Source organism: Gavia stellata, unplaced genomic scaffold, assembly GCF_030936135.1.
Source record: "Gavia stellata isolate bGavSte3 unplaced genomic scaffold, bGavSte3.hap2 HAP2_SCAFFOLD_205, whole genome shotgun sequence".
Lineage (NCBI taxonomy): Eukaryota > Metazoa > Chordata > Aves > Gaviiformes > Gaviidae > Gavia > Gavia stellata.
In genome coordinates, this window is record NW_026777274.1 from 1 (window position 1) to 108,665 (window position 108,665).

Consider the following 108,665-nt stretch of genomic DNA (forward strand, 5'->3'; position numbering starts at 1 on the left):
TGGGGTGAGCAGTTGGGAAATCCTCTGCCGGCGGTTGGGGACTGTCAGCCGGAGCGGAGCGACTGCACCGAGCAGTTGATGGCTTTTAGGGTCACAGAGGGAGGAATCTGCCAGTGCCGGTGGTTGGTCACCGTCATGGTGACACCGGTGTCCCCCAGGCCACAGGGTTGGGGAATCCTTTACCGGTGGTTGGTCACCGTCACGGTGACATTGGCGTCCCCCCAGGAGAGCGGTTGGGAAATCGTCTGCCAGCGGTTGGTCGCTGTCACGGTGACACCGGTGTCCCCCGGGGTGAGCAGTTGGGAAATCCTCTACCGGTGGTTGGTCGCTGTCACAGTGACACCGGTGTCCCCTGGGGTGAGCAGTTGGGAAATCCTCTGCCGCGGTTGGGGTCTGTCAGCCGGAGCGGAGCGACTGCACCGAGCAGTTGATGGCTTTTAGGGTCACAGAGGGAGGAATCCGCCAGTGCCGGTGGTTGGTCACCGTCACGGTGACACCAGTGTCCCCCGGGCCAAGGGGTTGGGGAATCCTTTACCGTTGGTTGGTCACCATCACGGTGACATTGGCGTCCCCCCAGGAGAGTGGTTGGGAAATCCTCTGCCGGTGGTTGGTCACCGTCATGGTGACACCGGTGTCCCCCAGGCCACAGGGTTGGGGAATCCTTTACCAGCGGTTGGTCACCGTCACGGGGACACCGGCGTCCCCCCAGGAGAGCGGTTGGGAAATCCTCTGCTGGCGGTTGGTCGCTGTCACGGTGACACCAGTTTCCCCAGGGCTGTGGGGTTGGGAAATCCTCTGCCGGCGGTTGGTCGCTGTCACGGTGACACCGGTGTCCCCTGGGGTGAGCAGTTGGGAAATCCTCTACCGGTGGTTGGTCGCTGTCACGGTGACACCGGTGTCCCCTGGGGTGAGCAGTTGGGAAATCCTCTGCCGGTGGTTGGGGACTGTCAGCCGGAGCGGAGTGACTGTGCCGAGCGGTTGATGGCTTTTAGGGTCACAGAGGGAGGAATCCGCCAGTGCCGGTGGTTGGTCACCATCACGGTGACCCCGGTGTCCCTCCACCAGCAGTTGGGAGCCTCGTTTTTGGGGTACCCCCCACCACCCCCTGGGGCATTTCCGGGAGGGTTTTGGGGTGAAACCCCCGGGTTTTGGCAGTTTTTGGCAGCATGAAAGCCAAAATTCTCCTTCCAGGCCTCCCGTGACTGGGGGGAAAATGCCCCAAATTCCCATTTCTGGTGGTTTTTTACCCTTTTTTCATGGCGTGAGCGGGTGTTACCGGTACCGTCAGTGGAGGGGCCTCAGGTTGTGGCTGCTGGTTTTCTTATCCTTAAGTTTTGCCCCAAACGTTGTTTTTTTTCCCCCAAATGTTTTTACTCCAAAGACCCAACCAAAGGTCGGTTGGTTTTGGGTCAAAAAACGGGGTAAAAAGGTAATTGCGGTGCCGAGTGGTGCCGGGAGTCCCAGCCCCTTCTTCTGCCCCGATTTTGGCCTCGTTTCTGCCGGGGGAAGGCGGGTGCTGGCGTGTCCCTGTCACCCGCTGGCCACGGAGGGGACCTGTCCCCGTCACCTGCCTCCGCGGGTGTCAGTGGTCTGGTGGCCTCAGAGGGGACCTCAGCCTGGCGGCCTGTCCCTGTCACCCGCCTCCACGGGTGACACCGTGCTGGTGGCCGTGGAAGGGACTTCATTGTGGCCACCTGTCCCTGTCACCCGCCTCACTGCATGACAGCGAGCTGGTGGCCGTGGAGGGGACCTCGGCACAGCTGACTGTCCCCGTCACCTGCTTCCCTGTGTGTCACCGTCCCAGGGACCTCAATGTGGCCACCTGTGGCTGTCACCCCACTCTGTGTATGTCACCGGGCTGGTGGCCACAGAGGGGACCTCAGCATGGCTGTCACCTGTCTTGCTGCGTGTCACCATCCTGGTGGCTGTGGAGGGGACCTTGTGGCTGCCTGTCCCTGTCCCCGTCTTGCTGCATGTCACCATCCTGGTGGTTGTGGAGGGGACCTTATTTTGGCTGTCTGTCCCTGTCCCCCGTCTTGCTGCGTGTCACCATCCTGCTGGTTGTGGAGGGGACCTTATTTTGGCTGCCTGTCCCTGTCCCCTGTCTTGCTGCATGTCACCATCCTGGTGGTTGTGGAGGGGACCTTATTTTGGCTGCCTGTCCCTGTCCCCTGTCTTGCTGCGTGTCCCCATCCTGGTGGCTGTGGAGGGGACCTTGTCGTGGCTGCCTGTCCCTGTCACCCGTCTTGCTGTGTCTCGCTGTGCCAGTGGCCATGGAGGGGACCTCAGCGTGGCTGCCTGTCCCCGTCACCCACCTCACCATATGTCAGTGAGCCAGTGGCCATGGAGGGGACCTCGGCGCGGTTGCCTGTCCCTGTCACCCGCCTCCCTGTGTGTCACCGTCCCAGGGACCTCGGTGTGGCCACCTGTGGCCGTCACCCACCTCTGTGCGTGTCATTGGGCTGGTGGCCACATGTCCCCGTCTTCCTGTGTGTCACCATCCCAGTGGCTGCGGTGGGGACCTCAGTGTGGCTGCCTGTGGTTGTCACTCGTCTTCCTGTGCGTCAGCGTGTTGGCGGTCGTGGAGGGGACCTCAGCGTGGCTGCCTGTCCCTGTCACCTGCCTCCGTGTGTGCCACCATCCCAGTGGCCACAGAGGGGACCTCTGTGTGGTCACCTGTCCCTTGTCACCCGCCTCACTGTGTGTCACCGTCCCAGTGGCTGTGGGGGGGGACCTCAGTGTGGCCGCCTGTCCCTGTCATCCATCTTGCTGTGTGTCACTGTCCCAGTGGCCGCAGAGGGGACCTTGGCTGCCTGTCACCGGTCACCCGCCTCTGTGTGTGTCAGTGGGTTGGTGGCCGCAGAGGGGACCTTAGTGTGGCTGCCTGTGGCTGTTACTTGTCTTTCTGTGTGTCACCATGCTGGTGGCCACAGAGGGGACCTCGCTGCGGCCACTTGTCCCCATCATCCACCTCTGTGTGTGTCACCGTGCTGGTAGCCACAGAGGGGACCTCGGTGTGGCCGCCTGTCCCTGTCACCCGCCTCACTGCCTGTCAGCAAGCCAGCGGCCATGGAGGGGACCTCAGTGCAGCTGACTGTCCCCGTCACCTGCTTCCCTGTGTGTCCCCATCCTGGGGACCTCAGCGTGGCCACCTGTGGCTGTCACCCGTCTTCATGTGTGTCACCGTGTCAGTGGTTTCGAAGGGGACCTCAGTGTGGCTGCTTGTCCCTGTCACCTGTCTTGCTGTGTGTCACCATCCTGGTGGCCTCAGAGGGGACCTCAACGTGTCCGCCTGTCCCCATCACCCGCCTCTGCGTGTGTCAGTGGGTTGGTGGCCACGGAAGGGACCTCTGTGGCCATCACCTGTCTTCCTCTGTGTGTCACCGTCTTGGTGGCTGTGGAGGGGACCTCAGTGTGGCTGCTTGTCCCTGTCACCTGCCTCTGCGTGTGTCAGTGGTTTGGTGGCCACGGAGGGGTCCTCATTGTGGCCACACGTCCCTGTCCCCATCTTCCTCCATTTCACCGTCTGGGTGGCCGCAGAGGGGACCTTGGTGCTGCTGACTGTCCCCATCACCCACCTTCATGCATGTCACCGTCCCAGTGGCTGCAGAGGGGACCTCGCACAGCCACCCGTCCCTGTCAGCCGCCAGCACGTGTCCCTGTCCCCGTGGCTCAGGCTGCTGTGTCCCCGCAGATGGTGACGACGAGCTGCTGCGGGGCCTTGAGGGGGCCCTGGGGGTGAAGAAGAAGAAACGGGGCCCCCGGAAGCAGAAGGAAAATAAACCCGGAAAACCACGGAAACGGAAAAAACTGGTGAGTTCCCCCGGGATGTCCTGCCCGAACGCCTGGGTCCTCCCGGCTGGGGTGGGGGGCTGCGCCAGGCCCGGACACCTGGGTCCTCCTGCTGCGGCTGATGGGGTCTGGGGGACGGGTGACAAGGTCTGGGGTCAATGGATGGGGTCTGGGGATGGGTGACAGACTCTCAGGGTGGCTGACGGGGTCTGGGGACGATGGATGGGGTCTGGGGACGGGTGACAGACTCTCAGGGTGGCTGACGGTGTCTGGGGACGATGGATGGGGTCTGGGGATGGGTGACAGACTCTCAGGGCGGGTGACGGTGTCTGGGGACGATGGATGGGGTCTGGGGATGGGTGACAGACTCTCAGAGCAGCTGATAGGGTCTGGGGACGATGGATGGGGTCTGGGGATGGGTGACAGACTCTCAGGGTGGCTGACGGGGTCTGGGGACGATGGATGGGGTCTGGGGACGGGTGACAGACTCTCAGGGTGGCTGACGGTGTCTGGGGACGATGGATGGGGTCTGGGGATGGGTGACAGACTCTCAGGGTGGCTGATGGGGTCTGGGGACGATGGATGGGGTCTGGGGACGGGTGACAGACTCTCAGGGGCGGGTGACGGTGTCTGGGGACGATGGATGGGGTCTGGGGACGGTGATAGACTCTTAGGGCGGGTGACGGTGTCTGGGGACGATGGATGGGGTCTGGGGACGGGTGACAGACTCTCAGGGCGGGTGACGGTGTCTGGGGACGATGGATGGGGTCTGGGGATGGGTGACAGACTCTCAGAGCAGCTGACGGTGTCTGGGGACGATGGATGGGGTCTGGGGATGGGTGACAGACTCTCAGGATGGCTGACGGTGTCTGGGGACGATGGATGGGGTCTGGGGATGGGTGACAGACTCTCAGAGCAGCTGATGGGGTCTGGGGACGATGGATGGGGTCTGGGGATGGGTGACAGACTCTCAGGATGGCTGACGGTGTCTGGGGTCAATGGATGGGGTCTGGGGATGGGTGACAGACTCTCAGGGTGGCTGACGGTGTCTGGGGTCAATGGATGGGGTCTGGGGATGGGTGACAGACTCTCAGAGCAGCTGACGGTGTCTGGGGACGATGGATGGGGTCTGGGGATGGGTGACAGACTCTCAGGGCGGGTGACGGTGTCTGGGGACGATGGATGGGGTCTGGGGACGGGTGACAGACTCTCAGGGTGGCTGACGGTGTCTGGGGACGATGGATGGGGTCTGGGGATGGGTGACAGACTCTCAGAGCAGCTGATGGGGTCTGGGGACGATGGATGGGGTCTGGGGATGGGTGACAGACTCTCAGGATGGCTGACGGTGTCTGGGGACGATGGATGGGGTCTGGGGACGGGTGACAGACTCTCAGAGCAGCTGACGGTGTCTGGGGACGATGGATGGGGTCTGGGGACGGTGATAGACTCTTAGGGCGGGTGACGGTGTCTGGGGACGATGGATGGGGTCTGGGGATGGGTGACAGACTCTCAGGGCGGGTGACGGTGTCTGGGGACGATGGATGGGGTCTGGGGACGGGTGACAGACTCTCAGGGCGGGTGACGGTGTCTGGGGACGATGGATGGGGTCTGGGGACGGTGACAGACTCTCAGAGCAGCTGACGGTGTCTGGGGACAATGGATGGGGTCTGGGGATGGGTGACAGACTCTCAGAGCAGCTGATGGGGTCTGGGGACGATGGATGGGGTCTGGGGACGGGTGACAGACTCTCAGGGTGGCTGACGGTGTCTGGGGACGATGGATGGGGTCTGGGGACGGGTGACAGACTCTCAGGGTGGCTGACGGTGTCTGGGGACGATGGATGGGGTCTGGGGACGGGTGACAGACTCTCAGGGTGGCTGACGGTGTCTGGGGACGATGGATGGGGTCTGGGGATGGGTGACAGACTCTCAGAGCAGCTGACGGTGTCTGGGGACGATGGATGGGGTCTGGGGACGGTGATAGACTCTCAGGGCAGGTGACGGTGTCTGGGGACGATGGATGGGGTCTGGGGATGGGTGACAGACTCTCAGAGCAGCTGACGGTGTCTGGGGACGATGGATGGGGTCTGGGGACGGTGATAGACTCTCAGGGCAGGTGACGGTGTCTGGGGACGATGGATGGGGTCTGGGGACGGGTGACAGACTCTCAGGGTGGCTGATGGGGTCTGGGGACGATGGATGGGGTGTTGGGGTGGCTGATGGGGTCTGGGGATGACTGATGGAGGTCTCGGGGTGGATGACAGGCCCTGGGGATGGCTAATGGGGTCTGGGGATGGGTGACAGACTCTTGGGGGGCATCTGATGGGGTCTTGCAGCGGCTGATGGAGATCTCAGGGTGGCTGACAGGGTCTCAGGTCGATGGACAAGGTCTGGGGATGGGTGACGGGGTCTGGGGATGGGTGACAGACTCTCAGCGCGGCCAACAGGGCTGGGGGCGACTGACAGGGTCTCAGGGTGGCTGATGGGGCCTGGGTGTGTCTGACAGGGTATGGGGACAACAACAGGGTCCTGGGGCAGCTGATGGGGGTCTCGGGGTGGCTATTGGGGTCCTGGGGTGACTGACGGGGTTCTGGGGCAGCTGACGGGGTTCTGGGGCAGCTGACGGGGTTGGGGGGCGGCTGACGGGGGTCCTGGGGCGGCTGACGGGGTCCTGGGGCGGCTGACGGGGTTCTGGGGCAGCTGATGGGGGTTCTGGGGGGGCTGACGGGGTTGGGGGTGACTGACGTTGTCCTGGGGCGGCTGATGGAGGTCTCAGGGCGGCTTGACGGGGTCCTGGGGCAGCTGATGGGGGTCTCAGGGTGGCTATTGGGGTCCCGGGGTGACTGACGGGGTCCTGGAGCAACTGACGGGGTTCTGGGGCAGCTGATGGGGGTCTTGGAGCGGCTGACGGGGTTGGGGGCGGCTGACGGGGGTCCTGGGGGGCTGACGGGGGTCCTGGGGGGCTGACGGGGGTTCTGGGGGGGCTGACGGGGTTGGGGGTGACTGATGTTGTCCTGGGGCGGCTGATGGAGGTCTCGGGGCGGCTGATGGGGGTCTCGGGGCGGCTGACGGGCCCCGAGGACAAGCGGTGGGCGGTGGTCTCAGGTGAGCGAGGATGAGCTGGAGTCGGAACGGGAGGAATACCAGCGGGAAGAGTACCGGGAGAAGTCGGAGAGCGGCGGCAGTGACTCCGGGGGGGCGGCCAGGAAGCGGCGGCGGAAGCACCGCGAGAAGAAGGAGAAGAAGACGAAGAGACGGAAAAAGGCCGATGAGGAGGGGGGGCAGAAGGTGAAGGTACGGCTGGGGGGCACCCGTGGGTGGGGGGCACTTGGTGGGTTGGGTGGGCACCTGGGGGCCCCCAGTGCTGCCCTGTGTGGGGACCCATGGGGGGGGTCCCATCACTGTGGGGGTCCTGACACCCGTGGGGGTCTCGTTGACCATGTCGGGGTCCTTGTGGGGGTCCTGTCACCCATGTGGGTCCTTGTGGGGGTCCTGTCACCCATGTGGGTGCCTGGGGGTCCCCTCTCCGTGTCAGGGCCCATGGGGATCCTGTCATCCATGTGGGTACCCCCATCACCCATGGGGGTGCTATTGCCATGTGGGTCGCCATGGGGGTCCCATCCCCCTGTCAGGGTCCATGGGGGTCATGTCATCTGTGGGGGGGACCCGTGGGGGGGTCCCGTCACCTGTGTGGGCACCCATGGGGGGTCCCAACACCGGTGGGGGTCCTCGTGGGGGTCCCGTGGAGGTCCCATTGCCATGTGGGTGCCCGTGGGGGTCCTGTCGCCCATGTGGGTGCCCCTGAGGGTCCCTGTGTGGGTGCCTGTGGGGGGTCCTATCGCTCGTGTGGGCCATTGTGGGGGTCCATCACTCACATGGGTGCCCATGGGGGTCCTGTCGCCCATGGGGGTCCTTGTGGGGGTCCCGTCACCTGTCTTGGGGCCTGTGGGTGTCCCAGCAGGTGACACGTCTCCTCGTCCTCTCTGTCCTTATTCCTGTCTGCTTCTGTGTCGGTCCCTACCGTGTCCCCGCCATGGCCTGCCCGTGTCCCCCCCCTCTGTCCCCCCGTGTCCCCCCTCTCCCCGGCGCAGGCGGTGGAGCAGAAGTCCTCGGCGCAGCTGCTGGGGGCCTGGGGGCTGGAGGACGTGGACCATGTCTTCACCGAGGAGGACTATCACACCCTCACCAACTACAAGGCCTTCAGCCAGTTCATGAGGTGGGGCTGGGGGAGCACCCTGGGGGGCACCTCAGGGCCCTGGAGGGTCGTGCTGGGGGACGCTTCAGGGTGCTGGTGGGGGTCCTTTTAGGGCATCTCAGGGTGCTGGAGGGCCCCTTGAGGAGCTGGGGGGGCACCTCAGGGTCCTGGAGAGTCCCTCTGGGTGCTGGGGGACATTTCATGCTGTTGGTGGGGGTCCTTTTAGGGCATCTCAGGGTACTGGGGGGCACCTCAGGGTCCTGGAGGGTCCCTCTGTGTGCTGGGGGACGCTTCAGGGTGCTGGTGGGGGTCCTTTTAGGGCATCTCAGGGTGCTGGAGGGCCCCTTGAGGAGCTGGGGGAGCACCTCAGGGTCCTGGAGAGTCCCTCTGTGTGCTGGGGGGACGCTTCAGGGTGCTGGTGGGGGTCCTTTTAAGGCATGTCAGGGTGCTGGAGGGCACCTTGGGGAGTTGGAGGGGCACCTCAGGGTCCTGGAGGGTCCTTCTGGGTGCTGGGGAATGTTTCAGGGTACTGGTGGGGGTCCTTTTAGGGCATGTCAGGGTGCTGAAGGGCACCTTGGAGTCCTGGGGGGCACCTCAGAGTCCTGAAGGGTCACTTTGGGTGCTGGGGGACATTTCATGCTGTTGGTGGGGGTCCTTTTAGGGCATCTCAGGGTACTGGGGGGGCACCTCAGGGTCCTGGAGGGTCCCTCTGGGCGCTGGGGAACGCTTCAGGGTGTTGCTGGGGGTCCTTTTAGGGCATCTCAGGATGCTGGAGGGCCCCTTGAGGAGCTGGGGGAGCACCTCAGGGTCCTGAAGGGTCCTTCTGGGTGCTGGGGAATGTTTCAGGGTACTGGTGGGGGTCCTTTTAGGGCATGTCAGGGTGCTGAAGGGCACCTTGGAGTCCTGGGGGGCACCTCAGGGTCCTGGAGGGTCCCTCTGGGTGCTGGGGAACACTTCAGGGTGTTGCTGAGGGTCCTTTTAGGGCGTCTCAGGGTGCTGGAGGGCCCCTTGGGGAGCTGGGGGAGCACCTCAGAGTCCTGAAGGGTCCTTCTGGGTGCTGGGGAATGTTTCAGGGTGCTGGTGGGGGTCCTTTTAGGGCATCTCAGGGTGCTGGAGTGCCCCTTGAGGAGCTGGGGGGGCACCTCAGGGTCCTGGAGGGTCCCGCCCACCTCCCTCCTTCCCTCCCTCCCTCCCCATCAGGCCCCTGATCGCCAAGAAGAACCCCAAAATCCCCATGTCGAAGATGATGACCATCCTGGGGGCCAAGTGGCGGGAGTTCAGCGCCAACAACCCCTTCAAGGGCTCCGCCGCCGCCGTGGCCGCCGCCGCCGCCGCCGCTGCCGCCGCCGTGGCCGAGCAGGTGTCTGCCGCCGTGGCCGCCGTGGCCCCCGAAGCGCCCCCCCCTCCCTTGCGCAAGGCCAAGACCAAGGAGGGCAAAGGTGGGTGCCCCCCAGGTCCTCGCCGGGTTTGGGGAGGGGGTCCCCAAACATCTGGGTCCTCATGTAGCTAGGGTGGGGGTGCCCGCACACCTGGGTCCCCCCTCCGGGTGCCTGGGTCCTCGCCAGGTTTGGGGAGGGGGTGCCCTGATGCTTGTGTCCTCGTGGGTTGGGGGTCCCTGGGGGAGTTTGGGGGGGTCCCTAGAGGGATCCTGGGGGGATTTGGGGAGGGGGGTGTCCCTAGATTCCTCACGGGGCTGGGGAAAGGGGCGCCTGGATGCTTGGGTCCCCCCGTCCCCGAACGCCTGCGTCCCCCCGCCAGGTCCCGGCCACAAGAAGCGCAGCAAGAGCCCGCGGGTGCCGGAGCTGAAGAGGAAGATGAAGGGGAGGAAGATGGCGCCGCTGAAGATCAAACTGGGCGTCCTGGGTGGCAAACGCAAGAAGAGCAGCTCGGTAGGGCCCGGATGCCTGGGTCCCCTCCTGTCCCCAAAGTGTCCCCAAGCGGTGGCACCCCACCCCACGGCCCCATCCCACCACCGCTCCCCGTGTCTCCCTGTCCCCCCCACCGCCTGGTCCCCTGCGTCTCCTTGTCTCCCGATGCCACCCACTGTCCCCTATGCCGCCCGGTGTCACCCGCTCTCCCCGATGTCACCCGCTGTCCCCGGGCAGAGCGAGGACGCGGGGGAGGCGGAGGAGGAGTCGGACGCCGAGAGCCCAGGGGTGCTGGGTGCCACCGCCCGCCCCGACCCCGCCACCCGCCTGAAGAAGCTCAAGCGGGGACGTCCCGGCCGCAAGAAGAAGAAGGGTGAGTGTCCCCAAGTGTCACCGGCCCCCGGGTGCCACCACCACCCCCCTTCCCCAGACCCCACGCCGGCGGGGACGCCGGGTGACGCCCCCGTCCCCTCCCCTCTCTCCTTGCAGCCCCCTGCGCCGGCCTCAGCCGGGAGCGCGGCCCCGTGGGGACGGGCGTGGCGCCCCGCGCACGGTGAGACACCCCACACCCCACCCGGTGTCCCCAAGTTGTCACCCGGGGTCCCCGAGTCCGTGGTGTCCCCCTGAGCGGGGTCCTCGGTCCCCTCCCCGTGTCGGTGGTGGCGTCCGGGGGGTCCCCAGCCCCCGGCTGCTTCTGAGGGGTGTAGCCGTGTCCCCGTCCCTGTCCCCACCATCTCTCCTGGGCATTTAGTGTCCCCGTGTCCCCATTTCCCTGTCCCCTGATGTGCTGATGCCCCCATCCCCTGGTGTCCCCATCCCTGGTGTCCTTGTGTCCCCTGCTGTCCCCATCCCCAGTACCCCTGTCCCCCACTGTCCCCATACCCAGTGCCCCCAGTGCCCCTGTCCCCCGCTGTCCCCATACCCAGTGCCCTCAGTGCCCCTGTCCCCCACTGTCCCCATCAGCCTCAGTGCCCCTGTTCCCCACTGTCCCCTGCTGTCCCCATCCCCAGTGCCCCTGTCCCTGGGTGTCCCCATTCCCAGTACTCCTAGTGCCCCTGTCCCCTGCTGTCCCCATCCCCAGCACCTGTGTCCCCCACTGTCCCCATCCCCATCACCCTCAGTGCCCCTGTCCCCTGCTGTCCCCTGCTGTCCCCATCCCCAGTGCCCCTGTCCCTGGGTGTCCCCATTCCCAGTACTCCTAGTGCCCCTGTCCCCTGCTGTCCCCATCCCCAGCACCTGTGTCCCCCGCTGTCCCCATCCCCAGTGCCCTCAGTGCCCCTGTCCCCCACTGTCCCCATCACCCTCAGTGCCCATGTCCCCCACTGTCCCCTGCTGCCCCCATCCTCAGTGCCCTTGTCCCCCAATGTCCCCAGCGCCCCCGTCCTTGGGTGTCCCCATCCCCCGTGCCCTCAGTGCCCCTGTCCCCCACTGTCCCCTGCTGTCCCCATCCCCAGCACCCCCGTCCCTGGGTGTCCCCATCCCCAGTGCTCCCAGTGCCCCTGTCCCCTGCTGTCCCCATCCCCAGCACCTGTGTCCCCCACTGTCCCCATCCCCAGTGCCCTCAGTGCATCTGTCCCCCGCTGTCCCCATCACCCTCGGTACCCCTGTCCCCCACTGTCCCCCGCTGTCCCCTGCTATCCCCAGCACCCCCATCCCTGGGTGTCCCCATCCCCAGTGCTCCCAGTGCCCCTGTCCCCTGCTGTCCCCATCCCCAGTGCCCTCAGTGCCCCTGTCCCCCGCTGTCCCCATCACCCTCAGCACCCCTGTCCCCCACTGTCCCCATACCCAGTGCCCTCAGTGCCCCTGTCCCCCGCTGTCCCCATCACCCTCAGTGCCCCTGTCCCCTGCTGTCCCCATCCCCAGCGCCCCTGTCCCTGGGTGTCCCCATTCCCAGTACTCCCAGTGCCCCTGTCCCCTGCTGTCCCCATCCCCAGCACCTGTGTCCCCCACTGACCCCATCCCCATCACCCTCAGTGCCCCTGTCCCCCACTGTCCCCTGCTGTCCCCATCCCCAGTGCCCCTGTCCCTGGGTGTCCCCATTCCCAGTGTTCCCAGTGCCCCTGTCCCCTGCTGTCCCCATCCCCAGCACCTGTGTCCCCCACTGACCCCATCCCCAGTGCCCTCAGTGCATCTGTCCCCCGCTGTCCCCATCACCCTCTGTACCCCTGTCCCCCACTGTCCCCCACTGTCCCCTGCTATCCCCAGCACCCCCATCCCTGGGTGTCCCCATCCCCAGTGCTCCCAGTGCCCCTGTCCCCTGCTGTCCCCATCCCCAGGGTCCCCAGCGCTCCCATGTCCCCATCCCCCTGTCCCTGGCGCTCCCTCCCCCAGCGCCCCCCCCCCACCCCGTGTCAATCCGGGTGGTGCGTGGCGTCCCCGCAGGGCCGGGGCCGGAGGAGGAGGGGGACGGCTACGAGACGGACCACCAGGACTACTGCGAGGTGTGCCAGCAGGGCGGGGAGATCATCCTCTGCGACACTTGTCCCCGCGCCTACCACCTCGTCTGCCTCGACCCCGAGCTCGACCGCGCGCCCGAGGGACGCTGGAGCTGCCCCCACTGCGTGAGCTGTGGGATGGGGGGGCTCTGGGGGGGAGTACTGGGGGGTTTGGGGGTCTCTAGGGGGTCCCTGGGGGGGTTTGGGGATCTCTAGGGGGTCCCTGGGGGTTTTGGGGGTCACTAGGGGGTCCCTGGGGGGGGGTTGGGGGTCACTAGGGGGTCCCTGGGGGGGGGTTTGGGGGTCCCTAGGGGGATCCTGGGGGGATTTGGGGGTCCCTAGGGGGAGTTTGGGGATCTCTGGGGGGTCCCTGGGGGTTTTGGGGGTTACTAAGCGGTCCCTGGGGGGGTTTGGGGGTCCCTAGGGGGATCCTGGGGGCAGTTTGGGGGTCCCTGGGGGGGGTTGGGGGTTACTAGGGGGATCCTGGGGGGATTTGGGGGTCCCTAGGGGGTCCCTGGGTGGGGGTTGGGGGTCCCTAGGGGGATCCTGGGGGCAGTTTGGGGGTCCCTGGGGGGGTTTGGGGATCTCTAGGGGGTCCCTGGGGGTTTTGGGGGTTACTAAGTGGTCCCTGGGGGGGTTTGGGGGTCCCTAGGGGGATCCTGGGGTCACTAGGGGGTCCCTGGGGGGGGGTTGGGGGTCACTAGGGGGTCCCTGGGGGGGGTTTGGGGGTCCCTAGGGGGATCCTGGGGGGATTTGGGGGTCCCTAGGGGGTCCCTGGGGGGGTTTGGGGATCTCTAGGGGGTCCCTGGGGGTTTTAGGGGTTACTAAGTGGTCCCTGGGGGGCTTTGGGGATCTCTAGGGGGTCCCTGGGGGTTTTAGGGGTTACTAAGTGGTCTCTGGGGGGGTTTGGGGGTCCCTAGGGGGATCCTGGGGTCCCTAGGGGGTCCCTGGGGGGGGTTGGGGGTCACTAGGGGGTCCCTGGGGGGGGTTGGGAGTCCCTGGGGGGGGTTTGGGGGTCCCTAGGGGGATCCTGGGGGGATTTGGGGGTCCCTAGGGGGAGTTTGGGGATCTCTAGGGGGTCCCTGGGGGTTTTGGGGGTTACTAAGTGGTCCCTGGGGGGGTTTGGGGGTCCCTAGGGGGATCCTGGGGTCACTAGGGGGTCCTGGGGGGGGTTGGGGGTCACTAGGGGGTCCCTGGGGGGGTTTGGGGGTCCCTAGGGGGTCCCTGGGGGGGTTTGGGGGTCACTAGGGGGATCCTGGGGGCAGTTTGGGGGTCCCTGGGGGGGGTTGGGGGTCACTAGGGGGATCCTGGGGGGTTGAGGGTCCCTAGGGGGATCCTGGGGGCAGTTTGGGGGTCCCTGGTGGGGTTTGGGGGTTCCTAGGGGAATCCTGGGGGGATTTGGGGGTCACTAGGGGGATCCTGGGGGCAATTTGGGGGTCCCTGGGGGGGTTTGGGGGTCCCTAGGGGGATCCTGGGGGGATTTGGGGTCCTTAAGGGGATCCTGGGTGTCCCTCAGGGTGTCCCCAGGAGCTTTGGGTGTCCCTGGGTGCTGTTTTGGGGCTCTCCCCAGGAGTTTGGGTGTCCCTTGGTGTCCCCAGGAGGTTTGGGTGTCCCTCAGGGCGTCCCCAGGAGGTTGGGTGTCCCTCAGGGTGTCCCCAGGAGGTTGGGTGTCCCCAGGAGGTTTGGGTGTCCCTGGGTGCTGTTCTGGGGCTGTCCCCAGGAGGTTTGGGTGTCCCTCAGGGCGTCCCCAGGAGGTTGGGTGTCCCTCAGGGCGTCCCCAGGAGCTTTGGGTGCCCCTCAGGGCATCCCCAGGAGCTTTGGGTGCCCCTCAGGGCATCCCCAGGAGGTTGGGTGTCCCTCAGGGCATCCCCAGGAGGTTGGGTGTCCCTCAGGGCGTCCCCAGGAGCTTTGGGTGTCCTCAAGGTGTCCCCAGAAGGTTGGGTGTCCCTCAGGGTGTCCCTAGGAGCTTTGGGTGTCCCTCAGGGCGTCCCCAGGAGCTTTGGGTGTCCCTCAAGGTGTCCCCAGAAGGTTGGGTGTCCCTCAGGGCGTCCCCAGGAGCTTTGGGTGTCCCTCAAGGTGTCCCCAGAAGGTTGGGTGTCCCTCAGGGTGTCCCCAGGAGCTTTGGGTGTCCCTCAGGGCATCCCCAGGAGCTTTGGGTGTCCCCAGGAGGTTCGGGTGTCCCTGGGTGCTGTTCCGGGGCTGTCCCCAGGAGGTTTGGGTGTCCCTCAAGGTGTCCCCAGGAGGTTGGGTGTCCCCAGGAGGTTCGGGGTGTCCCTGGGTGCTGTTCCGGGGCCGTCCCCAGGAGGTTCGGGTGTCCCTGGGTGCTGTTCCAGGGCCGTCCCCAGGAGGTTTGGGTGTCCCTCAGGGTGTTCCCCAGGAGGTTTGGGTGTCCCTCAAGGTGTCCCCAGGAGGTTTGGGTGTCCCTCAGGGTGTTCCCAGGAGGTTGGGTGTCCCCAGGAGGTTTGGGTGTCCCTGGGTGCTGTTCCGGGGCCGTCCCCAGGAGGTTCGGGCCGCCTGACGCCGTGTGTTTCTCAGGAGAAGGAGGGGGTGCAGTGGGAAGCGAAGGAGGAGGAGGAGGAGGAGGAAGAGGAGGAGGAGGAAGGGGAGAAGGAGGAGGAGGACGACCACATGGAGTACTGCCGGGTGTGCAAGGACGGGGGGGAGCTGCTCTGCTGCGACGCCTGCGTCTCCTCCTACCACATCCACTGCCTCAACCCCCCCCTGCCCGAGGTCCCCAACGGCGAGTGGCTCTGTCCCCGCTGCACGGTACGGGGACACCGGGCCGCGGGGGGGGGACAGGAGACGGGGCCGGGAGAGGGGTGGGATGGGGACCTGGTGGGGACGGGGACAGGGATGGGACGGGGACCTGGTGAGGATGGGGACAGGGACGGGGCCGGGAGAGGGGTGGGATGGGGACCTGGTGGGGACGGGGACAGGGATGGGGACAGTGGCAGGGATGGGACAGGGACCTGGTGGGGATGGGGACAGGGATGGGGACAGTGGCAGGGGTGGGACAGGGACCTGGTGGGGATGGGGACAGGGATGGGGACAGTGGCAGGGATGGGATAGGGACCTGGTGGGGACAGGAGAGGGATGGGACGGGGACCTGGTGCGGATGGGGACAGGGATGGGGACAGTGGCAGGGGTGGGACAGGGACCTGGTGGGGATGGGGACAGGGATGGGGACAGTGGCAGGGGTGGGACAGGGACCTGGTGGGGATGGGGACAGGATGGGGACAGTGGCAGGGATGGGACAGGGACCTGGTGGGGACAGGAGAGGGATGGGACGGGGACCTGGTGCGGATGGGGACAGGGATGGGGACAGTGGCAGGGGTGGGACAGGGACCTGGTGAGGACAGGAGAGGGGTGGGATGGGGACCTGGTGGGGACAGGGACAGGGATGGGGACAGTGGCAGGGGTGGGACAGGGACCTGGGGGGACAGGGGTGGGACAGGGACCTGGTGGGGACGGGGACAGGGATGGGGATGGGACAGGGACCTGGGGGGGACGGGGACAGGGATGGGGATGGGACAGGGACCTGGGGGGGACAGGAGAGGGGTGGGACGGGGACCTGGTGGGGCTGGGGACAGGGATGGGGACAGTGGCAGGGGTGGGACAGGGACCTGGTGGGGACAGGGACAGGGATGGGGACAGTGGCAGGGGTGGGACAGGGACCTGGAGGGGACAGGGGTGGGACAGGGACCTGGTGAGGATGGGGACAGTGGCAGGGGTGGGACAGGGACCTGGAGGGGACAGGGGTGGGACAGGGACCTGGTGGGGATGGGGACAGGGATGGGGATGGGACAGGGACCTGGGGGGGACAGGGGGGGGACAGGGACCTGGTGGGGCTGGGGACAGGGATGGGGACAGTGGCAGGGATGGGACAGGGACCTGGTGGGGATGGGACAGGGATGAGGATGGGACAGGGACCTGGGGGGGACAGGGGTGGGGCTGGGGACAGGGATGGGGATGGGACAGGGACCTGGGGGGGACAGGGGGGGGACAGGGACCTGGTGGGGCTGGGGACAGGGATGGGGACAGTGGCAGGGATGGGACAGGGACCTGGTGGGGACGGGGACAGGGATGAGGATGGGACAGGGACCTGGGGGGGACAGGGGTGGGGCTGGGGACAGGGATGGGGACAGGGATGGGGATGGGACAGGGACCTGGTGGGGACGGGGACAGGGATGGGGATGGGACAGGGACCTGGTGGGGACAGGGATGGGACACAGACCTGGTGGGGACAGGAGAGGGATGGGGACCTGGTGGGGACGGGGACAGGGATGGGGACAGTGGCAGGGATGGGACAGGGACCTGGTGGGGACAGGGACAGGGATGGGGACGGTGGCAGGGATGGGACAGGGACCTGGGGGGACAGGGGTGGGACAGGGACCTGGGTGGGGATGGGGACAGTGGCAGGGATGGGACAGGGACCTGGGGGGACAGGGGTGGGACAGGGACCTGGTGGGGATGGGGACAGTGGCAGGGATGGGACAGGGACCTGGGGGGGCAGGGGTGGGACAGGGACTGGTGGGGATGGGGACAGTGGCAGGGATGGGACAGGGACCTGGGGGGCAGGGGTGGGACAGGGACCTGGTGGGGACAGGGATGGGGATGGGGATGGGACAGGGACCTGGGGGGGCAGGGGTGGGACAGGGACCTGGTGGGGATGGGGACAGGGATGGGGACAGGGATGGGGATGGGACAGGGACCTGGTGGGGACAGGAGAGGGGTGGGACGGGGACCTGGTGGGGCCGGGGACAGGGATGGGATGGGACAAAGAGAAGATGGTGAATGCGAGGGGGACAGCGAGGGGGACAGGACAGGGACCTGCTGGGATGAGGGACAGGACAGGGATGGGGACAGGGACAGGACAGGGGATGGGGACAGGGGTGGCTCAAGGTTGGGGACAGGGGCAGGACCTGGTGGGGACAGGGACCGGCTGGGGACAGGGGTGAGGATAGGGGTGGCTCGAGGTTGGGGACAGCAGTGGGACCTGATGGGGACAGGGACAGGACAAGGATGGGGACAGGGGTGGCTCAAGGCTGGGGACAGGGGCAGGACCTGGTGGGGACAGGGACTGGCTGGGACAGGGACAGGGGCGACCTTGGGGACAGGGCGGGGGACAGCCACCCCTTGGGGTGAGGACCTGCCCCCCCCCCCGGGTGCTCTGGGTGTGTGGGGGTGTGTGTGTGACACACACATGACTGTGTGGCTGTCCCCGTGTCCCCCCTGACACCCCCCGTCCCCAACCCCGCCGTCCCCATGTCCCCCTCCTCGTCCCCAACCCCCTGTCCCTGTGTCCCCCTGACCCCCCCGTCCCCACATCCCCGCCTCGTCCCCCACCCTGCTGTCCCCATGTCCCCCCCCCTCGTCCCCAACCCTGCTGTCCCCATGTCCCCCCCCTCGTCCCCAACCCCTCATCCCCCTGTCCCCCCCCCATCCCCAACCCTGCTGTCCCCATGTCCCCCCCCTCGTCCCCAACCCCTCATCCCCATCCCCCCCCCTCGTCCCCAACCCCTCATCTCCCTGTCCCCCCCCGTCCCCAACCCTACTGTCCCCATGTCCCCCCCCTCGTCCCCAACCCCTCATCCCCCTGTCCCCCCCATCCCCAACCCTGCTGTCCCCATGTCCCCCCCCTCGTCCCCAACCCCTCATCCCCATGTCCCCCCCCTCGTCCCCAACCCTGCTGTCCGAATGTCCCCCCCCCTCGTCCCCAACCCCTCATCCCCGTCCCCCCGCTCGTCCCCAACCCCTCATCTCCCTGTCCCCCCCCCGTCCCCAACCCTACTGTCCCCATGTCCCCCCCCCTCGTCCCCAACCCCTCATCCCCATGTCCCCCTCCTCGTCCCCAACCCTGCTGTCCCCATGTCCCCCCCCTCGTCCCAACCCCTCATCCCCATGTCCCCCCCTTGTCCCCAACCCTGCTGTCCCCATGTCCCCCTCCTCGTCCCCAACCCTGCTGTCCCCATGTCCCCCCCCTCGTCCCCAACCCCTCATCCCCATGTCCCCCCCTTGTCCCCAACCCTGCTGTCCCCATGTCCCCCTCGTCCCCAACCCTGCTGTCCCCATGTCCCCCCCCCCTCGTCCCCAACCCCTCATCTCCCTGTCCCCCCCCCTCGTCCCCAACCCTGCTGTCCCCCCCCCATCCCCAACCCTGCTGTCCCCATGTCCCCCCCCCTCGTCCCCAACCCTGCTGTCCCCATGTCCCCCCCCTCATCCCCAACCCCTCATCCCCGTCCCCCCCCCTCGTCCCCAACCCCTCATCCCCCTGTCCCCCCCCGTCCCCAACCCTGCTGTCCCATGTCCCCCCCCTCGTCCCCAACCCCTCATCCCCCTGTCCCCCCCCCCCCGTCCCCAACCCTGCTGTCCCCATGTCCCCCCCCTCGTCCCCAACCCTGCTGTCCCCATGTCCCCCCCCCCGCAGTGCCCAGTGCTGAAGGGGCGGGTGCAGAAGATCCTGTACTGGCGGTGGGGGGAGCCGCCCCCCCCCGTGGCCCCCCCGGGGCCCCCCCCCGAGGGGCCCCCCCCGGCGCTGCAGGGCCGCTCCGAGCGGGAGTTCTTCGTCAAGTGGGTGGGGCTCTCCTACTGGCACTGCTCCTGGATCAAGGAGCTGCAGGTATGGGGGGGCCCCTGCGTACCCCGATACTGGGGGGGGGCCCATCCACACCCCCCGGGGGGGGGGGGCCCAATACTGGGGGGGGACCCATCTACTCCCCTGGGGGGGGGGCAGTATTGGGAGGGTCCCCATCTCCCCCCCGGGGGGGCCCCAATACTGGGGGGGACCCATCTACTCCTCTGGGGGGGGCCATTATTGGGGGGGGTCCCCATCTACCCCCGGGGGGGCCCCGATATCGGGGTGTCTTGATAGAACCCAGTGTGGGGGGCTCCTAATACTGGGGGGGGACCCCATCTCCCCCCCTGGGGGGGCCCTGATACTGGGGGGGACCCATCTACTCCTCGGGGGGGGGGCCATTATTGGGGGGGTCCCCCATCTACCCCCTGGGGGGGCCCCGATATCGGGGTGTCTTGATAGAACCCAGTGTGGGGGGCTCCTAATACTGGGGGGGACCCATCCACCCCACTGGGGGGGCCCTGATACTGGGGGGGGACCCCATCTACCCCCCTGGGGGGGGCCGATATCGGGGTGCCTTGATATAACCAATTTGGGGGGACCTGATACTGGGGGGGGGGGCATCTACTCCCTTGGGGGGGGGCCCCCGATATCGGGGTGTCTTGGTAGACCCAGCTTAGGGGGACCTGATGCTGGGGGGGCCCCCATCCACCCCCCCGGGGGGGGCCCCGATATCGGGGTGTCTTGATATAACCAACTTGGGGGGACCTGATACTGGGGGAGCCCCACATCTACCCTGCTGGGGGGGGGCAGATATTGGGGGGACCCCCATCTACCCCCCTGGGGGGGCCCCGATATTAGGGTGCATTGATAGACCTATCCCCCAGGGCTGGGGACACCCCGTTTTTTCCCAGCTGGGGGGTCCCCAGGTTTGGGGACACCCCAATATACCCACCTGGGGGGGGCCTGGGGCTGGTGACACCCCAATATACTCAGGTGGGGGGACCAGGGGGGTTCCCCAGGACTGGGGACACCCCGATTTTCCAGCTGGGGGGTCCCCAGGCTTGGGGACACCCCAATATACCAAACCGGGGGGGGCCTGGGGCTGGTGACACCCCAATATACTCAGGTGGGGGGCACCAGGGGGTTCCCCAGGACTGGGGACACCCCAATTTTCCCAGCTGGGGGACCTGGGGGGTTCCCAGGGCTGGGGACACCCCGTTTTTCCCAGCTGGGAGGGGGGTCCCCAGTTTTGGGGACCCCCCCACCATCCCCACTTTGGGGATGCCGTGATGTGCAGCGCTTCCCCCCCCCCCCCCCAAGACACCCCCATCCCCAGGGCGGGGGAGAGGGGCCGCACCCCCATTCCTCACCCCCCTCTTCCAGGAGCCCTTTTGGGGGGTGTGGGGTGGGGTGCTTGCCCCCCAATCTAATTTGGGGGTGCCCCCCCCCGTGTCCCCCCCCCAGCTGGAGATCTTCCACTTGGTGATGTACCGCAACTACCAGCGGAAGAATGACATGGACGAGCCCCCCCCCCTCGACTACGGCTCGGGGGACGACGACCCCAAGAGTGAAAAACGGGGGCAGGGGGGGACCCCCTTTTTGGGGGGATGGAGGAGCGATTCTACCGCTACGGCATCAAACCCGAGTGGATGACGGTGCACCGCATCATCAACCACAGGTGGGGCAGCACCCATGGGTGCTACGTGGAGCTGGGAGGGGGGGACTCCCCACAGCGCCCAACCCCCAAATTGGGAGGGGATGGGTGGCATTGGTACGGGGGCTGCGGGAGCGCCTGGGTGGGGTTTGGGGACACCGCTGGCACCCGTGGGGACACTCTGGGCACCCTTGGGCCCTCTAAGGGCACCCCCAGCACCCATAGGTGCCCCCCGGCGCTGGGGAACTCCCACAGCACCCCCAAATGGGAGGAGCCTGGGTGCCACGGGTGTAGGGGTTTGGGGAGTGCCTGGGTGGGGTTTGGGGACACCGCTGGCACCCGTGGGGACAATCGGGGCACCCTTGGGTCCTCTAAGGGCACCCCCAGCACCCATGGGTGCCCTTCCGTACCCAGGAGGACTCCCAGCACCCATGGGTGCCCCCCAGCACTGGGGAACCCCACAGCCCACCCCCCAAATTGGGAGGGGATGGGTGGCATTGGTACGGGGGCTGCAGGAGCGCCTGGGTGGGGTTTGGGGACACCGCTGGCACCCGTGGGGACACTCTGGGCACCCTCGGGTCCTCTAAGGACACCCCCAGCACCCATGGGTGCCCCCCGTACCCCATTGGGAGCAGTCAGGCACTGTCCCCAGGTGACCCCGTGGCCCTTCAGGGTGTCCCTGTCCCCAGGTGACCCTTTGTCCCCAGGTGACCCTGTGTCCTGTCTGTCTGTCCCTGTCCCCGGGTGACCCCGTGTCCCCACGTGACCCCATGTCCTGTCTGTGTGTCCCTGTCCCCAGGTGACCCCATGCCCCCAGGTGACCCTGTGTCCTGTCTGCCCGTGTCCCCGGGTGACCCCGTGTCCTGTTTATGTGTCCCTGTCCCCAGTAACCCCGTGTCCCCAGGTGACCCCATGTCCAGTCCGTGTGTCCCTGTCCCCAGGTCACCCTGTGTCCCCAGGTGACCCCGTGTTCTATGTGTCCCTGTCCCCAGTAACCCCGTGTCCCCAGGTGACCCCATGTCCTGGCTGTGTCCCTGTCCCAGATGACCCTGTGTTGTGTCCCCAGGTGACCCCATGTCCGGTCCGTGTGTCCCTGTCCCCAGGTCACCCTGTGTCCCCAGGTGACCCCGTGTTCTATGTGTCCCTGTCCCCAGGTGACCCTGTGTCCCCAGGTGACCCCATGTCCTGGCTGTGTCCCTGTCCCCAGGTGACCCTATGTCCCCACATGACCCCGTGTCCTGTGTGTCTCGTGTGTCCCTGTCCCCAGGTGACCCTATGTCCCCACATGACCCCGTGTCCTGTTTGTGTGTCCCTGTCCCTAGGTGACCCTGTGTCCCCAATTGACCCTGTGTCCTGTCCGTGTGTCCCTGTCCCCAGTAACCCTGTGTCCCCAGGTGACCCCATGTCCTGTCTATGTCCCTGTCCCCAGACGATCCTATGTCCCCAGGTGACCCCGTGTCCTATCTGTGTGTCCCTGTCCCCAGGTGACCCTGTGTCCCCAGGTTACCCGTGTCCTGTCCGTGTGTCCCTGTCCCCAGTAACCCTGTGTCCCCAGGTGACCCCGTGTCCTGTCCGTGTGTCCCTGTCCCCGGGTGATCCCGTCTCCCCAGGTGACCCCGTGCCCTGTCCATGTGTCCCTGTCCCCAGTGACCCCGTGTCCCCAGGTGACCCCTGCGCTGGGGTGTCCCCAGTGCCTCCCTGATGGCAGCAGGTGATGCCGGTGACAGCAGGTGACCCCTGGTGGCACTTGGGTGCCTGCCCCGCTGTCACCCACGCCCTGGTGGCACATGGCAACCCCTGCCTGGCCCCATGTTGTCCCTGGCTGTCCCCGTGTCCCTTGGGGTTCCCGATGTCCCCATGGATGCCTGCTGCTGTCACCTGTGGGTGCCTGGCATCCCCGTGGGTGCCCGTGGTCCCCATAGGTGCCTGCTGTCACCCAGGAGGCTCAGTGTCCCCGAGCGTGCCTGGTGTCCCCATGGCTGCCTGCTGTCACCTGTGGTGCCCTGTGTCCCTGGGTGCCCGGTGTCCCCATGGGTGCCAGCTGTCACCCGTGGTGTCCCGTGGGTGCCTGGTGTCCCATATTACTCATGTCCCCCTGGGTGCTCAGTGTCCCCACGATGCCCGTTGTCCCTGTGGTGGCCGTTGTCCCCTGGGTGCCTGTTGTCCCCACAGTGCTCATTGTCCCCATGGGTGCCCGGTGTCCCCATGGTGCCTGGTGTCCCTTGGGTGCCTGTTGCTTCCCGGGTGCCCGGTGTCCCCACAATGCCTGGTGTCCCTTGGGTGCCTGTTGCTTCCCGGGTGCCCGGTGTCCCCACAATGCCTGGTGTCCCTTGGGTGCCTGTTGCTTCCCAGGTGCCCGGTGTCCCCACAATGCCTGGTGTCCCCACAGTGGCCATTGTCCCCTGGGTGCCCGGTGTCCCCACAGTGGCCATTGTTCCTTGGGTGCCCAACCACTCCTGGGGTGCCCACTGCCCCCCTGGGTGCTGGTTGCCCCCCCATGCCTGGTGTCCTCCAGGTGCCCGTTGCCACCCTTGTGCCCGGTGTCCCCTGGGTGCCTGTTGCCCCCCTGGGTGCCGGTTGACCCCCCCGTGCCCGTTGTCCCCCCTGGGTGCCCGTTGTCCCCCTGGGTGCCCGTTGCCCTCCCCATGCCCGGTGTCCCTTGGGTGCCGGTTGTCCCCCCTGTGCCCAATGTCCCCCGGCTGCCCGCTGCCCGCCTGGGTGCCCATTGCCCTCCCCATGCCCGGTGTCCCTTGGGTGCCCGTTGCCCCCCTGGGTGCTGGTTTTCCCCCCCACCGCCATGCCCGGTGTCCCCCGGGTGCCCGGTGCGGTGCGTGACGGCGTGCCACGCAGCGTGGACCGGAAGGGGCAGTACCACTACCTGGTGAAGTGGCGGGACCTGCCCTAACGACCAGGCCACCTGGGAGGAGACGAGATGCCCATCCCTGACTACGACCTCCACAAGTTGGCCTACTGGAAGCACCGGTGAGGGATGTGGGGACACGGGGGGGACACGGGGACAGAGGTGGGGACACAGGGACATGCCTACTGGAAGCACTGGTGAGGGATGTGGGGACATGGGGACATGGGGGGACATGGGGACATGCCTACTGGAAGCACCGGTGAGGGACGTGGGGACACGGGGACATGCCTACTGGAAGCACTGGTGAGGGACATGGGGACACGGGGGGGACACGGGGACACAGGGGGAGACACGGGGACATGCCTTCTGGAAGCACCGGTGAAGGACACGGGGACATGGGAGGGACATGGGGGGGACACGGGGACATGGGGGGACATGGGGACATGCCTACTGGAAGCACCGGTGAGGGATGTGGGGACACAGGGGGGACATGGGGACACAGGGGGGGACACGGGGACATGCCTACTGGAAGCACCGGTGAGGGATGTGGGGACACGGGGGGGACATGGGGGGACACGGGGACATGGGGGGACACGGGGACATGCCTACTGGAAGCACTGGTGAGGGACGTGGGGACATGGGGGGGACACGGGGGGGACATGGGGACACAGGTGGGGACACAGGGACATGCCTACTGGAAGCACTGGTGAGGGATGTGGGGACATGGGGGGACATGGGGACATGCCTACTGGAAGCACCGGTGAGGGACACGGGGACACGGGGGGGACACGGGGACACAGGTGGGGACACGGGGACATGCCTACTGGAAGCACCGGTGAGGGATGTGGGGACACGGGGACATGGGGGGACATGGGGACATGCCTACTGGAAGCACCGGTGAAGGACACGGGGACATGGGAGGGACATGGGGGGGACACGGGGACATGGGGGGACACGGGGACATGCCTACTGGAAGCACCGGTGAGGGACGTGGGGACACGGGGACATGGGGACATGCCTACTGGAAGCACCGGTGAAGGACATGGGGACATGGGGGGGACACGGGGACACAGGTGGGGACACAGGGACATGCCTCCTGGAAGCACCGGTGAGGGACGTGGGGACGCGGGGGGGACATGGGGACACAGGGGGGGACACAGGGACATGCCTACTGGAAGCACTGGTGAGGGACGCGGGGACATGGGGAGGACGCGGGGACATGCCTACTGGAAGCACTGGTGAGGGATGTGGGGGGACATGGGGACATAGGGGGGATGTGAGGGGACATGGGGACGTGGGGGGACATGGGGACGTGGGGGGACACGGGGACATGCCTACTGGAAGCACCAGTGAGGGATGTGGGGGGACATGGGGACATAGGGGGGACGTGAGGGGACATGGGGACGTGAGGGGACATGGGGACGTGGGGGGACATGGGGACACGCCTACTGGAAGCACTGGTGAGGTTGGGGACATGGGGACACAGGGTCACAGGGACACAGGACACAGGACATGCCTACCGGCCATGTACCCCCATGTCCCCATGAGTCCCCCAATGTCCTCATGCTGCTGTGTGTCCCTGTGTTGTCCCCATGTCCTCATGTCTGTGTCTGTCCCCTCCGTGTCCCTGTGTCCCCCCTGATGTCTCTGTGTCCCCTGCCATGTCCCCATCCCTCCTGGTGTCCCTGTGTCCCTTGTCTCCCACTGTGTCACCTCATGTCTGTGTCCCTCCCCGTCTCCTTGTCCCCCCCGGTGTCCCCCCCTCCATGTCCTTCCGTGTCCCCCACTGTCCCTCCGTGTCCCTGTGTCCCCCCCCCATGTCCCCATCCCTCCTGGTGTCCCTGTGCCCCCCGTCTCCCACTGTGTCCCCTCATGTCTGTGTCCCTCCCCGTCTCCTTGTCCCCCCCGGTGTCCCCCCCCCATGTCCTTCTGTGTCCCCCACTGTCCCTCCGTGTCCCTTTGTCCCCCCCCCCATGTCCCCATCCCCCCCGGCGTCCCTGTGCCCCCCGTCTCCCACTGTGTCCCCTCATGACCTCATGTCTGTGTCCCTCCCCGTCTCCTTGTCCCCCCCCCATGTCCTTCCGTGTCCCCCGCTGTCCCTCCGTGTCCCTGTGTCCCCCCCCATGTCCCCATCCCTCCTGGTGTCCCTGTGCCCCCCGTCTCCCACTGTGTCACCTCATGTCTGTGTCCCTCCCCGTCTCCTTGTCCCCCCCGGTGTCCCCCCCCCATGTCCTTCCGTGTCCCCCGCTGTCCCTCCGTGTCCCTGTGTCCCCCCCCATGTCCCCATCCCTCCCGGCATCCCTGTGCCCCCCATCTCCCACTGTGTCCCCCCATGTCCTCATGTCTTTCTGTGTCCCCGTCCCCCCCGGTGTCCCCATGCCCCCTGTCTCCTGCTGTGTCCCCCCGTCCCCCCATATCCCTGTGTCCCCCCGGTGTCCTGTCCCCTCTTGGTGTCCCCATGTCCCCCCCGTGTCCCCAGGGAGGTGTTCATGGGGGAGGACCCGGCCCAGCCCCGGCGCTACAAGAAGAAGAAGAAGGAGACGCCGGGGGAGGGACCCCCCGACTCCCCCACCAACGACGTGAGTGCCCCGACCCCTGGGTGTCCCCCCCACCCCTGGGTCCCCCCCCATGCACCCCTGGGTCCCCCCTGCACCCCTGGGTCCCCCCTATGGACCCTTGGGTCCCCTGGACGCCTGGGTCCCCTCCCCGGACACCTGGGTCCCCCCAGATGCCTGTGTCCCCCCCCACCCTTGGGTCCCCCCCACCCTTGGGTCCCCCCCCATGGACCCGTGGGTCCTCCAGATGTCTGGGTCCCCCCAAAAATCTGGGTCCCCCCCCTACCCCTGGGTGTCCCCCATGGACCCTTGTGTCCCCCAGATGCCTGGATCCCCCTAGAAGCCTGGGTGCCCCCCAAAACTGGGTCCCCATGGACCCCTGGGTGTCCCCCCCCCAGATGTCTGGGTCCCCCCAGAAACGTGGGTCCCCCACTACTCCTGGGTGTCCCCTATGGACCCTTCTCTCCCCCAAATACCTGGGTGCCCCCCCAAAACTGTGCCCCCCCCCAACTCCTGGGTGCCCCCCCATGGACCCTTGTGTCCCCCGGCTGCCTGGGTCCCCCTAGAAGCTGGGGTGCCCCCCAAAACTGGGTCATCCCCCCCACCCCTAGGTGCCCCCCATGGACCCTTGGGTGTCCCCCCCCCACCCCTGCGTCCCCCCACCCCTGGATGCCTGGGTCCCCTCCGGACACCCGGGTCGCCCGGCACCTCAGTGGCATCAGTGACCCCCTGGGGTGCACGGGGGGGGTCCAGACACCCCGACACCCACTTCTCATGGCATCAGTGACCCCCTGGGGTGCACGGGGGGGTCCAGACACCCCGACACCCACTTCTCATGACATCAGTGACCATGACCCCCTGGGGTGCACGGGGGGGTCCATCCACCCCGACACCCACTTCTCATGGCGTCAGTGACCCCCTGGGGTGCACGGGGGGGTGCAGCCACCCCGACACCCACTTCTCATGGCGTCAGTGACCCCCTGGGGTGCACGGGGGGGGGTGCAGCCACCCCGACACCCACTTCTCATGGCGTCAGTGACCCCCCTGGGGTGCACGGGGGGGTCCAGACACCCCGACAACCCACTTCTCATGGCGTCAGTGACCCCCTGGGGTGCACGGGGGGGTCCATCCACCCCGACACCCACTTCTCATGGCATCAGTGACCCCCTGGGGTGCACGGGGGGGTGCAGCCACCCCGACACCCACTTCTCATGGCGTCAGTGACCCCCTGGGGTGCACGGGGGGGTCCATCCACCCCGACACCCACTTCTCATGGCATCAGTGACCCCCTGGGGTGCACGGGGGGGTGCAGCCACCCCGACACCCACTTCTCATGGCGTCAGTGACCCCCTGGGGTGCACTGGGGGGGTCCAGACACCCACTTCTCATGGCGTCAGTGACCCCCTGGGGTGCACGGGGGGGTCCAGACACCCCGACACCCACTTCTCATGGCGTCAGTGACCCCCTGGGGTGCATGGGGGGGGGTCCATCCACCCCGACACCCACTTCTCATGCCGTCAGTGACCCCCTGGGGTGCACGGGGGGGGTCCAGACACCCCGACACCCACTTCTCATGGCGTCAGTGACCCCCTGGGGTGCACGGGGGGGTCCAGACACCCACTTCTCATGGCGTCAGTGACCCCCTGGGGTGCACGGGGGGGTCCAGACACCCACTTCTCATGGCGTCAGTGACCCCCTGGGGTGCACGGGGGGGGGTCCAGACACCCTGACACCCACTTCTCATGGCATCAGTGACCCCCTGGGTGCACTGGGGGGGTCCAGACACCCACTTCTCATGGCGTCAGTGACCCCCTGGGGTGCACGGGGGGGTCCAGTACACCCACTTCTCATGGCGTCAGTGACCCCCTGGGGTGCACGGGGGGGTGGGTTTGACCACCCAGATGCCTGGGTCCCCCCCACCCACTGACACCCTCTTCCCCCTCCCCTGCCCCGGCTTCTCCCGGCAGCCGACGGTGAAGTACGAGACGCAGCCGCGGTTCATCACGGCGACGGGCGGCACCCTGCACCTCTACCAGCTGGAGGGGCTGAACTGGCTGCGCTTCTCCTGGGCGCAGAGCACCGACACCATCCTGGCCGACGAGATGGGGCTGGGCAAGACCATCCTGACCATCGTCTTCCTCTACTCCCTCTACAAGGAGGTAAGGTCGCTCTCTCGCCTGGCCCCTGGCGTCACCCACATGGCCCCTGGCGTCACCCACCTGGCGCTGGTGTCACCCACCTGGCGCTGGTGCCGCTCGCTTGGCCCCTGGTGTCACCCTCCTGGCCCTGGTGCCTTCACCTTGACCCCTGTGTCACCCACATGGCCCCTGGTGTCACCCACATGGCACTGGTGCCGCTCGCTTGGCCCCTGGTGTCACCCTTCTGGCCCTGGTGTCACCTACCTGGCCCTGGTGTCACCCACATGGCCCCTGGTGTCACCTGCCTGGCCCCTGGTGTCACCCTCCTGGCCCTGGTGCCTCCACCTTGACCCCCATGTCACCTGCCTGGCCCCTGGTGTCACCTGCCTGGCCCCTGGTGTCACCCTCCTGGCCCTGGTGTTACCTACCTGGCCCCTGGTGTCACCCCTCCTGGCCCTGGTGCCTCCACCTTGACCCCTGTGTCACCCACCTGGTCCCTGGTGTCACCCACCTGGCGCTGGTGCCGCTCGCTTGGCCCCTGGTGTCACCTGCCTGGCCCTGGTGTCACCCTCCTGGCCTCTGGTGCCTCCACTTTGACCCCCATGTCACCTGCCTGGCCCCTGGTGTCACCTGCCTGGCCCTGGTGTCACTCTCCTGGCCTCTGGTGCCTCCACCTTGACCCCCATGTCACCCTGCCTGGCCCCTGGTGTCACCTGCCTGGCCCCTGGTGTCACCCTCCTGGCCCTGGTGCCTCCACCTGGACCCCCATGTCACCTGCCTGGCCCCTGGTGTCACCTACCTGGCCCTGGTGTCACCCACATGGCCCCTGGTGTCACCTACCTGGCCCTGGTGCCTTCACCTTGACCCCTGTGTCACCCACATGGCCCCTGGCGTCACCCACATGGCGCTGGTGTCACCCACCTGGCACTGGTGCCGCTCGCTTGGCCCCTGGTGTCACCCTCCTGGCCCTGGTGTCACCCTCCTGGCCCTGGTGCCTCCAACTTGACCCCCATGTCACCCGCCTGGCCCCTGGTGTCACCCGCCTGGCCCTGGTGTCACCTACCTGGCCTTGGTGCCTCCACATTGATCCCTGGTGCCAACCACCTGGTCCTGGTGTCACCTACCTGGCCCTGGTGTCACCCGCCTGGCCCCCGTGTTGCCCATCTGGCCCCTGGTGTCACCTGCCTGGGTCCTGGAGTCTCCTCCCCGTGTCACTGACCTGGCCCCTGGTGTCACCTTCCTGATCCTGGTGTCACCTGCTTGGCCCCTGGTGTCACCCACCTGGCCCCAGTGTCACCCACCTGGTCCTGGTATCTTCCACCTGGTCCTGGTGTCACGCGCCATGGCCCACACTGTCCCCATGTACCCCACTGTCCCCAAGGCCCCCTCCCACTCTGTGTGGCCCACTGTCCCCAAGGCCTCGTCCCACGACTGTCCCCATGTGCCCCACTGTCCCCAAGGCCCCCTCCCACTCTGTGTGGCCCACTGTCCCAAGGCCCCATCCCACTCTGTCCCCGTGTGCCCCACTGTCCCCAAGGCCCCCTCCCACTCTGTGTGACCCACTGTCCCCAAGGCCTCGTCCCACGCTGTCCCCGTGTGCCCCACTGTCCCCAAGGCCCCCTCCCACGCTGTCCCCATGTGCCCCACTGTCCCCAAGGCCCCCTCCCACTCTGTGTGGCCCACTGTCCCCAAGGCCTCGTCCCACGCTGTCCCCATGTGCCCCACTGTCCCCACTGTCCCCAAGGCCCCCTCCCACTCTGTCCCCATGTGCCCCACTGTCCCAAGGCCCCATCCCACACCGTCCCCATGTGCCCCACTGTCCCCACTGTCCCCAAGGCCCCATCCCACACCATCCCCATGTGCCCCACTGTCCCCACTGTCCCCAAGGCCCCATCCCACACCATCCCCATGTGCCCCACTGTCCCCACTGTCCCCAAGGCCCCATCCCACACCATCCCCGTGTGCCCCACTGTCCCCACTGTCCCCAAGGCCCCCATCCCACACCATCCCCGTGTGCCCCACTGTCCCCAAGGCCCCCTCCCACTCTGTCCCTGTGTGCCCCACTGTCCCCAAGGCCCCCTCCCACACTGTCCCCATGTGCCCCACTGTCCCCAAGGCCCCCCTCTCACCTCTGTGTGCCCCACTGTCCCCAAGGCCCCCTCCCACACCATCCCCATGTGCCCCACTGTCCCCACTGTCCCCAAGGCCCCATCCCACGCTGTCCCCATGTGCCCCACTGTCCCCAAGGCCCCCTCCCACGCTGTCCCCATGTGCCCCACTGTCCCCAAGGCCCCCTCCCACTCTGTGTGCCCCACTGTCCCCAAGGCCCCCTCCCACTCTGTCCCCGTGTGCCCCACATCCCCCAAGGCCCCAGTCCCACGCCACCCCCCCCATCCCCCTGTGTCACACTGTCCCCACGTCCCCCAAGGGCCCCGTCCCCGTGTCCCCGTGTGACGCGCTGTCCCCCAGGGCCACACCAAGGGCCCGTTCCTCGTCAGCGCCCCGCTCTCCACCATCATCAACTGGGAGCGGGAGTTCCAGATGTGGGCCCCCGCCTTCTATGTCGTCACCTACACCGGGGACAAGGACAGCCGGGCCATCATCCGCGAGAACGAGTTCTCCTTCGACGACAACGCCATGAAGGGGGGCAAGAAGGCCTTCAAGATGAAGGTGAGCCGGACACCGGGGTCCCTTTTTTTTGGGGGGGGGGGGCTGCACCCAGACGCTAGTGTCCTCTTTTGGGTGTCAGGGGGCTGCACCCCGACACCTGGGTCTCTTTTAGGGTGTGGGGGGGCTGCACCCCGACACCTGGGTCCTTTTTAGGGTGGCGGGGGGGCTGCACCCATACACCTGGGTCCCTTTTAGGGTGTGGGGGGCTGCGCCTAGCTGCCTGGGTCCCTTTGGGGGTGTGTGTGTGGGGCTGCACCCCCAACACCTGGGTCCCTTTTAGGGTGTGGGGGGGCTGCACCCGTACACCTGGGTCCTTTTTAGGGTGTGGGGGGGCTGCACCCGTACACCTGGGTCTTTTTTAGGGTGTGGGGGGCTGCACCCCAACACCTGGGTCCTTTTTAGGGTGTGGGGGGGCTGCACCCGTACACCTGGGTCCTTTTTAGGGTGTGGGGGGGCTGCACCCGTACACCTGGGTCCTTTTTAGGGTGTGGGGGGGGCTGCACCCCAACACCTGGGTCCTTTTTAGGGTGTCAGGGGGCTGCACCCGTACGCCTGGGTCCTTTTTAGGGTGTGGGGGGGGCTGCACCCCGACACCTGGGTCCCTTTTAGGGTGTCAGGGGGCTGCGCCCAGCTGCCTGGGTCCCTTTTAGGGGTGTGGGGGGGCTGCACCCTGACACCTGGGTCTCTTTTAGGGTGTGGGGGGGCTGCACCCAGACGCTAGTGTCCTTTTTTGGGTGTGGGGGGGGCTGCACCCATACACCTGGGTCCCCTTTAGGGTGTCAGGGGGCTGCGCCCAGCTGCCTGGGTCCCTTTTAGGGTGTGGGGGGGGCTGCACCCTGACACCTGGGTCTCTTTTAGGGTGTGGGGGGGCTGCACCCAGACGCTAGTGTCCTTTTTTGGGTGTGGGGGGGCTGCACCCCGACACCTGGGTCCACCTTTAGGGTGTGGGGGCGCTGCGCCCAGCTGCCAGGGTCCTTTTTAGGGTGTGGGGGGGCTGCACCCTGACACCTGGGTCCCTTTTAGGGTGTCAGGGTGCTGCACCCAGATGCCTGGGTCCTTTTTAGGGTGTGGGGGTGCTGCATCTGTACACCTGGGTCCCTTTTAGGGTGTGGGGGGGCTGCACCCAGATGCCTGGGTCCCCTTTGGGGGTGTCAGGGGGCTGCGCCCTGACACCTGGGTCCCTTTGGGGTTGGGGGGGGTGTACCTGGACACACCTGGGTCCCCTCATTGGGGTGCTGGGGGTGACCCGGGCGGGGGGGTCACCAGATCTCGGGGGGGTTGGGGTGCCAGGGGGTGACCTGGACGCCTGGGTCCTCAGGGGGTTGGGGTGCTGGGGGTGACCTGGACAGTGGGGTCCTGGGGGGGTGTCGGGGTGCAGCGGTGGCCTGACATGGGAGTGTGGGGCGGGTCAGGGTGCCGGGGGGGTTGGGGGTACCCCAGATGTGACAGTCTCTGGGATTGGGGTGCAGAGGGGCGACCGCATACTGGGGTCACCGGAGGGGTTTGGGTGCCAGGGGTTTGGGGTGCCCCAATGCCACGGTCTCGGGGGAGATCAGGGTGCGCAGGAGTGGGGGTGCAGGGGTTCAGGGTGCCCCAACCTCCGGAGTCCTGCGGGAAATTAGGGTGGCAGAGGGTGGGGGTGCAAGGGGTGCGGGTGCGCCGGCCGCTGGGGTCCCAGGGGGGAACGGGGTGCTGGCGTAGCCAGATGCTGGGGTCCCAGGTGGTCAGGGTGCCCCAGATGCCGCGGTCCTGGGGGAAATTGGGGTGCTGGGGTGGCCAGATGCCAGGATCCCAGGAGGGATCGGGGTGCTGCGGCGGCCAGATGCGGAGGGATCGGGGGTGCCCTGTCCGCCAGAATCCCGGGCGGAATCGGGGGTGGCGGGTGGTGGTGATGCAGGGTGTCGGGGTTCCCCGACCCTCCCGGGGTCCCCGGGAGGACCCATGGGTGCTGACGACCGCGACAGCGGGAGGCGCAGGTGAAGTTCCACGTGCTGCTGACGTCCTACGAGCTGATCACCATCGACCAGGCGGCGCTGGGCTCCATCCGCTGGGCCTGCCTCGTGGTGGACGAGGCCCACCCGCCTCAAGAACAACCAGTCCAAGGTGCCCGGATGCCGGGGTCCCTGGGGTGGGGGGCACCCGGAGGGTCTGGGATCGTTGGGAAGGGTGCCCCGACGCCGGGGGTCCCTGGGGTGGGGGGCACCCGGAGGGTCTGGGATCGTTGGGAAGGGTGCCCCAACGCCGGGGTCCCTGGGGGTGGGGGGGCACCCGGAGGGTCTGGGATCGTTGGGAAGGGTGCCCGGACGCCGGGGTCCCTGGGGTGGGGGGCACCCGGAGGGTCTGGGATCGTTGGGAAGGGTGCCCCGACGCGGGATCCCTGGGGTGGGGGCACCCGGAGGGTTTGGGATCGTTGGAAGGGTGCCCGGATGCCTGAATCCCTGGGGAGGGAGCACCCGGAGGTCCAGGGTCATCGGGAAGGGGGCACCCAGAGGGTCTGGGATCGTTGGGAAGGGTGCCCCGACACCGGGATCCCTGGGGTGGGGGGCACCCGGAGGGTTTGGGATCGTTGGGAAGGGTGCCCGGATGCCTGAATCCCTGGGGGAGGGAGCACCCGGAGGTCCAGGGTCATCGGGAAGGGGGCACCCGGAGGGTCTGGGATCGTTGGAAGGGTGCCCCGACGCCGGGATCCCTGGGGTGGGGGGCACCCGGAGGGTTTGGGATCGTTGGGAAGGGTGCCCGGATGCCTGAATCCCTGGGGAGGGAGCACCCGGAGGTCCAGGGTCATCGGGAAGGGGGCACCCGGAGGGTCTGGGATCGTTGGGAAGGGTGCCCGGATGCCTGGGGTCCCTGGGGAGGGGGCACCCAGATGCCTGGGGTCATTGGGAAGGGTGCCCGGATGCCTGGGTCCCTGGGGAGGGAGCACCTGGAGGTCCAGGGTCATCGGGAAGGGGGCACCCGGAGGGTTTGGGATCGTTGGGAAGGGTGCCCCGACGCCTGGGTCCGTGGGGAAGGGGCACCCAGACGTCTGGGGTCATTGGGAAGGGGGCACCCGGAGGGTTTGGGATCATTGGGAAGGGTGTTTGGATGCCTGGGTCCCTGGGGAGGGGGCACCCAGAGGTCTGGGGTCATTGGAAGGGGGCACCACAGAGATCTGGGATCATTGGGAAGGGTGCCCGGATGCCTGGGTCCTTGGGGAGGGGGCACCCGGAGGCCTGGGGTTATTGGGAAGGGTGCCCAAACACCTTGGGTCCCCAGGGTGGGGGGCACCCAGGGGCCTGGGGTCATTGGGAAGGGGGCACCCAGAGATCTGGGATCATTGGGAAGGGTGCCTGGATGCCTGAGTTCCTGGGGAGAGGGCACCCAGATCCCTGGGGTCCCTGGGGAGGGGGGCACCCAGAGGTCTGGGATCATTGGGAAGGGTGCCCCGATGCTGGGGTCCTGGGGAGGGGGCACCCAGATGCCTGGGGTCATTGGGAAGGGTAGCACCAGGATGTCTGGGTCCTTGGGGAAGGGACCAGAGGCCTGGGGTCATTGGGAAGGGTGCCGAAACTCCAGTTGGGTCCCCAGGGTGGGGGGCACCACAGAGGTCTGGGACTCATTGGAAGGGGCCCGGCTACATGGGCTCCTCTACGGGGGGGCGGCACCCCCCCGGATGCCCTGGGATCATTGGGAAGGGTGCCCGGCTACCTGGGTCTCTCGGGGGGGGGGCACCCGGATGCCTGGGTCCCCTGGGGCGTAGGTGCCTGGACACCTCGGTCCCTGGGTGCTGTTTGGGGGGGGGTGTCTTCCCCGGACACCGGCGCCCATGGGTGCCATGGGTGGGATCGGGGGGGGGGTCTCTCCCGGACGCCGGGGTCCGCGGGTGACGCCCCCCCAGTTTTTTTCGGGTGCTGAACGGGTACAAAGATCGAGCACAAGCTGCTGCTGACGGGGACCCCCGCTGCAGAACAACCTGGAGGAGCTCTTCCACCTCCTCAACTTCCTCACCCCCGAACGCTTCAAGTACGTCCCCCGATGTCCCCTCCTGTCCCCTGGTGTACCCTCCTGTCCCCTCCCCTGTCCCGGGCTCCCCCTGGTCCCCCCCCCCTCCTGTCCCCCCCCTGCATTCCCCTGCATCCACCCGCATCTCTCCCTCGCTGGTGTGTCCCTGCTGCTCCTGCGTCCCCCCTTCCTGTCCCCACCATGTCCCCCAGTGTCCCCCAGTGTCCCCTCCCCTCCTCCAAGGTCCCTTCCATCCCCTCCCATCCCCCCTGTCCCCCCTGTGTCCCCCTGCATCCCTCCGTCCCTCGTGTGTCCCTGCGTCCCCGCTGGTGTCCCTGTGTCCCCTGGTGTCCCCTCCCTGTCCCCCCTCATGTCCCCCCGTGTCCCCTGGTGTCCTCTCCCCCAGGGTCCCCCCCCATCCATCCCCATGTCTCCGTGTCTCTGTGCCCCACCACGTCATGGCTGTCCCCGCATCCCCCCCATGTCCACGGCCGTCCCCATGTCCCCCTGCTCCTTCACCCCACCACGTCACGGCTGTCCCCGTGTCCCCCCATGTCACGGCCGTCCCCATGTCCCCCTGGCCCTCACCCCACCATGTCACGGCTGTCCCCGCATCCCCCCATGTCACGGCCGTCCCCATGTCCCCCTGCTCCTTCACCCCACCACGTCACGGCTGTCCCCGTGTCCCCCCATGTCACGGCCGTTCCCCATGTCCCCCTCCCCCTTCACCCCACCACGTCACAGCAGTCCCTATCTTTCCCTACATCATGGCCACCTACGTCCCTGTCCCCATGTCCCTTCGCCACCCCCATGTCACATTGTCCCCCTCTCCCAGCAACCTGGAGGGCTTCCTGGAGGAGTTTGCCGACATCTCCAAGGAGGACCAGATCAAGAAGCTCCACGACCTGCTGGGTCCCCACATGCTGCGGCGCCTGAAGGCCGACGTCTTCAAGAACATGCCGGCCAAGACGGAGCTCATCGTCCGCGTCGAGCTCAGCCCCATGCAGAAGTACGCTGGACACCTGGGTCCCCCCGGGATCGAGGAGTGGGGAGGCACCCAGATGCCTGGGTTCCCAGGGACGGGGGTGCCCCCGGATGCCTGGATCTACGGGAGACAGGCGCACCCGGGCACTGGGATCCGTGGGAGTCGGTGGAGCTCGTTGCGTGGAGCTCAGCCCCATGCAGACGTACGCCGGGGTCCCCTGGGTGCTTGGGTCCCCTGGACGCCTGGGTCCCCCGGGATCGAGGGGTGGGGAGGCACCCGGACGCCTGGGTCCCCAGGGACAGGGTGCACCCAGATGCCTGGATCCATGGGAGACGGGTGCACCCAGGCACTGGGATCAGCGGGAGTTGGTGGAGCTCATTGCATGGAGCTCAGCCCCATGCAGACGTACGCTGGGGTCCTCCCCTGGGTGCTTGGGTCCCCCGGGATTGAGGGGGTGAGGAGGCACCCAGATGCCTGGGTTCCCAGGGACGGGGTGCACCCGGATGCCTGGATCTACGGGAGACAGGCGCACCCGGGGCACTGGGATCTGTGGGAATTGGTGTTGGTGGAGCTCGTTGCGTGGAGCTCGGCCCCATGGAGGTGTACACCGAGGTCCCCTGGGTGCTTGGGTCCCCTTGACGCCTGGGTCCCCCGGGATCGAGGGGTGGGGAGGCACCCGGACGCCTGGGTCCCCAGGGACAGGGTGCCCCCGGATGCCTGGATCCATGGGAGACGGGTGCACCCGGGCACTGGGATCCGCGGGAGTTGGTGGAGCTCGTTGCGTGGAGCTCAGCCCCATGCAGACGTATGCCGGGGTCCTCCCCCGGGTGCTTGGGTCCCCCGGATCAAGGGGGTGGGGAGGCACCCCGGATGCCTGGTTCCCCAGGGACAGGGTGCCCCCGGATGCCTGGATCCACAGTAGATGGGTGCACCCAGGCAGTGGGATCCACGGGAGTCGGTGGAGCTCGTTGCATGGAGCTCAGCCCCATGCAGACGTACGCTGGGGTCCTCCCCTGGGTGCTTGGGGTCCCCCCGGACACCTGGGTCCCCCCGGGATCGAGGGGTGTGGGGAGGCACCCGGACGCCTGGGGTCCCCAGGGACAGGGTGCACCCGGATGCCTGGATCCATGGGAGACGGGTGCACCCGTGGCACTGGGATCCGCGGGAGTTGGTGGAGCTCGTTGCGTGGAGCTCAGCCCCATGCAGACGTATGCTGGGGTCCTCCCCTGGGTGCTTGGGTCCCCCCGGACGCCTGGATCCCCCGGGATCGAGGGGGTGGGGAGGCACCCGGACGCCTGGGTCCCACCGACCCTCCCCGTAGGAAGTACTACAAGTACATCCTGACGCGCAACTTCGAGGCGTTGAAACTCGCGGGGCGGCGGGAACCAGGTGTCCGCTGCTCAACATCATGATGGACCTGAAGAAGTGCTGCAACCATCCCTACCTCTTCCCCGTCGCCGCCATGGTGGGTGGGGGACGCGGGGACAGCGGGGGGGGGACAGGGGGACAGGGGGGTGGAGGGACATGTGGGGGGACATGGGGATATGGAGGGATGTGGGGGATAGAGGGATGTGGGGTGGAGGGACGTGGGGATGTGGGGGGATAGAGGGGCGTGGGGTGGAGGGACGTGGAGGGGGACGTGGGGACATGGAGGGTGGAGGGATGTGGAGGGGGACATGGGGGGATAGAGGAACATGGGGTGGAGGGACGTGGAGGGGACATGGGATAGAGGGATGTGGGGGTGGAGGGATGTCAGGGGACATGGAGGGTGGAGGGACGTGGAGGGGACATGAGGACATGGGGGGATAGAGGGAGGTGGGGTGGAGGGACGTGGAGGGGACATGGGGACATGGGGTGGACGAGGGGGGACATGGGGGGATAGAGGGACATGGGGTGGAGGGATGTGGAGGGGACATGGGGGGATAGAGGGACGTGGGGTGGAGGAATGTGGAGGGGACATGGGGGATAGAGGGACGTGGGGTGGAGGAATGTGGAGGGGACATGGGGGATAGAGGGACGTGGGGTGGAGGGACGTGGAGGGGACGTGGGACATGGGGGGATAGAGGGACGTGGGGTGGAGGGACGCGGAAGGGACGTGGGACATGGGGGGATAGAGGGATGTGGGGTGGAGGGATGTGGAGGGGACGTGGGGACATGGGGGGATAGAGGGATGTGGGGTGGAGGGGACATGGGGGATAGAGAGACGTGGGGTGGGAGGAACATGGAGGGGACATGGAGGATAGAGGGACGTGGGGTGGAGGGACGTGGAGGGGGACATGGGGACATGGGGGGGATAGAGGGACGGGTGGAGAGATGGGGAGAGGACATGGGGGGATAGAGGGATGTGGGGTGGAGGGACGCAGAGGGGACGTGGGACATGGGGGGATAGAGGGATGTGGGGTGGAGGGACTTGGGGTCATAGTGGGACAAGGGGACATGGATATGAGGACTTGGGACAAGGGACGTGGTTGTGGGAGGAACGTGGAGGGGACAGGAGGACATGGTGGGGACGTGGAGAGGTTGGAGAGATGTGGAGGGGTAGAGGGACGTGGGGTGGAGGGACACGGGGGGGACATGAGGGACATGGGACAGAGGGACATGGGGACACAGGGTGGAGGGACATGGTGGGGACAGAGCGGCATCGGGGACAGAGGGATATGGGACATGGGGACACACAGGAGAGGGATGTGGGGACAGAGGAACAAAAGGGGACAGGGACATGGGGACACAGGGGTGGAGGGACATGGGGGACAGAGGGACATAGGGACATGGGGACACAAGGGGGAGGGCTGTGGTGGGGACAGAGGGGCAAGGGGGGGACAGGGACGTGGGGACACAAGGTGGAGGGACATGGGGACACAAGGTGGAGGGACGTGGGGGGACAGAGGGACATGGGGACACAAGGTGGAGGGACATGGGGGGGACAGAGGGACATGGGGGACAGAGGGACATGGGGACAAATGGTGGAGTGAAAAGGGGACACAAGGTGGAGGGACATGGGGGGGACAGAGGGACATGGGGGGACAGAGGGGACATGGGGAACATGGTGGAGGGACATGGGGACACAAGGTGGAGGGACATGGGGGGACAGAGGGACATGGGGGGGACAGAGGGACATGGGGACACAAGGTGGAGGGACATGGGGGGGACAGAGGGACATGGGGGACAGAGGGACATGGGGGACACAAGGTGGAGGGACATGGGGGGACAGAGGGACATGGGGACACAAGGTGGAGGGACATGGGGGGGGACAGAGGAACATGGGGACACAAGGTGGAGGGACATGGGGGGGACAGAGGGACATGGGGACACAAGGTGGAGGGACATGGGGGGGACAGAGGGACATTGGGGACACAAGGTGGAGGGGACATGGGGGACAGAGGGACGTGGGACACAGCGGGGACCCGGGCTGGAGGCCCATGGAGGGGACACAGAGGGGACAGAGGGAGGTGGGCCTGGGGGGGGGGGGGCAGAGCGGGACAGGGGGTGGAGGCTGGGGGCCATCAGGGGACACGGGGGGGGAGGTGGCGAAGGTGACGTCCCCGTCCCCAGGAGTCCCCGAAGCTGCCGAGCGGCGCCTACGAGGGGGGGGCCCTGATCAAGGCCTCGGGGAAGCTGCTGCTGCTGCAGAAGATGCTGCGGAAGCTCAAGGAGCAAAACCACCGGGTGCTCATCTTCTCCCAGGTGGGGGGGCCGGGACCCCCAGGGACCCACTCCCTGCCCCAGGGCACCTACACCTCTCCCCATCCCCCCCACCGAGTCACTGGGTGCTCATCTTCTCCCAGGTGGGGGGGGCCGGGACCCCCCAGGGACCCACCCCAGCACCCACAGCCCCCCCCAGCCCCCCCACCCCTGCCCCAGGGCAACCTACACCCTCCCCATCCCCCCCCGAGTCACTGGGGTGCTCATCTTCTCCCAGGTGGGGGGGCCGGGACCCCCAGGGACCCCCACCAGGGGACCCCCCCCAGCAACCACAGATCCCCCCAGCCCCCCCACACCCCTGCCCCAGGGCACCTACACCCTCCCCATCCCCCCCAGAGTCACTGGGTGTGTTCATCTTCTCCCAGGTGGGGGGGCCGGGACCCCCAGGGACCCCCCACCAGGGACCCCCCCCAGCACCCACAGATCCCCCCAGCCCCCCCACCACCCTGCCCCAGGGCACCTACACCCTCCCCATCCCCCCCCGAGTCACTGGGTGCTCATCTTCTCCCAGGTGGGGGGACGGGACCCCCAGGGACCCCCCCAGCACCCACAGCCCCCCCCCCAGTGTGTACCCCCCCACACCCCAGGGCCCCTACAGCCTCCCCAGAGCCACTGGGTGCTCATCTTCTCCCAGGTGGGGGGGGGCAGCCCCAGTCCCCCATGGGTACTCCCAGTCTAACCAGTATTGGGTGCCCCCAGCCCCCCTGGGTGCTCCCAGTCCCGACCAGCACCCATCCCAGGCACCCCAGGTCCTCCCAGTCTGACCAGTACTGGGTGCCCCCAGCCCCCCTGGGTGCTCCCAGTCTGACCAGCACCCAATCCCAGCCACACCCAGGTCCTCCCAGTCTGACCAGTAGTGGGTGCCCCCAGCCCCCCCTGGGTGCTCCCAGTCTGACCAGTACTGGGTGCCCCCAGCCCTCTGTGGGTGCTTCCAGTCTAACCAGCACCCATCCCAGCCACCCCAGGTCCTCCCAGTCTGACCAGTAGTGGGTGCCCCCAGCCCCCCCTGGGTGCTCCCAGTCTGACCAGCACCCATCCCAGCCACCCCAGGTCCTCCCAGTCTGACCAGTACTGGGTGCCCCCAGCCCCCCTGGGTGCTCCCAGTCTGACCAGCACCCATCCCAGCCACCCCAGGTCCTCCCAGTCTGACCAGTACTGGGTGCCCCCAGCCCCCCCTGGGTGCTCCCAGTCTGACCAATCACCTGTCCCAGCACCCCTGGGTGCTCCCAGTCTGACCAGCACCCATCCCAGCCACCCCAGGTCCTCCCAGTCTGACCAGCAGCACATCCCAGCCACTCCAGGTCCTCCCAGTCTGACCAGTACTGGGTGCCCCCAGCCCCCCTGGGTGCTCCCAGTCTGACCGGTACTGGGTTGTTCCAGTCCTCTGTGGGTGCTTCCAGTCTAACCAGTATCGGGTGCCCGCAGCACCCTTGGGTGCTCCCCAGTCTGACCAGCACCCAACCTAGCCCTCCAGGTCTTCCCAGTCTGACCAGTACCAGGTGCCCCCAACCCCGCTGGGTGCTCCCAGTCTGACCAGTGCCAGGTGCCTTCCACACCCCCCAGGTCCTCCCAGTCTGACCAGTACTGCCTACCCCCAGCCCCCCATGGCTGCTCCCAGTCTAACCAGTATCGGGTGCCCCCAGCACCCTTGGGTGCTCCCAGTCTAACCAGTGCCCGCAGATGACGAAGATGCTGGACCTGCTGGAGGATTTCTGGACTATGAGGGCTACAAGTACGAGCGCATCGACGGGGGGCAATCACGGGGGCCCTGCGCCAGGAGGCCATCGACCGCTTCAACGGTAGGACCCCGGCGGTCCGGGGGGCACCCAGGGCGGTCGGGGGGGGACCCAGGTGTCCGGGGAGGGGACCCGGTGTCCAGGGGGACTCGGGGCGGTCCGGGACACCCAGGAGTTTAGGGGGCACCCAAGTGTCTGGGGGGCACCCAGGTGTCCGGGGGGACCCAAGCGTCCAGGGGGGGACCCAGGAGTTAAGGGGGCACCCAGGTGTCTCGGGAGGGACTCGGGCATCTGGGGCACCCAGGTGTTTTGGGGGGACACCCAGGTGTCCAGGGAGGGACCCAGATGTCAAGGGGGTGACCCAAGGGTTCAGGGGGCACCCAGGTGTTTGGGGGGGACACCCAGGTGTCCAGGGAGGGACCCAAGGGTTCAGGGGGCACCCAGGTGTTTGGGGGGGACACCCAGGTGTCCAGGGAGGGACCCAGATGTCAAGGGGGGGACCCAAGAGTTCAGGGGGCACCCAGGTGTTTGGGGGGGGACACCCAGGTGTCCAGGGAGGGACCCAAGGGTTCAGGGGGCACCCAGGTGTTTGGGGGGGACACCCAGGTGTCCAGGGAGGGACCCAAGAGTTCAGGGGGCACCCAGGTGTTTGGGGGGGGACACCCAGGTGTCCAGGGAGGGACCCAGATGTCAAGGGGGGGGGACCCAAGAGTTCAGGGGGCACCCAGGTGCTTGGGGGGGACACCCAGGTGTCCAGGGAGGGACCCAGATGTCAAGGGGGGACCCAAGGGTTCAGGGGGCACCCAGGTGTTTGGGGGGGACACCCAGGTGTCCAGGGAGGGACCCAAGGGTTCAGGGGGCACCCAGGTGTTTGGGGGGGACACCCAGGTGTCCAGGGAGGGACCCAAGGGTTCAGGGGGCACCCAGGTGTTTTGGGGGGGACACCCAGGTGTCCAGGGAGGGACCCAGATGTCAAGGGGGTGACCCAAGGGTTCAGGGGGCACCCAGGTGTTTGGGGGGGACACCCAGGTGTCCAGGGAGGGACCCAGATGTCAAGGGGGGACCCAAGAGTTCAGGGGGCACCCAGGTGTTTTGGGGGGACACCCAGGTGTCCAGGGAGGGACCCAAGGGTTCAGGGGGCACCCAGGTGTTTTGGGGGGGACACCCAGGTGTCCAGGGAGGGACCCAAGGGTTCAGGGGGCACCCAGGTGTTTTGGGGGGGGCACCCAGGTGTCCAGGGTGGCACCTACATGTCCAGGAAGGGACCTAGATGTCCAGGGGGACCCAGGAGTTCAGGGGGCACCCAGGTGTTTTGGGGGGACACCCAGGTGTCCAGGGAGGGACCCAGATGTCTGGGGCACCCAGGAATTCAGGGGGGGCACCCAGTTGTCTGCGGGGGGGGGGACCCAGGCATCCGGGCCCTGCACCCCTCCCCAGGCAGGATGGGGGACACCCCCCCCACCCCAGGGTGCTTTTTTTTTTTGGGGGGGGGGGGCAATTTCCTGGGGTGCAGCAGCACTGGGCGGGGGGGTTTGGGGGGTCTGGGTTGGGGGGGGCCACCCTCCCATGCATCGCCGGGGGGGTTTGGGGGGGTCCCAGGTTTGGGGGGGCTGGCCCCCCTGCTGACACCGCGGGGGGGCATCACCGGGGGGTTTGGGGGGTCCCGGGTTTGGGGGGGGCCGGCCCCCCCCCCCGCTGACGCCGGGGGGGGCAGCGCCGGGGGCGCAGCAGTTCTGCTTCCTGCTGTCGACGCGGGCCGGGGGCCTCGGCATCAACCTGGCCACCGCCGACACCGTCGTCATCTTCGACTCCGACTGGAACCCCCACAACGACATCCAGGTCCGTCACCCGCCCGGCGTCACCCATCCCGGCACCCTGTCACCCATCCCAGCACCCTGGCACCCACCCGGCACCCTGTCACCTGTCCGGTGTCACCCACCCCAGCACCCTGTCACCCACCTGGCATCACCCACCCCAGCACTGTCACCCACCTGATGTCACCCACCCTACACCATGTCACCCACCCCAGCACCCTGTCAGCCGCTCGGCATCACCCACTTGGCACTCTGTCACTCGCCTGGCACCCTGTCACACACCCAGTGTCACCCACCTGGTGTCACCCACCCAGCACCCTGTCCCAAACACCTCCCCCCATTTCTCCCGCCCTGTCCCTGTGTCCCCCACTGTGTCCCTGTCCCCCACTGCCACCACGGCCCCCACCACTGCATCCCTGCTCCGGCGTGTCCCCTGCCACCCTGTCCCCGCTCTGATGGGTCCCCCACCCTGCGGTCCCCGCCACCCTCTCCCCAACACGCTGTCCCCGCTCTGATGGGCCCCCCACCCTGTCCCCTGCCACCCTGTCCCCGCTCTGACGGGTCCCCCACCCTGTCCCCCACCAACGTGCCCCTGCTCTGACATGTCCCCCATGGCCTTGGCCCTGCTCTGACGGGTCCCCCACCACCTCTCCCACCGCCGTGCCCCTGCTCTGATCTTCCCCTCACCGTGTCCCCCACCACAGTGTCCCTCCTGACGTCCCCCCACCCTGTCCCCCATCTCCACGTCCCTTCTCTGACCCCTCCCTGTCCCCGCAGGCCTTCAGCCGGGCGCACCGCATCGGCCAGGCCAACAAGGTGATGATCTACCGGTTTGTCACGCGCGCGTCGGTGGAGGAACGCATCACGCAGGTGGCCAAGCGCAAGATGATGCTGACGCACTTGGTGGTGCGCCCGGGGCTGGGCTCCAAGGCCGGCTCCATGTCCAAGCAGGAGCTTGATGACATCCTCAAGTTCGGCACTGAGGAGCTCTTCAAGGACGAGAACGAGGGTCAGCACCCAACGGGGTTGGGGATGGGGTGGGACAGGGTGTGTCGGGCTTTGGGGGGGGATGTGGGAGGCCGTGGTGGGACGTTGGAGGCTATGGTGGGACGTCGGAGGCCGTGGTGGGACGTCGGAGGCTATGGTGGGGTGTGATGAGATGTGGGAGGCCGTGGTAGGACGTGGGAGCCCATGGTGGGCTGTGACTGCGATTGCAAAGCCGTGATGGGATGTGCGAGGTCATGATGTGGTCATGATGGGTCACGCGAAGCCGTGACGGGATGTGCGACGTCGCGATGGGTCACGCAAAGCCGTGACGGGACGCGCGAGGTCATGATGGGACCACGATGGGTCATGCGGAGCCATGGTGGGATGTGCAAGGTCACGATGGGTCATGCAAAGCTATGGTGGGATGTTTGAGGTCGTGAGGGGATGTGTGAGGCCAGGGCAGGACACGTGAGGCCGTGAAACGTTACGCAAATGCATGACGGAACGTGTGAGGCCATGATGGGGCCGTGGTGGGATGTGTTGAGGCCATGGTGGGACGTGCGAGGCCATGATGGGGCCGTGGTGGGATGTGTGAGGCTATGGTGGGACGTGCGAGGCCGTGGTGGGACACGTGAGGGCATGATGGAGCTGTGAGAGGTCATGAAAACCTGTGATGGGACATGCAAGAACATGGTGGGGCCCGTGAGGCTGTGGCGGGACACGTGGGGCCACGATGGAACACGTGAGGCTATGACGGGACACGTGAGGCTATGACAGAAGCTGTGAGGCCACGATGGGGTGTGAGAGGCTGTGACAGGGCTGTGATGGGTCACGTGAGGTGGGGCCCAGGTGTGTGAGGCCGTGCCGTGCCGTACCAGCCTGTGACAGTCCATGTCAGTGTGTGTCAGGCTATTCTGGGCCGTGCCAGGCCACGCTGGGCCATGCTGGACCGCATCAGGCTATGCCGGACCGCGTCAGGCTGCGTTGGGTTGTGCCAGGCCATGTTCGGCCATGTTGGGGCATGCCAGGCTGTGTTGGGTCATGTTGGACCATGTTGAGCCGTGTCAGGCCATATTGGGCTGTGTTGGACCGTACTGGGTCACGTTGGACTGTGTTGGGTCACGCTGGTCCATGTTGGTCCATGTCAGGCTGTGTTGGGCCATGTTGGGCCATGTTGGGCTGTGTTGGGCCGTGTCAGACCATGTTGAGCTGTGTTGGGCCATGCTGGACCGTGTTGGGCCATGTTGGGACGTACTAGGTCATGTTGGACCATATTGGGCCGTGTGGGGCCATGTTGGACCATATTGGGCCGTGTGGGGCCACGTTGGACCATATTGGGTCACGTGAGGCTGTGTTGGACCATATTGGGCTATGTTGGACCATGCTGGGCCATGTCAGGCTGTGTTGGGCCATGCTGGACCAAGTTGGGCCATGCTGGGCCGTTCTAGGTCATGTCAGGCTGTGTGGGGCCATGTTGGAGTATGTTGGGCCATGTGAGGCCGTGTCGGGCTGTAATGGGCCGTGCTGGACCACATTGGGCCATGCTGGGCCGTACCAGGTCATGTCAGGCCGTATGGGGCCACGTTGCACCGTCTGGGGCCACGTTGGACCGTGTGGGGCTGTGTTGGACCATATTGGACCATGTTGGGCCACACTGGACCATGTTGGGCCATGTCAGGCCGTGCTGGGCCACGTCAGGCCGTGTCGGGCTGTAACGGGCCGTGCTGGACCACGTTGGGCCATGCTGGGCCGTACCAGGTCATGCCAGGCCGTGTGGGGCCATGTTGGACTGTGTTGGGCCATATTGGACCATGCTGGGCCATGTCAGGCCGTGCTGGGCCACGTCAGGCCGTGTCGGGCTGTAATGGGCCGTGCTGGACCACGTTGGGCCATGCCAGGCCGTGTGGGGCCATGTTGGACCGCGTTGGACCATATTGGACCGCGTTGGACCATATTGGACCATGTTGGGCCACACTGGACCATGCTGGGCCATGTCAGGCCGTGCTGGGCCACATCAGGCCGTGTCGGGCTGTAATGGGCCGTGCTGGACCACGTTGGGCCATACTAGGTCATGCCAGGCTGTGTGGGGCCATGTTGGACCATATTGGACCATGTTGGGCCATATTGGACCATGCTGGGCCATGTCAGGCTGTGTTGGGCCATGCTGGACCAAGTTGGGCCATGCTGGGCCGTTCTAGGTCATGTCAGGCTGTGTGGGGCCATGTTGGAGTATGTTGGGCCATGTGAGGCCGTGTCGGGCTGTAATGGGCCGTGCTGGACCACATTGGGCCATGCTGGGCCGTACCAGGTCATGTCAGGCCGTGTGGGGCCACGTTGCACTGTCTGGGGCCACGTTGGACCGTGTGGGGCTGTGTTGGACCATATTGGACCATGTTGGGCCACACTGGACCATGTTGGGCCATGTCAGGCCGTGCTGGGCCACGTCAGGCCGTGTCGGGCTGTAACGGGCCGTGCTGGACCACGTTGGGCCATGCTGGGCCGTACCAGGTCATGCCAGGCCGTGTGGGGCCATGTTGGACTGTGTTGGGCCATATTGGACCATGCTGGGCCATGTCAGGCCGTGCTGGGCCACGTCAGGCCGTGTCGGGCTGTAATGGGCCGTGCTGGACCACGTTGGGCCATGCCAGGCCGTGTGGGGCCATGTTGGACCGCGTTGGACCATATTGGACCGCGTTGGACCATATTGGACCATGTTGGGCCACACTGGACCATGCTGGGCCATGTCAGGCCGTGCTGGGCCACATCAGGCCGTGTCGGGCTGTAATGGGCCGTGCTGGACCACGTTGGGCCATACTAGGTCATGCCAGGCTGTGTGGGGCCATGTTGGACCATATTGGACCATGTTGGGCCATATTGGACCATGCTGGGCCATGTCAGGCTGTGTTGGGCCATGCTGGACCAAGTTGGGCCATGCTGGGCCGTTCTAGGTCATGTCAGGCTGTGTGGGGCCATGTTGGAGTATGTTGGGCCATGTGAGGCCGTGTCGGGCTGTAATGGGCCATGCTGGACCACATTGGGCCATGCTGGGCCGTACCAGGTCATGTCAGGCCGTGTGGGGCCACGTTGCACTGTCTGGGGCCACGTTGGACCGTGTGGGGCTGTGTTGGACCATATTGGACCATGTTGGGCCACACTGGACCATGTTGGGCCATGTCAGGCCGTGCTGGGCCACGTCAGGCCGTGTCGGGCTGTAACGGGCCGTGCTGGACCACGTTGGGCCATGCTGGGCCGTACCAGGTCATGCCAGGCTGTGTGGGGCCATGTTGGACCATGTTGGACCATATTGGACCATGTTGGGCCATATTGGACCATGTTGGGCCATGTCAGGCCGTGCTGGGCCACATCAGGCCGTGTCGGGCTGTAATGGGCCATGCTGGACCACGTTGGGTCATGCCAGGCCGTGTGGGGCCATGTTGGACCGCGTTGGACCATATTGGACCGCGTTGGACCATATTGGACCATGTTGGGCCACACTGGACCATGTTGGGCCATGTCAGGCCGTGCTGGGCCACGTCAGGCCGTGTTGGGCTGTAATGGGCCGTGCTGGACCACGTTGGGCCATGCTGGGCCATACTAGGTCATGCCAGGCTGTGTGGGGCCATGTTGGACCATATTGGACCATGTTGGGCCACACTGGACCATGTTGGGCCACGTCAGGCCGTGCTGGGCCACGTCAGGCCTTGTCGGGCTGTAACGGGCCGTGCTGGACCACGTTGGGCCATGCTGGGCCGTACCAGGTCATGCCAGGCCGTGTGGGGCCGTGTTGGAGCATGCCAAGGCCATGTTGAGCCGTGCCAGGCCCTGCTGGACCAAGTCAGGCCGTGTCAGCGGCGTGTCGCCGGCGCAGGGGAGAACAAGGAGGAGGACAGTAGCGTCATCCACTACGACAACGAGGCCATCGCTCGGCTGCTGGACCGCAACCAGGATGCCACCGACGACGCCGACGTGCAGAACATGAACGAGTACCTCAGCTCCTTCAAGGTGGCCCAGTACGTCGTGCGCGAGGAGGACAAGGTGCGCCCGGGGGACGGGGACGCGGGGACACGAGGTGGGATGTGAAAGGGGGGGACAGGACGGGGATGATGGAGGTGGTGGGGATGACAGAGATGGTGGAGTTGGGGATGATGGGGACGGGAATGATGGGGACGATGGGGACAGTGGAGTCAGTGGGGTCGATGGAGTCAGTGGGGATGATGGAGATGATGGAGACGATGGAGACAATGGAAACGATGGAGATGGTGGGGACAATGGAGATGGTGGAGATGGGAATGATGGGGACAATGGGGATGGTGGAGTTGGGAATGATGGGGGACGATGGGGACAATGGAGATGATGGGGACGATGGGGATGGTGGGGACGATGAAGATGGGGATGACGGAGATGGGGACGATGGGGATGACAGAGGTAGAGATGATAGGGACGGTGGGGATGGGGACAATGGAGATGGTGGGGACGATGGGGATGGTGGGGACGATGGGGATGACGGAGATAGAGATGATGGGGACAGTGGGGATGGGGACAATGGAGATGGTGGGGACAATAGAGATGATGGAGGTGGGAATGATGGAGATGATGCAGGTGGGAATGATGGGGATGACGGAGATGGAGATGATGGCCATGGTGGGGTTGAGGATAATGGGGATGATGGAGATGGTGGAGTTGGGGACAATGGAGATGGGGACACTGGAGATGATGGAGATAGAAATGAGGAGGAAGGTGGGGACGATGGAGATGGTCAGGACAATGGAGGTGGTGGAGTTGGGAACGATGGGCATGATGGAGGTGGGGAAAACAGGTATGATGGAGATAGGGATGATGGGGGTGGGGACGATGGGGATGATGGAGATAATGGAGATAGGGATGATGGGGATGACGGGGATGAGGAGAGTGGGGATGATGGAGGTGGTGGGGACAATGGAGATGGTGGACTTGGGGACGATGGAGATGATGAGGAAGATGGGGATGATGGAGATGGTGGGGACAATGGAGATGGTGGAGTTGGGGACGATGGGGATGATGGAGATAGACATGATGGTGACAATAGGATAGGAACGATGGAGAAGGGCACAGTGGGGATGACGGAGATGGGAACGATGCGGTCAGTGACAATAGGGATGGGACCAATGGAAATGAGTTGGGGATGATGAGGACAATGGAGGTGGAGATGATGGAGAGGAGGAGGATGGAGGTGAGGATGGGGATGATGGAAACAAAAGAGAGACGGATGATGGTGGTGGGAATGATGGAGATGATGGGGACAATGGAGATGGAGGTGATGGGTATGATGGAGATCACTTTGATGGAAGTGGAGATGGGAATGATGGATATGATGAGGATGGGGGTGATGATGATGGAGGTGATGGGGATGATGGAGCTGACTGATGGAGGTGGAGATGGGGATGATGGGGACGATGAGGATGGGGATGATGTCGATGACGGAGGTGATGGGGATGATGGAGGTGGAAATGATGGAGGAGATGGAGGATGATGGGGATGATGGAGGTGGAAGTGATGGAGTAGATGGGGGACGATGGAGGTGATGGTGGTGGGAATAATGGAGGTGATGGGACAATGGAGATGGAGGTGGTGGGTACGATGGAGATCACTGATGGAGGTGGAGATGCGGATGATGGAGACGAGGATGGGGGTGATGTCGATGATGGAGGTGATGGGGATAATGGAGATTAATTTGATGGAGGTGGAGATGGGAATGATGGAGATGATGAGGATGGGGATGATGGAGGTGGAAGTGATGGAGGAGATGGGGGATGATGGGGATGATGAGGATGGGCATGATGTCGATGACGGAGGTGATGAGCATGATGGAGGTGGAAGTGATGGAGGAGATGGGGGACGATGGGGACGATGGAGGTGATGGTGGTGGGGATGATGGGGATGGGGGCAATGGAAACGATGGAGCTGGGGACGCTGGAGCCAACGATGACAGACCTGGAGGTGGCAACCTCAGGCCGAGGGGGTTTCGGCGGGTGCCCTGGGTGGCCGCTGATGGTGCGTGTGCCGGCAGATCGAGGAGATCGAGCGGGAGATCATCAAGCAGGAGGAGAACGTCGACCCCGACTACTGGGAGAAGCTGCTGCGACACCACTACGAGCAGCAGCAGGAGGACCTGGCGCGCAACCTGGGCAAGGGGAAGCGGGTGCGCAAGCAGGTCAACTACAACGATGCCGCCCAGGAAGACCAAGGTGGGTACTGGGAGGCACTGGGAGGACCTGGGAAGGTACTGGGAGGCACTGGGAGGACCTGGGAAGGCACTGGGAGGCACTGGGAGGACCTGGCATGCAACCTGGGCAAGGGGAAGCAGGTGCACAAGCAGGTCAACTACAACAATGCCGCCCAGGAGGACCAAGGTGGGTACTGGGAAGGCACTGGGAGGACCTGGGAAGGCACTGGGAAGGTACTGGGAGGCACTGGGAGGACCTGGGAAGGCACTGGGAGGCACTGGGAGGACCTGGCATGCAACCTGGGCAAGGGGAAGCAGGTGCACAAGCAGGTCAACTACAACAATGCCACCCAGGAGGACCAAGGTGGGTACTGGGAAGGCACTGGGAGGACCTGGGAAGGCACTGGGAGGACCTGGGAAGGCACTGGGAGACACTGGGAAGGCACTGGGAGGCACTGGGAGGACTGGGAAGGCACTGGGAGGACCTGGCGCGCAACCTGGGCAAGGGGAAGCGGGTGCGCAAGCAGGTCAACTACAACGATGCCGCCCAGGAGGACCAAGGTGGGTACTGGGAGGCACTGGGAGGACCTGGGAAGGCACTGGGAAGGTACTGGGAGGCACTGGGAGGACCTGGGAAGGCACTGGGAGGACCTGGCATGCAACCTGGGCAAGGGGAAGCAGGTGCACAAGCAGGTCAACTACAACAATGCCGCCCAGGAGGACCAAGGTGGGTACTGGGAAGGCACTGGGAGACACTGGGAAGGCACTGGGAGACACTGGGAAGGCACTGGGAGGCACTGGGAGGACTGGGAAGGCACTGGGAGGACCTGGCGCGCAACCTGGGCAAGGGGAAGCGGGTGCGCAAGCAGGTCAACTACAACGATGCCGCCCAGGAGGACCAAGGTGGGTACTGGGAGGCACTGGGAGGACCTGGGAAGGCACTGGGAAGGTACTGGGAGGCACTGGGAGGACCTGGGAAGGCACTGGGAGGCACTGGGAGGACCTGGCATGCAACCTGGGCAAGGGGAAGCAGGTGCACAAGCAGGTCAACTACAACAATGCCGCCCAGGAGGACCAAGGTGGGTACTGGGAAGGCACTGGGAGACACTGGGAAGGCACTGGGAGGCACTGGGAGGACTGGGAAGGCACTGGGAGGACCTGGCGCGCAACCTGGGCAAGGGGAAGCGGGTGCGCAAGCAGGTCAACTACAACAATGCCGCCCAGGAGGACCAAGGTGGGTACTGGGAGGCACTGGGAAGGTACTGGGAAGGCACTGGGAGGGCACTGGGGGGCACTGGGAGGATGCTGGAACACACTGGGCGTTACTGGGAGGGGTTCTGATGCACTGGGCCCCCTTGCCCAGGAGAACTGAGGTGGGTACAGGGCAGCTGGGGGCACTGGGAGGCACTGGTAATGTACTGGGACACAGCTGGAGGGCACTGGGACAGACTGGGAGGCACTGGTGAGGCACTGGGGCGAGTCCCGATGCACTTGGTACCCACACCCAGGAGAACCAAAGTGGGTACAGTGCGACTGGGAGTACTGGAACGTACTGGGATGTTCCTCAGGAGGCACTGGGACAGACTGGGAGGGCACTGGGACAGCCTGGGAGGGCACTGGCACAGACTGGGAGGCACTGGGAGGGCTCTGAGACAGACTGGGAGGATACTGGGACATACTGGGGACAGTCCCAATGCGGTGGGCACCCACACCTGGGAGGACAGAAGTGGGTACAGGGCAACTGGCAGGCACTGGGTGCCAGTGTTGGGGGAATGGGATGCACTGGGAGTGTGCTCTGCCAGTACTGGGAGGATACTGGGATGGACTGGGAGCATACTGGGATGGGCTGGGAGGCACTGGGGGGAGGCCCGATGCACTGTGTACCCGCACTCAGGAGGACCAAGGTTGGGGGTACATGGCAACTGGGAGCACTGGGAGGTTACCGGGATGTTCCTCAGGAGTACTGGGAGTTACTGGGAGGGCACTGGGACAGACTGGGAGGCACTGGGAGGGCTGGGGGCTAGCCTATTCCACATCCGGGGGGGGCATGATTTGGGGTATGGGGTGGATTTGGGGTATCTGGGGGTTCAGGGGAGTATTTGGGGGTCCGGGTGTTTTGGGGTGCAGGGGTGTTTGGGGGTTCTTTGGGGGTGCAGGGGGGTTTGGGGGTGCAGGGGGTGTTGGGGGTGTTTTGGTGTGCAGGGGGGTTTTGGTGTGCAGGGGGGTGTTGGGGTGCAGGGGGGGTTTGGGGGTGCAGGAGTTGTTTGCGGGTTTGGGGGTGTTTTGGGGGTTCAGGGGGGGTTTGGGGGTTCAGGGGAGGTTTGGGGGTTTGGGGGTGCAGGAGGTGTTTGGGGGTTCAGGGGGGTTTGAGGGTGTTTGGGGGATCAGGGGGGGTTTGGGGGTTCAGGGGAGGTTTGGGGGTTCAGGGGGATTTGGGGGTGTTTGGGGGTGCAGGAACTGTTTGGGGGTTCAGGGGGGGTTTGGGGGTATTCGGGGGTGCAGGAGTTGTTTGGGGGTGCAGGAGTTGTTTGGGGGTTCAGGGGGGTTTGGGGGGGTTTGGGGGTGCAGGGGGGGTTTGGGGGTGCAGGAGGTGTTTGGGGGTTCAGGAGGTGTTTGGGGGTTCAGGGGGGTTTGGGGGTGTTTGGGGGTTCAGGGGGGGTTTGGGGGTTCAGGGGAGGTTTGGGGGTTTGGGGGTGCAGGAGGTGTTTGGGGGTTCAGGGGGGTTTGAGGGTGTTTGGGGGATCAGGGGGGGTTTGGGGGTTCAGGGGAGGTTTGGGGGTTTGGGGGTTCAGGGGGATTTGGGGGTGTTTGGGGGTGCAGGAACTGTTTGGGGGTTCAGGGGGGGTTTGGGGGTATTCGGGGGTGCAGGAGTTGTTTGGGGGTGCAGGAGTTGTTTGGGGGTTCAGGGGGGTTTGGGGGGGTTTGGGGGTGCAGGGGGGGTTTGGGGGTGCAGGAGGTGTTTGGGGGTTCAGGAGGTGTTTGGGGGTTCAGGGGGGTTTGGGGGTTTGGGGGTGCAGGAGGTGTTTGGGGGTTCAGGGGGGTTTGGGGGTGCAGGAGGGGTTTGGGGGTTCGGGGGGGTTTGGGGGTGCAGGAGGTTTTTGGGGGTGCAGGGGGGTTTGGGGGTGTTTGGGGGTGCAGGAGGTGTTTGGGGGTGCAGGGGGGTTTGGGGGTGTTTGGGGGTGCAGGGGGGGTTGGGGGTGTTTGGGGGTGCAGGAGGGGTTTGGGGGTGCAGGGGGGGTTTGGGGGTGTTTGGGGGTTCAGGAGGTGTTTGGGGGTTCAGGGGTGTTTGGGGGTTCAGGAGGTGTTTGGGGGTTCAGGGGGGGTTTGGGGGTGTTTGGAGGTGTTTGGGGGTTCAGGGGGGGTTTGGGGGTGTTTGGGGGTGTTTGGGGGTGCAGGAGGTGTTTGGGGGTTCAGGGGCGTTTGCCGGTGTTTGGGGGTTCAGGAGGTGTTTGGGGGTTCAGGGGGGGTTGGGGGTGTTTGGGGGTGCAGGAGGTGTTTGGGGGTTCAGGGGGTGTTTGGGGGTGCAGGAGGTGTTTGGGGGTTCAGGGGGGGTTTGGGGGTGTTTGGGGGTGCAGGAGGTGTTTGGGGGTTCAGGGGGGGTTTGGGGGTGTTTGGGGGTGCAGGAGGTGTTTGGGGGTTCAGGGGGGGTTTGGGGGTGCAGGAGGTGTTTGGGGGTTCAGGGGGGGTTTGGGGGTGTTTGGGGGTGCAGGAGGTGTTTGGGGGTTCAGGGGGGTTTGGAGGTGTTTGGGGGTTCAGGGGGGGTTTGGGGGTGTTTGGGGGTTCAGGGGGTGTTTGGGGGTGCAGGAGGTGTTTGGGGGTTCGGGGGTGCAGGAGGTGTTTGGGGGTGCAGGAGGTGTTTGGGGGTTCAGGGGGGGTTTGGGGGTGTTTGGGGGTGCAGGAGGTGTTTGGGGGTTCAGGGGGGGTTTGGGGGTACCCGGTGCTGACGGTGTCCCCCAGACAACCAGTCCGAGTACTCGGTGGGCTCCGAGGAGGAGGATGAGGACTTCGACGAGCGGCCGGAGGGTGAGTGGCCCCCGTGTCCCCCCCCCGTGTCCCCCCCCGTGTCCCCCCCGTGTCCCCTCTGTGTCCCCCCATGTCCCCTCTGTCTCACTCATGTCCCCTCATGTCCCCTCTGTGTCCCACGTACCCCCATGTCCCCCCTGTGTCCCCTCATGTCCCTTCTCTGTCCCCATGTCCCTTCTCTGGCCCCTTGTGTCCCCCCACGTATCTTGTGTCCCCTCATGTCCCTCCATGTCCCCTCTGTGTCCCCCCAAGTGCCCCCGTGTCCCCCCATGTCTCCTCTGTCTCGTCCATGTCCCCCTGTGTCCCCTCTGTGTCCCACGTCCCCTCATGTTCCTCCCTGTCCCCTCTGTGTCCCCTGTGTGTCCCCCATGTCCCCTCATGTCCTGTCTCACCCATGTCCCCTCATGTCCCCTTTATGTCCCTCTGTGTCCCCCCAAGTGCCCCCATGTTCTCTCCATGTTCCCATGTCCCCTCACGTCCCTCCCTGTCCCCCGTGTCCCCCCAAGTGCCCCCATGTCCCCTCTGTCTCGTCCATGTCCCACATCCCCTCATGTCCCTCTCTGTCCCCCTAAGTGCCCCCATGTCCCCCCATGTCCCCTCTGTCTCGTCCATGTCCTGTGTCCCCTCTGTGTCCCACGTCCCCTCATGTCCCTCCATGTCCCCTCTGTGTCCCCCCAAGTGCCCCCATGTCCCCCCATGTCCCCTCTGTCTCGTCCATGTCCTGTGTCCCCTCTGTGTCCCACGTCCCCTCATGTCCCTCCATGTCCCCTCTGTGTCCCCCCAAGTGCCCCCATGTCCCCCCATGTCCTCTCTGTCTCGTCCATGTCCTGTGTCCCCTCTGTGTCCTACATCCCCTCATGTTCCTCCCTGTCCTCTCTGTGTCCCGTGTCCCCGATGTCCCCTCATGTCCTTCCATCTGCTCCTGTGTCACCTCTGTTCCCACACGTGTCCCCCCATGCCCCCTCATATCCTCTTTGTGTCCCCCTGTGTCCCCGCTGTGTGTCCCCAAGTGCCCCCATGTCCCCTCTGTCTCGTCCATGTCCCCCTGTGTCCCCTCTGTGTCCCACGTCCCCTCATGTCCCTCCCTGTCCCCTCTGTGTCCCCTGTGTGTCCTCTCATGTCCTTCTATCTCCTCCTGTGTCCCTTCTGTTCCCACATGTGTCCCCTCCATGTCCCCTCATGTCTCCTCTGTCTCACCCACATCCCCTCATGTCCCCTTTGTGTCCCTCTGTGTCCCCCCAAGTGCCCCCATGTCCCCTCTGTCTCATCCATGTCCTGTGTCCCCTCTGTGTCCCACATCCCCTCATGTCCCTCTGTGTCCCCCTAAGTGCCCCCATGTCCCCCCATGTCCCCTCTGTCTCATCCATGTCCCCCTGTGTCCCCTGTGTGTCCCCCACGTCCCCTCATGTCCCTCCATGTCCCCTCTGTGTCCCCCCATGTCCCCTCTGTCTCGTCCATGTCCTGTGTCCCCTCTGTGTTCCTCCGTGTCCCCTTATGTCCCCCCCCATGTCCCCTCTCTGACCCACCGTGTCACCTCTGTGTCCCCTTGTGTCCCCCCCGAGTCCCCCCCCTGTCTGGGGAGGGGTCTGGGGTGGCACTGGGGGAATTGGGGGGGGCGGGTCCTGGATGGCACAGGGGGTCCGGGGAGTGGGGGGGACCCAGGGGTGGGGGTCAGGGTGCCCCAGGGGGGGTCAGGGTGCTGTGGGGGACGTTGGGGTGCCCTGGGGGGGTCAGGGTGCCCTGGGTTCGGGGGTTGGGGTGCCCTGAGGGGCATCAGGGTGCCCGGAGGAGTCAGGGTGCCTGGGGTGGGGGGTCAGGGTGCTGGGGGGGGTGTCAGGGTGCTGGGGGGAGGGTCAGGGTGCCCCAAGGAGGGTTGCAGTGCCCTGAGGGGCATCAGGGTGCCCAGGGGGGTCAGGGTGCTGGGGGGGGGTCAGGGTGCCCGGAGGAGTCAGGGTGCCTGGGGGGGTCAGGGTGCCCCAAGGAGGGTCAGGGTGCTGTGGGGGGTGGGGGGTCAGGGTGCCCCCAGGGCCCCAAGGAGGGTCAGGGTGCTGGGGAGGGGAGGTTTAGGGTGCTGGGGGATGCTCAGGGTGCCCCAGGGTGGGGGTCAGGGTGCCAGGGATGGGTGCTGACCCCCCCTGGCCCCCCCCACCCAAGGCCGGCGTCAGTCCAAGCGGCAGCTGCGGAACGAGAAGGACAAACCCCTCCCCCCGCTGCTGGCCCGGGTGGGTGGCAACATCGAGGTGAGGACCCCCGGGGTGCCCGGGGTGGGGGGCACCCGCACGTCGGGGTCCTCAGGGTGCCTGAGTGCCGGGGACCCCACCCGGACACCTGGGTGCAATCCAGGAGGGGGTCGGGTGCCCGCACGCCTGGGTTCCCCCCCCCCAGGCACCTGGGTGCCCCTGGACACCCAGGTCTGCCCTGGGACACCGGGGTCCCCCCCCCAAACACCCATGACCCCCCCACCTGTGTGTCCCCCGGGACATCCATGACCCCCACCCATCTGTACCCCCCCCGGACACCCATGACCCCCACCCACCCATGTCCTGCCCTGGACACCTGGGTCCCCCCACCCACCCGTGCCCCCCTAGACACCCATACCCCCCACCCACCCGTGCCCCCCTAGACACCCATACCCCCCACCCACCTGTGCCCCCCCTGGACACCTGGGTCCCCCCACCCACCCGTGCCCCCCTAGACACCCATACCCCCCACCCACCCATGCCCCCCCTGGACACCTGGGTCCCCCCACCCACCCGTGCCCCCCTAGACACCCATGCCCCCCACCCACCTGTGCCCCCCCTGGACACCGGACACCTGGGTCCCCCCACCCACCCGTGCCCCCCTAGACACCCATGACCCCCACCCACCCGTGCCCCCCCTGGACACCTGGGTCCCCCCCACCCTCCCGTGCCTCCCTAGACACCCATGCCCCCCACCCACCTGTGCCCCCCCTGGACACCTGGGTCCCCCCACCCACCTGTGCCCCCCCGGACATCCGTGCCCCCCCATGGCCCCCCTGGACACCTGGGTCCCCCCACCCACCCGTGCCCCCCCTGGACACCTGGGTCCCCCCACCCACCCGTGCCCCCCTAGACACCCATACCCCCCACCCACCCGTGCCCCCCTAGACACCCATGACCCCCACCCACCCGTGCCCCCCCTGGACACCTGGGTCCCCCCACCCACCTGTGCCCCCCCGGACATCCGTGCCCCCCCCATGGCCCCCCTGGACACCTGGGTCCCCCCACACACCCGTGCCCCCCCTGGACACCTGGGTCCCCCCACCCACCTGTGCCCACCTAGACACCCATGCTCCCCACCCACCCGTGCCCCCCCTGAACACCTGGGTGCCCCCACCCACCCTTGCCACCCTAGACACCCATGCCCCCCTAGACACCCGTGCCCCCCCTGGACACCTGGGTCCCCCCACCCACCCGTGCCACCCTAGACACCCATGACCCCCACCCACCCGTGCCCTCCCTGGACACCTGGGTCCCCCTAGACACCCGTGCCCCCCCTAGACACCCATGCCCCCCACCCACCCTTGCCACCCTAGACACCCGTGCCCCCCCTGGACACCTGGGTCCCCCCCACCCACCCGTGCCCCCCTAGACACCCATGCCCCCCACCCACCTGTGCCCCCCCCTGGACACCTGGGTCCCCCCACCCACCCATGCCCCCCTAGACACCCATGCCCCCCACCCCACCCGTGCCCCCTCTGGACACCTGGGTCCCCCCACCCACCCGTGCCACCCTAGACACCCATGCCCCCCACCCACCCGCGCCCCCCCCGTGCCCCCCAGGTGCTGGGCTTCAACACGCGGCAGCGCAAGGCCTTCCTGAACGCGGTGATGCGGTGGGGGATGCCCCCCCAGGACGCCTTCACCTCCCAGTGGCTCGTCCGCGACCTGCGCGGCAAGACCGAGAAGGAGTTCAAGTAGGTGGCTCTGGGGACAGGCGGTGGCTCTGGGGACAGGCGGTGGCATCAGGGACAGGCAGTGGCACTGGGGACAGGCTGTGGTATCAGGGACAGGCAGTGGTATCAGGGACAGGTGGTGGCACTAGGGACAGGTGGTGGCACCAGGGATAGGCGGTGGTGCTGGGGACAGGCGGTGGCATCAGGGACAGACAATGGCATCGGGGACAGGTGGTGGCATCAGGGACAGGCGGTGGCATCAAGGACAGGTGGTGGTTCTGGGGTCAGGTGGTGGCATCAGGGACAGGTGGTGGCATCAGGGACAGGCGGTGGCACTAGGGATAGGCAGTGGTGCTGGGGACAGGCGGTGGCACCGGGGATAGGTGGTGGCACCGGGGACAGGCAGTTGCATCAGGGACAGGCGGTGGCATCGGGGACAGGCGGTGGCATCAGGGACAGGCGGCGGCATCAGGACTGGCTGTGTCGCTGGGGACAGGCGGTGGCTCTGGGGGCAGGCAGTGGCGCTAGGGACAGGTGGTGGTTCTGGGTACAGACGGTGGCATCAGGGACAGGCGGTGGCATCAGGGACAGGCAGTGGCACTGGGGACAGGCTGTGGTATCAGGGACAGGCGGTGGCACCGGATTACAGGCAGTGGTATCAGGGACAGGACGTGCCTCTGGGGACAGGCGGTGGCATCAGGGACAGACAGTGGCGCTGGGGAAAGGTGGTGGCATCGGGGACAGGTGGTGGCACTAGGGACAGGCGGTGGCATCAGGGACAGACAGTGGCATCGGGGACAAGTGGCGGGCATCGGGGACAAGTGGCTGGCATCGGGGACAGGTGGTGGCATCAGGGACAGGCGGTGGCATCAGGGACAGGCAGTGGTGCCGGGGATAGGCAGTGGCGCCGGGGACACGCGGTGGCACCGGGGATAGGTGGTGGCACCGGGGGACAGGCAGTTGCATCAGGGACAGGCGGTGGTGGCACTAGGGACAGGGGGTGGCACCAGGGATAGGCGGTGGTGCTGGGGACAGGCGGTGGCATCAGGGACAGACAATGGCATCGAGGACAGGCGGTGGCATCAGGGACAGGCGGGTGGCATCAGGGACAGACAGTGGCACTGGGGAAAGGTGGTGGCATCGGGGACAGGTGGTGGTTCTGGGGACAGGCGGTGGCATCAGGGACAGGCGGTGGCATCAGGGACAGGCAGTGGCACTGGGGACAGGCTGTGGTATCAGGGACAGGCGGTGGCACCGGATTACAGGCAGTGGTATCAGGGACAGGACGTGCCTCTGGGGACAGGCGGTGGCATCAGGGACAGACAGTGGCGCTGGGGAAAGGTGGTGGCATCAGGGACAGGTGGTGGCATCAAGGACAGGTGGTGGTTCTGGGGACAGGTGGTGGCATCGGGGACAGGTGGTGGCACTAGGGACAGGCGGTGGCATCAGGGACAGACAGTGGCACTGGGGACAAGTGGCGGCATCGGGGACAGGTGGTGGCATCGGGGACAGGTGGTGGTTCTGGGGACAGGTGGTGGCATCGGGGACAGGTGGTGGCATCAGGGACAGGCAGTGGTGCCGGGGATAGGCAGTGGTGCCGGGGACAGGTGGTGGCACTGGGGATAGGCGGTGGCACCGGGGACAGGCAGTTGCATCAGGGACAGGCGGTGGCACTAGGGACAGGTGGTGGCACCAGGGATAGGCGGTGGTGCTGGGGACAGGCGGTGGCATCAGGGACAGACAATGGCATCGAGGACAGGTGGTGGCATCAGGGACAAGCGGTGGCATCAGGGACAGACAGTGGCACTGGGGACAAGTGGTGGCATCGGGGACAGGTGGTGGCATCAAGGACAGGTGGTGGTTCTGGGGACAGGTGGTGGCATCAAGGGACAGGCAGTGGTGCCGGGGATAGGCAGTGGTGCCGGGGACACGCGGTGGCACCGGGGATAGGTGGTGGCACTGGGGACAGGCAGTTGCATCAGGGACAGGTGGTGGCACCGGGGATAGGTGGTGGCACCGGGGACAGGCAGTGGTATCAGGGACAGGCGGTGGCACCAGGGATAGGCGGTGGTGCTGGGGACAGGTGGTGGCATCAGGGACAGACAATGGCATCGGGGACAGGCGGTGGCATCAGGGACAGGCGGTGGCATCAGGGACAGACAGTGGCACTGGGGAAAGGTGGTGGCATCGGGGACAGGTGGTGGTTCTGGGGACAGGCGGTGGCATCAGGGACAGGCGGTGGCATCAGGGACAGGCAGTGGCACTGGGGACAGGCTGTGGTATCAGGGACAGGCGGTGGCACCGGATTACAGGCAGTGGTATCAGGGACAGGACGTGCCTCTGGGGACAGGCGGTGGCACTAGGGACAGGTGGTGGCACTAGGGACAGACGGTGGCATCAGGGACAGACAGTGGCACTGGGGAAAGGTGGTGGCATCGGGGACAGGTGGTGGCATCAAGGACAGGTGGTGGTTCTGGGGACAGGTGGTGGCATCAGGGACAGACAGTGGCACTGGGGACAGGCGGTGGCACTAGGGATAGGCGGTGGCGCCGGGGATAGGCGGTGGTGCTGGGGACAGGCAGCAGCACCGGGGACAGGCAGTGGCATCAGGGACAGGTGGTGGCACTGGGGACAGGTGGTGGCATCAGGGTCAGGCAGTGGCACTGACACAGGTGGGGCAGGAGGGAGGGGTACCCGTGTGTGTCCCCGTGTCCCCATGTTGTCCCCAGTGTTCCCATGTGTCCCCCCATGTTCTTAGGCCCCCATGTCCCTGTGCGTCCCCATTGTCCCATGTCCCCGTGTGTCCCCATCATCTCATGTCCCCCTGTGTCCCCCCATGTCCCAATGTCCCTGTGCGCCCCCATCTTCCCGTGTCCCCATTGTCTCATGTCCCTCTGTGTCCCCCCGTGTCCCCCAGTGTCCCTGTGCGTTCCCATCTTCCCGTGTCCCTGTGTGTCCCCATTGTCTCATGTCCCTCTGTGTCCCCCCATGTCCCCCAGTGTCCCTGTGCGTCCCCATCTTTCCATGTCCCCCCGTGTCCCCATCTTCCCATGTCCCCCTGTGTCCCCCATGTCCCTGTGTGTCCCCATTGTCTCATGTCCCTCTGTGTCCCCCCGTGTCCCCCAGTGTCCCTGTGCATCCCCATCTTTCCATGTCCCCCCATGTCCCCATCTTCCCATGTCCCCCTGTGTCCCCCATGTCCCTGTGTGTCCTCATCATCTCATGTCCCTCTGTGTCCCCCCGTGTCCCCCAATGTCTCTGTGCGCCCCCATCTTCCCATGTCCCCATTGTCTCATGTCCCTCTGTGTCCCCCCATGTCCCTGTGTGTTCCCATCTTCCCATGTCCCCCTGTGTCCCCCATGTCCCTGTGCGTCCCCATCGTCTCATGTCCCTCTGTGTCCCCCCGTGTCCCCCAATGTCCCTGTGCGTCCCCATCTTCCCGTGTCCCCGTGCCGCGTGATGAGCCCTTACTCAGCCGAGCGCCATCACTGTCGGTTTTCCTGGGGACCGGACGAGCCCGTGTCCCCCTCACCCCGACACAGAGTCACCCCTGAGGTCCCCATGTCCCCTCGGGGGGCCGGGTCTGGCCCAGGGGACGCCAGAGCGGTGGCACACCCGGCCAGAGCCGGCACAGCCTGGGACGGGCGCTGTGATGAGGGGACAGGCTGATGGCGCGGGGACATCAGGGACACTGGGGACACTCGAGTCAGGGATGTTGGTGACCCTGGGGATAAGGATGGGAACAGGGTCCCTGGGGATGGGGACCCTGGGGACAGGGACACTGGGGAGGGGGACACTGGGGGACCCTGAGTGAGGACAGGGAGCCTGGGGACAGGGCCCCCAGAGATGGGGACACTGGGGACAGGGACAGCGATGGGGCCCGTGGGGTCAGGGACCCTAGAAGACAGGGACAGAGACACAAGGGTGGGGACTGTGGGGACAGGGACTATGGGGACAGGGGACACTGGGGACAGGGACCCAGGGGACAAGTGACCCTTGAGATGGGGACCCTGGGAGCAGGGACAATGGGGACAAGGGACCCTGGGGACAGGGATGCTGGGAAGAGGGACTACGGAGACAGGAGACCCTGGGGACGAGGACCCTGGGGAGGGGGTCTACAGGGACAAGGGACACTGGAGGGGCCGGAGGGTGGGGGGTGGCAGCAGGCGGTGGCCCTGAGCGTGTCCCCCAGGGCCTACGTGTCCCTCTTCATGCGTCACCTCTGCGAGCCGGGGGCCGACGGCTCCGAGACCTTCGCGGACGGGGTCCCCCGGGAGGGGCTCTCGCGGCAGCAGGTGCTGACCCGCATCGGCGTCATGTCCCTCGTCAAGAAGAAGGTACGACCTCAACCTGGGTGCCTGGGGGTCCCCCCCACCCCGGGGTGCTGGGGTCCCCTCTAGGGTGGCTGGGTCCCCTCCCTGGATGCCTGGGTCCCCCTCGCATGCCTGTGTCCTCTCCCTGGACAACTGGGTCCCCCCTGGGGGTCCCCTCCCAGGACACCTGGCTCCCCCCTGGATACCTGGGACCCCTCCCCGGACACCTGGGTGTCCCCTCTGGGATGCCTGGGTCCCCCTCCAGACGCCTGGGTCCCCTCCCCGCATGTCTGGGTCCCCTCCCTGGACGCCTGGGTCCCCTTCCTGGACGCCTGGGTCCCCTTCCTGGGTGCCTGGGTCCCCCTCCAGACGCCTGGGTCCCCTCCCCGCATGTCTGGGTCCCCTCCCTGGATGCCTGGGTCCCCTTCCTGGGTGCCTGGGTCCCCCCCAGATGCCTGGGTCCCCCCTGGGTACCTGGGTCCCCTCCCCGGACGCCTGGGTCCCCCCCGGATGCCTGGGTCCCCTCTGGGATACTTGGGTGTCCCCTCTGGGATGCCTGGGTCCCCTTCCCGGGTGCCTGGGTCCCCTCTGGGATACCTGGGTCCCCTTCCCAGATGCCTGGGTCCCCTTCCCGGGTGCCTGGGTCCCCTCCCTGGATACCTGGGTGTCCCCCCCCAGATGCCTGGGTCCCCCCCAGATACCTGGGTCCCCTCCCCGGACACCTGGGTCCCCCCCGGATGCCTGGGTCCCCTCTGGGATACTTGGGTGTCCCCTCTGGGATGCCTGGGTCCCCCCCCCGGATGCCTGGGTCCCCCCCCCCCAGATACCTGGGTCCCCTCCCCGGACACCTAGGTCCCCTCTGGGATGCCTGGGTGTCCCCTCTGGGATGCCTGGGTCCCCCTCCAGACGCCTGGGTCCCCCCCTGCATGTCTGGGTCCCCTCCCTGGACACCTGGGTCCCCTTCCCAGATGCCTGGGTCCCCTCCCTGGGTGCCTGGGTCCCCCCCCGCATGTCTGGGTCCCCTTCCCAGATGCCTGGGTCCCCCCCGGATACCTGGGTCCACTCTGGGATGTCTGGGTCCCCCTCCAGACGCCTGGGTCCCCTCCCCGCATGCCTGGGTCCCCTTCCCGGGTGCCTGGGCCCCCCCCAGATACCTGGGTGTCCCCCCCCAGATACCTAGGTCCCCTCCCCGGACACCTAGGTCCCCTCTGGGATGCCTGGGTCCCCCTCCAGATGCCTGGGTCCCCCCCTGCATGTCTGGGTCCCCTTCCCAGATGCCTGGGTCCCCTTCCTGGATACCTGGGTGTCCCCCCCCGGATACCTGGGTCCCCCCTGGGTACCTGGGTCCCCTCCCCGCATGCCTGGGTCCCCCCCGGACACCTGGGTCCCCTCTGGGACACCTGGGTCCCCACCACCCAACGCCTGGGTCCCCTCTGGGATGCCTGGGTCCCCTCTGGGACACCTGGGTCCCCCCCACCCGACGCCTGGGTCCCCTCTGGGACGCCTGGGTCCCCCCCACCCGACGCCTGGGTCCCCTCGGGGACACCTGCGTCCCCCCCACCTGACGCCTGGGTCCCCCCTGGGTACCTGGGTCCCCTCCCCGCATGCCTGGGTCCCCCCCGGACACCTGGGTCCCCTCTGGGACACCTGGGTCCCCACCACCCAACGCCTGGGTCCCCCCCACCCGACGCCTGGGTCCCCTCTGGGACACCTGGGTCCCCCCCACCTGACGCCTGGGTCCCCCCTGGGTACCTGGGTCCCCTCCCCGCATGCCTGGGTCCCCCCCCCGGCCACCTGGGTCCCCTCTGGGACACCTGGGTGTCCCCCACCCAACGCCTGGGTCCCCCCCGCCCCACAGGTGCAGGAGTTCGAGCACATCAATGGGCGCTGGAGCCTGCCCGAGCTGGCCCCGGAGCCCAGCGCCGACTCCAAGCGCTCCTCCCGCGCCTCCTCCCCTGCCAAGACCTGTCCCCCCAGCCCCGAGCAGAGCGGCCCCCCCAGCCCCGGCCCCCCCACGCCCGGTACCGGGGGGGACGGGGACACGGGGAGGGGACGGGGGGGACAGGACGGGGATGGGGGAGGTGGGAGGGGGACATAGGGATGTGAGGGACAGGGGATGAGGAGAGGGATGGGGGGGGCATGAGGGACAGGGGGACATGTGGACGGGGGGGGGGACAGGGGAGGGGGACATGGGGACAGGGGGGACATGGGGGACAGGGGATGGGGACAAGTTCAGGGGGATGTGGGGACAGGGGCAATATGGGGGACAGGATGGGGACACAGGGACAGGGGGGACATGGGGGATAGGGGATGGGGACAGGGGGACATGGGGGACATAGGGACGGGGGGACATGGGGTACAGGGGATGGGGACAGGGACAGGGGGACATGGGGGACATAGGGACAGGGGGACATGGGGGACAGGGGATGGGGACGAGTTCAGGGGGATGTGGGGACAGGGGCAATGTGGGGGACAGGATGGGGACACAGGGACAGGGGGGACATGGGGGATAGGGGATGGGGACAGGGGGACATGGGGGACATAGGAACAGGGGGGACATGGGGGATAGGGGACAGGGACAGGGGGACATGGGGACGGGGGGACATGAGGGACAGGGGCAATATGGGGGACAGGTTGGGGACACAGGGGCAGGGGGGACATGGGGGGACAGGGGATGGGGACAGGTTCAGGGGGACATGGGGACGGGCAATGTGGGGGACAGGATGGGGACACAGGGACAGGGGGGACATGGGGGATGGGGACAGGGGGACATGGGGGACAGGGGATGGGGACAGGGACAGGGGGACATGGGGGACATGTGGATGGGGGGACAGGGGATGGGGACATGGGGACATGGGAGACATGGGGACAGGGGGACAGGATGGGGACACAGGAACAGGGGGGACATGGGGGACAGGGGAACATGGGGGACATGGGGACAGGGGCGATATGGGAGACAGGATGAGGACAGGGGATGGGGGCAGGGACAGGGGGACATGGGGACAGGGGGGACATGGGGGACTGGGGATGGGGACACAGGGGACATGGGGGACAGGGTGCAGGGTGGAGACATGAGGACGTGGGGGACAGGGGACAAGGACACTGGGGACAGAGCATGGGGACGCAGGGATACAGGGATGGACACGGGGACATGGGGGACACAGGGGACACAGGGTGATGGGGGACACAGGGACAGGGGCGCAGGGACCCGGGCAGGGTGCTGGGGACACCCCATGTCCTCGTGTCCCCATGTCCTAATGTCCCCTGTCCCCAGCCACGCCGGCGCCCAGCGAGCGCGGGGACGGGCCAGGGCCACCCCCGGACAGGGACGACGGTGACACCAGGGACGAGAAAGAGCCCAAAGGCCCCGAGAAGATGGAGACGGAGGTGGGTGACAGGGCTGTCCCCAACCGTGTCCTCTCTGTCCCCAGTCATGTCCTCCCTGTCCCCAACCCTGTCCCCAATCATGTCCTCCCTGTGCCTGTCACTGTGCCCCATCATGTCTTCCCTGTCCCCGATCATGTCCTCACTGTCTGTCCCCACCCCTGTCCCCAATCGTGTCCTTCCTGTCCCCAGTCATGTTCTCCTTGTCCCCTACTCTGTCCCCAACCCTGTCCTCTCTGTTCCCAGTCATGTCCTCACTGTCCCTGTCCCCAACCCTGTCCCCAATCGTGTTCTCCTTGTCCCCAACTCTGTCCCCATCCCTGTCCCCACTCATGTCCCCCAGCCCTGTCCTCCTCCCCATCCTTGTCCCCACCCCTGTCTCTGTCCCCAACGCTGTTGTCACCCTCCCGTCCTTGTCCCTGTCCCTTCTCTGTCCTCTTCCCCCACCCTGATCCTGTGTCCCCTCCTGTCCCTGTCCCCAATCCTGTCCCCATCCTTGTCCCCTCTGTCCTTGTCCCCTCTCTCCCCATCCCTGTCCCCTCCCCACCATTGTCCCCATGTCCCCCCCGTCACTCTGGGGATGCGGAGGGTGGGGGGGATGTCACGACGGGGGAACCCAGGCGTCCGGGGTGACACTGCCCCCCACCCCTGTCCCCACAGCCACCTGTCCCCGAGGTGCCACCGTCCCCGGGCGATGGCAGCGAGGCCGAAGGGCCGCGGAAGGGGGAGGAGGAGGAGGGACCCGGCCAGCGGGAGCCCGAGGCCGAAGGGCCCCCGGCGCGCGAGGAGCGAGCAGGTGAGCCCCCCCACCCTGGGCGTCCAGGGGTCCCAGGCGTTTGGGTGCCCCCCACCCATCCTTTCAGAGGACCCAGGTGTTCGGGTGCCCCCCACCCATCCTTTCAGAGGACCCAGGTGTTCGGGTGCCCCCCCACCCATCCTTCCAGGGGACCCAGGCATTCGGGTGCCCCCTGAATTTGTTCAGGGGTCCCAGGTGTCTGGGTGCCCCCCACCCGTCATTCCAGGGGACCCAGGTCTTTGGGTGCCCCAGGCATTTGGGTGCCCCCCCACCCATCCTTCCAGGGGACCCAGGTGTTTGGGTGCCCCCCACCCATCATTCCAGGGGACCCAGGTCTTTGGGTGCCCCTGGCATTTGGGTGCCCCCCCACCCATCCTTCCAGGGGACCCAGGCGTTTGGGTGCCCCCCACCCATCCTTTCAGAGGACCCAGGTATTCGGGTGCCCCCCACCCATCATTCCAGGGGACCCAGGTCTTTGGGTGCCCCTGGCATTTGGGTGCCCCTCCACCCATCCTTCCAGGGGACCCAGGTGTTCAGGTGCCCCCCCAATTTGTTCAGGGGTCCCAGGTGTCTGGGTGCCCCCCACCCATCCTTCCAAGGGACCCAGGTATTTGGGTGCCCCCCACCCATCATTCCAGCGGACCCAGGTTTTTGGGTGCCCCCCACCCATCCTTCCAGGGGACCCAGGTCTTTGGGTGCCCCCGGCATTTGGGTGCCCCCTCCCATCTTTCCAGGGGACCCAGGTATTCGGGTGCCCCCCCAATTTGTTCAGGGGTCCCAGGTGTCTGGGTGCCCCCCACCCATCCTTCTAGGGGACCCAGGCATTTGGGTGCCCCCCACCCATCATTCCAGGGGACCCAGGTCTTTGGGTGCCCCTGGCATTTGGGTGCCCCCCCACCCATCCTTCCAGGGGACCCAGGTATTCGGGTGCCCCCCCACCCGTCCTTCCAGGGGACCCAGGTGTTCGGGTGCCCCCCCAATTTGTTCAGGGGTCCCACCGTGTCTGGGTGCCCCCCACCCATCATTCCAGGGGACCCAAGTCTTTGGGTGCCCCTGGCATTTGGGTGCCCACTCCCATCTTTCCAGGGGACCCAGGTGTTCGGGTGCCCCCCCAATTTGTTCAGGGGTCCCAGGTGTCTGGGTGCCCCCCACCCATCCCTCCAGGGGATCCAGGTGTTCGGGTGCCCCCCAAATCCCCTGGGGGACCCCGGTGCCTGAGCAGCCCTGTTCCCCGCCGTAGGTGCCGAGGCCGAGAAGGGGCCCGGGGGAGAGAAGAGCGATGAGAAACCCCCCGAGGAGGAGCCCAAGGAGCGGCCGGGGGACCCTGACCCCAAACGAGGTACCCGGGGGGCGGGGCTTGACTGCAAGGGGGCGGGGCCTAGCCCACCCAGGGCTGTGGCCGAACCAGAGGGGGCGGGGCTTAACCAAAGGGATGCGCCTGGAGCGCTCTGCTCTTAATCTTGTCGCGTTCACTCTGAAACCTACTGATGGCTGCGAAAGTCTTTTTGCTTACTAGGGGGTGGGGGGGGGCTGGGGGTGGTTTGGGGGGGACGGAGGGGGGTTGCAACATGGCGCTGACCCCCATGTGTTCCCCCCTCGCCCCTGCACAGAGGAGGTGAAGGCTGAGAAGGAGCCCAAGCTGGAGGCGCGCGCCAACGGCCGGCGGGATGACAAGGCCGAGAAGCCGCGCTTCATGTTCAACATTGCTGACGGCGGCTTCACGGGTGAGTGGGGGGCAGGGGGGGACACACACGGGGTGGGGGGGACACGCCAGGGTTCCCGCTTACCTGACGCCACCCCCCCGCCCCGCAGAGCTGCACACGCTGTGGCAGAACGAGGAGCGCGCCGCCATCTCCTCGGGGAAGCTCAATGAGATCTGGCACCGGCGCCACGACTACTGGCTGCTGGCCGGCATCGTCCTGTATCCTTCCGGCACGCCAGGGTTCCCCCCGTGGCACTCCTGGGTCCCCTCCGCCCCATGGCACTCCTGGTTCCACCCACAACACCCCAGGGTCCCCCCGTGGCCCTCCTGGCTCCCACGTGGCACGCTGGGGTCCCCCCACGGCACACCGGGGTCCACCCATGGCATGTCAGGGTCCCCCCGTGTCACTCGTGGGTCCCCCCGGCACGCCGGGGTCCCCCCGTGGCACACCTGGGTCCACCCACGGCACGCCAGGGTCCCCCCGTGGCACTCGTGGATCACCCCTGCGTCCCCCCGTGGCACTTCTGGGTCCCACCGTGGCACGCCAGGGTCCCCCCATGGCACACCGGGGTCCACCCACAGCATGCCAGGGTCTCCCCATGGCACTCCTGGGTCCCCCCGGCACGCCGGGGTCCCCCCGTGGCACACCTGGGTCCACCCACGGCGCGCCAGAGTCCCCCCGTGGCACTCGTGGGTCACCCCTGCGTCCCCCCGTGGCACTTCTGGGTCCCCCCGTGGCACACCGGGGTCCACCCACGGCATGCCAGGGTCCCCCCGTGGCACTCGTGGGTCACCCCTGCGTCCCCCCGTGGCACTTCTGGGTCCCACCATGGCACGCCGGGGTCCCCCCATGGCACACCTGGGTCCACCCACGGCACGCCAGGGTCCCCCTGTGGCACTCGTGGGTCCCCCCGGCACGCCGGGGTCCCCCCGTGGCACACCTGGGTCCACCCACGGCACGCCAGAGTCCCCCCGTGGCACTCGTGGGTCACCCCTGCGTCCCCCCGTGGCACTTCTGGGTCCCCCCGTGGCACACCGGGGTCCACCCACGGCATGCCAGGGTCCCCCCGTGGCACTTGTGGGTCCCCCCGGCATGCTGGGGTCCCCCCGTGGCACTCGTGGGTCCCCCTGACACGCCAGGATCCCCGCATGGCACGCCAGGGTCCACCCACGGCATGCCAGAGTCCTCCCGGAGCACTCCTGGGTCACCCCTGCGTCCCCCCGTGGCACACCTGGGTCCCCCTGTGGCACACCAGGGTCCCCCCATGGCACACCGGGGTCCACCCACAGCATGCCAGGGTCTCCCCGTGGCACTTGTGGGTCCCTGTGGCACACCTGGGTCCCCCCGTGGCACGCCAGGGTCCCCCCGTGGCACACCTGGGTCCCCCCGGCACGCCGGGGCCCCCCCCGGGTGCCACCATCCTCCCCAGGGCTGGTGGCAGTGGCAGCACCAAGGAGGGTGACACCGAGGTTGGGGGTGACCCAGGGGCGGGTGACACGGGGACAGTGGTGATGTTGGGGACAGCGGTGACGGTGACGCTGAGGACAGTCCTCAGGGGGAGGTGAGGGGGGGGGGAGGAGGTGATGCTGGGGACACGGTGACGTGGTGACATGGTGACCTGGTCGCTGTCCTTAGGGCGCAGCCACGAATCCTTGTGCTGGCGGGGGTAACTCGGGTGGGGGTAAGGGTGACCTTGGTGATCCGGTGACAGTGGCATAGTGACGGTGACACGGTGACATGGTGACAGTCCTTAGCGCACAGCCACGGCTCCACGTGCTGAACAGGGATGACCGGGGCGGGGACAAGGGGGAACACCGGGGACAGGGTGACACCGTGAAGGTGATGTGGTGACGGTGATGTGGTGACAGTGGCGGTGACGCAGTGGCACGGTGCCGGTCCTTAGCCAGGGGCGGGGCGGGGATGAGAGGGATGTTGGGGACAGGGTGACACAGCGATGGTGATGTGGTGACGCGGTGCCGGTGACACGGTGTTGGTGACATGGTGACGCGGTGACAGTCCTTAGTGTGCAGCCACGGCTCTGGACCGGGAGGTGACCTGGGGGCAATGAGGCAGATGCTGTGCACAGGGTGACATGGTGACAGTGACATGGTGACAGTGACGGGGCAACTCGGAGATGGTGATATGGTGGTGACGCTGATGTGGTGACAGTCCTTAATGTGCATCCACGCCTCTGTGCGATGGCTGGGTGATGACCTGGGGGAAGTTGGGGACACAGAGATGTGGTGACGGTGACGTGGTGATGTGGTGACGGTGACGCGGTGAGGTAGTGACGGTGACACGGTGATGTGGTGACGGTGACGCGGCGGTGGTGACGAGGCGGCAGCCCTTAGCACGCAGCCACAGCTCCGTGTGCTGGATATGGGGGGGTGAGGGGGACACTGGGGACAGGTGATGTGGTGACGCGGTGATGGCGACACGTTGATGGTGACGGTGACGAGGTGACGCTGACGCGGCGACGGTCCTTATCACGCAGCCACAGCTCCACAGGCTGGCCGAGGGATGACGTGGGGGGGATGAGAGGGACGTTGGGGACAGGGTGACGCGGCGATGGTGATGTGGTGACGCGGTGACAGTGACGTGGTGGTGACATGGTGACGTGGTGGTGATGCTGATGTGGTGACAGTCCTTAACGTGCATCCACGCCTCCGTGCGATGGCTGGATAATGACCTGGGGGAATCTGGGGACACGGTGATGTGCTGACGGTGACGCGGTGATGTGGTGACGGTGACATGGTGAGGTAGTGACGGTGACACGGTGATGTGGTGACGGTGACGCGGCGGTGGTGATGGTGATGCAGCGGTGGTGACGGTGACACGGCGGTGGTGACGAGGCGGCAGCCCTTAGCACGCAGCCACGGCTCCGCGCCCTGGGTATGGTGGGGGGTGAGGGGGACGTTGGGGACGCGGTGACGCGATGACACGGTGACGCGGTGACACGGTGACAGTCCTTAGCGCGCAGCCACGGCTACGCGCGCTGGACGGACATCCAGAACGACGGCGCCTTCGGGGTCATCAACGAACCCTTTAAGGGCGAAGCCTCCAAAGGGAACTTCCTCGAGATGAAGAACAAGTTCCTCGCACGCCGCTTCAAGGTGAGCGCACGAGGGCTCGCACGAGGGTTGCGCTCGCACGAGGGTTGCGCTCGCGTGGGGCTGGTGCCGGCGCTGGGGCTCGTGCCGGGGCGGCGCTGGTGAAGGAACCCACACGGCAGCTGCTTTTGCGTCGGGGGCTTGCACGAGGGTCTCGCGCTAAGGTTGGGCTCGTGCAAGGGCCTCGCACGAGGGCGGCTTTCACGCTGGGGCGGGGAGGGTCTGCTCCCTTGCACCAGGGGCACGCTCGAGGGTTGTACTCGCACCGGGGCTGAGTTTGCACCAGGGGCTTGCACGAGGGCTGCGTGCATGTGAGCGCGGCGCTCGCACGAGGGCTGCGCTCGCACGAGGCTTTTGCACGAGGGCCGGGCTCATGTGAGGGCCGGGCTCACCTGAGGGTTGGGCTTGCACGAGGGTCTTGCACGAGGGTCTGGGCACAACGGGGTCTTGCAGGAGTGCTTGGGCAGGGGGGGAGTGGCCGTGGGAAGGGGGCGGGGCTTGCACGTGGGCTGTGCACGAGAGGGGGAGGCTTGGCCAATGAGGGGCCTCGTGCAAGAGGCTTGGGGGGGGGGTGATTGGGTGGTCAGGTCAGAGTTGGGTGCCCGTACGCCTGGGTGCTCTCTGGGCTCTAGTGATGGGTGAGGTCAGAGTTGGGTGCTCGGACACCTGGGTCCTTCCTTGGTGGTGGTGGTGCATGAGGTCAGAGTTGGGTGCTCGGACACCTGGGTCCTTCCTTGGTGGTGTTGCGGTGTGAGGTCAGAGTTGGGTGCTCGGACACCTGGGTGCTCTCTGGGCTCTAGTGATGGGTGAGGTCAGAGTTGGGTGCTCGGACACCTGGGTCCTTCCTTGGTGGTGGTGGTGCATGAGGTCAGAGTTGGGTGCTTGGACACCTGGGTCCTTCCTTGGTGGTGTTGCGGTGTGAGGTCAGAGTTGGGTGCTCGGACACCTGGGTGCTCTCTGGGCTCTAGCGATGGGTGAGGTCAGAGTTGGGTGTTCGGACGCCGGGGTCCTTCCTTGGTGGTGGTGGTGCATGAGGTCAGAGTTGGGTGCTCGGACGCCTGGGTGCTCTCTGGGCTCTAGTGATGGATGAGGTCAGAGTTGGGTGCTCGGACACCTGGGTGCTCTCTGGGCTCTAGTGATGAGTGAGGTCAGAGTTGGGTGCCCAGACGCCTGGGTGCTCTCTGGGCTCTAGCAATGGGTGAGGTCAGAGTTGGGTGCCCGTACACCTGGGTGCTCTCTGGGCTCTAGCAATGGGTGAGGTCAGAGTTGGGTGCTCGGACGCCTGGGTCCTTCCTTGGTGTTGTTGCGGTGCGAGGTCAGAGTTGGGTGCCTACACACCTGGGTGCTCTCTGGGCAGTGTTGCGGTGTGAGGTCAGAGTTGGGTGCCCGGACACCTGGGTGCTCTCTGGTCTCTAGCGATGGGTGAGGTCAGAGTTGGGTGCCCGGACACCTGGGTCCCCTCTGCCACCCCTCTCCCTTCCTCCCCCCCCGCCTCCAGCTGCTGGAGCAGGCGCTGGTGATCGAGGAGCAGCTCCGTCGCGCCGCCTACCTGAACATGACGCAGGACCCCAGCCACCCCGCCATGGCCCTCAACACCCGCTTCGCCGAGGTCGAGTGCCTGGCCGAGAGCCACCAGCACTTGTCCAAGGAGTCGCTGGCGGGCAACAAGCCCGCGAACGCCGTCCTGCACAAGGGTAAGAGGCGGGTGGGCCGGCGCGCCCGGCGCGGACGCCCCGTGTAGCGCCTCGCACCTCTGTACCGCGCTCTCAATCATTAAAGTGGGGTTCTCCTCCCAACCGGCTCCCGGTGTATCCTTGCTCTGCGTGTGCTTTCTGGCGGCCGGAGGGAGGGATGGGGTGCAGGGGGGGGCGGCGGGGCAGCTGCTGGAAGGTCCCCGAGGGGTTTCTGGGGTGTGAGTAAACCTGGAGTAACCTGGGAGTAAGCTGGGAGTAAGGTCGGAGTAAGGCGGGGTGTGGATTTAGGGCGGCCGAGGGGCTCTGGGGTGCGTGAGGAGCAGGCGGGTGCCTCTGTCGCTTTGCGCTAAGATGTATCTGCTGAGTATCTGTTGTGTAAGTCTGGAGTATGTCACTAGTATGTCCCGTGTACTTCTGGAGTATGTAATGCATTTACCCGGAGTATTTTTGGGGGCATGGAAGGAGTATATTCTGAGTATCCCGGTGGCCAGAGTATCCCTGGTGCATGCAATGAGTAAGCCTGGAGTAATGCTGATGTACGGACGGGGTGTCCCTGCTTGCATGTAACAGCTTTGCCCGGGTTTCCCTGGGGCATGGACGGTATTTTCCCAGAGTATCTCTGGTGTATTTAATGAGTAAGCCTGGAGTACTCCGGAGGAATGTGCTGAGTCAGCCCAGAGTATCTCTGGTGTATGTAATGAGTAAGCCTGGAGTACTCTGGAGGAATATGCTGCGTCAGCCCAGAGTATCTCTGGTGTCTTGAATGCCTTTGCCAGCAGTATCACTGGAGTAGGCAATGAGTATCATTGGTGTAGGCTGATGGATCTGTGCAGAGGACCTCTGGGGCCCAGAGGATCTCAGGGGCTGTGTAATGAGTATCCCCAGAGTATCGGTGGTGGAGCTGCAGCCTCTTAGCCCTGGGCAGGAGCAAGTGATGACGCCCAGAGTATCTCTGGTGTGGCTATAGCATGGATCTGGAGTATCTCTGGTGTATCCAAGGAGTATCCCTGGAGTATCTTTAGTGTGTCTAAGGAGTCTATCCAGAGTATCTCCGGAGCGCTTAAAGAGTGTATCCAGAGTGTCTAAGGAGCATACCCAGAGTACCTCTGGTGTACCCCCAGAATATGCCCAGAGTGACTAAGGAGTAAACCCAGAGTATCTCAGGTGTCGCTAAACATTTTACCTGGAATAGCTCCGCTGTGTCTAGAGAGGGGTGTTTAAGGAGTAAGTCCGGAGTATCTCCAGTGTAGCTGCAGCGTAGACCCTCCAGTGCCTCAGCGATATGCTTGGAGTATCTCTGGTGTCTCTAAAAGCGTGTACCCAGAGTATCTCCAGTGTGTCTAGGGAGTGGACCTGGAGTAGGTAAGGAGTATGCCCAGAGTATCTCTGGTGTGTCTAAGGCACATACCCAGAGTGTCCAAGGAGCATACCCGGAGTATCTCCAGTGTGTCTAAGGAGTATGCCCAGAGCGTGTGAGGAGTATACCCAGAGTATCTCTGGTGTGTCTAAGGAGTATACCCAGAGTGTAAAGAGCAAACCTGGAGTATCTCCGGTGTGTCTAGAGAATAGACTCAGAGTAAGTAGTATAATCCGAGTACCTCCAGTGCGTGTAAGGAGTATACCTGGAGTGCGTTAAGGAGTACACCCGGAGTACTTCCAGGGTACTCAAGGCTCATACCCAGAGTAACTCTGAGTCCTCCCACCCTCGAGCATGCCCCCACTCCCCGCCGGTGCATCCCCCGAGTAGGTGCATCCCCCGAGTATCCCTTGAGTAGCTCTCAGGCTTCCCCTCCCTCTCCCCACCCCACTCCCTGCTCTCACGTGAGTATCTCCACCCCGCCGCCCCCTCCCCGAGTAAGCGGTAACCCCCGAGTAACCTATGAGTAACCTGCGAGTAACCTGTGAGTAAGTTGCGAGGAGGCGCGGGGCGGCCCCCTGGCGCTGACGGGCCCCCCCCCGCCCCTCTTTCTCTCTTTCTCCCCCCCCCTCCCCGCCCGGTGCCAGTGCTGAACCAGCTGGAGGAGCTGCTGAGTGACATGAAGGCGGACGTCACCCGCCTCCCCGCCACCCTCTCCCGCATCCCCCCCATCGCCGCCCGCCTCCAGATGTCGGAGCGCAGCATCCTCAGCCGCCTCGCCAGCAAGGGCACCGAGAGCCACCCCCCGCCCGTAAGTCACAGCCCCCCACCCTCCCTGGCCACCCTGGGGACATCCCCCCCCCCCCCACCTTGGGGACATCCTTTCCCTGGGGTGTTCCTTGCCTCGGGGACAACCCTCACCCTGGGGACATCCCATCCTGGGGACATCCCTCACGTTGGGGACAACAGTTCTTGGGGACAGCCCTGCCCTGGGGACGTCCTTTTCTTGGTGATGTCCTTTTCCTGGGGACGTCCTTTTTTTGGGGACAACCCTCACCTTGGGGACAACCATTCTTGGGGACAGCCCTGCCCTGGGGACAACCTTTTCTTGGGAACGTCCTTTTTTGGGGGATATCCTTTTTTTGGGGACATCCTTTTCTTGGAGACGTCCTTTTTTTGAGGACATGCTCCCAACTGGGGGACATCCCTCACCTTGGGGACATCCTTTTCTTGGGGGCATCCTTTTTTTGGGGGCATGCCTCCAACCTGGGGACATTCCCCAACTTGGGGACATCCCTCACCTTGGGGACAATTCTTCTTGGGGACAGCCCTGCCCTGGAGACATCCTTTTTTTGTGGACATGCCCCCACCTTGGGGACATCCCTCACCTTGGGGACATCCCTCACCTTGGGGACATTCCTTCTTGGGGACATCCCTCACCTTGGAGATGTCCTTTTCTTGGGGACGTCCTTTTCTTGGGGACATGCTCCCACCTTGGGGACATCCCTCACCTTGAGGATATCCCACCTTGGGGACAGCCCTTCTTGGGGACACCTTTTCCTTGTGGACACCTCTCACCTTGGGGACCTCGCCTGCCTTGGGGGACAGTCCCCCCCCCTTCTTTGGGGGTCAGTCTGCCTTGGGGACATCCTTCACCTTGGGGGGCCACCCCTCACCTTGGGGACATCCTCAGCCTTGGGGACATCCCTTCCCTGGGGACCCTCCCTTCCTTTGGGGAACACCCCCCCACACACCTATGGGACCCTTACCTGCCAGCCCTGGGGACCCAGACTGGGGACACCCTGCCCCAGGGCCACCCTCTTGGGGACACCCCTGCCTTGGGGACACCCCTGCCTTGGGGACACCCCCAGCCCTGGGGACACGCGGGGATCCCCCTCCCGTGGGGACACCCGCCTCGGGGAGCCCCACCCAGACCTCGCCAGGAGCATCTCCCCCCATCCCGGTGGCAGGAGGAGGGGGGGTGGTGACAGCGGTGTCCCCGTCCCTCCAGACCTTCCCGCCGGGGCCCTATGCCACCCCCCAGAGCTATGGGGGCACCTTTGGGACCCCCCCGGCCGGAGCCCTCCCCCCTGGAGGGGCCAACTACAGCCAGATGCCGCCTGGCTCCTTCATCACCGGTGAGCACCCGGATGCCTGCGTCCATGGGTGGGGGTCTCTGGGTGCCTGGGTCCCTGGGTGGGGGTCTCTGGGTGCCTGGGTCCATGGGAGGGGGGCACCCAGATGCCTGGGTCCATGGGCGGGGGGGTCTCTGGGTGCCTGGGTCCATGGGGGGGGTCTTTGGGTGCCTGGGTCCGTGGGAGGGGGGCACCTGGACATCTGGGTCCATGGGTGGGGGTCTCTGGGTGCCTGGATCTATGGGTGGGTGGTCCCAGGGCATTTGGGTCCATCAAAGGGTGCCTGGGTCTATGGGTGGGGGGCACCCCAATGCCTGGGTCCATGGGTGGGGGGCTCTGGGTGCCTGGATCTATGGGTGGGGGGGTCCTTGGGCATTTGGGTCCATAAAAGGGTGACTGGGTCCATGGGAGGGGGGCACCCTGATGCCTGGGTCCATGGGTGGGGGTCTCTGGGTCCATGGGAGGGGGGCACCCAGACGCCTGGGTCCATGGGTGGGGGCCCCCAGATGCCTGGGTCCATGGGTGGGGGTCTCTGGGTGCCTGGATCTATGGGTGGGGGGTCCCAGGGCATTTGGGTCCATCAAAGGGTGCCTGGGTCCATGGGTGGGGGGCACCCCGATGCCTGGGTCCCCAGGAGGGTGTCATTGGGGGGGTCTGGGGGGGTGTCTGGACCCACCACCTCCCCCCACCCCGCAGCCGCCGCCAACGGCCCCCCGGTGCTGGTGAAACGGGAGCGCGAGGCCGAAGGGCCGGAGAAGAAGGAGCCGCGCGGGGGCGAAGTCATCTGCATCGACGACTGAGGGGGGGGGGGGCTGTGGGGGGCCCCCCCCCCACCCCCGCTCCCCCACCCGGGGCCACCCCCCCACCCATCCTCCCCCCCACCCCCCGATCCGCCCCCAATCCGGAGGTGGGGGGGGGGGCCACACTGCCAGAAATGCCTCGTTTCACCCTAAATCCGGTGCGGGGAAGGTGGGGGGGGGCAGCACCCAGGGGTGGGGGTGTTCGGGGAAGGGGGGGGGTGACGAGGACCACTGCAACTATAAATATGAATATATATATATATCCCCCGGTGGCGGGGGGGACCCCGGTGTCCGGGTGGCCCCGGTGTCCTCCCCGGGGTCCCCCGGTGTCCCCAGGGCCCCCCCCCACCCCGGGGCTCGGGCACTTGTTTAACCGCAGCAGAATAAAACCCGGTTCCTTGGCTACGGCACCCGGCTCCGCTCGTCCCTCGGCGTCACCGTCACCCATGGGCATGGTGACCGCGTGGCCGCCGGCCACCCCGGGCCGCTGTGGGGGACGGTCACCTGTCACGGTCGTAGGGATGGCCGCGGTTGTGGGCAGCATGGGGATGGTCACCCGGGTGGTCATGGCCACCAGCAGTCATGGGGATGGCCACCGGCGTGGTCACGGGGACCACATCTACAGCCATGGCCACCATGAGAACGGTCAACCGTGTGATGATGGCCACCAGTGTGGTCATGGCCACCAGCAGTCATGGGGATGGCCACCGGTGTGGTCACGGGGACCACATCTACAGCCATGGTCACCGTGAGAATGGTCAACCCTGTGGTGATGGCCACCAGCGTGGTCATGGGGATGGTCACCAGCATGCTCAAGGCCATTGGCTGTGGCCACTTGTGTCACCATGGGGATGGCCACCAGCTTGGCCACCGGCACTGCCGTGGGGACCCTCATCCCCGTGGTCACGGTCATAGGGATGGTCATGGCCACCATGAGGATGGTCATCCCCATGGTCATGGCCACTGTCAAGGTCGTGGGGACAGTCACCGGTATGTACTGCCATGGGGACGATCACTGGCGTGGTCATGGGGACGGCCACCACTGTTGGCACAGTCGCCCCCATGGCCACTGGCCACCTGCGTGGTCACGGCCACTGGCATGGTCGTGGGGATGGCCACCAGCCATGGCAGCCTGTGCCACCATGGGGACAGTCATCCGTGTGACCATGGCCACCAGCACAGTCCTGGTGGCTGTCACAGCCATAGTGGTGGCCATGGCCACCAAACGATGGGGACGGCACAGCCACGGTGACCAGGACAAGGGGACGGGCAGAGGGACAGATGGATGGGGGTCCACCATCCCCACGTAGCCTACGGGGACCTCCTGGGGTCCTGTCCCATTGGGATGATCCGAGGGGACCTCCTGGGGTCCCGTCCCACCGGGATGATCCGAGGGGACCTCCTGGGGTCCTGTCCCATTGGGACGATCCGAGGGGACCTCCTGGGGTCCTGTCCCACTGGGATGATCTGAGGGGACCTCCTGGGGTCCTGTCCCACTGGGATGATCCGAGGGGACCTCCTGGGGTCCCGTCCCACTGGGACAATCTGAGGGGACCTCCTGGGGTCCTGCCCCATTGGGATGATCTGAGGGGACCTCCTGGGGTCCCGTCCCACTGGGATGATCCGAGGGGACCTCCTGGGGTCCTGCCCCATTGGGATGATCTGAGGGGACCTCCTGGGGTCCCGTCCCACCGGGATGATGCAAGGGGACCTCCTGGGGTCCCATCTCACTGGGATGATCCGAGGGGACCTCCTGGGGTCCTGTCCCACCGGGATGATGCAAGGGGACCTCCTGGGGTCCCGTCCCACTGGGATGATCCGAGGGGACCTCCTAGGGTCCCGTCCCACTGGGATGATCCGAGGGGACCTCCTGGGGTCCCGTCCCATTGGGATGATCCGAGGGGTCCTGCCCAGGACAACAATCTGGTGCCATGGGGGTTCAGGAGCAGCTCATCGCTATTTCCTGACCTACACCAGAGACCCTTAACCCCCGGGGTGCCCACCCAGGGGTTGCAACAACTGAAGGTGGTTAATGCCAGGGGTCCACCACCCAGGGGGCCCATCGCCCTTTGAGGTGGTTAACGCTGGGGACCCATCTGTCCTTGGGCCCATCACCCCTGGGGTGGTTAATCCTGGGGTTCCATCACACTTTGGGTGGTTAATCCTGGGGTTCCATCACACTTTGGGTGGTTAATCCGGGGGTCCCATCACCCTTGGGGTGGTTAATCCTGGGGTCCTATCACCCTTGGGGTGGTTAATCCTGGGGTTCCATCACACTTTGGGTGGTTAATCCGGGGGTCCCATCACCCTTGGGGTGGTTAATCCTGGGCACCCATCACCCTTGGAGTGGTTAACCCTGGGTGCCCATCACCCTTGGGGTGGTTAATCCTGGGCACCCATCATCCTTGGGGTGGTTAACCCTGGGGTCCCATCACATCATGGGGTGGTTAATCCTGGGTGCCCGTCACCCTTTAGTTGACCCCACAACCATGACTTCTCTTAATACTTCACCTAATTGGCGTAGTCGGCCGGATGGCGGATTCAATCGTGATATCCGGAGGTGCGGAGTGAGCCCTTCGCCGAAATTTGATCGGGACGGAAATATCTGGGAGGAGCCCGGCCAAGAACTTAGCGAGGAGAGTGAATTAGATGAATCGGGATTATTTTATTATTAAAACTGAGGTATCTGCTGGGCCCCAAGGAGGCAACCGGAGAAACGCCGTAAAGACCGTTCCATACGACGCCCCCATCAACGGGTCAACCCGCAGGACCGATGTGGCGAGGGTGACGCGTCTCCTCAACTGGAGGAGTCGCTAATTGTTTAATAAAACCTTTCAGCTAACCCTCTAACGATGACGGCGCGTCGTAACGCACCTGGGACACCACGGCTCTGCGATCGGCCCAACGCGGTCCTGGAGGTGGAGGGGGGGTCCTAAGCGGAAGCTTTCCGTAAGGACGGGTGGGTTCCTGGGTTGGATTGGATGGATTTGGGCAAGGAGGACGATGGCAAGTGACAGCAGAGGACACGAGTGCTGTAGTGCTGGGACTGGAGATGGACCTTCCGTCACCGCCGGCAGCCCACGGGATGGCCAACCGGCAGACCTAGCTGGAGGATTTCAGGAGGAGAGAGAGAAAGTGGATCTAAATTGGGTAAACTGGGAGAGAAATGGGATAGTCAAGAGCTCCAAGAGCTCCAGGAGCCGAGCCGGGCTCAGCCTTGCTCTCGCTCCTTCCCCGCTCCCTTACGGCCCTGGCTGAAAGCTCCGGTGGCCTCCGCTGCTCCTGCTCGTCGGTGCCCCCCACGCCTCCCAGCCGCGCTCGCAGCCTCCCCTTTCCCCTCCCGGGGACTCCCAGATCTTCCGAACGTTGCCCCGAGTGCCCGGTTGCCCTCTCTTCCCCCAGACAGCAGGTTCCCTTCCGTAGCGACCGTGGAAAAGGTCCGGAGGGACGGTCCCTCAGGCGGCCCCCGCCTCCAGGACCACGTCGGGCTGATCTCCGGAGCCATGGCCAACCGTAAACCCCTTCTCCCCCATCCCGGTTGCGACCAATTCAAAAAGTCAACGCTCTTTGGCAACTCCTTTCTGTTTTTATTCAACTCTTTCCCCATCACTCCGCCCCGGGGCCTCTCCGGCCGAGGGTGCGCCGAGCAGGTCTTCAACGGGAGGAATCGTATTGAGCTGGTCCCCTCGACCATCGGTCGGAGGAAGTAAGAGGTGTTCATCGAGGGGCTCCTCAAGCAGGGTGGCCTCGGAGCGCCATGGCTGTAGTAAAACTTCTGAGGTTATTCCGGCGCCGGCCAGACTTTCTCAGGAGGGAACTCTCACTATTTTGACCATCTCGGTCTCGGTGGCGGCTGTTGGAGCACCTCTGAGATGGACTTACTCAGCAGGTTGGCCTCAGAGCTCACTGACGATAAAATGCCTATTAGGGGTGTTGTGACGATGGAGGTTTCCGGAGAACGGGAGGGCTTGGCTTTCGCCGTCTTCGCCGCCTTCGCCGCTGCCAGTTCAGCGAGGATTTTCTCCGCTTCTCCTATTCCACCTCCTACTGGTCCTCCTACTTGTACTCCTTCTCTTCCTCCTCCTTCTCCTGTGCCCCTCCGAGGTTTTGCCGCCTGCGCTCGGCTCTGCTTCCATGCTTGGGCTTTGCCCTTGGGTTGGCCGGCCACAGGCTGCTTTCTCCCAGAGGAAGCCATCGGGATCGCCCGCTGCCACCTGGAAGGACGCAACGGGAGAGATCTACCTGAGGACGTGACGGGTTTGGGGCCGCATCCTGCCCCTCCCCGTGAGCCACGTGCCTCTTTGCGCAGCCGTCGGCAGCTCAGGAGAGGAAACGCCCTGAGCCGGACCCCTCGGCCGACACTCGGCGCTGTGGCCCCAGGCCACGCTGGGGCTCCCCTGAAGGGCTGGAGAAGATCCGGCCCTGGGAAGTGGGGGGCTCCCGGCAGCCCCGCCCCACCCCGCCCGGGCGTCGCCTTCACCGCTGTCGGGCGGCGATGGAGGGGGAGTGTCGGGGCTGGGGAAGGGGCTCTTGCCGTCGCTGGCTCAGGAGGGTTTCGGTGGGAAGGGACCTTTGAAGGTCCCTGCGGTCCAAGCTCTGCCATGAGCAGGGACGTCTTCAACCCGCTCAGGTTGCTCAGCGCCCCGTCCAACCCCACCTTGAACGGGGCATCTACCGCCTCTCCGGGCCAAACGACCCCATGCGGACGCCAGCCCTGAGCCTTCAGCCTCACCTGACCTGAGTCCTCTTCCTCATCCCCGTGGTTTTGGAGAGCTCTGCTGTTTCACCAGTGGGCGAGCTCGGACTCCCAGGAGAGGGAAAATGAGATCCCACTGGAAGATGGAAGGAGAGACCCTGTCAGAAGAGCATCGCTGGGCGGCTGCCGGCCCCGGTGATGGGCAGCGGAGCTCAGGCCTCTTCCCAAAACACCCGAAAGGGCCGTTCTGCTCCCCTCGCAGCCGCCACCGCCACCTCCCGCCCTCCCCGACACCGCCTCCTGCCCCGGTTCCCCATTTCCAACGGGCGTTTTGCAGCTGCGTTATCAGCGCCGGCTTTGGGACCGAGGAGCTGGGGGACACCGGGGGGTGACCGGGACACTTTGGGGGGGTGATTTCCCCATCAGACGATGGAAGTTCGTTGCCCGTCCCATGGAAAGGAGCCAGGAGATGCTTCACCTTTCCCGTCTTGCCCAAGAGGTGGCGAACCCTCTCCTCCACTCCGCTCCTGCTCGCCAGGGACTCGTCTCAAGGTTTTGAGAGGAGCCCGGGGCGGTGATTTGGACACAAACTCCGTTCCAAACCTGGAAACAAGGAGAAGACACCGACATGACCCAGAGCATCACCAGCCCTTGCCGCTCGCCGCGATCACCTGCTCACAGGCAGAGTTTGGCATGGCCGTAAAGGCCGTTGTTTTCCCAAGTCTACCATGGTTTTCCCAAGCCTACCATGGTTTTTCCCAAGTCTACCATGGTTTTTCCCAATTCTACCACGTTTTTTCCCAATTCTACCATGTCTTTCCCAAGTCTACCATGATTTTTTCCAAGTCTACCATGTTTTTCCCAATTCTACCACGTTTTTTCCCAATTCTACCATGTCTTTCCTAAGTCTACCATGTTTTCTACCAAGTCTACCATTTTTTTTCCCAAGTCTACCATGTTTTTCCCAAGTCTACCATGTTTTTTTCCAAATTCTACCATGCTTTTCCCAATTCTACCATGCTTTTTCCCAATTCTACCATGGTTTTCCCAAGTCTACCATGCCCCATCCCCACGGACAGCCCTGGGAAGTGGGGGGTCACCCAGCAAAGAGGTCCAGGCCACCATGGGAAGAAAATGTTGCCTGAATTCCTCTGTCTTCCCCTCAGATCTGCCTTACAGGAGCAACTATGGCCTGGGACATCAACAGGAGTGGCGGCCTGGTGTCCCCAAGGGAGGACACCCGTGGTGTCACAGGGACCAAATGCTGCCTTGAGCGTCGGGACGGAGCGACGGCTGCAGCCGCCAACGGACTCACTTGGGAAAGATGATGACACGGCCAGAAAAAATCAGTGAGGCCACAGGTACCACCGGGGACACCGCCATGTCCAGCAGCTGGGGGACCTGCAACGGAGGGGCACGAAGGTGGCAGGAGGTCCTCAGCGTGGCTGAGGGTCCCGATGTCGGCGGAGCCCAAGGCAGTGGGGAGTTGGCAGGACCGTAGCTTTCACCCGGCCTCAGTGGATGGCCACGTCCTGGTGGGCCACATGCCAGCGGTGCCGGGACACCGCCGTGGGACTGCCCGCGCCCCAGGGAAACTGAAACGCTCACCTTGAAAATGGCTTTTCCCAAGTTCTCCTGCCCAGACAACTTCTCCAGGAAGTCATAGTAGAAGCGCATTTGCACCTTGGTGCCTTCAATAAGCAGCACCCCGATGTCCCGCAGGACTAGGGCAACGTTCTCCCCCTTCCCCAGGCAGTAAGAGAGGAGGGACATGGTGCCTTGGACGCAGTCCCCCACTTTCCACCGGGGCACAGAGGCAGCGGTGGCCACCTTGAAGTATTTGAGGGGCTCCAGCACCTTGTTGCCTGGGAAAGCACAGGAGAGGGATGGAGGCGCTCAACCACCGGCCCTACCGCGGGTCTTTCCCAAGCACTGCTTGTTGCGATCGTCGCATCGCCCAGCAAAACCCCTTTTGGAGCTGCTCTGCCGAGGGGGAGTTGCTGTCGAGAAGCGGCGCAGAGCCGGGGCAGGGACGCAGCGAGCGGGCAGCGGGACAGGGTTTGTGCCGCCGTCTTACCGGGCAGGTAGTCCTTGTCATCCGTCAGGTTGTGGACAAGTGCGAGATTCCTGGCCAGGCGAAACACGGGCGTCTGGATTGTCACAACCTCCTTGTCAACCTCTATCTCTCTGGGGACAACGTCGAAGGTGCCGAGGGTGGGAATCCGGACTCCCTGCCAGTGGGCGAGAAGGGAAGGGCTGAAGGGCGAGGACCAGCCGGAGGGAAGAGCTGGAGGTGGCCCCGTCCAGGGATGGTGCTTCAGGCTGGATCCGGCCCCCTCCTGCTCTTCAGAGGCACGAGCCGGGCCCTGGGGAGAGCCCTGGGGAGGAGACGCCCCGTCCTTCCCCTCCGAAAAAGCAGTGCTGGAGTCGGGGCCGGAGCAGCCCGAGGGCACCCATGGGTCTCCAGCCACCGGCATCAGCCCTGCGGCGCAGGGCCACCTCCCGCAGGTGCTCCCACCCTCGCCCCATCCCGCCTTGGCCGTCGGTGGGGACTTCTGGGGTGAGTTCCTGCTTTCTGGGGAGAGGACGAGTGCCTGCAGAGCGTGCCCCGGGGCCGTGGGGACTCCCCAGCCCTCTGGGCGGACGGGTGTGCAATACCTTGTGGAGGAAGAGCTGCTCTTGAATGCAGATGGCCACCGCATCCCAGATGGCTCTTCGCTCTGGAAAGCGAAGGAAAACCAGGTCGCGCTCCACGTCCAGCGACTCTCAACCCTCCCACCATCCCTGAGCCGCGGAGCGCAGCACATGCGAAGAGTCGTCACCGTCCCCGGCCCCAGATGGGGACACCCCTGGGACAGCCGCAGCGCCGAGCCTTGCCGCAGCAACCTTCCTGCGGTGGCTCTGGATGCCTGTACCTTCGGGAACGATGCTGGGCGTGATGAAGGTGTGCTCCATCCCATCCCAGAAGACTATCTGAGTCTTCCTCGCGCTGGCGTCTGGCTCCTTAGCAGCAACAGCCACTTGGGAACTTGTCTCCGTCTGCTCTGTGGACGCAATGGAACGACGGAATGGAATGGAGCCGTGTCAGGGGTGTTCACAATGAACGTCAGGAAAAGGTTCTTCCCGGGTGCTCCGACTGGATTCACTGGGTGCTGAGCCTGTCAGAGTCCACGGAGGTCTGGAGGGCGCTCATCGTATGTTTAGTCTTAGATAACCCTGCGAGGAGAAAGGAGCTGGACTCAATCCTTGTGGCTAAGTCAGTTGGGAGCCACAAGGATTGAGTCCAGCTCCTTTCTCCTCGCAGGGTTATCTAAGACTAAACCATACGATGAGCGCCCTCCAGACCCTCCGTGGACTCTGACAGGCTCAGCACCCAGTGAATCCAGTTCCGGAGCACCCGGGAAGAACCTTTTCCTGACGTTCATTGTGAACACCCCCTGACACGGCTCCATTCCATTCCGTCGTTCCATTGCGTCACCAGAGAGAGGAGACCACCACCTCCCCCTCTGTGGCCCCACTTGAGGACATTGTAGACCGCGATGAGGTCACCCCTCGGTGATGAGGTCACCCCTCGGTGATGAGGTCACCCCTCGTTGATGAGGTCACCCCTCGGCAATGAGGTCACCCCTTGGCCGCCTCTTCTCCAAGCTGAACAAGCCAACCCACCTCAGCCGCTCCTCCTGAGTCTTGCCCTTCAGCCCCTTCACCATCCTGGCCGCCCTCCCCGCGGCACGCTCTCATAGTTTGACGTCTTTCTTCTACTGAGGCGCCCAAAACCACACCCGGCACTCGAGGCGGGGCCGCGACAGCGGGACATTCACCTCCCTCGACTGGCTAGTGATGGTGCGTTGGATGCACCCCGGGACATGGTTGGCCCTTTGGGCTGCCAGGGTGCCCTGGGGACTCCTACTCAACTCACCATCGACCCAAACCCCCAGAGCTCTTTCCGCGGGGCTGCTCTCCACCCTCTCCCCCCCCAGTTTGTACGTATACCCAGGATTACCCTGTCCTAGGTGGAGAATGCAGCACTTGCTCTTAAATATCATACGGTTGGCGCTTGCCCAGCTCTCTGGTCTATCCACATCTCTCTATAAGGCCTCTCTACCCTCGAAGGAGTCCACAGTTCCTCCTAGTTCAATATCGTCGGCAAACGTACTCAATGTACATTCGATTCCTGCGTCCAGATCATTTATAAAAACAATAAAGCGCACTGGCCGTCAAATTGAGCCTGGGGGAACCCCACCGGTGATTGGCCGCCAGCCCGATGTGACCCCATTTACTCTCGAGCCCGACCCGTCAGCCCATCGCTCACCCAGCGTGCGATGGACTTGTCTAGCTGTGTGCTGGGTGGTTTATCCAGAAGGATACTGGGAGAGTATCCAAAACTTTGCTAAAAATCCCCCAACCCCGCATCTACTGGTGAAGGGGCACAAGGGCAAGACTCAGGAGGAGCGGCTGAGGTGGGTTGGCTTGTTCAGCTTGGAGAAGAGGCGGCCAAGGGGTGACCTCATCACCGAGGGGTGACCTCATCAACGAGGGGTGACCTCATCACCGAGGGGTGACCTCATCGCGGTCTACAATGTCCTCAAGTGGGGCCACAGAGGGGGAGGTGGTGGTCTCCTCTCTCTGGTGACGCAATAGAACGACGGAATGGAATGGAGCCGTGTCAGGGGGTGTTCACAATGAACATCAGGAAAAGGTTCTTCCCGGGTGCTCCGGAACTGGATCCACTGGGTGCTGAGCCTGTCAGAGTCCACGGAGGGTCTGGAGGGCGCTCATCGTATGGTTTAGTCTTAGATAACCCTGCGAGGAGAAAGGAGTTGGACTCGATCCTTGTGGCTCCCAACTGACTTGGGATATTCTTGGATTGATCATGGAGACCACACGTCCCTTCCAGGAATTTCAGGATCCTCATGATACAGGGCAGCAGGTCACCAGGTGTGGTATCACTGCGATCAGCAAGTCAGTGGTGGCCGCGTCCCGGTGGGCAGCACGGTGTCACATTGGGGTACGAAAAGGACCACCGGACAGTGCGGTCCAGCACCCTGAAGAAGCGTCCACAGGACAAACGGAGACAAGTTCCCAAGTGGCTGTTGCTGCTAAGGAGCCAGACGCCAGCGCGAGGAAGACTCAGATGGACTTCTGGGATGGGATGGAGCACACCTTCATCATGCCCAGCATCGTTCCCGAAGGTACAGGCATCCAGAGCCACCGCAGGAAGGTTGCTGCGGCAAGGCTCGGCGCTGCGGCTGTCCCAGGGGTGTCCCCATCTGGGGCCGGGGACGGTGACGACTCTTCGCATGTGCTGCGCTCCGCGGCTCAGGGATGGTGGGAGGGTTGAGAGCCGCTGGACGTGGAGCGCGACCTGGTTTTCCTTCGCTTTCCAGAGCGAAGAGCCATCTGGGATGCGGTGGCCATCTGCATTCAAGAGCAGCTCTTCCTCCACAAGGTATTGCACACCCGTCCGCCCAGAGGGCTGGGGAGTCCCCACGGCCCCGGGGCACGCTCTGCAGACACTCGTCCTCTCCCCAGAAAGCAGGAACTCACCCCAGAAGTCCCCACCGACGGCCAAGGCGGGATGGGGCGAGGGTGGGAGCACCTGCGGGAGGTGGCCCTGCGCCGCAGGGCTGATGCCGGTGGCTGGAGACCCATGGGTGCCCTCGGGCTGCTCCCGCCCCGACTCCAGCACTGCTTTTTCGGAGGGGAAGGACGGGGCGTCTCCTCCCCAGGGCTCTCCCCAGGGCCCGGCTCGTGCCTCTGAAGAGCGGGAGGGGGCCGGATCCAGCCTGAAGCACCATCCCTGGACGGGGCCACCTCCAGCTCTTCCCTCCGGCTGGTCCTCGCCCTTCAGCCCTTCCCTTCTCGCCCACTGGCAGGGAGTCCGGATTCCCACCCTCGGCACCTTCGACGTTGTCCCCAGAGAGATAGAGGTTGACAAGGAGGTTGTGACAATCCAGATGCCCGTGTTTCGCCTGGCCAGGAATCTCGCACTTGTCCACAACCTGACGGATGACAAGGACTACCTGCCCGGTAAGACGGCGGCACAAACCCTGTCCCGCTGCCCGCTCGCTGCGTCCCTGCCCCGGCTCTGCGCCGCTTCTCGACAGCAACTCCCCCTCGGCAGAGCAGCTCCAAAAGGGGTTTTGCTGGGCGATGCGACGATCGCAACAAGCAGCGCTGGGAAAGACCCGCGGTAGGGCCGGTGGTTGAGCGCCTCCATCCCTCTCCTGTGCTTTCCCAGGCAACAAGGTGCTGGAGCCCCTCAAATACTCCAACGTAGCCGAGGCCGCCTCTGTGCCCCGGTGGAAAGTGGGAGACTGCATCCAAGGCACCATGTCCCTCCTCTCTTACTGCCTGGGGAAGGGGGAGAACGTCGCCCTAGTCCTGCGGGACATCGGGGTGCTGCTTATTGAAGGCACCAAGGTGCAAATGCGCTTCTACTACGGCTTCCTGGAGACGTTGTCTGGGCAGGAGAACTTGGGAAAAGCCATTTTCAAGGTGAGCATTTCGGTTTCCCCGGGGCGCGGGCAGTCCCACGGCGGTGTCCCGGCACCGCTGGCATGTGGCCCACCAGGACGTGGCCATCCACTGAGGCCGGGTGAAAGCCACAGTCCTGCCAACTCCCACTGCCTTGGGCTCCGCCGACATCGGGACCCTCAGCCACGCTGAGGACCTCCTGCCACCTTCGTGCCCCTCCGTTGCAGGTCCCCCAGCTGCTGGACATGGCGGTGTCCCCGGTGGTACCTGTGGCCTCACTGAGTTTTTCTGGCCGTGTCATCATCTTTCCCAAGTGAGTCCGTTGGCGGCTGCAGCCGTCGCTCCGTCCCGACGCTCAAGGCAGCATTTGGTCCCTGTGACACCACGGGTGTCCTCCCTTGGGGACACCAGGCCGCCACTCCTGTTGATGTCCCCAGGCCGTAGTCGCTCCCGTAAGGCAGATCTGAGGGGAAGACAGAGGAATTCAGGCAACATTTTCTTCCCATGGTGGCCTGGACCTCTTTGCTGGGTGACCCCCCACTTCCCAGGGCTGTCCGTGGGGATGGGGCATGGTAGACTTGGGAAAACGATGGTAGAACTGGGAAAAAGCATGGTAGAATTGGGAAAAGCATGGTAGAATTGGGAAAAAAACATGGTAGACTTAGGAAAAGCATGGTAGACTTGGTAGAAAACATGGTAGACTTGGAAAAACATAGTAGATTTGGTAAAAAGCATGGTAGAATTGGGAAAAAGCATTGTAGAATTGGGAAAAAGCATGGTAGACTTGGGAAAAATTATGGTAGACTTGGGAAAAAAACATGGTTGACTTCAGAAAAAACATGGTAGACTTGGAAAAACATGGTAGAATTGTGAAAAACCATGGCAGAATTGGGGAAAAAAAACATCATAGACTTGGGAAAAACATGGTAGACTTGGTAAAAAACATGGTAGACTTGGGAAAAATCATGGTAGACTTGGGAAGAATCATGGTAGACTTGGGAAAGACATGGTAGAATTGGGAAAGACATGGTAGAATTGGCAAAAAACGTGGTAGAATTGGGAAAACCATGGTAGACTTGGGAAAACAACTGCCTTTACGGCCATGCCAAACTCTGCCTGTGAGCAGGTGATCGCGGCGAGCGGCAAGGGCTGGTGATGCTCTGGGTCATGTCGGTGTCTTCTCCTTGTTTCCAGGTTTGGAACGGAGTTTGTGTCCAAATCACCGCCCCGGGCTCCTCTCAAAACCTTGAGACGAGTCCCTGGCGAGCAGGAGCGGAGTGGAGGAGAGGGTTCGCCACCTCTCGGGCAAGACGGGCAAGGTGAAGCATCTCCTGGTTCCTTTCCATGGGACGGGCAACGAACTTCCATCGTCTGATGGGGAAATCACCCCCCCAAAGTGTCCCGGTCACCCCCCCAAAGTGTCCCGGTCACCCCCCGGTGTCCCCCAGCTCCTCGGTCCCAAAGCCGGCGCTGATAACGCAGCTGCAAAACGCCCGTTGGAAATGGGGAACCGGGGCAGGAGGCGGTGTCGGGGAGGGTGGGAGGTGGCGGTGGCGGCTGTGAGGGGAGCAGAACGGCCCTTTCGGGTGTTTTGGGAAGAGGCCTGAGCTCCGCTGCCCATCACCGGGGCCGGCAGCGGCCCAGCGATGATCTTCTGACGGGGTCTCTCCTTCCATCTTCCAGTGGGATCTCATTTTCCCTCTCCTGGGAGTCCGAGCTCGCCCACTGGTGAAACAGCAGAGCTCTCCAAAACCACGGGGATGAGGAAGAGGAAAAGGTCTTGGGTCAGGTGAGGCTGAAGGCTCAGGGCTGGCGTCCGCATGGGGTCGTTTGGCCCGGAGAGGTGGTAGATGCCCCGTTCAAGGTGGGGTTGGACGGGGCGCTGAGCAACCTGAGGCGGTTGAAGACGTCCCTGCTCATGGCAGAGCTTGGACCGCAGGGACCTTCAAAGGTCCCTTCCCACCCAAACCCTCCTGAGCCAGCGACGGCAAGAGCCCCTTCCCCAGCCCCGACACTCCCCCTCCATCGCCGCCCGACAGCGGTGAAGGCGACGCCCGGGCGGGGTGGGGCGGGGCTGCCGGGAGCCCCCCACTTCCCAGGGCCGGATCTTCTCCAGCCCTTCAGGGGAGCCCCAGCGTGGCCTGGGGCCACAGCGCCGTGTGTCGGCCGAGGGGTCCGGCTCAGGGCGTTTCCTCTCCTGAGCTGCCGACGGCTGCGCAAAGAGGCACGTGGCTCACGGGGAGGGGCAGGATGCGGCCCCAAACCCGTCACGTCCTCAGGTAGATCTCTCCCGTTGTGTCCTTCCAGGCGGCAGCGGGCGATCCCGAGGGCTTCCTCTGGGAGAAAGCAGCCTGTGGCCGGCCAACCCGATGCAACGAAACCTCGGAGGGGCAGAGGAGGAGGAAGAGGAGGAGAAATGAACCTTCCCGACGGAAGGAAATCGCCCTCAACGTGCTCTGAGGCCAAGCTGCCTGCGGAGCCGACCTACAAGTTCTTCATTGCACAGCCACCAAGACCCGAATCAGCACAATTACTAAAATCGAGACCTGAGCTATTCTGGTCACTGCTGAAAGAACCGCAGAAGACCGTCTTAGCCGGATACAGCTTCGAACCTTCCCTTTTGGTGCCACCAACGTACGAGGAGTCCAGGGCGACGCAATGCCGGCCACGGCAGACCAGAGGCAGGATGGAGTGGCCTTGGATGGAGTGATCAGGGCTTGGGATGCCCGGAGCAGAGGAAGCACCGCTTGAGTTGGCCAAATAGCTACGTGACTTGAATCCCTGTCATTTTTGGGTGCTATTTCCTTCTAGAAATGAAGAATTAGAGGGAGACCGGGGACTCTTCGAAGAGCTCTTTGTTCCAATTGATGTTCCCACCTTGGGCATGAAGCTGTCCAAAAGCGGCAAAGAGTTTCCAAAACCTGTGGTATTTTTTTAGAAGAGTCTCTCTTCTTTTGCAGAAACCCGATCGGTCTTCGGGACACGAGGAGTGATGGGGAAAGAGCTGAATAAAAACAGAAAGGAGTTGCCAAAGAGCGTTGACTTTTTGAATTGGTCGCAACCGGGATGGGGGAGAAGGGGTTTACGGTTGGCCATGTCTCCGGAGATCAGCCCGACGTGGTCCTGGAGGCGGGGGTCGCCTGAGGGACCGTCCCTCCGGACCTTTTCCACGGTCGCTACGGAAGGGAACCTGCTGTCTGGGGGAAGAGAGGGCAACCGGGCACTCGGGGCAACGTTCGGAAGATCTGGGAGTCCCCGGGAGGGGAAAGGGGAGGCTGCGAGCGCGGCTGGGAGGCGTGGGGGGCACCGACGAGCAGGGGCAGCGGAGGCCACCGGAGCTTTCAGCCAGGGCCGTAAGGGAGCGGGGAAGGAGCGAGAGCAAGGCTGAGCCCGGCTCAGCTCCTGGAGCTCTTGGAGCTCTTGACTATCCCATTTCTCTCCCAGTTTACCCAATTTAGATCCACTTTCTCTCTCTCCTCCTGAAATCCTCCAGCTAGGTCTGCCGGTTGGCCATCCCGTGGGCTGCCGGCGGTGACGGAAGGTCCATCTCCAGTCCCAGCACTACGGCACTCGTGTCCTCTGCTGTCACCCGCCATCATCCTCCTTGCCCAAATCCATCCAATCCAACGCAGGAACCCACCCGTCCTTACGGAAATCTTCCGCTTAGGACCCCCCCCCCAACATCTGTGGGGCACGGACCACCCTAAAAATTCAATCCCCGACCTTGAGCGAAGGTTATTCCTGAGGACACGGGCGTGAGCGAGCGATGAGCGTCCGCCACACCGAAGGTGACGCCGTAGGGGCGGATCTTTCTGAGCTGGTTTGCAGGAGATCTGAGGACGCCGGGCTGGGAACGTGAACGTCTTGTTGACGTTCCAAAATGGAGAGACCTCCCCAGAAACCGGAGCTCAGCGTTGGGGTGAGATGCGGCTCACTGGGGGGTGTCCGGATTGTCACCCCTGACCATCCGAGCTTGTCAAATCGGGTCTTTCTACTGAGCGACAGCATAAAAATCATGGACTATTTGTGGTTGGAGGGGACATCGAGAGGTCTCCAGCCCAACCCCGTGCTCAGAGAAGGTCCCATCAGGACGTGCCCAGTTGAGGTATGAACACCAGCGAAGTCTTGCCCCTCTGGCTCGAAGCCCTGCCACACTTTGGGACAAAAAGCTCTCTTTTTTAAGACCTAAATCCTCATTTTTTTTGATTCTCAACCCTCACGTTTAGAGCACGAAGCCTCATTTCACGGACTCCATTTTTTCAGCCTAGTTTTTAGGATCCGGTCTGTGATTCTTAGGACCCAAAGCCTCATTTTCACGGCCCAAAGCCTCATTTTTATTTTCCAAACCCAAATTCCGAGGGCCAAAACATTCCTTTACAGAGTCCAAAGCCTCATTATTTAGGGTCAAAAACCTTAAATTATGCCCAATGCTTATTCTTCAGCGTCAAAGCCTCCGTTTTCATTTCCAAAGTCTTGTTTTAGAGTCCAAACCTCATTTTCAAGAGGTTCTCACCGCCCGCTTCAGAGTCCAAAGCCTCGTTTCGGTTTCCAAACCCTCAGTTATAGGGCTCAAAGCTTCAATTTTAGGGTCCAAACTCTCATTTTTAGGGTCCAAACCCCTCTTTGACAGCTCAAAGTCTTAATTTTAGGGTTCCTAATACTATTTTTAAGGCTTGAAGCCTCATTTTAAGGGTCTAACCTCTCATTTTTAGGGCCAAAAGCCACTCTTTTAAGAAGTTCAAAAGCTACATTTGTAGCCTGAAACATCATTTTAGGGCCCAAAGCATCATTTTTTAGTTTTCAAAGTCTGAAAGCACCAAGTCTAGGGTCCAAAGCCTCAATTTAAGCGTCTAAACCCTCACTTTAGGGAACAGAACCTCATTTTGGGTCTCAAAGCTTCATTTTTATTGCTCAAAGCCTCGGTTTTTGGGTCCAAACCTCTTTTTTCAGGGCTGAAAGCCTCATTTTTAGGGTCCAAACCTCTTTTTTCAGGGCTGAAAGCCTCCTTTTTAAGGCTCAAGGGGTCACTTGAGGAACCCAATCTTCGTTTTTAGCATCCAAAGCCTCATTCAACGTGCTTTAACCCTCCTTTGAGGGTCCAAAGATTCATTTGTAGGGTCTTAACCTTCATTTTAGGGTACCAAGCCTCGTTTTTAGGATCCGAAAGCCTCAGTTTTATTTTACTAGTTTAGTTTTATTAAACTGAGCCGCGTCTGGCCCTTCCCTCAGGTCTTCCTGGGAGGCCCACGCGCTTCTTCTGCCGGCTCCTGGTCACATGCAGTGTGAAAACCCACATCTCCCCAAATCATATTTTCTTCTTCGTGCAGCTTTTTTTTTTTGGGGTGTCGTCTAATCTGATGTAGGACGATGAACTCATCGGTTTGGATTTCTGCCTCAGACCAGAGCGTTTCCTGCTCGTTTTCGTACCGGAAAGGCCGGCGCATTTGCCGCCTTGAGTAAGCGGGGAAATTCTCAACGTCCGATGCACAAATAACCAGAAAATTCTGTAAAAACCAAAAAAAACCCAACCCAAAACCCCAGAAGAAATCTTGTAACCTCTCTGCGGCGGAGAAAAAGGGAAAAAAGGGCACGGACGTGGCGGGTTGCAGGGGCACCTTGACGGTGGTGGAGCGAACAAGGAGGTAGACGGAGGATTGCTCAGCCCAAGGTGCGGACCAAAAGCACCCGGCACCCCAGGAAGGCTGGAAGGTGTTGGACGTCTTTCCAAGCTACCAAGACAGGGAAGAGACTGGTTTCTCCAGGGACAATCGCCCAAGGTGGGGACGGGGACACCGACTATCCCGAGCTCATTGTAATTAATCAGGGCCGTAGAAGAAGCGCTTAAGTCATCTTTGTCATGGAGGTTCTTGGGAAGCCACCCGGCTTGCAACCGGTGCGCTGCCGCCAGCCGAAACGGCTCGTAGGAGGCCCTCCAGACGTCCTAGACCTCGGCAGGCGACGTGGCGGCAGCTCCCGGCTTGCGTTCGGAGGAGCAGGGGTAGGGATGAGGAGGTATCGCCCATCGGAGGTGCCGTCGTCCCACGGGCATGGCATGGTTTTGGGGGTCAGGAGGGGGGGAGATTCACTGCATTGCTCAATATTTTGAGGCCTCGGGTGTGGTCCAGGCGTTGAAGGAATCCCCAACGCAAGGGCATCCCAGGAGGAGAAGCTCTCCTCCCTGAACTGGACATGTTCTCCTCACTTGTGTCGCGCTGCCTCACCGCCCGCCCCCAAAAAAGACTTTGCCTCCTCTGAGCCGACCCTCCTTCCCCCTCTCATGGCTTCCCTCTCCTCCTGGGACGGATACAGGCCACCAGCAGCGACGACGGGACGGATACGGCAGCAGCATCCAGGCGCCGATGGGACGGACGGAGAGAAGGGAGAGACGCCAGGGACGATACGCGACTGCGAACCCTCAGCAAGAAAGCCTCGGGTCATCCATCCACCACCATCTTCTTGCGGTCCCAGTGCCCTGGGAGAGGAAACATGACGTCGGTGCATGAGACAGCGAGGATGAACCCTGTTTGGCTGTGTTTCTTAGCCCCCGCCGTCCCCCTCCACAAGCCCCCGTCCCATCCCGTCCTAAAAAAGTCCGTTCCTCCGGCAGTTTTGGGGGTCCAACCATGCCAGCAGCAGGATTCTCCAGCCAACGTCCTCTCTTGCCTCACCATACGAGCAGAAGCCATCGGTCTACTTGGCCTGTCGAGCTACTCTTTACATTTTGGGACTATGAGAGGGGGTCTAGAGGTGAGACGGAGCGTATATAAAGCAGTATAGCCATGTGAGACTGCGGATCTGTCTCAAACGAAGGTCCCTATAGAGCTCCTGGGCACGGTCTCGTCTGGGAAAGGCTTGGGGTGGCTGCAGGGGCTCATTTATTTTGCACGGTGATGCCCAAGGCCTGGCTCAGGGGTGACAGGACCCACTTACCGCCGCCGCTCTCCTTGTACCTGCAGTTGAGTTGTCGCATGGTGGGATGCCAAAGAGAGCGTAGTTCCTTGTGCAGAGCCGTGTGACGAATCACCTTCAGGTGGTGTTGATTCCTCTCCATATTCAAGAAGGAAAACCTGCAGGGAGAGCGTTCCGGACCACTGAATTGGCTGTAAATACAAGGGAGAGATCACGGCCGCCTTCAGTTTTCCCTTGGAAACGAGGGTTGTTGCAGCTTTGCGTCCTAGTTAGCTCCCGTTCCCATCAGCAGGAATCTCTTCTGCGGGATTTAGGGCACGATTCATCCGACCCTCTAGGAATTCGGTGGCTTTGCTGCCTAAATGCTGGTAACGGATGACCTTTCTGATGCTTGAGGTAGCGCCGAGCTGCTCTTCATTTACCAAACGACAAGGTTGAGGGGCTTCAAAGTTTACACGTCCCATCTTCTCGCCTGCCGAAAAGGTCTCCGCTACCCCACGCTCCTTGGATGTTACTAGAAGCCTGGATTTACGTGCCTGAATTGCTCCTGGGGCGTTGCTCACCTCATCCGAAGCCTCGTGGCCAGAGGAACCGTGTGGCGGATGTATCTCCACCCGCGCGAGCCGAAAGGGAAGACCGCGTCTACCAGGCAGGGCGGTTACATCCTCATCGATCTGCTCGGCGAGAAGATTCTCAGCCTTTGGGGGTGCGATTCCTCTCACTTCTTGCATGAGCAGTCAGTCTCAGGGCGCTCCTTCCGATTCAAACCGCTCGTACGTCGGGGTAATTCAAATAAGGTCCTCACCCGTTATGCGTAGGACTTTTCCCAGCATAAAACCAGCTCCCTGGAAAGAGTTAAATGCATAGAAATAGCTGTAGACAAACAGAAGAGTTCGCCAACTCCATAAAAACACCCCTGGAAGTTAATTTCTGTTTAAAACCATCATTCCATGGTTAAAAAGGGTTAAGAAGATGACCAAAATCGGTGTCTTTTTAATCACGTCCGCTCGCTGGAGTGATTTTGGACGCGAGAGAAACTCCTTTGTCCTTAGCTCTCAGTTTTCACTGGAAAAAAATCTTTTCGGAAGAGCCCAGCGAGGTGTTGTGCAGGTTTATTGTCTGCGTATGTCGTTTTTTGGGTCGGAACAGGAGTTTCTGGCAAAGGCATGTTCTTGACCGATGCATCGCCAGCAGCGCAAGATCTCCGTGCAGCCTTGGAGATGATCTCTCGATATACCGGGCAACCGCGGCGTTATTTATTCCTCTTGTTGGAGCGAGACGCTCTGGCGTGTGTTTTCATCTCGCTCTTCTCTTGGAGACAGCTGTGAAGCGGACCGGGGATTTCTGCCGAAAGCTACAGCCTGCCCTCCTGAAGGGTGGAAGCCGCGGATTTCTTCGCCGCGGGCAGCGGGAAGGGTTAGAGAGAGCAGCCAGATGCAAACTCTGCAAGCACGGGAGAAACTATTGCCTCAGACGTTTGGTTCATCGCATCCCGAGATGGACGTGGGACGCATCAGGTCAATAAAACTCACCCATGAGGTTAGACGTCTGGATGTCTCGTTCAGCTGCGGACATCTGATACGAGGAGAGTTAAGTCCATCCCTAAATAAAAATATGAAGGATTAACGGTGATCTGGGCCTGGAACAGGTCAACACTGGGTTGCTGTTGGAGGACATGAGCTTAGAGCACACCTCCTCGGGCAAACGTCCTTGTCCTACCATCCCACCACCGCATAGGGCGAACCAAGAGTGGGTTTTGAGGCGACAAAGAACTAATATTAACCCAGAAGCTGGTCGGAAAAGGCCGTGGGTGGGGGGGTGCCTCGCTTGCAGCCTCTTCTCTGCCCCAGTGGAGGAAAGAAGGAAGAAGGGAAGGATTGTTTCTACTCTCCCTCGCTTCAAACGTCCAAACCAGCGTCGTAACTGGATGTTGATGTACCTTGAGATGGGTCCTTGAGTCCCCTGCAGCTTCCGAATCATCCAAAAGTGGCCCCCGTAGAACTGCTGATGCCATCCCAGTTCTGGTGCGATGCGACAGGACGTTGCGGAAACCATCTTCGTGCCGCCTACGCCGGAGACATCTCTAGTCTCGGCGCGCTTGGGTTGGTCACAGGCCTGATGGGAGCTAGGGAGAAGGAGAAGGGGAAGGTTAGATCCTGCGGTCTGGGAAAGGGGAACAAGAATAAAGGACCTCGCTACGGCTAATCCTCTTTGCCACTCGTCGCGGCAAAGGAGAGAGAGGGGGGATAACGGCCACCTTCTGTCCCTCAGCTCCAGGGAGGGACGAGGTGGACTATGGTTCATGGTGCCAAGAGACAGCCCAAAGGGGATCTAGAGCACGTGGGGAAGACAAGATCTCTGAAAGCGTGATGACATCCCCAAGACAGGCAACACCCAGGGTGTAGCTTCCCCCGAGCTCCCGGCTGTGGTTGGTGGCTTCAACTTCAATCTGCGGCACTTCCCCTCCCAGCCGCTCTGACCACCCGACTGGGGTCAGACAGATGGAGAAGGCAGGATGGAGCTCCCAGGCAGCACGATCCCCTCCGGGCCGGGCCGGCACGGAGCCCTGAGCACCCTGGATTGCGGTGCCATGATCGTCTACTGCCTCGTGATACTCCTCAGTGAGTCGCTCATTCTTCGCTTCCCTTCCCTCTTCCCTTCCCTCTTCCCTTCTCTTCCCTTCCTTTCCCTCTTCCCTTCCCCCTCTTCCCTTCCCTCTTCCCATCCCTCTTCCCTTCCCTCTTCCCTTCCCTTCCCTCTTCCCTTCCCTTCCCTCTTCCCTTCCCTTCCCTCTTCCCTTCCCTCTTCCCTTCTCTTCTCTTCCTTTCCCTCTTCCCTTCCCCCTCTTCCCTTCCCTCTTCCCTTCCCTCTTCCCTTCTCTTCTCTTCCTTTCCCTCTTCCCTTCCCCCTCTTCCCTTCCCTCTTCCCTTCCCTCTTCCCTTCCCTTCCCATCCCTCTTCCCTTCCCTTCCCTCTTCCCTCCCTTCCCTCTTCCCTTCCCTCTTCCCTTCCCTTCCCTTCCCTTCCCTTCCCTTCCCTTCCCTTCCCTTCCCTTCCCTTCCCTTCCCTTCCGTTCCCTTCCCTTCCCCTCTTCCCTTCCTTTCCCTCTTCTCCTCCCTCTTCCCTCTTCCCTCTTCCCTCTTCCCTTCCCTTCCCTCTTCCCTTCCCTCTTCCCTTCCCTCTTCCCTCCCTCTTCCCTTCCCTTCCCTCTTCCCTTCCTTTCCCTCTTCCGTTCCCTCTTCCCTCCCTCTTCCCTCCCTCTTCCCTTCCCTTCCCTCTTCCCTTCCTTTCCCTCTTCTCTTCTCTCTTCTCTCTTCCCTCTTCCCTCTTCCCTTCATTTCCCTCTTCTCTTCCCTCTTCCCTCTTCCCTTCCCTCTTCCCTTCCCTTCCCTTCCCTCTTCCCTTCCTTTCCCTCTTCTCTTCCCTCTTCCCTCTTCCCTCTTCCCTCTTCCCTCTTCCCTCTTCCCTCTTCCATCTTCCCTTCCCTTCCCTCTTCCCTTCCCTCTTCCCTCCCTCTTCCCTTCCCTTCCCTCTTCCCTTCCTTTCCCTCTTCCCTTCCCTCTTCCCTCCCTCTTCCCTTCCCTTCCCTCTTCCCTTCCTTTCCCTCTTCTCTTCTCTCTTCTCTCTTCCCTCTTCCCTCTTCCCTTCATTTCCCTCTTCTCTTCCCTCTTCTCTTCCCTCTTCCCTCTTCCCTCTTCCCTCTTCCCTCTTCCCTCTTCCCTCTTCCCTCTTCCCTTCCCTTCCCTTCCCTTCCCTTCCCTTCCCTTCCCTTCCCTTCCCTTCCCTTCCCTTCCCTTCCCTTCCCTTCCCTTCCCTTCCCTTCCCTTCCCTCTTCCCTTCCCTTCCCTCCTCCCTTCCCTCTTCCCTTCCCCTCATTGCGGTGCTGGTGCTGGAGAGGTTCCGGACAACGTGTTCTTCTTTGCGGCGAACAGGTCCGGCCGTTAAACAACCCTTCCGTCATTTTCTTTCATTTTCTCCGGGCTAGACGTTACCAAATCGGATCCCATCAGCTGCTCCACTTCCTTTTTTGCTCTGCTTTCTGGCTTGAGACCCTGACTAGGACGGCTTCGTCCCAGCCAAGGGGCGAAACAACGTTGGGCCGTGGCTGAGGAAGATCTATCGCGGGTCAAAACTCCCCTCGGGGGCGTTAAATCCTCAGGCTGCCTCCATCCCACCTCAGCTGAGCATCATCACGGGGAGGGGTCCGCCTCACCCCGTTCAAACGCTCCGCGAGGACGGGGAGGGGGGGAGCCACGTTTCAGCGAGCAGCAGCCGATTAGATCCGCCGCGCTCCCGCTCGCGACGGCAAACCCCACCTCGCCCAACCGCACCCTTCTTCTCGCTGCGCTGGCGGCGCTGGGCCCAGGCTCCTGCTCCCCGCCGCTGCCCCTTCCCAGCCTCCCCGCTCCCCGGACCCCCAAGATTATCTCCAGGTAGTCCTAAGGCTCCGCGAGGACTTAGTTTTAGCTCCGACCTTATCCTAAAAGACCTCGCCGCCACCTTGGCAACCTTTCCGCGGCGCTTCTTGACCCAACCCTCCGAACGTAGGCGAGACGACGCTCTAGGCCATGGCCAACGGAAGTCAAGACGAAACTCAAGGCTCTTGGGTTTACTCTCATGTTGCCCAAGTCTCAGCTGGGGTTTGGGGTCTTTGGGTTTTCCGCCCCCCGCCCCAGGAAGCAGAAAGGAAGAGGCCGAGGGGGTGGTTGGGAAGGCGCTGCCCTCTCTCCGACAGAAAAGCGCTTGAGAACGAGGAGTGGCGTCGGGATGACTTGGGAGGCTCCGACGCCCATGTCCTGCGTAGGGTTGATGGGATGGGTTAGTGTCCCCGGGCCGGGGGGAGAACCCGGGATCCCGGCTCCTCTCCCGGCTCTGGATAGAGGGAGTTCATTTTCTCTACGCTGCCCTTTTGTTTTGGCGGCTTAAAAAAAAAAACCCAAAGCGTCGATCAGACGCCAGAGCTTTGGCTATCGCCGACGGCGTTTGCACCGTGTCAAGGCCACTGCCGTTTCCCACCCGGCCCCGCACGGAGAAGGTTGGCGGGGGGGGGGGGAGGTGGCAAGAAGGTGGGGGGGGGACACAACCAGAACCGCTGGCCCCCAAGGGACCAAGGAGACCTTCCGTGCCCGGTGACGGCATGCTCATCGATAAAAACGGAGGGAAGGGGTGGTTTGGGGTGGGCGGCCGTCGCTCGGGGTGCTTGCGGGAGGTGGAGAGTGATGGGTTTGCTTCTTTAGGGTCTTTTTTTTCCTCTTTCCGTTGCTTCTTTAACTTCTTTTTTCTCTCAACCCCTGATTTGCCTTAGTTTTACTCTTCCTGGTGTCATTGCCCGTCCTTCCTAACCCCCCAAAGACTCCAGCGGCCCCATTTCTTGACGTTTCGAGATACCATTTCCCGGTGCCGCTATCAATCAATCGCTTGGCAATCACCAAACCTCATCTAACAGAAGAAATAATCTCCCCCAACACTCGTCGCATGTAGCCGAAAGATAAATTCAGGGACGCGTCGAGTTTTTAGAGACATTTTTCCGCGCCGCCCCCCCGCCACCGCCCCGGGGGTGGTCCCATCGGCACGTGAAATGGTTTTCGCCGGTTTTTCGCCGGCATCGGTCTAGGCTTTCCACGCCGGGGGTGGCACAAAAAAGGAGCCGCGACCCGAACGAATGCGTGGCGGTGTGGAAGGGGCTGCCCGCTTGACCCATGGCCAACGGGGATGAGGCTTCACAGGGCAGCGGTTGCCTAAGTGAGGTCTTCACGCTCCTTTTTGCAGCCTCTCTCCTGTCGTCTCCGTGCCCGGCTCTCGCAGCTTCCCTCCGGCTGCTGCCCTCGGCCGGCGCCTCTGCGGGTGAGTGCGGCTTGACCTCTCGGCGTCGGGTTTTGTAAAGCGCAACGGGGGGAAAAAGGGACGTCTCGCTTTCCTTCTCCCCTCCGAAACTTCCCTCCCGTCCTCCAAATCCTTTCTGTCTCCCCCAGCCCCTCTCCCCGCCCCTACGCTCTCCCCAGATCCCAGTTACCAGCTCTATTACGAAGGGGAACGCGTCGCTCTCGTCTGCTCGGCCCCGACGAAGAGGAAGATCAGCGGATTTCGCTTCTTCAATCGAAGCGGGGAGCAAATCGACCTGCGAGCACCTTACTCCTTCCCCACCGCCTGGTTCCAGCTCACAGCCACAAAAGCATCCGCCGGGGAATACACCTGCACGTACTTCGTGGAAGACTCCGGACGAGAAATCCCTTCCGACAGGAGCCTTCCTCTTTCCGTTAAGGTTCAGGGTAGGGTTGGTCTTGTCTTAACGGCTCAGGTTCCATCAACCCGGACACCGCGCGCCTCCTTTTGCGCTCCCGGATTTCTCCCGGAGCCGTCTAACGGCCGCGTCGCCTCCGAGACGTCTTACGGCAGCGAAGAATCCCCGCGCCGTTCGTCAGGGGGTTGGGGGGTAGGACGCGCCGCGCGTAAAAACACTTATTTTCCGCGCTTCGCTGAATACGACGGAACGGTTTCAGCTGCTTTGAGTTCTTGTCTCGGCGATCCGTGGGTCTCTTTTCTCCTCCGCCCGCGGTTCAAGGACAGAGAGCCACGAGCGACTGACGCCCCCCTGCCCCGAGAAGTGGTTCCGTGCTTCAAATTTCTGTATTTCCCCCCGGTAATAGTCAGAAAAAAGAATTTAATTTCTTTTCTAGTCCCTTTGCCGAGGCCGAGTCGTGACACGGGGCGAAAAATCACAGGGTTTGTGCGCGCGCCTTGACGTCGGTAGAGAACCGATGGGTCGTGTTACGTGTTACGGGTTTTCTTTTTCCCTTCCAGCCGCTCCCATGGCTCCGACTTTGTCCCTGCATCCCCAGCAGCAGGTCTACAGATCCGGGAACGGCGTCGAGCTGCTCTGCTCCATCCCTTCGTCTCCAGTTGGCGTTAGAGAAGTCCAGTACTACGCGGACTTCGGCCTCGCGGTCTCCATCCCGGTCTCGAACGTGAAGAACTACAGCTACGACCTCAGGATCACAGGAGAGGAGGTCGCCGGGTCGTACAGCTGCGCCTATTTTGTACTTCAATCCGGGCGTCCCGTTCGCTCGGAAAGGAGCCGCTGGATCCGCGTCGGCGTGAAAAGTGAGTTCGCGGCCCCGTCTCGTAGCTGCTGACCCGCCGTTGGCTCCTTCCCCCCTATGTTTGCCGATGAACCCATTTCCATCGCTGAATCAGCTCATGGCCAGACCCGCCCGTGTTTTTACGGCCAAAAAAGGAGAGATACTGGAGATAAAGATCTCCAAACACCGTCTCGTCACCTTGGCCGGCTTCGCCGCCGAGACCGCGGCTCTCTCCGAGGAGCCGGCATTCTCCCGGGGGTCTACACGCCGTAACTTCCCCGGAGCGAACCACCTAACCGTCTCCCAGGGACCACTCCGGCTGATTTGGAGTGGGTGGTAGAGCGGCCAAAACCAGTTTACCGGCTCATTTGTAGGCCAACCCAACCGCCAACCGATATTTGGGCACAATCCGGCCATCCATCGCCTCCCGTGCCCTTTCCCAAGATTAGAGGGGATTTACGGAGCCGGAGGGAAGTTCACTCTCTCCGACGTCGTTTTAGCTGTTGATGGGTTCGCCCACGGTAGGAGCCGTCGTCTCTGTCGGGAGGGAGGGTGGCGTCGCGGTGAAGTCACCGGGTGATCCCTTCCCAGGTCATAAAACGGGCTGGATTCGAGAAATCGTCGTCGGGGGTTCGTTCTTCACCATCAACGGCCTCATCTTCTTCTTCTCCCACTGCCTGATGACGAGAAGAGGTAAATATTGCGCTTCCGTTCATTTTTAAGCTGCCGGGACTTCATTTTCTCGGCCAAAAATGGAGCCGGCTTGACGGGTATTCCGCCTCCCTTTCCAAAGAAAGAAGGAAACGGAAAAAACGTCCCCTCCGTTTTCTTCAAAGCTGGTTCGGGAGGTTCTTCCGGACGGAGAAGCTGAACGGGATCGTTCTTCATCCTTTCATCCCCAAATTTCTCTCCCTTAGAGGACCAAGACTGAAGAGAAACCATTTCCGCCGCTGCTGCTTCCCGCCTTGGCGGGATCTGGAAGTCCGGACGGACCAGCGGGAAGAAATCATTTACTCCACTTAATTAAAAGGCGATCGCTTCCCTGAGGCTCTGCCTGATTCCTCCTCCTCGGAATCCCCGAGAGGCTGCTGGATTCAGCTGCTCCTCGGAGCTGGAACCCTCGTACTGAGTCCTGGGGTGATCCGGAACCCTCGTGTTGAGTCATGGGGTTCAGGACAGATCCGGAACCCTCGTGTTGAGTCCCAGGGTTCAGGATGGAGCCAGAACCCTCATGTTGAGTCACAGGGTGACCCAGAACCCTCGTGTTGAGTCATGGGGTTCGGGAGGAGCCGGAACCCTCCTGTTGAGTCACAGGGTTCGGGACAGAGTCGGAACCCTCCTGTTGAGTCATGGGGTGACCCAGAACCCTCATGTTGAGTCATGGGGTTCAGGACCGACCCGGAACCCTCATGTTGAGTTACATTCGGGACGGAGCCGGAACCCTCCTGTTGAGTCATGGGGTGACCCAGAACCCTCATGTTGAGTCAGAGGGTTCAGAAGGAGCCGGAACCCTCCTATTGAGTCACGGGGTCCAGGATGGAGCCGGAACCCTCGTGTTGAGTCACAGGGAGACCCGGAACCCTCTGGAACCCTCGTGTTGAGTCACGGGGACAGAGCCGGAACCCTCGTGTTGAGTCACAGGGTTCAGACGGAGCTGGAACCCTCATGGAGCCGGAACCCTCATGTTGAGTCATGGGGTTCAGGACAGAGCCGGAACCCTCCTGTTGAGTCACGGGTCCAGGATGAAGCCGGAACCCTCATGTTGAGTCATGGGGAGACCCAGAACCCTCTTGTTGAGTCACGGGGTCCAGGATGGAGCCGGAACCCTCCTGTTGAGTAACAGGGAGACCCGGAACCCTCTTGTTGAGTCGTGTTGAGTCACCGGGTTTGAGACAGAGGCAGAACCCACGTGTTGAGGGGTTCAGACCGAGCTGGAACCCTCGTGGAGCCGGAACCCTCCTGTTGAGTTCACGGGGTTCAGGATGGACCCGGAACCCTCATGTAGAGTCATGGGGTTCAGGAGCCGGAACCCTCCTGTTGAGTCACGGGGTTCAGGATGGACCCGGAACCCTCATGTAGAGTCACGGGGTTCAGGATGGACCCGGAACCCCTCCTGTTGAGTCACGGGGTTCAGGATGGACCCGGAACCCTCATGTAGAGTCACGGGGTTCAGGATGGACCCGGAACCCTCATGTAGAGTCAGGGGGTTCAGGAGCCGGAACCCACGTGTTGAGTCACGGGGTGACCCGGAACCCTCATGTAGAGTCACAGGGTTCAGGATGGACCCGGAACCCTCCTGTTGAGTCACGGGGTTCAGGATGGACCCAAATCTGCCCCCCCCCCAAATACAGCCCCCCCAAAGGCAGCCACTCCCCAGACCCCCCCCCCCAAAATACAGCCCCCCCCAAATGCAGTGCCCCCGCCCCCCAGTACACCCCATCCCCCCAAATCCCAACCCCCCCCCAGCCCCCCCAAATCCCAGTCCCTCCCCAGACCCCCCCCCAATACAGCCCCAGCCCCCCCCCAAATGCAGTGCCCCCCCCCAAGTGCCCCCCAGCCCCCCCAAAATACAGCCCCTCATCCCAGCCCCCCCAAATCCCAGCCCCTCCCCAGGCCCCCCCCCAAATACAGCCCCCAGCCCCCCCAAATGCAGTGCCCCCCCCAAGTGCCCCCCCAAATCCCAACCCCACCCCCCCCAGTCCCCCCAAAATACAGCCCCTGGCTCCCAGCCCCCCCCCAAAATGCAGTGCCCCCCCCAAATCCTCAGCCCCTCCCCAGGCCCCCCCCCCAAATACAGCCCCCAGCCCCCCCCAAATTCTGTGCCCCCCTCAGTGCCCCCCAAATCCAAACCCCACCCCCCAGCCCCCCCAAAATACAGTCCCTCATCCCCAGCCCCCCCCAAATGCAGTGCCCCCCCCAGTGCCCCCCCAAATCCAACCCCACCCCCCCCAGCCACCCCAAAATGCAGTGCCCCCCCCCCCAAATCCCAGCCCCTCCCCAGGCCCCCCCCAAATACAGCCCCCCAGCCCCCCCAAATTCTGTGCCCCCCCCCAGTGCCCCCCAAATCCCAACCCCACCCCCCCCAGCCCCCCCAAAATGCAGTGCCCCCCCCAGCCCCCCCCCAAATCCCAGCCCCTCCCAGGCCCTCCCCCAATAGAGCCTCCAGCCCCCCCCAAATTCTGTGCCCCCCCCAGTGCCCCCCAAATCCCAACCCCACCCGCCTCAGCCCCCCCAAAATACAGCCCCTCATCCCCAGCCCCCCCCCCCAAAACGCAGATCAACCCCCCCCCGCCCCCCCCAAATCCCATGGCACCCACTACCACCTACCGTCACCCCACTGCCACCCCACAGCACCCACTGCCACCTACTGTCACCCCACTGCCACCCCACAGCACCCCATGGGACCCACTGCCACCCCATAGCACCCACTACCACCTACTGTCACCCCACTGCCACCCCACAGGACCCACTGCCACCTATTGTCACCCCACTGCCACCCCCACGGTACCCCATGGCACCCACTGCCACCCCACAGCACCCACTGCCACCTATTGTCACCCCACTGCCACCCCACGGCACCCACTGCCACCCCACAGCACCCACTGCCACCTATTGTCACCCCCACTGCCACCCCACGGCACCCCATGGGACCCACTGCCACCCCCACTGCACCCCACAGGACCCACTGCCACCTACTGTCACCCCACTGCCATCCCATGGGACCCACTGCCACCCCACTGCCACCCCACAGCACCCCATAGGACCCACTGCCACCCCACAGGACCCACTGCCACCTACTGCCACCCCATAGCACCCACTGCCACCCCACAGGACCCACTGCCACCTATTGTCACCCCACTGCCACCCCATGGGACCCACTGCTACCCCATAGCACCACCACCCCACAGCACCCCACGGGACCCACTGCCACCCCATAAGCACCCACTGCCACCCCCACGGCACCCCATGGCACCCACTGCCACCTACCGTCACCCCACTGCCACCCCATGGAACCCACTGCCACCTCATAGCACCCACTGCCACCCCACAGCACCCACTGCCACCTACCATCACCCTACTGCCACCCCCACAGCACCCCATGGGACCCACTGCCACCCCATAGCACCCACTGCCACCTACCGTCACCCCACTGCCACCCCACAGGACCCACTGCCACCTATTGTCACCCCACTGCCACCCCACAGCACCCCATGGGCCCCACTGCCACCCCACAAGACCCACTGCCACCTACTGTCACCCCACTGCCACCCCCATAGCACCCACTGCCACCCCACAGGACCCATTGCCACCCCATGGCACCCACTGCCACCTACTGTCACCCCACTGCCACCCCATGGCACCCCATGGGACCCACTGCCACCCCACAGCACCCACTGCCACCTATTGTCACCCCACAGCACCCCATGGGACCCACTGCCACCCCATAAGCACCCACTGCCACCCCACAGCACCCCCACACCACCCCATGGGACCCCACTGCCACCCCATGGCACCCCACAGCACCCAATGCCACCCCCACGGCACCCCATGAGACCCAATGCCACCCCACAGTACCCCATGGCACCCACTGTCACCTACCGTCACCCCACGGCACCCACTGTCACCCTGGGGACATCGCTGTCCCCCCCTGCCCCCCCCAGGCAGCCGAGAACCATCAAACCACCTTTATTCCATTTTGGGGGGGCTGGGACCCCCAAAATGGGGGGGGGGGGCGCACCCAGACCCCAAAGATGTTGGGGTGCCCCCAGGGGTGGGGGGGGGCACCCCAAGGATGTTGGGGTGCCCCCAGGGGGTGTAGGGCTCCAGGATGGGGGACACCCCAGGGAGGTGGGGGGTCAGGGTGCCCACAAGGGCTCCCCACAGGGATTTTGGGGTCCCCCCCGGGATATTGGGGTACCCCATAGGTGGGGGGGTGTCCCCAGGGGGGTGGGGGCCCCCCCGCCAAGGATGTTGGGGTGCCCCCAGGGGGTGTAGGGCTCCAGGGTGGGGACACCCCAGGGAGGTGGGGGTCAGGGTGCCCACAAGGGCTCCCCCCAGGGATTTTGGGGTCCCCCCGGGATATTGGGGTACCCCATAGGTGGGGGGGCCCCCCCCAAGGATGTTGGGGTGGCCCCAGGGGGTGTACGGCTCCGGGGTGGGGACACCCCAGGGAGGTGGGGGTCAGGGTGCCCCCAGGGGCGCAGGGGTCCCCCCCAGGGATTTTGGGGTCCCCCCGGGATATTGGGGTACCCCATAGTTGGGGGGGTGTCCCCAGGGGGGTGGGGGGCCCCCCCAAGGATGTTGGGGTGGCCCCAGGGGGTGTAGGGCTCCGGGGTGGGGACACCCCAGGGAGGTGGGGGTCAGGGTGTCCCCAGGGGCTCCCCACAGGGATTTTGGGGTCCCCCCCGGGATATTGGGGTACCCCCATAGGTGGGGGGGGTGTCCCCAGGGGGGTGGGGGCCCCCCCGCCAAGGATGTTGGGGTGCCCCCAGGGGGTGTAGGGCTCCAGGGTGGGGACACCCCAGGGAGGTGGGGGTCAGGGTGCCCCCAGGGGCGCAGGGGTTCCCCCCAGGGATTTTGGGGGGGTCCCCCCCCCGGGATGTGGGGGTGCCCCCCCCCCCCCGGATTTTGGGGTGCTCAGGCGGGGCGGGGGGCGAAGAAGGGGAGCCCCCGGACGAAGGCGTCGAGGCGGCTGCGGAAGAGTTCGCTCTGCACCGGCTGCCGGGGGGGGCACAGCGGGTTCTTCACCACCAGCTCCACGAACAGCTGTGGGGGGACCCCCCCACCCCGTCACCCCCGTGTCCGGGGGCACCCAGCACCCAGGGACACCCCCCAGCACCCAGGGTCCCTCCCAGCACCCACAGACCCCCCTGTCACCCAGGGACCCCAGCGTCTGGGGGCACCCAGTACCCAGAGACCCCCCCCAGCACTCAGGGACCCCCCCCCGCACCCCGTCACCCCCCGTGTCCGGGGGCACCCAGCACCCAGGGACCCCCCCAGCACCAGGGACACCCCCGGCACCCATAGACATACACCCCCAGCACCCAGGGACCCCGGTGGCTGGGGGCACCAGCCCCAGGGACACCCCCCCAGCCACCCAGGGACACCCCCCAGCACCCCAGCA

At 64.5% G+C, this 108,665-nt stretch overlaps 1 protein-coding gene across 1 annotated transcript; it reads left to right on the forward strand.

Moving 5' to 3' along the window:
• Positions 1 to 3,069: 3,069 nt before the first annotated feature.
• Positions 3,070 to 77,381, forward strand: LOC132321863 (chromodomain-helicase-DNA-binding protein 3-like). The gene is given in 48 exon segments (XM_059835268.1): positions 3,070 to 3,175; positions 3,695 to 3,813; positions 6,897 to 7,085; positions 7,883 to 8,007; positions 9,187 to 9,425; positions 9,745 to 9,875; positions 10,092 to 10,227; positions 12,237 to 12,415; positions 14,825 to 15,055; positions 18,717 to 18,908; positions 20,331 to 20,444; positions 20,447 to 20,544; positions 23,371 to 23,502; positions 25,860 to 25,959; positions 27,903 to 28,094; positions 30,543 to 30,743; positions 32,708 to 32,821; positions 32,823 to 32,848; positions 34,621 to 34,645; positions 34,647 to 34,679; positions 34,681 to 34,745; positions 35,560 to 35,733; positions 37,031 to 37,073; positions 37,075 to 37,104; positions 37,106 to 37,174; positions 39,262 to 39,393; positions 41,092 to 41,122; positions 41,125 to 41,165; positions 41,168 to 41,210; positions 42,862 to 42,986; positions 43,739 to 43,970; positions 47,817 to 48,004; positions 49,995 to 50,172; positions 54,108 to 54,173; positions 56,328 to 56,413; positions 57,977 to 58,110; positions 62,282 to 62,426; positions 64,261 to 64,393; positions 65,677 to 65,789; positions 66,447 to 66,582; positions 67,823 to 67,921; positions 68,193 to 68,306; positions 68,395 to 68,503; positions 71,266 to 71,398; positions 72,894 to 73,089; positions 75,094 to 75,257; positions 76,458 to 76,584; positions 77,278 to 77,381. Coding segments are annotated over 48 exon segments (5,892 nt in total).
• The last annotated feature ends 31,284 nt before the right edge of the window (positions 77,382 to 108,665 follow it).